Below are 144,179 nucleotides of genomic sequence, written 5' to 3'. Positions count from 1 at the left end.
GTGTGAGGGTGAGGGTGTGTGTGAGGGTGAGGGGGAGTGAGGGTGAGGGGGTGGGAGGGTGAGGGGGAGTGAGGGTGAGGGTGACAGGGGTGAGGGGGGGTGCGGTGAGGGTAAGGATGTGTGAGGGTGAGGGTGTGTGAGCGTGAGAGGGTGTGTAAGTGTGTGTGAGGGAGAGGGTATGAGGGGTGTGAGGGTGTGTGAGGGTGTCAGGGTGAGGAGGTGTGAGGGTGAGGGGGTGAGAGGGTGTGTGAGGGTGAGGGGGTGTGAGGGTGAGGGGGGTGAAGGTGAGGGGGTGTGAGGGGGTGTGGGGGTGTGAGGGTGAGGGGGTGGGAGGGTGAGGGTGAGGGGGAGTGATGGTGAGGGGGTGTGAGGGTGAAGGGTGTGTGTGAGGGTGAGGGGGAGTGAGGGTGAGGGGGTGGGAGGGTGAGGGGTGTGATGGTGAGTGAGTGTGTGTGAGGGTGAGAGTGTGTGAGGGTGAGGGGGTGTGGGTGAGGGTGAGGGGGTGTGGGGGTGTGAAGGTGAGGGGGTGTGAGGGGGTGTGAGGGTGAGGGGGTGGGAGGGTGAGGGGGTGGGGGGAGGGTGAGGGTGAGGGGGAGTGAGGGTGAGGGGGTGTGAGGGTGAGGGTGTGTGTGAGGGTGAGGGGGTGTGAGGGTGAGGGTGTGTGTGAGGGTGAGGGGGAGTGAGGGTGAGGGGGGTGGGAGGGTGAGGGGGAGTGAGGGTGAGGGTGACAGGGGTGAGGGGGGGTGTGGGTGAGGGTAAGGATGTGTGAGGGTGAGGGTGTGTGAGCGTGAGAGGGTGTGTAAGTGTGTGGAGGGTGAGGGTATGAGGGGTGTGAGGGTGTGTGAGGGTGTCAGGGTGAGGAGGTGTGAGGGGTGAGGGGGTGAGAGGGTGTGTGAGGGTGAGGGGGGTGGGAGGGTGAGGGGGAGTGAGGGTGAGGGGTGACAGGGGTGAGGGGGGGTGTGGGTGAGGGTAAGGATGTGTGAGGGTGAGGGTGTGTGAGCGGTGAGAGGGTGTAAGTGTGTGTGAGGGTGAGGGTATGAGGGGTGTGAGGGTGTGTGAGGGTGTCAGGGTGAGGAGGTGTGAGGGTGTGAGGGTGAGGGGGTGTGAGGGTGAGGATGTTAGGGAGTGTGAGGGGATGTGAGGGTGAGGGGATGTGAGGGTGAGGGGGTGTGAGGGTGAGGGGGTGTTAGGGTGAGGGGGTGTGTGAGAGGGTGTGTGATGGTGAGGGTGAGGGTGAGGGAGGGTGAGGGGGTGTGAGGGTGAGGGGGTGTGAGATTGCAGGGGGTATGAGGGTGAGGGGGTATGAGGGTGAGGAGGTATGAGGGTGAGGAGGTGTGTGAGGGTGAGGGGGTGAGGGTGAGGAGGTGTGAGTGTGAGGGGGTGTGAGGGTGAGGGGGTTGTGGGGGGTGTGAGGGGGTGAGGGTGAGTGAGGGTGAGAGGGTTAGGGTGAGGGGGTGAGGGGGTGAGGGTGAGTCAGGGTGAGTGAGGGTGGGTGAGGGTGAGTGACGGTGTGTGAGGGTGAGAGGGTGTGAGGAGGTGTATGAGGGTGAGGGTGTGAGGGTGAGGGGGTGTGAGGGAGAGGGGGTGTGGGGGTTTGAGGGGGTGTGGGGGTTTGAGGGGGGTGAGGGTGAGTGAAGGTGAGAGGGTTGTGAGGGTTAGGGGTGTGTGAGGGTGAGGGTGAGGGGGTGTGAGTGAGGGGTGTGAGGGTGAGGGAGGGTGAGGGTGAGGGTTGGGTGGGGTGTGAGTGTGAGGGTGAGGGTGTGTGAGGGTGAGGGGTGTGAGGGTCAGGGGGTGTGGGGGTGAGGGTACGTGAGGGTCTTGTGAGGGTGAGAGGGTGTTTGAGGCTGAGGGTGTGAGGCTGAGGGTGTGTGAGGGTGAGTGAGGGTGATGGGGTGTGAGGGTGAGAGGGTGTGTGAGGGTGAGATGGTGTGTGAGAAGGTGTGTAAGGGTCATAAGGTGTGTGAGGGTGAGAGGGTGAGTGAGGTATGTGAGGGTGAGGGTTTGGGGGTAAGAGGGTGAGGGGGTGTAAGGGGATGTGGGGGTGAGTGGGTGTGTGAGGGTGAGAGGGTGAGAGGGTGTGTGAGGGGTGAGTGAAGGTGAGGGTGTGTTAGGGAGAGGGTGTGTGAGGGTGAAGGTGTGTGAAGGGGTGTGAGGGTGAGGGTGAGGGTAAGAGGGTTGTGAGGGTGAGGTGGGTGAGGGTGTGAGGGGGTGAGGGTATGATGGTGAGTGAGCATGAGTGAGGGTGTGTGAGGGTGAGGGAGTGTGAGGGTGAGGGTGTGAGGGTGAGGGGTTGTGAGGGTGAAAGGGTGTGTGCGGGTGAGCGGGTGTTGAGGGTGAGAGGGTGAGTGAGGGTGAGGGTGTGGGGGTGTGAGGGTGGAGGTGAGGGGGTGAGAGGGTGTGTGAGGGTGAGAGGGTGTGTGAGGGTGTGTGAGGATGAGGGTGTGTGAGGGTGAGGGTGTGAAGGGGTGTGAGGATGAGGGTGAGGGGGTGTGACGGTGAGGGTGAGGGGGTGTGAGGGTGAGGGGGTGTGAGGGTGAGGGTGTGTGGGGGTGTGAGGGGTTGAGTGAGGGTGTGAGGGTTGTGAGGGTGAGTGGGGTGAGGGTGTGAGGGGGTGAGGGTATGATGGTGAGTGAGCATGAGTGAGGGTGTGTGAGGGTGAGGGGGTGAGGGTGAGGGGGTGTGAGGTTGAGGGGTTGTGAGGGTGAAAGGGTGTGTGAGGGTGAGCGGGTGTGTGAGGGTGAGAGGGTGAGTGAGGGTGTGTGAGAGTGAGGGTTTGGGGGGGTGAAGGTGAAGGGGTGTGAGCATGAGGGGTGAGAGGGTGTGTGAGGGTGAGAGGGTGTGTGAGGGTGAGAGGGTTTGAGGGCGAGTGAGGATGAGAGGGTTGTGAGGGTACAGGGTATGAGGGTGTGAGGGTGTGTGAGGGTGAGGGGGTGTGAGGGGGTGAGGGTGAGGGGGTGAGGGGGTGTGAGGGTGAGGGTGTGTGAGGTTGAGAGGGTGTGTGAGGTTGAGAGGGTGTGTGAGGGTGAGAGGGTGTGTGAGGGTGAGAGGGTGAGTGAGGCTATGTGAGGTTGAGGGTGTGTGGGTGTGAGGGTGAGGGTGTGTGAGGGTGAGGGTGAGAGAGTGAGTGAGGGTGAGGGAGTGTGAGGGTGAAGTTGAAGGGGTTTGAGGGTGAGGGTGTGAGGGACGGTGAGGGGATGTGAGGGTGAAGGGATGTGAGGGTGAGGGGATGTGAGGGTGAGGGGGTATAAGGGTGAAAGGGTGTGTGTGGGTGAGAGGGTGTGTGAGGGTGAGAGGGTGAGTGGGGGTGAGAGAGTGTGTAAGGGTGAGGGTCTGTGAGAGTGAGGGTGTGTGAGGGTGAGGGAGTGTGAGGGGGTGTGAGGGTGAGGGGGTTCGAGGGTGAGGGGGTGTAAGGGGGTGTGACAGTGTGAGGGTGAGGGGGTGTGAGGGTGTGTAGGTGAGGGGGTGTGAGGGGGTGTGGGGGTATGAGGGTGAGGGTGTGTGAGAGTGAGGGTGAGGATGTGTGAAAGTGAGGGTGTGTGTGAGGGGTGTGAGGGTGTGGGGGTGTGAGGGGGAGTGAGGGGGAGGGGGTGTGACGTGGAGGGTGTGGGGTTGTGAGGGGGAGGGTGTGAGGGTGAGTGGCTGTGAGGGTGTGAGGGGGTGTGAGGTGGAGGGTGACAGGGTGAGGGTGTTTGAGGGTGAATCAGTGTGAGGGTGAGGGGGTGTGAGGGGGTGCAGGTTTGTGACAGGGTGTGTGAGGGTGAGGGTGTGAGGGTATGTGAGGGTGTGTGAGGGTGTGAGGGTGAGGTTGTGTGAGGGTGAGGGTGTGTGAGGGTGAGAGGGTGTGTGAGGGCTAGAGGGTGTGTGAGGGGAGGAGGGTGAGAGGGGGGAGTGAGGGTGTGTGAGGGTGAGGGTGTGGGGGTATGATGGTGAGGGGGTGTGAGGGTGAGGGGGAGAGGGTGTGTGAGGGTGAGAGGGTGTGTGAGGGTGAGAGGGTGTGTGAGGGTGAGAAGGTATGTGAGGGTGAAAGGGTGAGTAAGGGTGAGGGTGTGAGGGTGTGTGAGGGTGAGGGTGTGTGAGGCTGTTTGAGGGTGAGGGTGTGAGGGAGGGTGAGGGGATGTGAGGGTGAGGGGATGTGAGGGTGAGGGGGTGTGAGGGTGAGAGGGTGTGTGATGGTGAGAGGGTGTGTGAGGGTGAGAGGGCATGTGAGGGTCAGAGGGTGAGTGAGGGTGTGGGTGTGTGAGGGTGAGCATGTGTGAGGGTATGTGAGGGTGAGGGTGTGTGATGGTGAGGATGAGGGGGTGAGGGGGTGTGAGAGTGAGGGGGTGTGATGGTGAGGAAGTATGTGAGGGGGTGAGGGTGAGTGGGTGTGAGGATGAGGGGGTGTGAGGGTGAGGGTGTGTTGGGGGTGTGAGTGGGTGAGAGTGAGTGAGGGTCAGAGGGTTGTGAGGGTGAGGGTGAGTGAGGGTGAGTGAGGGTGATGAGGGTGAGTGAGGGTGAGTGAGGGTGTTGAGGGTGTGACAGTGAGTGAGTGTTTGTGAGGGTGAGAGGGTGTGAGGGTGTGTGAGGGTGAGGGGGTGTGAGGGTGAGAGGGGGTGTGAGGGTGAGTGAGGCTGAGGGGTGTGAGGGTGAGGGGGTGTGAGGGTGAGAGGGTGTGTGAGGGTGAGAGGGTGCATGAGGGTGAGAGGGTGAGTGAAGGTGAGGGTGTGTGAGGTCGTGGGGGCGTGAGGGTGTGTGAAGGGGGTGTGAGGGTGAGGGAGTGTGAGGGAAGGTGAGGAGATGTCAGAGGATGTGAGGGGGTGCGGATGAGGGGGTAAGAGGGTGTGTGAGGGTGAGAGAGTGTTTGAGGGTGAGAGGGTATGTGGGCGTGAGAGGGTGTGTGAGGGTGAGGGTGTGTGAGGATGAGGGTGTGTGAGGATGAGGGGTGTGAGGATGAGGGGGGGTGAGAGTGAGGGGGTGTGTGAGGGTGAGGGGGTGTGAGGGAGAGGGTGAGGGTGAGGGGGTGTGAGGGTGAGGGTGTGTTGAGGTGTGAGGGGGTGAGGGTGAGAGGGGTGAGGGTGTGAGGGTGTGAGGGTAAGTGAGGGTCAGTGAGGGTGTGTGAGGGTGGGTGAGGGTGATTGACTGTGTGTGAGGGTGAGAGGGTGTGAGGGTGTGTGACGGTGTGGGGGTGTGAGGGGGTGAGGGTGAGGAGGTGTATGAGGGTGAGGGTGTGAGGGTGAGGGAGTGTGAGTGTGAGGGTGTCGGGGGGTGTGAGGGGTGAGGGTGAGTGAGGGTGAGAGGGTTGTGAGGGTGAGGGGGTGAGAGTGTAAGGGTGAGTAAGGGTGAGTAAGGGTGTGTGAGGGTGTGTGAGGGTGGGTGAGGGTGAGTGACGGTGTGTGAGTGTGTGTGAGAGTGAGAGGGTGTGAGGGTGTGTGAGGGTGAGGAGGTGTGAGGGTGAGGGTCCGTAGTAAATGGTGGCAGGGCAGACGTCATAAGACAGAGAGAAGAGACTGCGTGGTGACTGTGTTGGTCAGTTTCAGAATCAGGAGGGGCAGAGTCAGCACAGTCTGCGAGGGATCAACGTGTCTAGAAGCAAAGCATAGTGGATGTAGCATTGCAGCTAGCAAGTCGAGTGTTTTCAAGCTGAGTGTCCCTAGAGAGATGGCAATACAGCAACAGCATTTGAAGAGCAAGGCTACTGTAAACAAGCATGGTAGGCTTTCACTTTCGTCCAGGTAAAAAACCGAGAAAGGTGCAGAGAACGCCAAACAAAACACTGCTTCCCCGCGAAATGGATGCAAAGACAAAACAAGAAAAGCGGACATCAAAGGAAGGGTCGGAAGGAACGAGCATATGGGGTGTGAGCGATAACCAAAGTTAATTGTTGTGAGAGGGGAAGCAGGAAGTGAAGCAGAGCGCGCACTGGCGAAAGTAGTCTGCTGCTTTCAAGTCCGATGCCAGATGCCAGCTTTGCGCTTGAATGCCACACATGCCCTGGCCATAAACCACATTCCAAAGGTCTTTGGGAGCATTTTCTGGTGCCCCTTACTAAATATCTTGCCAACAAGCATTGCTAAATCAATGCCTGAGGCTCAACCTAAAAAGGTGAGATACCCATGAGGTATATTTGCATATAATCAATGTCAGTGGTGATGGTTTCAATATATCTTGGTCTGCCTTACAACCTGCAGAAATATTACTATTTAGTTGGCTGGCAATATGAGTTCTAAATGTTAAAAGCAGCAACAGAATGAGTTGGTGTTCGACCTGGCCCTCTAAGCCAGGTCACCCCAGATGTTTGCCTTCCTTCGCTGTACACAGCTATGTTGGCTTTTAGGACTCTGTGCACATTCCTCCTGCTAATCACTGGTAAACTGAGTGTGCTTTCCCTTTAAAACAGGGTAAAATTGGCCTACACCTGACTGGTACATTTAATTTACTTGTAAAACCCTAGTACATGGTACTAAATGTACCCACTGCCTGTAAATTAAATGCTACTAGTGGGCTGTAGCACTCATTGTGCCCCCCTGCCCCCCACTAAGGTAGCACTGCAAAACATATCTTACGTCTGCCACTAAATCTTTAGTACAATTTTTAACTAAACTGCCATTCCAACCAGGCACAATAAGCCTTTTGCTAGGCCTAAGCATTCCTGTTTAATACTTATAAGTCACCCCTAAGGCAAGCCCTAATGGTGCATAGGGCAGAGTGCAATTTATTTAAAAAGTAGCAATGGTTTACTTCAGTTTTACATGCCCTGACAATGTGAATATCTTAAATGCATGACTCACTGCCTCCCCTTTGTTACCCTAAACAGTTTTGAGCCAAATATAGGAAAGAGTGAAGTTTAGACAAAGGGGACATCCCTCACCTGCAGACTGGCACTGAAAATGTAAGTGGTACCTTCAAAACCTCTCATCAGAACCCTCCTTGACCTGTGGAAGATTAAGAAGAACTGCCCTGCTATTTGAAGATGGAAGATTGGACCTGCTTGACTTGAGCTCAGGCTCCATGGAAATGACTCCAAGAGTTAGTTGACTGACCTCCTGTTTGAGCTACAGGGACAAGGCAACCTTCCAGGGGCCTCCCTGCAACTGCAAAGCTGATCAGCACCAACTGGGCCTGCCTGAGCCCTACTGCCGGCCTCTGCTGGAGTGAACTCTGATCCCTAATAGGTTCCCATCCAAGTCATGGACCCTTGGCTAGCATCAGAGTGTTCCCTCCTTATCTGAAACCACAAGTCCTAAGTCCCAGGTAAAGATTCTGAAGTTTTTGCCCACTCTGCGACTTTGAATGGACTCCTCATGTCACACGACAACCATCTGCAATGCCTGCCAACTTGAATCTCCTGCGACGACTTTCTCTTCATGTCCGCTCCTAGATCCAGCACCACGCAAAGAAACGATGGATGGAATGCTGAATGAATCAAACATTGACCCCCCACTCAAGAGATCTGGGTTGATTTCATCGTTATTTTGCTCCCCATGCCATCCCAGTTTAGACACAGCGATATGCCAAACAGTCTTGACCCTGCTTTTCATGGGAACAGTCCTGTCGAATGGCCAAGCCAGGCCATCCTTGTAGCAGAAACAAGCATCCTAGTATCTGCTTAGGGAGATATCACCCCTTGTCAACCAGGCTAGCTTCAATCCAATGGCACAGTGTGCAAGGGACCCATGCCTGGGCATACCCATCCTACTTATGGAGAAAAGTGCTATGCAAACAAATGATGGCTGGAAGGCTCAATTAATTTAAATCCATTGCTCCTTTGCTCACCATGCCACCTCAGCTTAGACCCAGCCATATACAAATCAGTCTTGATCCTGCTCCTCATGGAAACAGTCCAGCCTGAACTTCCTAAATTTAGTGCAATTCCGTTCAGGAGTTCAAGCTGTAGCCTTATCTAAAGTTTCCTATGGAAATGAACATGGAGAAAATGGATTTTGGGACCCTCCTTTTTTCTCGGCCCCCACTTGACGATTCACCCCAAACCTTTCAAGACAGTACCTGAGCGGAGCACCTCATTAGTTTTGAAAAATTTGCGAAGATTAATCAAAGGGCCCCAAAGATATTGTAAAAAAACCTATTTTTTTTAGCCCCAGCATGCGTCTGCCTGGTTGGTTTGAGGGCAGGACACAATGAACATCGTTAGGCTGAGGAGGGGCGAGAGACCACCTGATGGGGAGTGGCCACGATATTTAAATCTGTGCGTTTGGCCCCCCTGGAAGAAGGAGCCCTTAAAACCTGCACTGATGAAGCCATTTGAAGGCTGAAACGCATCTGCCTAAGGATTTCATGGACCTCAGATACTTGTGCAAAACAAGAGCTATTAAAGCCTTTTTAATCCCCGGAGCTGAGTCGTCCCTTTTTCCCTACCTGGGAGAAAGTTTTGGTGTCTATGTTTCGCCAAGAAGCAGGCGCTGGTTGACGACCGCCCTCTCGGTCTGGAGCAACGCTGAGAGCCTGTGATTTCTGGTAGCTGCATGAAACTGCAACGCGTCGCCCCCCATACTTTGGGGGAGAGGAGGCAACACTGTTTGCCTGAGAAGGATACATAGGAAGGCAAAATCATTCCAAGTACATCTGGCGGCGTTGAGATCCTTAGCCAACCAGTTGGGACTTCACTTGTTGTTAGGAGATGCTCAGTCACTGAATGGGCTTCCTCTGAGGACTCCCAGCCCCAGCATGCATCTGCCTGGTTGGTTTGAGTGCAGGACACCTGAACATCGTTGGGCTGAGTATGTGGGAGAGACCAACTGATGGGGAGTGGCCATGATATTTAAATCAGTGTGTTTGGCCCCCCTGGAAGAAGGAGCCATTGAAACCGGCACTGATGAAGCCATTTGAAGGGCTGAAACGCGTCTCCCTAAGCGTTTCATGGACCTCGCTTGCGCAAAACAAGAGCTATTAAAGCCTTTTTAATCCCGGAGCTGTGTCTTCCCTTTTTCCCTACCTGAGAGAAAGTTTTGGTGTCAATGTTTCGCCAGCAAGCAGGCGCTGGCTGACAACCGCCCTCGGTCTGGTGCAACGCTGAGAGCCTGTGAACTCTGGTAGCTGCATGAAGCTGCAACATGTCGCCCCCATACTTTGGGAGAGAGGAGGCGACATTGTTTGCCTGAGAAGGGGACATAGGAAGGCAAAATCATTCCAAGTACATCTGGCGGCGTTGAGATCCTTAGCCAACTAGTTGGGACTTCACCTGTTAGGAGATGCCCCCGTCATTGAATGGGCGTCCTCTGAGGACTCCCAGCCCCAGCATGCATCCGCCTGGTTGGTTTGAGAGCAGGACATCTGAACATCGATGGGCTGGTCAGGGGCATGAGACCATGTGATGGGGAGTGGTCACGATATTTAAATCCATGAGTTTGGTCCCCCTAGAAGAAGGAGCAATTGAAACCGGCACCGATGAAGCCATTTAAAGGCTGAAACGTGTCTGCCTAGGCGTTTCATGCACCTCACTTGCTCGCGCAAAACAAATGCTCTAAAAGCCTTTATAATCCCCAGAGCTGTGTCGTCCCTTCTTCCCTCCCTGGGAGAAAGTTTTGGTGTCTATGTTTCGCCAGCAATCAGGCGCTGGCTGACAACCGCCCTCTCGGTCTGGAGCAACGCTGAGAGCTTGTGAACTCTGGTAGCTGAGTGAAACTACAACTCATCGCACAACATATTTTGGGAGAGAGGAGGCAACACTGTTTGCCTGAGAAGGGGACATAGGAAGGCAAAATCATTCCAGGTACCTGTGGCGTCGTTAGGATCCCTAGCCAACCAGTTGGGACCTTACATGTTGTTAGGAGATGCCCCGTCACTGAATGGGCTTCCTCTGAGGACTCTCAGCCCCAGCATGCATCTGCCTGGTTGGTTTGAGAACAGGACTCATGAACATCGTTGGGGTAAGGGACCACCTGATGGGGAGTGGCCACGGTATTTAAATATGTGAATTTGGCCCCCCTGGAAGAAGGAGCAATTGAAACCAGCACTAAGGAAGCCATTTGAAGGCTTAAACACGTCTGCGTAAGTGTTTCATGGACCTCACTTACTTGCGCAAAACAAGAGCTATTAAAGCCTTTTTAATCCCCGGAGCGGTGTCGTCCATTTTTCCCTACCTGGGAGAAAGTTTTGGTGTCTATGTTTCTGCAGCAAGCAGGCACTGGCTGACCACCGCCCTCTCGGTCTGGACCAATGGTGAGAGCCTGTGAACTCTTGTAGTTGCATGAAACTGCAACACGTTGCCCTCCATACTTTGGGAGCGAGGAGGCAACACTGTTTGTCTGAGAAGGGGACATAGGAAGGCAAAACCATTCCAGGTACCTGTGGCGGCGTTGGGATCCTTAGCCAACCAGTTGGGACTTTGCATGTTGTTAGGAGATGCCCCATCACTGAATGAGTTTTCTCTGAGTACTTCCAGCCCCAGCATACATTTGCCTGGTTGGTTTGAGCACAGGACACCTGAACATCATTGGGCTGAGGAGGGGCGAGGGACCACCTGATTGGGAGTGGCCACAATATTTAAATCGGTGAATTTGGCCCCCCTGGAAGAAGGAGGCATTGAAACCGGCACTGATGAAGCCATTTGAAGCCTGAAACGTGTTTGCCTAAGCGTTTCACGGACCTCACTTACTTGCGCCAAACAAGAGCTATTAAAGCCTTTTTAATCCCCGGAGCTGTGTCGTCCCTTTTTCGCTACCTGGGAGAAAGTTTTGGTGTCTATGTTTCGCCAGCAAGCAGGCGATGGCTGACGACCTCCCTCTCAGTCTGGAGCAATGCTGAGAGCCTGTGAACTCTGGTAGCTGCATGAAACTGCAACGCGTGGCCCCCCATTGCCTGAGAAGGGGGCATAGGAAGGCATAATCATTCCAGGTACCTCTGGCAGCTTTAGGATCCCTAGCCAACCAGTTGGGACTTCACATGTTGTTAGGAGATGCCCCGTCACTGAAAGGGCTTCCTCTGAGTACTCCCAGCCCCAGCATGCATCTGCCTGGTTGGTTTGAGCGCAGGATACCTGAACATCGTTGGGCTGAGGAGGGGCGAGAGACCATCTGGTGGGGAGTGGCCACGATATTTAAATCTGTGCGTTTGGCCCCCCTGGAAGAAGGAGCCATTGAAACCAGCACTGATGAAGCCATGTGAAGGCTGAAACGCCTCTTCCTATACGTTTCTTGAACCTCACTTTTCCTGCACTCCGCCTTAAGCGGAGATCACTGAGTTCCAAAAAACTCCACTTCGCGTTGTGTAGCAGAGTTTTTTACCTCGTTACCGATCGTCAACATCAAGTTGGCGAGCGCGAGCTTGGAAAATCAACATCCCGGCAAGATTTCTCAATGCAGGGGGCAACAGGTTTCTCTTGCAAGTGGTCGCGAATGCTTGTGACAGCACGCGTTGAGAAACTGCCCGTTCCCGTTAAGAAAGCTGGCACTCAAGTAAAAATCTACTTGAGCGGCTCAAAAGGAAAGCAGGGTCCACTTTCACTGTGCATGGTGCCGTTCGCAATGATTGCACAGTGCGGACAAGCATCCGGCACTGTCCAATCACTGCAAACAGCATTTTCCTATTATACTCCGCCACTCGCATAGCTCTGCATAGTGCGGCGGAGATTTGTTTGCAGTTCGCATAGTGCTGCATAGTGCAACTCCGCAAACTCCGTCCAGGTTTAGTGCAGAGGCATTAGGCAGGAAATAAAGCAAAGATATATCAAACAATGTTGCTATCATAATACTTCATAATAAAAGCAACAGAAAATAGTGGCCAAAAATTATTACACCATGCAAAAAGTGTGCAAATTGCACACTGCACGCTTGGTTATTACAACCATTTTCAAATGGTTTAAAACATTGAAAAAAATAGCAATACTCCACAAGAATTGACAACAAATATAACTGTAAATTAGGAAACCCTTCCCATGATGTACATGCTTAATAAACATTGTATGCTTTTTCATTAAAGTGTACAGAAAAGTGATGCATGGATTGTTTGAATTAATCTCATTCATTGGTAATTACTTGGGCAGCATCCCAATCCATCATTATTTTCCATACCATGCCACTTAAGTTTGGATCCAACCATATCCAAATCACTCTTGACTCTGCTCCAATGAGAACAAGCTAAGTTCTCCCTGAACTGGAACCAAGCAACCCAGGAGTGGTTTTACCCTGGTTAGGGCTCCTCAAAAAGTATAGCTTTGTTCCTGTGACACAGGGTATGTCCAGACGTGGTTTCAGTGACAATGTGCCACTGGAACAAAGCTTACCTGAATTCGAAATCTTGTGGGCTTTCCCATATTGAGGAATGATGACCTTTCTGCATTTTAAATAAGGATAATCCTGCTTCTTTTGTTTGTTGGAATTTCCCACACACCAGGATTCTCAATTCATCTTCCAACCTCTCCAGATTCTATGTGCGTGACATCATCAGACATTGCCAAGGAGCACAAATAGAAACATAACAAGCAGATGGTTGCTGATAGTGTCATAAGGGCTAAGAGTTCTAGATCTCTGGTGCAGTGGTCACTTTCCTTGGAGACTTGGAAGGAGGCAGTTGGAGCTGTATTAGCTTGTGAGAGCTGCAATTTCTTTAAACACTGACATTTATTTGTGAGCTTGAATACTACTACAACTGGTAAGGTCATTTATGTGTTAGAGTGCTTGACTGAGGGTCTTATTTAGAGGTTTGTGGATGGGATACTCCGTTAAAATGTGACAGATACTTCTTCCCTTATGTTACAAGTGCTTTAGGCTTTAGGTTATAATACACTTGGAATTTGATGGATGGGATATCTGTGATGTTTTGAATCTAAAACATTATGTTAATATTAAACTTAAATAGAATATAGACATTGTTCTACCTCCAAAGGCCTGTGTATTTAAAGAATCCATGTGCACTTACATAAACACACACACATACTGGGGACAAATGATGAAACTGTATGTTAAAGTTCAGGGACTAGTGTTTATGCATTAGGGGAATAGATGTGAGGTAATGTGGTTTTAGGTTAGAGGTTTAGGATATAATAGTTAAGATTTTGAGTTACAGATTTAAGTGTTAAGGGTTTTGGGTATAATGTTAAGGAGTGAAAAGGTTAGGAGTGAGGGTTATGATGGTTATAGGTGCTAGGGTTTAATATTGTAGGATATACGGTATTAGGATTAGCACTTTTGGGTATAGGGTTAATGGATTAAGGGAACAGAGATTAACACATTGAGTATAAGATATAGGGCCTAAGGGTATGGCTTAAGTATTTCAGGAATCATCTTAAGGTTATGGTGAAGAGGGTTAAAAGTGTAGGTTTAGGATTAAATAAACCCTGATATTACATCTCTTTAATAATATAGAGGAACATGTTTTACATATGAGTTATGCTGATGAGTATTTTTTAAAATGTTATTAATCTGTATGAAAAATATGCAGGTTTACTTTTCATACTAACATTGCACTCAATTTATTTCAATGGAACACACATGACTTTCCAGCCATCTATTTCTCAGTAAACAACATGAATTATCTAGGTACACAAACACATACACTCAAACACACACCTCTTGAGTATGTAGTTTTATTGTTATCTATAATAGTTCCTACGACAATCATAGATGTCTCTCTGATCCTCTTCTTTCTTAGCTTTAAACTAAGTACCCATAGGATTTTGTTCACTAAGCACCAGTTTAGATGATTTCTCATTTCAAAAAAAGATTATTATTTATGTTTACATGTTTAAATTGTTTATGATTGGTTGTGTTTTCTTGTATATTTTCAAAACATCTATAAATGTGGTAATTAAGCGTGAAGTGTTTTAATTGATAGGGGCTGAAGTCTGTACATATTACGACATACCTGATTTAAAAATTTCTTTCATTGTCAAACATTCCCTTAGTGGTTCGGAGTTGATGTTCTGAAGTGAAAAATACTTTTGTTGATTTATTGTCCTCAAAATTTTACAGGCATCTCTAGTTTTTGCTTAGCTATTTAGTTTTCTGGTAAGTTGTGTTTGTTGCTGCACTGTTGGGCTGGTATTGTTGTTATTAAACTCTGCTCTTCCTTCTGTCTGTTCATATGAGACTTGTGTTTGAGGGCTGTCAGGCTGTACACCCGTGTTATGAACCTGTGCATTGGTAAGGTATAGGAGAAAAACGTATAGGCTGTGGGGAAAAGAAAAAAGATTACTTGTGTTCTGTTCAAACACTATTTACCATCTAGAGATATCTAATATATGTTGAAGTTAGGGTTGGGCTTGTCGACCTATCAAATAGGAAAAGGTTAGATACCTATGAGGTATAGTTGCATCTAATCAATGTCAGTGGGGATGGTTTCAATATCTCTTGGTCAGCCTTACAACCTGCAGAAATATTACTATTTAGTGGGCTGGTAATATGAGTTCTAAATGTTAAAAGCAGCAACAGAATGAGTTGGTGTTCGAACTTTCCCTCTAAGCCAGGTCACCCCAGATTTTTGCCTTCCTTCGCTGAACACAGTTATGTTGGCTTTTAGGACTCTGTGCACATTGCTCCTGATAATCACTGGTAAACTGGTTGTGCTTTCCCTTTAAAACAGAGTAAAATTGGCCTACACCTGACTGGTATATTTAATTTACTTGTAAAACCCTAGTACATGGCACTAAATGTACCAACTGCCTGCAAATTAAATGCTACTAGTGGGCTGCAGCACTCATTGTGCCCCCCTCTCCCTAACTAAGGTAGCACTGCAAAACATATCTTACTTCTGCCACTAAATCTGTTGTACAGTTTTTAACTAAACTGCCATTTCAACCAGGCACATCATGCCTTTTGCTAGGCCTAAGCATTCTTGTTTAATACTTATAAGTCACCCCTAAGGCAAGCCCTAATAGCTCATAGGGCAGGGTGCAGTGTATTTAAAAAGTAGCAAAGGTTTACTTCAGTTTTACATGCCCTGATAATGAGAATATCTTAAAGGCATGGTTCACTGTCTCCCCTTTGTTACCCTGGACAGTTTTGAGCCAAATATAGGAAAGAGTGAAATTTAGACAAATGGGACGTTCCTCACCTGCAGACTGGCACTGAAAATAAAAGCGGTACCTTCAAAACCTCTCATCAGAACAATCCTTGACTTGTGTAAGATTAGGAAGAAGAACTGTCCTGCCATTTGAAGATGGAAAATTGGACCTGCTTGACTTGGGCTCAGGCTCCATGGAAGTGACTCCAAGAGTCAGTTGACTGACCTCCTGTTTTAGCAAAAGGGACAAGGCATGCTTCCAGGTGCCTCCCTGCAACTGCAAAGCTGACCAGCAACTGGGCCTGCCTGAGCCCTGCTGCCGGCCTCTGCTGGAGTGAACTCTGATCCCCAATAGGTGCCCATCCAAGTCATGGACCCTTGGCTAGCATTAGAGTGTTCCCTTCTTGTCTGAAACCGCAAGTCCTGAGTCCCAGGTGAAGATTCTGAAGTTTTTGGCCACTGTGCGACTGCGAATGGACTCCTCACGTCACCCGACAACCATCTGAAATGCCTGCCAGCGTGAATCTCCTGCGACGACCTGCTCTTCATGTCCGCTCCTAGATCCAGCACCACGCAAATAAATGATGGATGGACTGCTGAATGAATCAAACATTGACACCCACTCAAGAGACCTGGGTTAAATGTATCTATATTTTGCTCCATAGCCATAAGCAAAACAGTCTTGACCCTGCTTATCTTGGTAACAGTCTAGACCAAACTGAAAAGCCAGGCCATCTTTGAACCAGACACAAGCATCCTACGACCGATTTTGGAGTATCACCCCTCATCAGCCATGCTAGCTTCAATCCAGTGCAACAGTGAGCAAGGGACCCATGTCTGGGCACACCCGTCCCACTTAGGGTGAAAAGTGCTATGCAAACAAATGATGGCTGGAATGCTGAATTAATCAAACATTCATCCCCAGTCAAGAGATCTGGGTTAAATCCATTGTTCCTTTGCTCACCATGCCACCCCAGCTTAGACCCAACCATATACAAATCAGTCTTGATCCTTCTCCTCATGGAAACAGTCCAGCCCGAACTGTCCAGCAAGGCCTTCTCTGGACCAGAAGCAAGCATCCTAGGACCGGTTTCGGGGCATCACCCCTCATCAGCCAAGCTAGCTTGAATCCAGTGGCACAGTCAGCAAGGAACACACATCTGAGCTTACTCATCCCACTTTACGTGAAAAGTTCAGAGCAAACAAATGATGGACGGAATGCTGAATGAATCAAATGTTGACCCCCCAGTCAAGTGATCTGGGTTATAGCCATCGTTATTGTGCTCACTATGTCATCCCAGTTTAGACCAAGCCAAATGCAAAACAGTCTTGAACCTGTGTCTCATGGTACCAGCCTAGACCGAACTGAAAAGCCAGGCCATCCTTGGACCAGACACAAGCATCCTAGGACCGATTTCGGAGTATCACCCCTCATCAGCCATGGTAGCTTCAATCCAGTGCGACAGTGAGCAAGGGAGCCATGTCTGGGCATACCCCTCTCACTTAGGGTGAAAAGTGCTATGCAAACAAATGATGGAAGAAATGCTGAATGAACCAAACATTCATCCCCAGTTAAGAAATGTGGGTTAAACCCATTGCTCTTTTGCTCTCCATGCCATGCCAGTTTAGACCCACCCATATACAAATCAGTGTTGATCCTGCTTCTCATTTGAACGGTCCAGCCTGTACTGTCAAGCAAGGCCTTCCTTGGACCAGAAAAAAGTATCATAGGACCAATTTCGGAGCATCACCCGTCATCAGCTAGGCTAGCTTAAATCCAGTGGCACAGTCAGTAAAGGACACACATCTAGGCTTACTCATCCCACTTACGGCAAAAGTGCTCAGCAAACAAATGATGGACGGAGAGCTGAATGAATCAAACATTCACTCCCAGTCAAGATAACCAGCACCAGCACAGTAGACTGCAATGACTGCCAAAGAGAAGCTCTAGCAACATCAATAGATTTGGTATTTGTCTTGCGTTGTGTTATCACTTTATTACTTTGTTTGCGTGCTGCATAAGTACTATGCGCATTAACCCTATCTTAAGCATAAGTGATCTTGTGCCAAGGCACCAGAGGGTAAGCACAGGTTTACTTAGTGACTTTTGTGGTTAACCAGACAAGGATTATGTTTATTACTTGAGTGGTGCTTCCACCCCTCTCACCCAGTTTCTAACGCTTGGTCAGTTTAAATTAATTGTTTATGAATGAAGCCAAAGCAGAGTTATCAGTACATGCCTGGAAGGTCTCTCAGGTGCAAGGAATTCTTTTAAATGAGCCCACATGGATGACCTCAGAATGAATCTATCCTTTGTGGCAGAGGGGCAAGTGACGCAGGGTTTTCGATTATCTCTATCCAGACCTTTTCAAATGATTGTCGCTAATGGTGCTTAAATCAGAAATTTTAACATAACACTCTTAGGCTAAACAAGACCATAGGATTTTTATGTGCACCTTGCAAAAAAAGTTATTGCAACAAAGTGCCATCATCAATTGTATATTTTCCCCAAAATAATTTAGCCATAAAGGACACTTTATAGTTCTTCAAATTTAAGTTGAACCACAAAGGGCCATCACCCTTTACATGTTGTTTTGTTCCTATTAGCGAAATAATATTTATAGTGAAATTATCCGCTTAACCCACTAATACATTTTGAAGCTGATTATTGAATTAGATCTCTTGCAATTTCTCATGCATCAACTAAACATTTCGGACTAGCGATCATTTAACACAACTGCCATGTTTTGCACACAGGGGTCCTAGGTAGCATCAAATAGATGATGAGATGGAAGCTTGAGTTGTCTATGATCAGGGCTGGACTGAGAACCAAAACTAGACCCGGCAAAGTGCTCGGCGGACCGCCTGGGGGGTTAGGGGTGCGACCCAGCCGTTTGCCAGTGCCGGTTTCGGACGATTTTGTTACAGGGTCCGATATTATAGCTGTGCTGCAAAAACGGCCCTGTAACAAAAACAACACCCCACAGGCCAAAAACCATCCCTCACACTGGCGGCCCACCGGGGAAAAACCTAGTGCCGGCTATGCCCAGTCTGGCCCGGTCTATGATGCATCTCAGAACTCTGAGGGAAAAGCCATTGCCTTACTAACTGATAAGCCTGGTATTTTGCCTCCCACAACACCTCTCTTTAAATCTTTCTCCTGCCAAAATATAAAAACATTATTCCTGGCCTCTGGCTACCCTACCACATTTCTCTCTAGAGCTTTCCTTTCCTTCCTTGCTCCAAGGTGTGCTCTCTGCTCTTCATCCAATGCTGACAGGCTCTCTGAGAGCCATGGCAGGATAACCTGGAACTGATTTATCAGTTTGCAACATTATGAAACAACTTTTTTCTCCCAGTTTTTCTGTCATAGCAATAACAGGATTTGAAATTCGGTATTCATGCTAATGGCTCTCCCTTATAGTCATACATAGCAAAATATTAATGGCTGGTGAACAAGTCACATAACAGACTAGATGTTTCACAGAGTCAGGTCAGCGGTAAAATGTTTGAGTCTGGTGCGCAAGGCACAAACATTTATTTATAAAGTTTTGTATAGCGCCATCGTGACTCTTACGGGTATCAGAGTGCTTCACAATTTTGGGTAAGAGGATACAGTATTGGGAGGCAAAATAATCATTACATAATTATGCAAGACACGTGCAGTACTCCTGTAGGTGTTGGAACTCATCACATATGGGTACAGTAATGGGTGAGGAACATTCGAACATATGTATGTACAGTGCATGTTAACGATGTTGTTCACGATGTGTGGGAGTAGCTTCTGAATGTAAGTCTGAATATCTTCTCCCACTCACGCAAGACCTTGAATCCTAATGTTGCAGCAAGATGGGCTTTCCAGATCCCCTTGCTCTAAAGCTTTTTACCCTTTGATAACACTCCAGATTGTGCCGACTTCATCATTTATTGGTTAAAGAAACTTTTGGAGGAACTCGTGTGATATTTGACTTATATGATTGATTATCCAGCCAACAGTTGTTAGCCCAGCTGTTTAGTTTGTTGCCCACTGCTAAGTTTGATTTTATCCACGTTAAGCACTGGATAGGAAACAGACTCAAAAGAAGCCAAAAGGCCTAAAAGAATCAGCAATGCAACAGATGGAGGGCATCCAACAGGGACATCAAGGCTTAATCAGAGGAGTGCATTGGTCTAAAACCTGATTGTTGCGGGCTGAGCAATTATTTTCCAAATAACTTGATAACTGATTATTAGCCAGGCTTTGCATCAGTTTGGTGGCAAACGATAAAATGATATAGGTCGGTAATTGACGTAAACTTTAATTATGCTCCAAAGATAGCAGTATTTTCCCACCCATTAGGTACCTGGCCTGATACATTAATTCTGTAAGTTTAATTCAAATAATTTCACAAACTGTGTGAATGATCTTCATCTTACAGATATCCCAAAGAGATCTTGATAATATCTCTTTCAGCTGCTCAAGTAGCTCTTCCTATTTTATAGGCTTAAAACGCATAAAAGTGTTTCCTTGAGAAGTAGGGTCCAGCTAATATGTTATTGAGGGGTCTGCAGAGGGTGAGCTAATTTCTAAAATGCTTCCTGCAAAAAAAGTGATAGAGTTGGTTGTATAAAGTGTAGGAGGGCAGAGACTTACATCTTTCACAGTGAGTGGGCCAAATTCTCTAACAATCTCCAAAATCTGTCTAGTCCGAGAGGTGAACTGATTACTCTGAGCACAAAGTGAGTCGAATGTTTTGTTTTAATGGCTATTTTATAGGTTTTCAAATCTGGAAATGGCATTCTTATTAGGGTTTGAGTTAAAACCTTTCCTCCAGTGTCTTTAGACTTTCTTACATGCTTTCTAGCAACATCAATTTGCTATTGATACACACTTCAAACAACTTTCAAGAGGACAACAGAATCAAGACCAGTCGGCACTACAATGTCTTCATCTGCCTTAAACAGATGCATCAGGTGGATGATTGAACAAGGGAGGGTTTAAATTTGCAGGTTTGAGCCACAATCGGCAGGAGTTTCCAAGGCACTAAAAGCCCTGGTAGTGGGAGCGAGATTGGACAACATTTTCAAGGATGTCAAGTGGTGTGGGTATCCTACGTTTAAGTGGTTTTATTTTAAAGCTATGCAGTACAGTCGGTGGTGAGTACGCTTTAAACTATGCATAATCCTTCCCTACGGTTTTGACAAAAACTGAGATTTTCATAGACATTGCAGAAAGAAGCTAGGATAATTACCATTCTTTTCTTAAGATGATGAGACAAATAGTTCCTTAATGGATTTCCACCTTTTACTGAATGGTTTCAAAGTATGACTTGGGGGTTCAATGAAAGCAACAGGTTGCTGTGACAGTCATGGCTACATGGATGATGCTAGAGCAAATAAAATTGCATGACCTGCTGCTGTTTTAAGGCTTCTGGTAGACATCAGACTGGATCCAGATATTTAAAAGCAGCAGTACTCTTGTATACCAGTAGATGGCGATGTGCACCTCCGTGCTGACGTTGTTCCACTCCAGAAGACTTGGGTGTAAATAACCACCATCCAGGCGTGCTGATGCCAGTTCCTTTGTATACATGCTTTTTGAGGCGGAAACAGAGCTTACTCCTCCTCTCTTTGACAACTATTTTTTCTCCCAAAACGTTCTTTTTCAGAGTCCCATGGACAATATGTCACCTACCAAAACAACAGGGCTTAAACATTTCAGGGAATGTTGAAAAACAATGTCTGTGATAGATTCCTATGAACTATGTCTGTGGTGCCTAGGGTCTGAGGAGGTCCTTGACCTGACCCTACCTACAACAGAGGTGATAACTAACATCTTGACGAACAAGTTACTTACATTCCATAACGCTTTAGTTGGTAGAGACTCTATCTAGACGCTGATTCTTTATATGAGAATATTCCCTAGTGTCATACTGCATCCTGAATCATTTTTTGCAATTTCCCCTTGCATGCTGGCAGTTGGCATCATTTGGCACTGCATCGTATTGTTGGCGTAGTCAGCAGCAGATGTGACATTCGCGGTGCCAACATAGGCCCCGCCCCAGGGAGCAAACCTCCGTTCATAACAGTCTTTTTTTATTTTTAATCCTTGCAATTTATTATGATATGAGCTTTGCAAAAGGAAGAAACGAAAAGAAGATGTGTACAAAGAATGTGTTTGTATTGTGGTAAATATGGATATTATCTAAAAGATTGCCACAGTAAACATAGAATTTTCGAGAGTCAAATACAGATGCCTTCAGTTAGAAAGGTTACAACCAGTGGAAAACGGAGCGCCTCAACAATAAATGATGCTGCCTTGTTGAGTGAAGATAAGCAGTTTGTCACAAAATAGGCAGCTAATACTATGTAGTGATTGATTACTCATGTAGCAGTTCCTTACAAAATTATTTTATCCAATGAACAAGGTGAATTTGTTTCAGGACTTCAGGTCAGGTTTAGGTGTCTCAGGGAATTATATGGTTATCAAGTTTGGACAATCATTAGAGATACCTTGGATCACTAAGAATGTGCCTGCAGAAGTTAGGGGAGTAGATGGTTCAGCATTGCCTTCAATGTTAATATATGGACACAATCTTTGTGGTGGGTTTTGCAAGTCACTATGAATAAAATTGTTTTGATCTGATTGATGCCCCTCATTAGGTCGAGCCTAGCTATTGCGTAAGCAATCGCTATGCGAGATTATAGTAAGGGGAAAAGAAAAGTCTACCAAAGACCTCTGGAATGCGGTTTATGGCCAGTGCATGTGAGGCATTAAAGTGCGAAGCAGGCATCTAGCATTGACTTAAAAGCAGCAGACTGCTTTCGCCAGCGCGAGCTTGGCCTCACTTCCTGCTCCCCCTCTTACAGCAATTAACTTTCGCTCACTCACACCCCATATGTTCGTTCCCGCCCACCCTTCCTTTGATGTCCGCTTTTCTTGTTTTCTCCTCCCTACCCCTCTCTCTCAACCCTCCAACTCTACCCTCCACCCTCCAATTCCAACACCACCCTCCAACTGCAACCTCCAACTCCACCCTCCAACTCCAACTCCACCCTCCAACTCCTCCCTTCAACTCCTACTCCACCCTCCAACTCCACCCTCCAACTCCACACTCCAACTCCACCCTCCAACTCAAACTCCACCCTCCAACTCCACCCTCCAACTCCAACTCCACCCTCCAATTCCACCCTCCAACTCCACCCTCCAACTCCAACTCCACCCTCCAACTTCACCCTCCACCCTCCAACTCCTACTCCACACTCCACCCTCCAACTCCAACTCCACCCTCCAACTCCACCATCCACCCTTCAACTCCACCCTCCAACTCCACCCTCCAACTCCATCTCCACCCTCCAACTCTACCCTCCAACCTCAACTCCACCCTCTAACTCCACCCTCCAACTCCAACCCCACTCTCCAACTTCACCCTCAAATCCTCCCTCCAACGCCAGCCTCCACCATTCAACTCCACCCTCCAACTCAAACCTCCAACTCCACCCTCCAACTCTAACTCTACCCTCCAACTCTAACTCCACCCTCCAACTCCACCCTCCAACTCCAACTTCACCCTCCAACTCCAAAAACCACCCTCCAACTCCACCCTCCAACTCCACCCTCAAACTCCACCCTTCAACTCCACCCTCCAACTCCACCCACCAAATCCAACTCCACCCTCCAACTCCACTCTCAAACTCCACACTCCAACTCCAACTCCACCCTCCAACTCCACCCACCAACTCCACCTTCCACCTCCAACTCCACCCTCCAAATCCACCCTCCAAATCCACCCTCCAAATCCACCCTCCGACTCCACCCTCCGACTCCACCCTCCAACTCCACCCTCCAACTCCACCCTCCAACTCCAACTCCACCCTCCAACTCCAACTCCACCCTCCAACTCTACCCTCCAACTCCACCCTCCAACTCCAACTCCACCCTCCAACTCCAAACCTACAACTACAACTGCACCCTCCAACTCCAATTTCACCCTCCAAATCCACCCTCCAACTCCAACTCCACCCTCAAACTCCACCCTTCAACTCCACCCTCAAACTCCACCCTCCAACTCCACCCACCAAATCCAACTCCACCCTCCAACTCCACTCTCAAACTCCACACTCCAACTCCACCCTCCAACTCCACCCACCAACTCCAACTCCACCCTCCAACTCCACCTCCACCCTCCAACTCTACCCTCCACCCTTTAATTCCATCCTCCAACTCCACCCTCCAACTCCAACTCCACCTTCTAACTCCACCCTCCAACTCTACCCTCCGACTCCACCCTCCAACTCCACCCTCCAACTCCACCCTCCAACTCAACTCCACCCTCCAACTCCACCCTCCAACTCCAACTCCACCCTCCAACTCCACCCTCCAACTTCACCCTCCAACTCTACCCTCCAACTCCAACTCCACCCTCCAAATCCAACTCCACCATCCACCCTTCAACTCCACCCTCCAACTCCACCCTCCAACTCCACACTCCAAACTCAACTCCACAACCCAACTCCACCCTCCAACTCCAAAACTCCAACTCCACCCTCCATCTCCACCCTCCAACTCCACCCTCCAACTCCACCCTCCAACTCCAACTCCACCCTCCAACTCCAACTCTATCCTCCAACTCCACCCTCTAACTCCAACTCCACCCTCCAACTTCACACTCCACCCTCCAACTCTACCCTCGAACTCTACCCTCCAACTCCACCCTCCAACTCCAACTCCACCCTCCAACTCCGACCTCCAACTCCAACTCCACCCTCCAACTCCACCCTCCAATTCCAACTCCACCCTCCAACTCTAACTCCACCCCCCAACTCCACCCTCCAACTCCACACTCCAACTCCACCCTCCAACTCAAACTCCACCCTCCAACTCCACCCTCCAACTCCACCCTCCAACTCCACCCTCCAACTCTACCCTCCAACTCTACCCTCCAATTCCATCCGCCAACTCCAACTCCACCCTCCAACTGCACCCTTCAACTCCACATTCCAACTCCACCCTCCAACTCCACCCTCCAACTCCACCCTCCAACTCCAACTCTACCCTCCAACTCCAACCTCCACCCTCCAACCCACCCTCCACCCTCCAACTCCACCCTTCAACTCCACCCTCAAACTCCAACTCCACCCTCCAACTCCAACTCCACCCTCCAACTCCAATCTCCAACTCCACCCTCCAACTCCACCCTCCAACTCCACCCTCCAACTCCAACTCCACCCTCCACCGTTCAACTCCACCCTCCAACTCTACCCTCCTACTCCAAATCGACCCTCCAACTCCACCCTCCAACTCCAACTCCACCCTCAACTCCAACTCCACCCTCCAACTCCACCCTCCAACTCCACCCTCCAACTCCACCCCCAACTCCACCCTCCAACTCTACCCCCCAACTCCACCCTCCAACTCCACCCTCCTACTCCAACTCCACCCTCCAACTCCACTCTCCAACTCCGCCCTCCAACCTCAACTCCACCCTCCAGCTCCAACTCCACCTTCCAACTCCACCCTCACCCTCCAACTTCACCCTCCAACTCCACCATTCAACTCCACCCTCCAACTCCACCATTCAACTCCACCCTCCAACTCCACCCTCCAACTCCAACTCCACCCTCCAATTCCAACACCACCCTCCAACTCCAACTCCACCCTCCAACTCCAAAACTCCAACTCCACCCTCCATCTCCACCCTCCATCTCCACCCTCCATCTCCACCCTCCAACTCCACCCTCCAACTCCACCCTCCAACTCCACCCTCCAACTCCAACTCCACCCTCCAACTCCAACTCTATCCTCCAACTCCACCCTGCAACTTCACACTCCACCCTCCAACTCTACCCTCGAACTCTACCCTCCAACTCCACCCTCCAACTCCAACTCCACCCTCCAACTCCGACCTCCAACTCCAACTCCACCCTCCAACTCCACCCTCCAATTCCAACTCCACCCTCCAACTCTAACTCCACCCCCCAACTCCACCCTCCAACTCCACCCTCCAACTCCACCCTCCAACTCCACCCTCCAACTCCACCCTCCAACTCCACCCTCCAACTCCACCCTCCAACTATACCCTCCAATTCCATCCGCCAACTCCAACTCCACCCTCCAACTGCACCCTTCAACTCCACATTCCAACTCCACCCTCCAACTCCACCCTCCAACTCCACCCTCCAACTCCAACTCTACCCTCCAACTCCAACCTCCACCCTCCAACCCACCCTCCACCCTCCAACTCCACCCTTCAACTCCACCCTCCAACTCCAACTCCACCCTCCAACTCCAACTCCACCCTCCAACTCCAATCTCCAACTCCACCCTCCAACTCCAACTCCACCCTCCAACTCCACCCTCCAACTCCACCCTCCAACTCCAACTCCACCCTCCACCTCTAACTCCACCCTCCAACTCCACCCTACAACTCCACCTCCACCCTCCAACTCTACCCTCCAACCTCAACTCCACCCTCTACTCCACCCTCCAACTCCAACCCCACCCTCCAACTCCACCCTCAAATCCTCCCTCCACCTCCACCCTCCACCATTCAACTCCACCCTCCAACTCCAACCTCCAACTCCAACCTCCAACTCCACCCTCCAACTCTAACTCCACCCTCCAACTCCAACTTCACACTCCAACTCCAACTCCACCCTCCACCGTTCAACTCCACCCTCCAACTCTACCCTCCTACTCCAAATCGACCCTCCAACTCCACCCTCCAACTCCAACTCCACCCTCAACTCCAACTCCACCCTCCAACTCCACCCTCCAACTCCACCCTCCAACTCCACCCCCAACTCCACCCTCCAACTCCACCCTCCAACTCCACCCTCCAACTCCACCCTCCAACTCCACCCTCCTACTCCAACTCCACCCTCCAACTCCACCCTCCAACTCCACCATCCACCCTTCAACTCCACCCTCTAATTCCACCCTCCAACTCCAACTCTACCCTCCAACTCCAACTCCACCCTCCAACTCCACCCTCCAACTCCACCCTCCAACTCCACCCTCCATCACTCAGGAACACCACCACATCCCTCAGGGACACCACCACATCACTCAGGGGCACCACCACATCACTCAGGGGCACCACCACATCACTGAGGAACACCACCACATCACTCAGGGACACCACCACATCACTCAGGGACACCACCACATCACTCAGGGACACCACCACATCACTCGGGGACACCACCACATCACTCGGGGACACCACCACATCACTCTTTGACACCACCACATCACTCTAATACACCGCCACTTCACTCAGCCCAACCACATCATCACTCAGCACCACAACAGCACTGTCCTTGCTTGCTACCAACAAGCATTGCCATAGCCAATAGGACCCTCCAACTCCAACTGCACCCTCCAACTCCAACTCCACCCTCCAACTCCACCCTCCAACTCCACCCTCCAACTCCACCCTCCAACTCCACCCTCCAACTCCACCCTCCAACTCCAACTCCAACTCCACCCTCCAAATCCACCCTCCAACTCCACCCTCCATCTCCAACTCCACCCTCCAACTCCACCCTCCAACTCCAACTCATTGAACTCTCACAATACATCTGTCCTCACATCCAGTTCAAAGATATACACACACACATACACATAATCTATTACAGGGGCACTGGGTGGCCTGCACTCATAAAATATCACTGTCACCCACACATCCGGATGTATGACGTTACAACGCATACTTTTACAACGCATACCATTACAACGAAATTTTTACAACGCAAAAACTTTTACAACGCATACCTTTACAACGCAAGATTTTACAACGCATATACCTTTACATCGCATACCATTACAACGTAAGTATTGGTAAGTATCTATTAATTTTTTTAATTTAAATTAATTAAAAATATTGTAATATAATTTAAATATATTTAATTTTATTTAATTAATTTAATTTAAATGTAATTTTATTTTATTTATAAAAAATACGCCTGTACCCCAAAAACCCAAAACTGACCCTGAACCCTAAAAATACCCCTTTACCCAAAAACTGAAAACTGACCCTGAACCCTAAAAATACCCCTTTACCCCAAAAACCCAAAACTGACCCTGAACCCTAAAAATACCCCTTTACCCCAAAAACCCAAAACTGACCCTGAACCCTAAAAATACCCCTTTACCCAAAAACTGAAAACTGACCCTGAACCCTAAAAATACCCCTTCACCCAAAAACTGAAAACTGACCCTGAACCTTAAAAATAACCCTTTACCCAAAAACCCAAAACTGACCCTGAACCCTAAAAATATCCCTTTACCCCAAAAACCCAAAACTGACCCTGAACCCTAAAAATACCCCTTTACCCAAAAACTGAAAACTGACCCTGAACCATAAAAATACCCCTTTACCCCAAAAACCCAAAACTGACCCTGAACCCTAAAAATACCCCTTTATCCCAAAAACCCAAACTGACCCTGAACCCCAAAAATACCCCTTTACCCAAAAATCCAAAACTGACCCTGAACCCTAAAAATACCCCTGTACCCCAAAAACCCAAAACTGACCCTGAACCCTAAAAATACCCCTTTACCCAAAAACTGAAAACTGACCCTAAACCCTAAAAATACCCCTTTACCCAAAAACTGAAAACTGACCTGAACCCTAGAAATACCCCTTAAAAAAAACCAAACATATAACATTTTAAATATAATTATATACTTACCAATACTTACGTTGTAATGGTATGCGTTGTAAAGGTACTTGCGTTGTAAAAACATGCGTTGTAAATACATGCGTTGTAATGGTTTATGCGTTGTAAAAGTTTCGTTGTAATGGTAATGCGTTGTAAAAGTTGCGTTGTAAAGGTTGTTTCCCCACACATCCATTCTGCGAACAGGAGCAGTGTAATGCTCCCCTACAAGTCTGCTTATGCCAACTACAATCCCTCCAAGAGACCTGCCCATTCCCTATTTTGATTCATCTACATACTTACTCCAGTAACTTATAAATTAGCTGATTAGGTAATTTTAAAGGCTTTTTGAACAGCCTAGGTGCCATCTTGAGCTGTTCTTACCATCTATTTCTTTCATACTTATACATTTAACTTGCAACTTGAAAAGCAACCAAAAATATGTTTAAACAATGACGCTGTAGTAGACAGAGAATAGTTGTGTCACAAGCAGGTGATGTTTTAGGGCATGTCATGTCATGTCATGTCAAAGGTTCTTATATAGCGCCTTATCACCGCAAGGTCTCAAGGCGCTACCCTCCAACTCTTACTCCACCCTACAACTCCACCCTCGAACTCCAACTCCACCCTCCAACTCTTACTCCACCCTCCAACTCCGCTCTACAACTCCAACTCCACCCTCCAACTCTTACTCCACCCTCCAACTCCACCCTCCAACTCCACCCTCCAACTCCACCCTCCAACTCCACCCTCCAACTCCACCCTCCAACTCCAACTCCACCCTCCAACTCCACCCTCCAACTCCACCCTCCAACGCCAACTCCACCCTCCAACTCCAACTCCACACTCCAACTCCACCCTCCAATTCCACCCTCCAACTACACCCTCCAACTCCATCCCCACCCTCCGACACCAACTCCACCCACAAACTCCACCCTCCAACTCCAACTCCACCCTCCAACTCCACCCGCCAACTCCACCCTCCAACTCCAACTGCACCCTTCAACTCCACCCTCCAACTCCACCCTCAAACTCCACCCTCCAACTCCAACTCCACCCTCCAACTCCAACCTCCACCCTCCAAACCACTCTCCACCCTCCAACTCCACCAGCCAATTTCATCCTTCAACTCCACCCTCCAACTCCAACTCCACCCTCCAACTCCAACTCCACCCTCCAACTCCACCTCCACCCTCCAACTCCGCCCTCCAACTCCAACAACACCCGCCAACTCCAACAACACCCTCCAACTCCAACTCCACCCTCCAACTCCAACTCCACCCTCCAACTCCACCCTCCAACTCTACCCTCCAACTCCAACCTCCAACTCCACCCTCCAACTCCAACTCCACCCTCCAACTCCACCCGCCAACTCCAACTCCACCCTCCAACTCCAACTGCACCCTTCAACTCCACCCTCCAACTCCACCCTCCAACTCCAACTCCAACTTCCAATTCCACCCAACTCCACCCTCCAATTCCACCCTTCAACTCCACCCCCCAACTCCAACTCCACCCTGCAACTCCAACTCCACCCTCCAACTCCACCCTCCAAATCCACCCTCCATCACTCAGGAACACCACCACATCGCTCAGGGACACCACCACATCACTCGGGGACTCCCACATCACTCGGGGACACCGCCACATCACTCAGGGACACCACCACATCACTCGGGGACACTACCACATCACTCAGGGACACCACCACATCACTCGGGTGCACCACCACATCACTCAGGGGCACCACCACATCACTCAGGGGCACCACCACATCACTCAGGGAAACCACCACATCACTCAGGAACACCACAACATCATTCAGGGACACCACCACATCACTCGGGGACACCACCACATCACTCTGGGAATACCACCACATCACTCTGGGAATACCACCACACCACTCAGGGACACCACCACATCACTCTGGGACACCACTAATTCACTCTGGAACACTACCACATCACTCTAATAAACCGCCACTTCACTCAGCCCATCCACATCATCACTCAGCACCACAACAGCACTGTCCTTACGTGCTACCAACAAGCATTGCCATAGCCAATAGGACCCTCCAACTCCAACTGCACCCTCCAACTCCAACTCCACCCTCCAACTCCACCCTCCAATTCCACCCTTCAACTCCACCCCCCAACTCCAACTCCACCCTGCAACTCCAACTCAACCCTCCAACTCCACCCTCCAACTCCACCCTCCAACTCCACCCTCCAAATCCACCCTCCAACTCCACCCTCCATCTCCAACTCTACCCTCCAACTCCAACTCTACCCTCCAACTCCAACTCCACCCTCCAACTCCATCCTCCAACTCCAACTCATTGAACTCTCACAATACGTCTGTCCTCACATCCAGTTCAAAGATATACACACACACACACACATAATCTATTACAGGGGCACTAGGTGGCCTGCATTCATAACATATCACTGTCACCCACACATCCATTCTGCAAACAGGAGTGTAATGCTCCCCTACAAGTCTCTTATGCCAACTACAATCCCTCCAAGAGACCTGCCCATTCCTTATTTTGATTCAGCTACATACTTACTCCAGTAACTTATAAATTAGCTGATTAGTTAATTTTAAAGGCTTTTTGAACAGCCTAGGTGCCATCTTGAGCTGTTCTTACCATCAATTTCCTTCATACTTATACATTTAACTTGCAACTTGAAAAGCAACCAAAAATATGTTTAAACAATAACGCTGTAGTAGACAGAGAATAGTTGTGTCACAAGCAGGTGATGTTTTAGGGCATTATTCTCATATAGCAAAATGAAGCTGATTCCATGTAACAAAAGCACTTTGGATAGTTTACAAGGTTCCATAGGGCCAACATGTTTCATCCCAAGTCTAGACAATTTTTTAGTAGTCACTTATAGAAAGGGAGTGTTACTTGATGAAAATGTGAATCCCCACAGTTTCTGATATAGGCCAATCCTTTTATGAAAACAGTAACTTAAGGTCTGGGTTTTAGGGATGAGAAGTGAGGAATTCTTTTGTACAGCACATTGCAGTGAAGGTGTTTTCTCATTCTATTTGGCGAAATGATATTAAAATATTTTGGTATTTGGGGATTTAGTATAACAACAGCATAGGTGAGAATCAAGTTTTCTTTTCTCCTCTCGCCTCCCCTGAACTGAACCCTGGATATAGAGATAATGTTCCTTCTTTTATAATCCCTTTTAGGCATCAGAAATTATTCATGTTAAAAAATAAGGTCGTAGTTCACAGACCCGTCTTGAATCTCCAGTGTTTATAAAGCATATATTGTATACTGTTTCCTACTATGGGAGGCTATGCCACTAATCTCCGACTTTCACAGCTCATGGAATCCTTTGCTCTAAAATTATTGTGACAACTGAAGTTCTTGACTCAACTCATTACTTTTCTTTCTTGATTCCTAGTTAATTGTCTACAGTCTAGTTGAGTGAGCACCATCAACCACTGTTGAAATTTGAATTTTACTCAATTCAGGATGTCCAACAATGTGAGTTTTGATTTCATGCCTGTAAGTGTAAATGAGGTATTATGCTTAATTGTCATTATCAGGGTTTGAGTTTCTGAAATAGAGATGAGTACTGCTATTTGAGTGAAAATTCACATGTTAAGTCCCGATTCTAAAAGAAGCTGCAGGTGAACAAAGGTAAAACATAAGACATGCAATGTTTAGAGGAAACAATATAGTGTCACCTACTAAAAACACAGGGAGCAAGAAGAGTTTTTGTAGTGACCTTTGAACTATGTTTTTGTTTGATGACTGAGAAATGATCGGACCTAAATATATGGGAGCAGATTTACAGTCCCTATGTGCCGCAGTGCATCTAGTTGCATGAGGCACTTGTGGCGCAGCCTGCTGAGTGATATTTACAAGCACAGGTAAAGTCATTCTGCGTGACTTAACCTGTGCTCGTAAGTATCGCCCCAGTTCATGCAACACTTTGCGTGTTAGGGGCAGGACATGGGTGTTGATATGGGTGTTCCCACGCAACACCCATGTCCACTGATGCATTTCCAGATTTACAAGAAATCGTAAATCTGGAAATGTGTCAGAATGTCAGAAGGTGCCCCTTCCTGCACAAGAACAATCTCCCCATGACACAGGCATCTTTGCACCACTGTGCAAGGATGCCTGCGCCAGCGCATGGCAGCTGTTTGTGTGCCAGCGCAAGGGGAAGCAGAGAGATGCAACATACTGTTGAAAATAGGTTGCATCCCTGTGCTTTGAAACTAACGCAGTGCAGCACAGCAAAATGACTTGCTTCATCGCGCTGCGTTAGTTTCTTTTAGATCTTCCCCGCGGTTTCTTCCCAACTTACAATGTTAGTTTAAAAGTTTGGGAGGATAAGTAGTGAGCAAATTATAGTGCCTACTTTAAAGTTTTCACTTTCATGAAAAGAGTTGTCATTTGAGATGTTTTCAGTTTTGTTGACAATCAATTTAGTTTCTTTAAAAAAAAAAGTATGATTGTGATCTCTTTCCCATAGTTGTACAAACATCATGTTTAGAGCTCGCTCCACTACAGGCCTTCAATGTGAAGTGAAAGAGTTACACTTGGTGAAACAATTTACTTCCCCTTCAAGGCAGGAGTGAGATATAGGGCAGCTCACCGAGGAGACTCATAGAACGTGAAACAACACCGAATCAACCCCAGCCCACAAAACCACTCCTGACCCACCCACCAGCCAACAAACCAACCCGACCCACCCCCTCCAGCCGGCAAAACAAAATCTGACTCACCCCCAGCCTATGAAACTACCCCAAACCCACCAGCCTACTAAACTACAACAAAACAACCCCCAGCCCAAAACTACACCCAGCACAAATAAACTCACTGCTTCCTGCAAGGTCTTCTTGCTTCTGTCCGTAGCAGGCAGCAGTTAGTATGCATATTGCCTTTACCACACATATGCGTGCTTAGGGCATATGTGTGGTTAATGCATGTGCTGTAGATCTAGCGGAGTTGGAACACTCATGGTTTAGTCCACAGTGTTCCGACTGTTCCCCGACCATGGCATTTGAATATAGCGGATTCCCTTCAGTAGTTAGCTACTACATTTCAACGAGAAAATGGCTGAGCGGCACAGGGTGTAACATTGTATATCAATATGATGAAATGGTGAAATCTGGTTTTAGAGAGAAAGATCAAATGATTCTTTCTGTTTCTCTTGTAGTTCCGCATGCGAGGCCGCCTGAGGGCAGTAATCTGCTGCTGCAGACCAGTCCCTGAGGGAGGTAAGTGATCGAAAGCAAAACCCCTCATTACCTCATGCCACTAGACATAAATGTACTCTGAGGGGCAGATTTACAAGCCCCTTGACACACCGGTTCATCATTTTTTGTGTTGTACCGGTGGTGCATGGTAACGCTCCATATTTACAAGGACAGGAAAAGCCACCCTGTGTGACTTTGCTTGTCCTTGTAAATATGACCCCTTTACACGCAGCACTTTGCATGAAAGGGACTTTCAATGGGTGTTGCTGTGGGTGTTCACACGCAGCACCCATGGAACCAGACACATTTTCAGATTCACAAGGAATCATAAATCTGGAAATGAGTGTGAATTCTATGCCTCCCCAGCGGAGGCGGAGGGAGGCGCAACAAGGAGAAATTTATTAATTTCTCCTCGTTTTCTTTTCCTCTTTCTATGTGTGCTGCATTTTGCAGCACACATAGAAAGAGGAAATCACCCCTAATGATTGTTTATGTACAGGAAGGGTTCCCTTCCGGCACATCAACAATCATTGAAACAATGCCGTTTTTCAACTTCTATGGGTGCTAATGCAGCACACATAGAAGTTGAAAAACGCCATTTCAGATTGTTTTTGTGCAGGAAGGGAACCCTTCCTGAACAAAAACAATCTCCCCACGACGCACGGCTCACGGCAGCAGTTTGTACGCCAGCGCAGAGGGAAGCACTGAGATTCAAAATATTGTTGTAAATATGTTGCATCCCTGTGCTTTGAAAGTGACTCAATGTGGCTTGCATTAGGCACTGAGGGGCATATTATCAAGGACCGGTGTTGAAATTATTGCCATTTTATCGGCAGGAAACTGCCGATAAAACGGTGATAATGGGCTTTATAATACGCCCTTATTAATTCCCATAGAAGCCCATGTTAATACCAGAACATGGGCTTCTATGGGAATTAACAAGGACGTATTATCAAGCCCATTATCGCCGTTTTATTGGCAGTTTCCTGACGATAAAACTGCGATAATTTTATCACCGGTCCTTGATAATATGCCCCTGGGTCACTTTCTTGTAAATCTGCCCCTGAGTTTTCCCCTTTCTGTGAGTTCTTTGATTGTTTATAGTTTTAATGAAATGAAGGGATGCATTTCTGTAAAAAGTACATTTTCAGCACAGAACACACTGTCCTTGAAGCTATTATGTAATAATATAGTACGTGAAATGCAGGGGAATCAACCCCTAAATATTCAAGTACATGCAGCTATGGAGGCAGCAGTCACTCAATGTTACAATGTATGGCGCCGGCATTGATCATTTAGTATTTCATTTCTGAGCGTGCTGGGCCACAGTCATTGTGGTGGGAGGTACTGGCTGTGTTTCAAATCCTGGTACCACCTCGGCAGAATGGTCTTTCAACAACCAAACACAGCACTGACAAATTATTGGAGCCTTATGGCATGTGTGTGGTAGGCTTGAAGGCCACTGGATCACCAGGCAAGATGGTCAAAGACGTTTTAAGGCATAGGCACATTAGGCAATTGCCCAGGGCCCCCACCTTCCAAGAGGCACCATGGGAAAGTGGACTTTCTCACTATTTGATCTTTGACTATTCTGTTTCTCTGTTAAAACTCTCTACCTCATGCCGCTACTGACTCTTTTGAGTCATTTTAAGGACTTTTGGGATCCCTCTCAGGACATATTTAATGTTATTGTGTGCTCCCGTTATAGTGTGACATATGATTTAGTATTGTTTGGCATCAAGCAGGATTGAAATAGTAGGAAATGGGTAATACATTTCACATTTGTACTGTACAGATGCCCTCAAATTATGTCTTACCTAGGGCCCCCCAAATCCTTATGAGGACAATAAAGATGATCAAGTGTAGTGTGGGCTGTGAAAATGTGCAGCCAAATGCTGCTGGTGGCCGCAGAGCTACGTTAGACGGCAGGTGTCTTTGGAAGTACCTGGCTCACAGAGACCGAGGGACAGTGTATGCTGATGGCAAAAGGAGAAGCCTGGGCTCGCTCACAAATGGAATCTTTGTTCAGTACGGGCACATTTTTACAGAACTCCTAGGCTGTGGATAGGAGGTACCTAACCCCAGAAATATAAAGCAAAATGAACAGTTGTAGGCTGGGCCACCAAAAATGCTGACATTTTAGAACTTTCATAGATGTGGCAAATAGCTTCAGAAGTTATTGTCCAAAACAGTGACCTGGAGAAAATACATTCCAATGGGGAGCATAGGAGCAGGAACACAACTTGTAAGCCTCACTAACAAAATGCAGTGATTTGATACATGGGCAAATTAGAAGAGCCTGCCATAGCAGTTCCTTCTAAATCTATATATATTAATCTCTTATATTTGATACAAAAGTCACAAACAGCTGCACCATTCCTGGGTAAAAAAAAACTTATCATAAATTCACACGTATAGTCACATAACATGAACAATTGTTCAGCTGTATCTGAAGTCTAACATAGATGAGTTGAATTGGCCATGCATGGTCCTCCATCACCCATCCTGACTCAAATATTCACATTTTGCAAACAGAGAATGGCAGGCAACAACTATACAATTGGGGGCATAGGGAGACCCAAGTTGGAGGGCCTTTTTCACCAGGAGCATTACAGGACTGGCAGTGAAACGTGTAGTTACCGAGTTTCAGGACATTTTTGTATCCATCTTTAAACTGATTAGTTTTCAAGCAAACATGGCTTTTAAACTCTAGTAGATTAATAAGTTATGTTATGTTAGTTTATATTATGTTATTATATTGTATTTAAGGGTATAATTTCAATCAGCAGCAACTTGGGGCATGAAGGGAGGACCATCTGAGGAGCCACTTTCTTCAGTTTGTGCAGACATATGGGATTCTGTAATCGAAATTGACATTCAATCTAGAGATACTTGTGCCCTCAAACTAACCCTAATTTCTGACCAAAGGCTGTCTGTGATTTGCAAATGCCATTGGTGTCCTTTTGGATAGGTTAGAGAGCTCCTGGATATGCTGTCTTGTATGCCGTGGGCTTTAACACAGCATAACATTTGAGGCGTCTCATTATAAAAATGGAGAGTAACAGCTCTAGAATTTATCATGAGAGGCACTTTTATTACGTCTGCATAGTTATGGAAGCTTTGTTGGGAGTGCTAATTCTCTTTACATTTCCCTCCGTAGGCTTCCTCACATGCAAGGTGTAGTTCAAGCAGTTAGATTTACATAGAAGTAGGATACAGGAAATAACCAAACCTGAGCAAGACAGTCTGCCTTTCTCCCACAGAATGCTCCGAAATAAAATCAAGCACTCTATCACATAAATTCAACACATTCAAGATGAATTTATGATCAGTTATCACGGGGGTCTCAACTGCACTTAGGAAACGCCACACAACTCCAACAGAACACATAAGACGGAACATGTTTCACAAACTCAACACAGACAAGATATGTAATTTAGCTGGCCAGCATGTGAGTTACAGTAGCCCTACTGATTACGAAACTCAGAGTTCCACAACATATTAAATAGAACAGCACCCACATATTCAGCATGCCACACACTGCAGGCATGCAGTATGATGGCTATCACAGTAGCTCCTCCAACAGAAAACATTAGCATACATTGAACACAGATTCAGATACACTATACAACCAAAAGCACCAACATTACAAACACTGCACACTCAGCACATACACAGAAGCACATGCACACCTATACGTAGCTATTTGGAGAATGTATGCGCTGTTGGTGAACACATACAGCCTTAACCCGTAACTATCCAGTTCACCCAAAGTATGACCAGCCCACAATACCAATACCACATCTTTACTCCATAAAGCAAAGCAGAGGCTGATCTGCTTTGTTAACACTTGCATCACGTGGAAAGCCACCAGATTGCGGACAGCACCAAAGTACAAAGCCAAAGGCAAAATGTGCACTATGCAAATGCTCGAAATATAGTTTAACATGCAGATAAACTAAGCTGTCGCTGATACATTTGAATAAATATGAAATATGAGACAACCTATAGAACAATGCTGCAAAATACCAAACATTTAGCTTTGTATCTCAATTTAGGTTTTGAGTTTAGAAAAGGTAAATTTATGAAATGTATGATGGGAAGCTTTTAAGTAGATCCTTAGAGTTGACCATCAACATTTATTAGAAGTGAGCAAATTATTCCACCATTATTTTGCTATATCATTTGGTCCCCTTTCCACATATATGTTTTCACCTTTTAGGCCTCGCCCCATTTTTTTGGTACCTACTGGTGGTGGGTCAGGTTATTTTATTTATTTTATTTTTATTCAAAGTTTTATATAGCGCGAACAAGATCCTTACAGATATCAGAGCGCTTCACAAAGACAGGGTAGGGGCAGTAGGAATGAACAGAGGTAATGGGAGCAGTATAGTAGTCACTAACATGATAGGATAATAATAACATACATAAAACATATCAATATACAATCAGGTAAACAAGTAATATAAGACGGCACAAGTCATTGATCCCACTACAGAGGTGTTCAGGTACACCTTGGGTGTGTGGAAGGCTTATACCAATGTTTTAGTATAGAGAGAGCACTGAGTGGGGGCATCGGGAGAGTGAATCAGTGAACCAACGTGTATCATATATTGGTCGGTAGTAAGAAAGTAGCGTAGTAGTGTCCCCATCAAGTAGAAGTATAGTGCCAAAGGACAAGGTGAGCAGTGATACAAAGCAATGCAGGGTCTCTGATCCAGCACCTATAAGGTTCAGGAGATCTTGGCCAGAAGGATGGTTTTCACCTCTTTCTTGAAGAGTGCAGTGGAGGAGATACGCCTGGTTTCAGGAGGGAGCGCATTCCAGATCCTGGGTGCCATTCCTGAGAAGGAGCGCTTGTATGTTTTCTCTTTCCGGAATCTACGAGGTTTCAGGAGTAGATTTTTTGAACTTCTATTGGATCTCAAACCTCCTGATATAGACAACTTTTGAGCGAGGTAGTTGGGTGCATTGTGGTGCACGGCCGCATGTGTCATAACTGCAATTTTTAGCTGTATTCTGGCTTCAAAAGGCAGCCATTTTAGGGACTTTAAGTCTGGGGATATATGCGAATGTTTTCTTGAGCCAGTAATGAGTCTCGCGGCAGCGTTCAGGGAGGCTCTTAAGGGTGCTGTTGTGGATAGCGGGAGTCCGCTGAGGGCCACAATTCCGTAGTCTATTCGAGTGATGACTAACACTTGTACAGCAGTTTGGAAGTCTTCAGCAGGGAGGAAGGGTTTAATTTTCCTCAGTGTGTTGATTTGGAAATTAGCTGCTTTTGTGGCTTTGCTGACTTGCTGCTGCATGTTGAGCTTGGCGTCGAGTGTGATGCCTAGGGATTTCGCTGAGTCCACGATGGTAGGTTGGACATTGAGTGCTGTTAGGTTATTGAGCCATGTTTGGGTGGTGGAAATTTTCGCCGGGGGTGAGATGAGTAGGAACTCAGTTTTCAGAGCATTTAGTTTGAGGTGATTATCGGCCAGCCAAGATTGAGTGTTAATAAGCGTGGAATTCAGATGTTTGATATCTTCCGGGGATTGAAGCTTTAGGTAAAGTTGTGTGTCGTCGGCGTACATATGGAATTGGACATTGGAAGCTTGGAGCAAGGTGGCGAGCGGTTCCATGACGAGGTTGAACAATGTGGGGGAGAGGGAGGAACCTTGTGGAACACCTAGATCTGCAGGCACAGGTGAAGATAGCACATTGTCGATCTTGAACTTCTGAGACCGGTTATGAAGGAAGGACGAAAACCATTTGAGAACAGTTCCCGATAGACCCATTCTAGTGCTTAGCAGCTCCAGCAAGTTCTCATGTTTGACCGTGTCAAATGCTGAAGAGAGGTCAAGAAGGATGAGGAGGCAGGACTCATTGCGATCAAGAATTTGGAGGGCGTCATCAATTATGTGTGTCATAGCTGTTTCCGTGCTATGTTTCGCTCGGAAGCCTGATTGATGAGAGTTGAGGAGGTCAAATTGGTCAATGTGTTTTGTTAGTTGGAGTTGGACACATTTCTCCAGCAGTTTGGCCAGGGTGGGGATATTGGTGATGGGCCGGTAATTGTTTAGGTCAGACGGATCAGCTGTAGGTTTCTTGAGTATAGGCGTGACTTGCCCCACCTTGAGGGAGTCTGGAATGAGGCCTTGTTGCAGGGAGCAGTTGATGATTTTGGTCCAGAGAGGGAGGAGCAAGGGGATGAAGTCTTTTACAGCATTAGCAGGTAGAGGGTCTGTGAGGTGATTAGAGGGCTTCAAGGTGCAGAGCAGTTTGTGTATTGCTTCTTCCGAGTAGGTATCGAAGTACAGCCAAGATGCTTTGTTTTTAGGTTGAGTGTTAGCCATTCTGGTGTGGTTGGGGAATCGGCTTACATCCATGATGAGGTCATTTCTTATGTTGTCAGTCTTTAGCTTAAAGAAAGCAGAGAAGGCTTCACAGTGTGGGGTGTCGCTTGTTGTGCTGTTTGATTGTAAGGGTTGTGTCTTTGTTTGGGTCTTGATTAGTTCGAACAGTTTTCTTGGCCTGTTTTTTGCTTGGTCCAACTGGCGGCTGAAGAAGTCCAACTTTGTGCGCTTTATTTTCCTGAAGTAGGCATTTCTCTTGTTCTTAAGCCTTTTGAGGTGCAGTGCTGAAGGGTCCGATCTCCAGGTGCGCTCTGCCATTCGCATAGTACGCCTGTCGTCATTGAGTTTATCGTCATACCAGGGGTTAGAAATTTTGGTGGAGACTCTCTTCAGTTGCAGTGGGGCGACTTCATTGACTATTGTATTCATAGATTCAAGGTAGTGGTCAGTCAGTGATTGAACATCCGAGGCACCTGAAGGGGGAAGGAGGAGATTGCCGATGTGGGGAGGCAGGGTAGAGGGGTTAAGATTCTTCATGTCCCTTTTCCATGTTTTGGATTTGATTGGTTGAGCCGGGTTAGGTTTAACTTTTTCATTGATAAAGAAGGTGATAATGTGGTGATCTGACCAGTCGCAGGGTAGAATCGCCTCCAGTTGTGTAGAATTCTCTTTGGCAATGATGAGATCAAGTATCGAGCCTTTGTCGTGTGTTGGTCTATCGCATATTTGGGTGAGGTCAAGCGCATTAAGGAAAGTTTTGAGACTATTCACCACTGTGTCTTTCTGATCGTTCCAGTGGAGATTGAAGTCACCCAGGTAGACTTGGGTGGTCTGCCGACCGGCATTGGAAGTGATCATGTCCATGAGTTGTTGGGTGAATATGAGATTGTCACCAGGCGGGTGATAGATGAGATGTAAAGCACAAACTTGTTTGCCCTCGCTGGTGATGTCGAGGCAGAGGAGTTCACAGGAGGAAAGGGAGGGGGAGGTGACTTTAGTAATGGAGAGGTTGCTCCTAAAAATGCATGCAATTCCCCCGTCCGTCTTGCCTGGAGACCTGTCTAGCCTAATGATGTGATAGTTGGGGGGGACTAGTATGTCCATAATCGGGGTAGAGGCTTCAGTAAGCCAAGTTTCTGTTAGAATGGCTAGGTCCAGATCCATAGCTGAGACGAGATCAGCGATGTCGGAGGAGTGTCTCTGGGCCGATCTGCAGTTGAGTAGGATGCATTTGAGTTTGGGAGAGAGAAGGGTGGTCGAGCTTTCTAGAGTGAGGGGAACTTTTCTGAGGTTGTTAGGGACGGAACCTCTGTTGTTGAGTGTTGGGAGCCTCAGAGGGTTTGTAAGAATTGTGGGTATGGGGATGTGTGTGTTGGATATGTGTTTTACCGGACCTGGGCCATAAGAGCGTAGGAGAGAGCATAGGTCGCGGTCCGACAATGGGTTGAGGACACGACGGGGGCGGTGGGAGTTATTGCGAACGGGGATAGTCGGCCAACGCGGGTGTCGTTGGAGGCGAGGGTATGTAGGGCGGGTGCGTCGTTTGTAGGGTAGAGGGATGATGGGAGGTAGACTGGGCTGTGATGAGAGAAGGTCTTTGATTGCGTGGACATCTTTTTTGATTTGTAGAATATCCTCTTTGACTTGTTGGAGGGTGGATAAAGCCAGGTCAGGAGGTGCATTGGGGATGGCGTTGGTGGTGAGAGCCATTGGTGAATGGTTGTGTAGTGAGCTGGAAAGCGGGCAGGGTATCGAAGGGGGGGATATACTAGCGTTGTTGGAAGGTTCTGCGGTGCTAATGAGTGGGATGGCCTTCAAAGTGTTGGCGTGTTTGTGGGCGAGGGGTGTGGGTGAAGTAGGTGAAGTAGGCGGTGGGTGGGAGGCATAGGTAGTGACGTCAGTGGGAGACGGTGCCGGTGAATAGAAGAGTGAGTGAAGGCTGAAGACAGTGGGGGAGACAGGAGGGTAGTGATGGCTGAGAATAGGAGGTGGGAGAGAGGGGGATGCTAAAGTAAAGGAGACGGTATGTTCTGTATCTTTTGTTGGGAGGGTGAGAGTGTCGTGGGTGGGAGTGGGGAGGGAGCTGGGGAGGGAGAGGTGTCCGCCGTGGGGGGGATGGGAGGGGGGGTGGTTAAGCGGAAATATTTTGTCAAGTGACTTGGTGTTCACTTCTTAGACAGGACCTACTGTCCCCCCACCTGACCTAATCGTTGCTTTCTTCTTAATTAAATACTTGTCATTTGTCAACCTGGATATACAGGGCCCTCGGGGAGCCACACCTACCTGCACATTGTCTAAAGCTGCTTTATCTCACTGCTCTTGTTTTCAGCATCTGTTACCCCTTACACTACTTAACTTCTGTTCTGACAATTTTGACTTGACGCTGCAGTTTAATCAAGTGCTGTTTCTGAAGGCCCGGATAAAGGGCGTTTCCATAGTCCAGTCTGGCCAATGCCAAAGTTGTTACCAATGTTGGGAATATAAGGTTTCACATTCTGAATTAGTTTTAGAGTTAAATGTACCTGAGAGGCGACCTTGGTTTGATATTGGAAGGTGAGACTGTCATTGAAGATGAAGCCTAGATATTTAGCTTTACGCACTGGGGTGGGAAGTATTCCCATAGCTGGGGGCCACCATTTCTGCGACTAAATGTTGGAGTCTGAGCCCAGCAGAAGCACCTCTGTTTTACTTCCATAAAGCTTTAGGCACTTTGCCCGCATCCAGTGATCCATGCAGGTCCTACACTGATTAAAGCTGGCCGCCGTTTCTTCCAGATTGCCTGAGATGGATACTACAATCTGGGTATCATCGGCGTAGGACACTAGCGAGAAGCCAAACTGCCTGATGACGTCAGCTAGGGGGGTGACATACTGATTGAACAGCTTAGGGCTTAAAGATGAGCCCTGCGGTACCCCACACACAAGAAAGTGAAAAAATGTTTTGAACAAGAATCATCAATCTGACCTACTGTTGCATATTGTTAAGGTAGGATTTGATTAAGCTTAGTGCTAAGCTTGACACTCCCAACTTCTGAAGCCTTAGAATGAGGATTTCATGGTGTCAAAGGCCGCTGAAAGATCCAAAAGGATCAAGGCGGCCTTTGCACCGGAAACCAGCATAGAGCGAAGCTCCTCTGCTGCCATGACCAAGGCCGTCTCCGTACCATGCCCTTGCCGGAAGCCTTATTGTGAAGAGTCCAGCAGATTTTCTGAGGAAACAAAGGCCGTAAGTTGGAGATTTATTATTTTTTCCAAAACTTTAGCTGGGAACGGAATCCTTGCTATGGGTCGATAATTATTGTGATCGCTGGTGTCTAGGTTTTTGCAGCAGGGGGAGGATGGAGACCTTCTTCCAAGCCTCTGGCAAAATGCTGGACATAAGGATCTCGTTGAAAATCAGACAGAGTTGCTCGCTGATCTCATCAGCTGCCTGTTGGAATATTTTAGGGGGGCAGGGGTCGGATGGAGCCCTTGCTTTCACCATTATGACTATCTGCGAAACATATTCTACATTTGGGGGGATAAAAGCATTCAAGCCATGGCGGGATGTCACATAGGTGAAGATGGTTGATTCACTTGAGGCTCATTGCCTTTTCCACTGAAGAAATCATAGATAGAAAGCACCTTGTCCCTAAAGGAATCTGCGAGTTGATTGCAGACAGTAACATTGCTATTCAGTGCTAGTGGGGTGGGAAGTGTCAATAATTCCTTTAAAGTTGAGAAAAGTAATTTACTTGAGTTGCCCGCCTGCTCAATTTATCAGAGAAATAGCTGCTTTTTTTCTCCAGAATCATCTTTTTATATTCGGTCAGTGACTGTGTATAAACCATTTTTTTGGCTTCCGTATAGGTTTTTCTCCAGCGCTTTTCAGCTTGTCTGCATAGTTGCTTCTGGATGCGCAGTGAGTCATAGACCAAGGTTCTGATTTCTTCAACCATTTGCTAGTAAATGTTTTTTCTGGAGCTAAAATATTTACTGCGGTTGCTATCCAATTAGTAAAAATATTGGTGGATGTATTTACTTCGGGCATTAGTGTCGGTTTAGAGGCAGCTCATGTTAATTGCAGCTGCTGTGGGCTGATTTCCTTCCAATTTCTCCCTTTAAAAGTCCTAAGAGCAGAATGAGGACGAGTAAGATGATGGGACGAGGTAAGCACCAACCGAATGGCCTTATGATCAGAACATGGGATTGGCAACCTCTCCTGCACTTTCAATTGAGGATTAGATATGAATATTCCATCTAGGGTGTGTCCATCCTCGTGGGTAGGATGCTTGATCAGTTGTTCCATCAAGACACTGGCCATCAGCTCTAGAAGTGAGATTGTATATTGGTCATTTATATTTTCTAAATGGTAGTTGAAGTCACCTAAGATAGAAAATTCCTGAAAGTCAACACGAGACTCGATGATATGACCTTTTGTCTCTACAAACTTGTTCTTAGCCCCTGGTGGTCTATACAGCAGTATGCCGTTAAATATATCGTTTTCACAGATGGTGATTCCAAATGAAAGCAGTTCACAATCAGGACCGCTTCCTGAAGTAGAGCTTTTCATCGACAAGGTGTCCTTGAAAATAATCGCTATTTCCCCTCCCCGCTTATCCTGTCTGTCATTCCTGATTAATAAGTATCCTTGGAGAATGGCTAATGATAGCTCCGGATCAGATGTTCCATCTGCCCACGTCTCCGTGACAAATGCCATATCTATATTGTGAGCATCCTGCAGCTCGGCGAATTCAATGTTGTGTTTAATTAAAGAGCATGTATTCAGGAGTAGGCCCTGGAGGGACTTTTGCAAAACTGTTTGTGGGTAAAGGACTTGATGCGAGTTAAAGCTGCATTTTGTTTTGGTAAAGAGGAACTTCATGTCACACAGAGGGCACACCTTAGGCTCTTTCAAAGGATCGAGTTGCGGACAGGAATCCTTCATCTGGGGGTTAAGACTTACAAGAGTATCTCTTGTATATTTTAAACTTGGGCCAAAGATCAGTAGGGAACGGACAGGGGGGATGGCCCTGGGCCCGATCTAGGCGCGGATGGGCGCAGTCGGGCTTGCCTTTGGTGTGCCAGCGGCGCGCCCTCTGTGCATCCGCTCTGGCATGCTGCTTAAATAGCAGTGAGTCAGGAGTCTCGCGCACACATCAGTTGTTTCCAACACAGAAGTACTAGTCAGGTATGTCCGGTCCCTTAGCCCCCCGCAATAAACGGCACAAACCACGGCAGAACGGGCGGGGAGGGAAGATTTCAACAGCTGCCACCCTGATTAGCAAGCTAAAACAAAGTGCCGGTAAGCATGTGAAATGAGGTACAAAAACCAATTACGATCCCAGCAGGTGGAGTAAAAGTCTACAATGAACACAAAGTGTAAATCTCAATGCGGTTTTTAAAAATAGCAGCAGGGCAAAATGATAGGTGACAAGACCTACAGCTGGTGTTCTCGCGTCCGCGCCGGCATGCCGCTTAAATAGCAGTGAGACAGTCGTCTCGTGCACACATCAGCTGTTCCCAACCCACAAGTGCTAGTCGGGTATGTCTGGTCCTTTAGCCCTCCGCAACAAACGGCAAAAGCCACGGCGGAACGGGGCGGGGACGGAAGATCACAACAGCTGTCACCCTGATTAGCAAGCTAAAACGAAGCGCCTGTAAGTTTTGTGCAATGAGGTACAAAAACCAATTATGATCCTAACAGTTGGAGTAAAAGTCTAAAATGAACACAAAGTGTCAATCTCAATGTGGCAAGACCTACCGCTGAATTCCAGATATAATCAATCTGTAAGAAAATAACATGAAACATAATTTGCACAAGCACCAATGCATCTTGGACAAGTGTCCTTTCTTTAGTATTTCATGCAAATTTTGCTGCAAGTTAAAAATATCTTGTGACACTTTTTTCTAAACTTCTAAAAAATGTCAAGTAATCTCTGTTTGGGAATTATTTGTACATGTGTCTGTTTCTCTGGGTTGTCATTACAGTTCGACTGATGGAATCTATCTGGCGCATGGACGTAAACATCCTAATGGCTTTTTTGCATACATCTGCTTCTGCAAATTCAAATGAGAACATCTTGTTATGTTGTAAAATCCTGGAACATCGAAAAAAGGTAACTGTGATTCTCCATTGCTTTACCGGGCATTCTAGGGAATAAGAGGCAATGTGCTTCATTTAAACATGTGGTTGTCTCATGGCATGATATATTATGTATGTGAGAATTTCAGAGTATTATATGATATGGCAGTAGAAGCCTTATCATGAAATACAGTCACAACAACTGTCTTGGGTCCAGTGAAGCTTGTTTGTATCACATTTGTTCAACCCTGGGTATCTGGGGCTTCGAGCAGCAAAGCTTGACAAAGGAACTTAGTGTAAATCATGTAAGAGCACCAAACAATGGAATAAGAAAGTCACACAAGAGATACAACAATACTTTATGAAAATAAAACATATTTGTATACATTTTTAGAATCCATGTTCATCAAATTTCATTGGAGGTTCCAGAGATATGTATTTTGAAAACAATAAAAAAAACTTTCAATACAACCACAAAACAGCACTGGTCAACAAAAGTTTGTAAATTTTTTCAATGTTTAAAATAGTTAGTTTGTCAACTTCAGCCTGACTTAAGGTCACTTTGGGCAGTGACCTGGCCACCAGACCCTTTTTCAGTTTAGCTCCAGCCTTTAGAAAACAACCACCATAGAGAACAATGAAGTGGTTCCTATGCTGGGGATGCAGGCAGAAAAGATGTTCAAATATCATCCTGGAGCTGTGCAGTCGACAAGGGTGAGCTGTGGGTGATTCCTTGGTGCATGGGTCAGGTGGGGCAACTTTGGCCACTGCATGTGAGGTCCCATGGCATTCTCTTTGTGACAGTCGAAGGCAAGCAGCGGCTGGGCTACTGTGCTACCGACACAGCAATCACTGCAAATATCCTTGGTAGAGGCTAGTGTCCCTCTAAGGCAAGAAATCCTTTGATAGCAGTCCTGGGTCCAGCAGACTCGAGTGCAACTTTTGGCTACATCGGAGATGTCTCTAGGAGCACCCAACAGCAGTCAGTGGTGATTCCTCTGAAGAGGATACTGCTTTGCCGGTTTCGGCTTTCTCAACTTTGGTATCCATGGTGCTGTTCCAGGGGGCCAACCAACTAACCCTTGGAGTCACTGCTTCAATCTGGCTCTGGGATCAATGTTTTCCAAAGCCGGGAGCTGCAGGCACAGTCCAAATGTTACTAGTCCAAAGTGCAGCAGGTGCAGTCCTTCCAACAGTGAATCCTCTCTTTGTGCTATTCCAAGGGCAGGAGGACAGTCTTTGTTGGGTTATTTTTCCAAATCCAATGTGTACTGAGGTTTAGCATGCCAGGGGTACCTATTTTATCCTGGGAAAGTGCCTGGGGGGACAACATGGTCACTATCCAATGGGCTTGTAGGCCCACTCCTTTTTTGAGACAAAGTTCAAGTTATGTGTGGCATTTCGCAATCCCAGTGTGCAATACTTTTGCTACTGTCAAGCCCACAGGAAAACAGGTTTGAGGACAGTGTTTTCCTCTCCGCCCCTGCCTCCAACTTGTCTGCAGGAACAAAAGTCATCCTGCTCGGGTGTGTTGTCACCCTTTAAAGGGGGCATTTCCTTTGTGCCTGCCTTTTGGGCTAACACCTCAGTTGGCCTTTCTGGGAGAGGAGGTGACACCTCAGTCTGCGGCAACTGCCTTTGTGCTTAAGCCTTGGAGTTGTTCACATGTCTCCCCAGGTGGGCAGAAAGCTGTCTGTTGGCCCGGGCCTGCACAAAGCCACTGGACTATCTAGGGCACAGAGTGTCAACTTTTTAAAAGCTGCCTAACTTTAACAGTGACATTAATTTCGATTTGGGCATCAAGTTGAATTTGATGTAAGGTAGTCCCATTCAGAAGTTAGCCGGACTAACTTTCCTCATCAAAACAACAACTTTAAGGGTTTTCCTGCTAAGGCTATATAAACTTATATGTCTTGCTTAACAATATACAGCTCCCTACCATAGGGGTCTATATGGCTTCCTTAGGGGTGAATTACATATATCATTAAGGGAACGGGAGGCTTTGCCATTAATGGCAATGCCATAGTCAAACTAGCATTGTGAACACTACCCTTCTAGTATGCAGAGGGAGGCTGGGAGCCTTCTTGTCTTTTGTCACACTCTGCACCATATACTAGGGACTCACAAGTAAGTTAGTGCTTGCAAATTGGGGTCCTCCAATTCAAGAAATCTTTTATAATGGGTCAGTACACTGGCACTGGGGTCAGGTTAACAGGCCTAAGTGCACTGAGTCTAAAAAACAGCAACTAATACTCAAATAGGGTCAAGAACTGGGATGGGAACATGCAAAAAGCCCGTTTCCTGACAGTGTAGGGTTGTAGTGTGATGTTTTTGGGCCCTAGGGAACTGCAAAGGACTATGTGGTGTGAAGTAGAGTTGTATAAGGTTAGGTTGTCTTGGCTTGTAGTCCAAAGTTTTGCTATAGTGTACAGAATAAATAAGTTAGTGTGGTGTTGCAGTGTTATATCATATTTTTGTGCAGTGTACTATAGTCTTGTGTAGTTTGTCAGTGTCATGCTGTGCTGTAGTGCAGCTATGTGTGTTTTGTGGTGTTATGTTGTAGTATGATGCAGAGATGTATTGTAATGCATTACATCGCTGTGTTGTGTTGCAAGTGCCTGGAATGACAGATTTTCATCTAAAGCATCCATTAAGTATACATATTGATATCGTACTCCATGGATGAGTCATTAGAAAAAACAGTATTGTAACCTTTGTTTGAACATTTCAACTCTGTTCGGTCAGAGACTGTGGGAGAAAATGGTAGACACTAACCTCTCACCGAAACATGTCATGGCAAATTCTTTCTTGGAGTGAAATAAGAACAGTTACACTGCTAGTTCGCTGTAAAAATACTTCAGATCTTGGTCTACAACCTAGAACCAGAAAGACTGGATCATGCCAGGTATTCAAGATATCCCTGTAAAGCAAATGTACATAACCTCATCGAAATGAAGATCATTTAAACACTCTGGTTAATCCAGAAATGTAACCAGAATCTTGCTTTGAGGGACTTATTGTGAAATACCCTGATCCTGATTACAGCAAACCTGTGAATGGAAAGCTCTCATGTCAGCTACTTTTGTCCTTACAATATTATGTTGAGTGTCATCTAAAGGATCCGTTTGTGAGACGTAAGAATGCCTGCCTAGTTTCTACTCTGGATAGGGATAATTGAGAAAAATGTGGCACAAGGAAAAGGTCAATAATTACAGGTCAAAAAAGACTATCATCCCTATTCACAAAAGTAGAAATACCGGCAAACGTGCACATTTACTCTTAGACTTTGTAGTAACTTTACTGCTTTTGGCTATTCACCGTTTTCACATGTAAAGTTACAACACAGTGGAAATGTGCATATCCTCGATCCCTGAAACTAGAGGGTGGAGGCAAATTTATAAGTGACTAGTTGCCACTGGTAACGTTTCACACTTATTTCACCAGGGCAGAGTTCTCCCTATGGTGTAGTATTGGGGATTTTTAATCTTTAAAATAAGTTAATGAAAATATTTTAATGTATGTTATATTTTTTTTAAACCTAAAAAAATTGAAAATACATTCTACAGCAATACTATCTTGAAAGTATGTTAAAATATTTCCTGTAAATATAATAAGCTAATACAAAATTATTTATTTAAATATTTATTTAAAAAATCAACCAGAAAGTAAAATGTATATTTTATTTAATCTGAATTAAAAATTACTAATTGTTTGTTGTTAAATGTATTTAAATTATAATAACTGTAATTCGTTTATATATATATATATATATATATATATATATATATATATATATATATATATATACATACATACACGTTTCCCACCAGTTCCTGTGACCCATTTCATTCAACAACCAAAAAAGCAACTGGAACACTCCCGGGGCTTTCAACATAACTTTATTGGCCACATACGCGTTTCAGCAATCAGCCTTCATCAGTGTGGCAAAAGTAAATGTTCGACATAGGCAGAACCATGAGAATGTAAGCAAAGGGACACGCTGGAGACGGTAGGCATTGTAGCAGCGCTCTGCTTCATGTTTTAACTTGTTTTCACATTGTGTGCTGTTTTTAAAACTTTCATTTGCATTTCCAAGTAAAAGCCTACCAGTATCTTTTCCCGCTTCCACCTAGTCACCGCCCCGTTCCACCACGGCTTGTGCCGATTGTGTGGAGGGCGTACCTGACCTTTGGCACGGCCCCCGAGGGCGTAACTCTACCGCCAGAGGCAGGACCTGTGCCTTTTTAGGCTCAGACACTATCCCCGCGCAGCGGACACACGCGGCGGGCCGACGGCGGGTCGCCAAAGGCGAGCCCGTCTGCGCCTGTCCGCGCTGGTCCGTCGCCTGTTGCCACGACCCCTGGACGCCTGACTAGTGATGGCGCCCTATGCTAGAGCTGAGCTGTTTGCTCTTAGACCTCAGACTGACTGTTCGGCGCATGTGTGTCACCCTGGTTCCCCTACCATACACTGCAACCACTGCGGCTTTAATGCTTCTGAGGCCTGCTCTTCTCTATCTCCCTCAGCCTCAGCGCCCATTCTTTTCTCTAAACTACATATACTGAGCCTCAATTGCAGGTCCCTGGTAAAGCACCACGAGGACGTCCATGAGCTTCTCTTAGATGAAAGCCCTGATGTTCTGTTTCTGACAGAAACATGGCTACCTGAGGACTCTGCGGCCATTTTAGCTCTGGCTCTTCCCCCAGGCTACCTTATGTGTGTCCAAAATAGACCCATTGGTAGAGGTGGTGGATTAGTGGTGATCTACAAGTCCAAATACATTTGCACCCTCAAGGCCATGAGCATAGTCAGTAGCGAATGTGCGCTATTTAAGCTAAAGTTATCTGACACCTTCACTCTCACAGGGCTCCTCATATACCACCCCCCAGGACCAGCGAGTGCATTCCAAGAGTCGCTATTATCAACCATTTCGTTACTAGCGCTTCAATCAGCCAATTTTAGTGTTTTTGATGATTTCAACCTTCACCTTGAGCGGCAAGACTCCCCCACTATATCAAAGTTTCTTGGTGACTTGGAAGCATGCCAGCTTCATCAACTAATTGTGGGACCCTCTCATCAGGCAGGTCATCTCCTCGATCCAGTTTTTACCAACATAGAGGATGTTGCAGCTGAATCCCCCAGTCCCCTTAGCTGGACTGACCACTTTCTGGTCTCGGTTTCAGTTAAGATCCCATCTATTGGTAGGGAGTCTCTTCCTCCCTCCCTACAAAGGCGCCCATGGAACAGCCTAGATAAAGCCCAGTTTGAAGCCAGGCTTAACCACTCCCGCCCGGTTTGGTCGGGTAACATGGAAGAAGCAGACTTTGCTTATAGAGAGTGGATAAATAATTCTTTAGACCATTTTATCCCTATGAAACGCTCAAGACCTAGACGAGATCAGTCCCACCTCTGGTACTCGGAGACTCTCGCTGAAACAAAAAAACATTGCAAGCTACTAGGGCGTATCTGGAGACGATCCTATGACCCCCTGGCCAAAACTAAGTTTAGAACGGCCACTAAAGCTTACCGTAAACTTATAAAGAAAACCAAAGCCACCTACTATACAAACCTGATTACCTCGAGCACTAATCGCTCCAAAACGATCTTTTCCTTGGTGAAAGATATGACCAAAGCCCCGGTAGGCACAGGCAACCTGATAGCGTCAGACGCACAGTGTGAAGAACTATCGCGTTTCTTTATTAATAAAGTCAAAGGGATATACGACTTATTACAACTGGATAACTCACCAGGGCTCCCCGATCCTGTTAGAGACAGTCTTGATCCCCCCTACTCCCTCCTGACCCTTCCACCCATAGAACAGCAAGGGATGGAACACTTAGCCCTTAGAGTTAAGTCAGGATCCCCGGACGATCCTATCAAACCGGAACTGTTTAGATCACTTCATGACTCTGTCCTGCTGGAAGGGCGAGAGCTGATTAATCGATCTTTACAGCAAGCCGCCGTTCCTAAATCCTGGAAACATGCCAAAGTACTACCCCTCTTGAAAAAACCTACTCTGGATCCTGCAAGGCGAGACAGCTTCCGACCTATTTCGCTGCTCCCATATCTTGCGAAAGTGGCGGAAGCCCATGTCAATTCCATTCTGACTGCCTACTTGGAGTCCAATGGGATTCTTGATGAGTCCCAGAATGGCTTCCGCGCCAATCATAGTACGGAGTCTGCCCTGATAACAGTTACAGAACATCTAAGGGCCTCCCTGGACACCGGTGCAACCTCTATCCTGGTTCTGCTGGATTTGAGTGCGGCCTTTGACACGGTCTCCCACAAGATACTTCTGGAGCGACTGTGGGAGATCGGAGTCAGGGAAACGGCCCTGGATTGGTTTGCGTCATTTCTATCTGCCGCTCCTTCCAGGTGCATGCCCCGCCGTACTCATCCAGCAGGCTCCCTCTTGAATGCGGGGCGCCCCAGGGGTCTGCGCTCAGCCCTACATTGTTCAATGTGTACGTCCGCCCCCTGGCCGTGATGGCTCGGGAACGTAAGATCCAGTTAACATCATATGCGGACGACACACAACTTATTTTCAACTTTGCTAATAACAATGTAGGGGACCAAACTAAATTCAAAGAAGACATTCTGGCGATTTCAAGGTGGCTATCTAACAACTATCTGCAGTTAAATGCCTCTAAAACAGAGGTACTCCTGATTGGCAATGGCACGAAGACTTGGGATAAGCACTGGTGGCCTCCTGCGCTGGGACCAGCACCTATACCCAAGGAGTCAGTAAAAAATCTGGGGGTGTTACTTGATAATTCACTCAACTTAGAGTCTCATGCCAAAAAAGTGGCAGGCACCTGCTACGGTCGTCTCCGCTCTCTTAAACCCATATTGGTTTTTTTTTAGCCTCCTATTCGCCAGATCATAGTCCAGGCATCAGTTCTATCTCACCTGGACTATTGTAATGCCCTCATGCTAGGCTCCAACATGACTACAATAAACAGGCTGCAAAGAGCACAGAACGCTGCTGCCCGCGTTCTATTTGCCCTTCCCAAAACCTGCCACACGTCCCCCATCCTCAAACAATTACATTGGCTCCCAATACAACAGCGCATTCAATTTAAAACCCTCTGCCTTACCCACAAAATCCTGTATAAAGCTGTCCCCCAAATTCTGCAGGGACTGTGCTTTTTTTATACTCCCACGCGTGCACTTCACTCAGCGGACCTTTCTCTAGCTTGTACAGTCAGGATTCGGAGGAGTAGAGCCGGTGGCCGCTCCTTCAGGTATTTGGCCCCTAAGCACTGGAATTCTATTCCTCCTAAAGCTCGGGCCACTTCAAACCACCTGCAATTCCGAAAACTTATAAAAACTTGGCTGTTTGCATCCATCTAGCACTTCCTCTGCTACACTAGCCTCTGGCATGTCCGTAAGCGCTGGGACGCCCCGTCGCTGGGGTAGCCATGCGCTATACAAGATAACATAACATAACATTTAATGTCACAATTGACTATTTTCTATCCAATCGGGAGACAGTAGTAGAGCCAGTAGGCAGATGGTGAGCCAACATCTCCGTTTGTTATTTTAAGGACTGTGTGACTTGTATGCCCAATGGAAAATTTGAGATGTCATCAGTGATGTTACTGAGCATGTCACAAGTGATGTAATATGTGACGTCATCAGCAGTGCATTGCATGGGCACAAGTTAAAGTTAGGTCTACTTACTATTTCTATGGTTTTGTACGAGTGAAATCTCCAACTAACTATAACGTCCCTGAAACCTATGTTTTTTTCAGTGTGGGGTCCAACTAGTACATCCAGTAAGTGCCACAGTGGAGCTTGCCTCTGATTGGCTGCCAACACTTGTAACCAGGAAATGTTGACAGCCATCTTGTCACTTGGTATGAGGAGAAAGAAAAACGATTACAAAAGAAAAAAAGGTGGCAGGGTAAAAGCACCCTGACCGCATAGGCCTGATCAGAGGGCCCTACAGGGCCAAAAGAGCATTTTTTGGGGGGGGCTGGATTTTCACACCCAGCGTGACTCCGGCAGAAAATATTTTTTAAAAGAATGAAGCGCGGGAGCCTCATGTATGTGGTGCTCCAGAAGGTGGCAGACCAAAGGGTCCATTAAGGGAACCATTGACTCCCATGCGTGCCACAGGATTAGGATATAAGAGCATGACCAAGGAGATGAGCTCGGTAGGGATTCCCAGTTTGATCAGAGCTTCTTTCAAGAAGGGCCACTCCAAGGGGTCAAACGTCTTTTCGGCATCCGTTAGGGTAACTAAAGCAGGTGTTTGGCAGGAGATTCTGTTGACCACTGCAAAGAGATGTGGGTGACATGTTGTTTGAAAGCTTTATAGAAAGCTCTCGTAAGGCCATCAAGGCCAGGGCCATTGGACCTGTCTAAAAATTGTCATTGGCCATCAGTGGGCCAGACCTATGGCGATTTCCACCAAGTATGATGGGATCTCTGGTGCATTGTCAGGCATGCAGGATGTATAAAGGAGTTCATAGAATTCCTTTATATAATAGAATTGGGACTCTGCCAGAACATCTTCGCCAGCAAAAACAGAGGACTCAGAGACGTGCGCAATTCATCGACATAACTACCTAGGCGATTAGGGTGGATTATCCGCACAAGAGTGAGGTCGGGTTCGCCCCCTCACCATAGCACGGAGCCCTAGTGTGTTTCCCTAGATATGCGATTTCCCTATCAGCCAGATCGCGAAATTCAGTCAACAATACTAAACGTCAATGGAGTTGGAGGTTTAAAAGCATTGCGGTTGGGAGAGGATATCTCATAGGATACTCGGATGCTTGGATATGCACACCCCACGGATATATGCTTTAAAGGCCTTCCAGAGGGTTGCCTGTTTGGAGACCATGCCCGAGTTCATTGCGAAGTAGAGGACGATGGAATGAAGGAGTTCGCTACAGAACACAGGATCATGTAGAGCCTAGTGATGGATACTCAAGGTGCGCTCTGACCTACATCCATAGGGGACCTGTAGGGTTAAGAGAACAGGGCTATGATCTGATAGAGTTTGCGGTAGAAGTTTTACCTTTGTAGTCCAGAGTGAAACATTAGCAGACAAGAACCAATAATTCAGCCATGTCAAAATATAATGTGGGCAGAGTAAAAGGTATAACCAGGTGTGGATGGCTGTTAAGCACATCAGCTATCCTGTAGAGCATAAGCCTCTGCAATATAAGGTGGAGTACTTCCCATGATTGGGGATAACCACTCAGCTGGGTACTTGAGTCAATGCTAGAGTATGTACCATGTTGAAATCCCCACCCAGAAGAGCAAAGTTGGCATCTGCATGTCCCATATGGGCATAAAACTCCTGAAAGAATTGTGGATACTCAGTGTTCGGGGCGTATATGTTGACTAATAGAACTCGTTTGTCAGTGAGGCTGCCTTGTCTAACCCAGAGTGGTGTGGAGTGCAAAAAAACAATGGATTTAGGCCCAGATCCTTGTACTGGGGTGAATGTATGACATTGTTCTACATTCTGTCCATCAACTGTGTTTTTTGCAATTTTCACCCCGAGTGGGCTGGGTATGCTCAGACGTGAGTCCCAGGCTCTCCACACGACTGGAGTCAAGCTATCCAGGCTGATGAAGGCTGATAGCCAGAAACCGGTCCTTGGATGCTTGATTCCGGTCTGGGAAAGACATGGCTTGGTAGTTCGGACTGGACTGTTCCCATGAGGCACAGGGTCAGAGCTGATTTGCATATAGCCAGTGTCTAACCCAGGGTGGTGTGGAGTGCAAAAAAACGATGGATTTAGGCCCAGATCCTTGTACTGGGGTGAATGTATGACATTGTTCTACAGTCTGTCCATCAACTGTGTTTTTTGCAATTTTCACCCCGAGTGGGCTGGGTATGCTCAGACGTGAGTCCCAGGCTCTCCACACCACTGGAGTCAAGCTATCCAGGCTGATGAAGGCTGATAGCCAGAAACCGGTCCTTGGATGCTTGATTCCGGTCTGGGAAAGACATGGCTTGGTAGTTCGGACTGGACTGTTCCCATGAGGCACAGGGTCAGAGCTGATTTGCATATAGCCAGTGTCTAACCCAGGGTGGTGTGGAGTGCAAAAAAACGATGGATTTAGGCCCAGATCCTTGTACTGGGGTGAATGTATGACATTGTTCTACATTCTGTCCATCAACTGTGTTTTTTGCAATTTTGTAGGATTAAATAGCATCCATTTGGGTCCGAGTGACATTTATGGAGGGAATAGGGGCTACTTTTAAGCATGAGGTGGCAGAATCCACAGGAATAGGAGCCATGACAGGAGAAATAGCAGGGGGGGGCCCAAGTAGTCGCATATGATTGGGCGCCATTGGGTAGGAGACGTGTTTCCTGAAGGAAGGCGATGTCGCGACAGATATGAGAGGACTTGTTTGCCTTTACGTGGATTATTGATGCCACATATCTTTCATGTAAGGGAAGTAATGTCTATCACCTCTCCAGGCCCTTTCTGAGATGGCATTGAGTAAACAGGTGTAAAAAGAACAGCACCATGTCATAAACTGGCATATAGTGTACCTGTTGTGCAAAGGGTAACAAACAAATACAAAACTGAAGAGAAAGCAGAAAGGGCCCACACCTATCCCCCCCCCCCACCCCCACTATATAGGAAAACATCCAATAAAGCCCAGAAAAGGAGAAACAAAGAACTAAACAATCCCAATGAGGCTACTGCAGTGTTCTCCATGGGGGAGAGTTGACGTGCTTGCTTGGTGTGGCCCGTTCCTAGAGGAATAGCTGAAACTGAAAGGAAGAATCAACCACATATAAACAGCATTTGTATGGAAAAAGTAATAAGAAGGCAATGATGAGCAAAGCATACTGTCTGGGGCAGTCCACAGGTGTTATGCAGAAGTAGTCCCTATTTGAGTGAGAATCCAAATACTGCAGGCCATATCAGCTCTAAGGGGACTAAGGAGCAGGAGTCGGTGATCCAGTACTTTGTAGCGTGTTCTGTCTAGAAGAGGAGGACTTGAAAGCAAAGTGTTTGCAAAAGTCGTTTGCCTCTGCTGGGTTGTCAAAGGTGCGAGGCTTCCCATTGACCTCAACTCATAGACAGGCAGGGTAGAGCATATCATATTTAAAGCCCAACTTGCGGAGAGAGTTCTTAACATCGCTGAATTTCCACCAGTTTCAAAACCTTCAAGGTGGGGAGTCATACCATGGGTAAGGTCCCAGATTTCTCTTAACTGCTGGTGCTATTTGATGCTAATATGAGTTTTAAACCCCTAGTTGAGGGTAAGACTTGTGATTTGGTCAAGACCACAGGGATTGTAGCTAGCGTTGCACAGAGGTTGGGCTCATGGTGACTGGACCCTCTAGTTAAGTATTTTAAGTCCAAGTGCATCTTCAAGGAGCTATATGACAGTGATGTATGGGGTTACATGACGGTCGATAACATTGAACTCACAGAAAATAAATTTTAAGGTTTATTCTGCTGGCTTTTTTTGTTCGTCAGGAACTTTGTTTTAGATACATTGGTGACCTTGTTGCTCTCAGACCCTTGCTGTGCTGTATCAAGATATAGACTGGGGAGGGATGCCAAATAAATAGACTGATTTTGTCTGATTGTCTGACCCTTGACAACATGCATCAAATCCCTTGGATTGCTTATATGAAGGCAGCTTTTACTAGCATGGGTTGGGTGAACATATACTGCAATTATTAGTCCCCGTACCCCCTGGAACTCAAAAGAGGGAGAGACTTGTTTCTCAAAAGTCCCTTATTACAACATGAACACATAGAGCTTGTGAAACCCATTGTATAGGGGCATTTATTTTTAAAAACTGTTCAGGGTATGGAGCTTTCCTTTCACTCCTATCTAATGAAAGGGATAGATTTCTGTTGGTACGATTCAAGGTTAATGTTAGACCTGTCAGGCCTAGGGTGATCTTCCCTATTTTTTTTCGCCTTGGCCTCATTTTTCCCACCTACTTTTTGTTGGCCTTAGGTCTCTGGGCACCTTCCCATTGTTTCCCAATGTTAAGGTGCAGGTGCTCTCTTCCCCTAAGATGGCTGCCACTGACCCCTGCTACTGCAGCGTGGTCTTTTTAGGCACACTCTAGTAGCCAGGAGCTGGCTGGAACCCTTAAACAATGTAGCAATGCCAGCCTTCCAGCCTGCCCATAGCTAGAATGAGGGAAGCTCCTGGAACCTTCTAGAACTAGGGAGGTGACACCAACTGCCACTGCCAACTGTCGCTATATAAGGAAAGGGAGGGAAACTTTCCAGTCAGAGCAGAGTAGAGAGTTGGGGCATCACTGACCTGGGGGGCCCACGCAGGAGATTTAGCACTGGGAGTGACAGGGCTTAGGTGCTGCCTTCCAAGTAGAGTGAGGAACCCTGAACTAGCCCACTGATCTGGCCCGGCGGGAGGGGAACCCAGGGACCACCTGAAGTGACCTGCTGTCAAGCCTTCAACTCACCCCCCCCCCTCAAGAAACCAAGGAACTACAAACAAAGGGCGTCAGAACCAACACGCGCCAAGAAGAAGCTTTCCCGCGCTAATCAGGAATCTTGGGGGATCAACCAGGTACTGATCTGCCTGCCAAGCGCTCTCCCCTCTCTGCGCCAACCCCCCCCCTGACTGAACTGCGAGCCTAAACCTGAAGTGACTTGGGCCACCTGAGAAGCGCTCTCCCCCCCCTCAGCGCTAGAAGGCTGACCTGCCTGATAGCTGCAACGGCTACTTTGCCTGCATTATCTATCCAGCGCTCATCAACTGTGCCCCCACTGGGAAGCGCTTGAGGCCAGAGCCCCTGTCTGTCATGAAGCGCTGTGAAGCCAGAGCCCCTTTATGTCACCAAGCGCTGTGAGGCCAGAGCCCCTTTCTGTCACGAAGCGCTAGGGTTGAGACTGCCCCCTCAGCGCTGGAAAGACTGAGCGCGCTGCGGAACTCACCGTCGCAGCCTGGCTCTCCCTGGGCCGGTGCTGCCTTCATCAGCCCCTCGGCGGCCCCCGGAACCAGGAGAGGGCCGCCGCCACATTCCACAAAGCTGCTCCGGGCCCGAAGCTGTTGCCTCCCCTGTCACATGGTGAGGGGATGCCTGCCGCGTCACCAGCCGCGCCCCCTGCACCACTTCCTGCTGTCGAGCGTGAGGCCTACACGCCCCTGCAGGCTGCTCTGAAACCGGCAGCTTCTTGCGCGCCTCCTCCCTGTCTCCTACGATTGGTCCTGGGCCCAGTGAGACTCGATAGGCCTGGGACCCGGGGCAGATCCCGCAGCAGCGCTCGACGAGAGCGAGAGATCCCCTCCTGCTTGCTGCACCCGCGGGGCCTCGTGAAGCCCGGCTGCACCTCACGACTGCCCCCCACAGTGCCAGACCACCGGAGAGCTCCCGAAGGAGCCCGAGCCCTCCTACACCAGTTGACCCGCCACAAGGGCCCCGGAGGGCCGAAGATAGAAGGTAACCCCCAGGGAGGAGGTCAGAAGGCCGGAGAAGGCCCCGAATTCGCCCCTCCCCCAGAGAACATCGTGGTTGGGCCCTGTTGGCCTTAGATGACTCTCGGTGGGGGAGAAGTTCCTGCGAGACTGCCAGGCCTCTGAACTGGGCCAAGACATTGGTTAACCCCTGCCTGGGGTCCAAACGAATGCCAGCTGGTGTAGGCCCTGATGCTTGGGTAATTGTGGTATAAGGAAGTGCTTTTGCTGAATACAGGGGTATCTGTGCCTTAATGATTGCCCAGTTCTCTCGCCTAATGAGCTGATGCCCAATCTTCACTGTGATGTCCATTAATACAGAATGAAACGTTTTACTCCTACTTAATGGACGGTTTACTCTTGTCCAAGGCAAAGTTTCCTGGATGCTTTTAGTCACTAAATGAGATGGTTGCTTACATGAAGAAATAGTTATTGATGCTTGATGCAATGTTATTTGAATGTCTTTATAAAGATTTCCTTGCAGGTGCTGATTAGGAGCAAGGTAGTTGCCAAGCCCACGGTTATCTAATAATTAATATTTATTCATTTTGTGGAAAAGTAAATTTTGCCATGTTCTGTGTCCCTACGTGTTCCCCATCCTATGTTATATGTGCATGATCAATATGCATATGTATTCCCCTCTGATCGATTAAAGATGCAATTATAGTTGTGTCCAACTCTAGTATGTCAGTTTCCAGTCCTCGTGAAAGCTACGAGTATTAGGCCTATGTAAACCTATGTTGCCACGTTTCACAGTGTGCCCGTTAATTCATTGAAAAGTCCCCGTTTCTAGGCCTCAAAAGGGCCCGGACACCAGATTCAGCTCCTGTCTCCTGAACCCTCTCCGAGGAGCGATACAGCCCCCACCTGTATCCCTGACCCTTCACTTATTTCCTGCCTCACAGTGCCCGGCTCGGCCTGGCTCTGCCTCCCAGTCTGCCAAGAGAATGTTATGCTTCTAGTTATCAGTCCAGCCCTCCTTCTCTGCATTCCTAAGCTACTGAATCGCATCAATAGTTTCAGTCATAGTCTAGCCTTTATGTCTCCATGTAAGGGAAATACTGTATTAATATTCATAGAATATTCCTCGCCCCGCAATTCATGTAGAATAATGCATGCCCCAGTCTTAGAGTCTGTTAGCCTTTACCCTGATAACTTTTGGATTCTATCAACATGTTCTCTAAACACCAGATACCAGATAGGTTTTAGGTACATGTCGCTCTGACTCCGCAGACTTTAGTCTCCTCTTCTAGTGCAGAAGTCATAGCCCCCAGTTCTCCCTGGTAACACGTCATTGCCAGTTTGCGCGCACCACTAGGTCAGAGGTCCCAGCTCCTCAGGTAGCCCCCTCCATGTTTCCGCCCCATTTATGACATATTCTGTTACGTTTACATCACATGTCTATGTATACGCCCTGTACACGCCTCTTGTTACACCTACTTACTGCCTTATCTTTCGCGACTGTTACAAACCACACCTACTGCTACGCCTACTGTATTGAATGTAATGTATTTTGTTTAACTATATATATTGTGCACTGTTATTAAAAGTTATCCCAAGCTCTAGCCATTCCAGATCCTGCCCCCGGCAGCTGCCATTCTATTCCCGTGCAGGTTGTCCTGTTCCTGTCCCTTATGCTTTATTAAAACCTGCAAACTCCAGCTACCTCGAATCTTGACTCTTATTTATTGAGCTACCCGTTTATTGATTATTCTAAAAAATAGAACCGGTATTTAATTATTTATTTACCACATAATGGCGCCCGAATAGGGACTTGCCCTTTCCCCACGCGCCGGAGAAGCCACGCAGGCCCCCTGATCCTCTGCAGCCGTGACGGAACCATACCGTGCACGTGCAGATATTTCTGCTTCAAGTATCCCTCAGGCCCACGGAGGAGACGGAGGTTGCGGTTCAGCATCCAGACGAGGCGGTGGAGGAACGCGGCGAGTCCCGACCAGAGCCCAAGCCGAGAGTTCAAGGTCCGAGGTATCCGGAGGCCCACCTGTAACTGAAGTCCGAAGTTCGTCCGTCCGTCTTCGTAGCAGTCCAGTCCAGTCCGAGGCCTTCCGTTCTTGCTGCCCGGTGAGTACCGTTGCTGGGGTAGTATCTAGACAGGGTCAATTAATTTGTCTCTGATCCGTGGGTTTGGGTACACAGATCCAACACGAAGTGTCCATCTAGGTGGATGCGGGTCCTGACGTGTCTCTTTATGAGACCGGTAAGTTTCGTACTGTTTCAGCAGTACATCTAGTAATTCTAGTAAGTTCTGTTCTCGAGAAATTCATGTGTTTCTGTTCTCAGTATTCCAGGTAATATTTTGTCCGAACTGTTATTTTAATGTCATTCAATGTGTTTTCAATGTCGTGGTATGAATGATTTGTTTTCTCAGTCATTATTGTGTTTATTGTGTATTGTATTGTGTCTAGATTCCAGACTAAATCATGCCTCTGTTCTCTAAGTTACGTCAGTTAAAAACTAGAAAAGGTCTGCTCGAGGAAGCAGTCCCTGTCCCGCCTAGGGACAGTCCAGGTCATTTTATGTATCATAAGCATGGCTTAAGTGCCATAATATATCTAGATTTATGGTCTGATTATACCAGACATCTCGAAGAGAAATATAGATGGCCTGTATCAGGCACATGGGATGCCGAGTGCATCATGCGAGTAGAAGAAGCATTATGGAAAAAGAAAGCCAGACAGTCACAGAAAGATGCCATCGAGTTATGGCGCAAGGAATCTCATAAAAGAACCGAAAAAGAATTCAGAAAAGCAGAATTAAGTAGAGAATCCTCAGAAAGAGCCCAAGAAAGGGAATTAATCGAAATAGGTGAACGAGTTAAAGCCGAACAGTCAGACAGACAGAGAAATGCCCTTATTAAAGGTATGTATCCTCTTCTTGCCGAGGGCTTGCCAAAAGCAACCCCAGAGGCGTCCAGTAATTTTCCGCCATCACTAGTTCCGACTAAGCTACGTCATAAACCGACCGCAGCGGATATTTTTCTCTCGTCCTATTTGGACGACACAGTCCCAGAGTATGCAAATCCTGTTCCGCCTGCTCCCGTAAATAATGTAATTCCTGTACCTCCAGCCACCGGGGCACCCGTTGCAGCACCTGTTACGGTACCCCCGGTCCAGCCTACAGTACAAGTACCGGCTACATCAGTCACTCTCCCAGCCCGTACAGTACCCGCCGACGATTCCAGTTTAGGAGCCGCGGGGGGAGGTTCTCCTCGTACCCCGCCTCAACACAGACGTATGACGCTACATGAGCTAGCGTTACAGCGTACACCCAAATTTCAGTCAGTTGCAGATATCAAGCGAGCACTTACCGAATGCCGTTATGATCCAGTCCCCGGCGATGATGACATGGTCTTGTATTCATTGCGTGTAAGAAGGGTGACCGAGTATTTGGACACCCTGCCGAATATGAAAAGTTATCTAGACAGAATATATCATTTCATCCGTACAGGAAGAGATCCAGAAAGTATCGGCGACACCATGGTCCAAAGAAAAGTCGAGATTCAGCTCATGATTTTAAAGTTTTTAATTAATTGTTTAATAAGAGAACAAGATTATCCAGGAAAAGATTCAGAAGAAATGAAAGTTCTGACCAGGTGGAGTGACCATATAGCCGAGGGAAGACACAAGACACAGAACAGTATAGAGAGTATGTACAAGAAAATCCGTAAAGAAATAATAAAGTTACACGAGAAACGAGAAGCAACACAAGCAACCGAGAAAGAAAATGACTCTTCCACTGAAGAGGTAGACGACGAGAATCCTTCCAGAATAGCGTATGTAGGTAGAACTAGACTTTCCGACCAACATTCACGTCTAGACTACAAGAAAACTGTTCCTTCTCTAGTACCAGAACAGTGTTCTCTAGAACAAGTATTTCAAGCTACCGATCACATTCTGAAATCACGAATCGGTTATAGTGAACTTAGTACTATGCATGAACAAGAACTAGCCCGATCAGCAGTCCGATGGGCTACTGATTCTACCACTTTTCCAGACGAAATAGTGGCACAAATGTTTCTGAAACTGCCCCCAGCCGAGCAGCGACTGGTGGGTATGTATATGATCCAGCACCTCATCACTCTGTATGAGGGTCAGCATTCTGATCCAGGTCCGTTACATGATGTATTAAACGAGTTACTACAGTATAGATGGAGAGGTTTAGGTACCGATTTAATTAGTGTCATTGTAGAACAGCGCCACAAATACCGAACGTTCCTGAATCCGCATTTTGTTCATGTCTCACCCCCCGAAAGTAAACCATTCTACATAGACAGACAGCATCCGTTACGAGAAGTACACCCAGTTAGGACAACGGGTGGTGATTTAGAACGAGTATTTGTTTACACCCCGATTACAAAGATGGAACTCTTAGAGATGAAGAGGTTAATTCCCTGTCACGACAAAGATCCAGCAGGGTTCCACCGTGAATTAAAGGACATGCTCCGTATGGGAGAATACACGTATCCTGATATCATTAAAATGTTAAAGGTGCTGTTGCCTGCGGGCATATATGAAAAGCTCAAGGAAAAAGAATGGGAGGTGGGAGAGAAAAAGATAGATTGGACAGCTCTAGAAGCTGAAGACAAAACACGTGTACCAGGTACCGGTCTAGGAGATAAATGTAAAGAATTACCTGAGTTATTGATACAAGTTTTGCCACGGTTACTAGCCACGAAAAAGGAAGATTGGGATGCAATCTCAGCCTGTAAACAGAAACAAGATGAAGATACTAGTGATTTTTATTCTAGATTCGAGAAATGTTTTATTATCAACAGTGGTTTGAAGACGAGTAGCGAGTCATACCCTCATCTTTTTGTTACTAAACTAGTCGAGAATTCAAGTCCACAAGTTAAAAACAGAGTATTGAAAGTCGAAAGTACATGGCAAGCTAATACCCCGTCACAAATGCTTCAGATGCTCCAGTACCACCAGAACAGAATCAGGGAAGAGCAAGATCATGAAAGGAGACGTATGAAAGACACGAAAATGAAAGTATTAGTTGCACAATCTGTTCCTCAAGACAGTCAGAAGAGGGGTACGAATCAAGCCAGTCATCCTGCAGCTCCTGTTAAAGGGACCTGCAATTACTGTAAACAGCCAGGTCATTTTATAAACGAGTGTGCAGTTCTGAAACACAACATAGCTACCGGTAAGACTAAAGAAAGACCACGTCCGGCTAGACAAGAACAAGTTACACAGACTTCCCAGTCACCACAGAATGCACAACAGACAGTTACAGTACCGCAGCCTATCGCTGCAACACAGCATGTTACACAGCAGATGTACCAGTATGCCCAGTCCGAGTATCCAGAGTACCAGCAGTATTCATGAAACAGCCTAGAGAGGGAGGTAGGCTTGCCTCTCATCGAGATACCTGTAGATCAAGAGGGTCCCTATGTTCACAGTCAAGTATTAGGGAAAGACAGAAAGTTTCTGATTGATACAGGGGCAAGTAGGACTACCATCAGTCATGACGAGGTTCTAGGGGCTCCGCTCTCAGGCTCAAGAAATGTTTCCCTTGGATTTTCAGGAAAGCCAATAGTTAATGAGATTTCGAAACCAGTTTCTCTAGAAGTTGGTCCATTGTCCCGAACTACTGATTTGTTACTTACGAAAGCATGTCCAGAAAATTTGTTAGGCGTCAAGACATTAAAAGAATTAGGTGCAATTATATGCTGCTCCCCAGAAGGAATACGATTGTTTTTACGTGACTTTAAAGGTCACTATGTATTACGAGATTTTGATCCAAGATTATTGAATGTCCCGCAGCATCTATGGGCGCAAGGTCCAACTGATGTAGGTTGTATGCAAATCACACCCCATCGTGTGACTCTGAAACAAGGTATAGTTTTGCCACGAATCCGACAGTATAGATTGCCACCTGAGGCTGTAGCAGCCTTATCCAAAATTATTGACGAGCTTATTGTTCAAGGAGTGGTTGTAGAAACTGACTCCAATGTATGTAATTCTCCTATCATTCCAGTCATGAAACGTACTGATCCAAATGCACCTCCAGTTTATCGATTAGTGATTGACCTTCGAGAACTTAATAAATGTATTATACCCCAGTACCCAGTAGTTCCAGATATTTCATCCCTATTGACAGCCATTGATTCTGAAGCCACGTTCTTTACTGTCATAGACCTCAAGAACGCATTTTTCAGTGTCCCCATTCATCCAGACAGCCAGTACCTTTTCGGATTTTGTTTAAATGGAAGGAGCTATAAATTTACACGAGCTCCTCAAGGTTTCACAGAAAGTCCTAATATTTACAGTCAAGCACTCAAGAGACAACTAGACAATATTCACATGCCAACTGACACTGCCCTGCTCTAGTATGTCGATGATCTACTGATCACAGCCCGTTCTGAACGTGACTGCGAGCGAGCATCACTTACAGTCCTGTATTTCCTAGCCGAGATGGGGCACAAGGTGTCCCCTTCGAAGCTTCAATTCTGTGTCCAGCAAGTGGTCTACTTAGGACACTTACTGTCCAAGAGGGGTAGGCAGTTGACACCTGACCGTATCCAGTTAATAGCGAGTCTTCCTCAGCCCAAGACCCAGAAGGAGGTACGAGCTTTTATTGGCCTCACTTCTTATTGCAGACAATGGATTCCTCAGTATGCATTTCTAGCCAAGCCACTGATACAGTTAACGACACAGGAGGCAGCCGTATCGACTGTCCTCCCTTGGACATCCGAACATACACTTGTTTTTAATGAATTAAAGAAAGCCTTATGCCAAGCTCCTGTTCTAGCTACACCAAACTACAGTAAGCCTTTTACACTTTTTGTCACAGAACGTAATGGTACTGCATTATCTGTTCTCACACAAGATCAAGCGGGACAATACAAGCCCTGTGCTTATTTTTCTAGCACATTAGATCCAGTAGCCCAGGCTCTGCCTGCGTGCCTCAAGTCAGTTGCAGCCACAGCACTAGCTATCAGACAAAGTGATTCCATAGTGTTAGGACACTCCCTGACAGTACAAGTTCCACACTCCGTGGAAGTTCTTTTAAACCGAACACAGACTCAGCACTTGACAATTGCACGTTTAACAGGTTACGAACTGACACTGTTCCAGCCACATATAGAAATCAGACGCTGCAACGTTCTGAACCCTGCTACACTGTTACCGTCAGTTACTTCAAATCCTGCCACACATGACTGTGTGGAAGTTGTTAACACCACAACAAAGCCAAGACAAGACTTGACAGATATTCCATTACCTGATCCCGACCTGACACTTTATGTGGATGGTTCATGTATGAGAACAAGTACAGGAGAACTAGTAGCCGCGTATGCAGTGACTACTGAAACCGAAGTTATAGAGACACACCGTATTGACACCCTGTCTGCTCAAGCAGCAGAGCTAGTCGCTCTGACCCAAGCCTGCATACGTGCCAAGAACCTGAAAGTAAACATATACACAGATTCACGTTATGCATTCGGAGTCGTACACGACTTTGGAGTGCTCTGGCAAGAAAGAGGTTTCATGACTTCTCATGGAACCAAGATTCAGCATGGTCTTCTCATTCAAGCTCTGTTAGATGCAATCCATTTACCGACAGCTATCGCTATCATGAAGTGCAAAGCACATACGAAAGTCACTGACATCATTTCCCAAGGTAACGATCTAGCAGATCGAACAGCCAAGCTTACAGCTCAGACTCCAGACGTTCCAGTTAACACGACACTGACACACCCTCCAGACCAGATTACTTGTATGACAGTTAAGGACCCTACACAAGATGTCATAGACATACAGTCACATGCTACTCCCGATGAAATCAAGAAATGGTCCGAACAAGGAGGGGTCCAGACAGATCAGGGATGGTTGACGAAGGGAAAAGCCACATGGTTTCTCCCCGACTCTATGGTTCAAGTCATTATCAATACCGCACATAGTCCTGCACATTTAGGAGAAAAAGCTATGTTAGACAGTATTCAAAACATTTGGTTCAACAAGCATTTACGAGCTGCAGCCAAGCAGAAAGTCCGTACCTGCATGATATGTTGTCAGTTCAATCCAGGTAAAAGTGTCCCGGTGGAACAAGGGGGATTCCAACCTCCTGACCACCCTTTTGAAGTCCTCCAGATGGATTACATTCAGATGGAGCGATGTCGAGGTTTCAAGTATGTCCTCGTAGTTGTATGCGCTTTGTCCAGGTGGACAGAAGCATATCCAGTTCCAGATTACACAGCTGCGACCACTGCCAAGCAGTTGGTTCGTGAATTCTTTCCCCGTTATGGACTCCCTAGGGTCGTGTATTCAGATAACGGCCAGCCATTCTCATCTGAGTTAATGAAACATGTTTCCCTTCTGTTAGGGTACCAGTGGAAGTTCCATTGTGTACGCCATCCTGAAGCAGCCGGTCTCGTAGAGAGACATAACCAGACATTAAAAATCCGACTTGCCAAAGTTTGTGAAGAGAAAGGTGTAGACTGGCTAGTAGCTCTGCCAGTCGCTCTATTTTATATGCGCATGGTTGCACATTCCAGATCAGGTCTGTCCCCGTATGAGGTCGTATTCGGCCGCCCCCCAAACATGTGGGGTACACCTAGACCCCGAAGTATTACAGATGTTTCCAGTAATATGCTGACAGATTACCTAGCTTCCTTGATGTCTGCCCTACACTCTTGTCGTTCACAGGTTGCCGCCGCATTTCCAGACAATACCGAGGTGAAACCGCATGAAATCGTTCCAGGAAACCTTGTACTTGTCCGGAACTTTGATCGTTCAAGTCCACTGGAGCCTCGTTGGAAGGAGCCACGACTAGTCCTTCTGACCACCCGCACGGCCGTGAAGTTGGAGGGCCGCAAAGGCTGGGTACATATGTCCCACATCAAGAAATTCCATGGATTGCGTATAAAAACATTTGCCAAGAACATTTCTAAGGACTGCCTAAAAATTGACTCTGAACTCAAGCCTCCCCTGTTAGAGGAAACTCCGCAGCAGGAGTATAAAAAGAAACTCAGGTCTAGTAAAATAAGTCAGCCAGTTTAATTGTCTAAGTCCCTCTCGGGTGAAACGGTTAGACAGGTTTCTGACATGTATGAGATAGACCCCCACAGTGAGAGAGTTAGTCAAAACTCTATAAGATGTATCGTTATTCTAAGTTTCTTATTGTTTCTAAGTCTTATGGTTACCTGCACAAGTTATGCATTACATTTATGTTTTCCAATTTCTCATGTAAATAAGTATTCTAATGCTACAGTAGAGCACACATTTAGTGACCTGCCTCCTCACGAGCTATCCTATCGTCTTGCTATGCGAAATAACACGTTTATTAGAATGTTACACTATTCACACCAGACCAGCAATGCCACTAATTGTTGGGTGTGTGGTCGACTCCCCCCTTTCCAGACACCGAAGGGAGTTCTGCCACTTTTTCCTTATCCATTTTCACATAATGGTTCATGTGGAGCATGGTCCACGTTAACGTCATCCTCAACTGATATGTCCCTTCTGAATAGTACATGTTTTCCAGACAAGCAAGGTCTCTCCCATAGAACAGGGTTAGATCTAGAAAATGAAGTATATGATTTAGGTAATTATTCTTCGAATTTCATGGTTCTGAATGTTCAGTCCGATACTACTCCAGATTTGCCTGCTATTTCAGTACTACCAGTCAAAGGCGAATTATGTGTCAGAAAGAATGGTTCCGCACATGTAGGATATAGTGATTGTGCTACTGTTGTCAAGTATAGTGACAGTGGGAAATCTATTTTCAAAGCCTCACGTCATTCTTATTTTGTTTGTGGTCAGACCGCATATGTTCGTCTGCCCCTCGATTGGGATGGAACATGTTACATTGCCTTCCTACTGCCACCAGTTTTCCTAGCCCCATCTGATTATCATAGAAACACACATCTAGTACACGTCAGACATAAAAGGGAGATCGAGTCCCCGATTGTCGATCAAACTGAAACTGCTCTAGAACAGTATACAGACTTCAATGGAGGTTTCTTCTTCTTTATAGGACCTATCCAGAATAGTAAGTTAATACGTAGGTTAACCAGAACCCTTGAAGCAGTAGTGAATGAGACTACTTCTGCCCTAGGTAACTTAACCGAAGAGCAATCTGCTATGAGATTTGTCGTGCTCCAAAATCGTCTCGTTCTTGACGTCATACTGGCCGATAGAGGAGGAGCATGTAGAGTCATCGGATCTAGTTGTTGCAATTTCATTCCTAATAACGCGCCGTCTGTTTATTCAGCTATAACCAGACTTCATAAAATTGCCCATCAGTTACACCAGAATCCAGGCACCTGGACATGGTCCGGTTGGCTCTGGAGTATTATATCTGCCTGGGGATGGAAAGTATTGTCATTTCTAGGTATAGCAGTAATGATCATATTCAGTTGCTGCCTCTGTTTACAATGTGGCCCTGCGATTTGCGGCATTTGTGCTACATCCTGTATTCCAAGTCCTAGTCCTAAGTCCCGTTCCAAGCCAATTCGAGACGAGCAAATGATGCTATATGAAATGATAGATGGTATCATGAATATTGATGTTTCCTGATGGAAACGTAGGGCACAAGGAGGGAATGTGGAAAAGTAAATTTTGCCATGTTCTGTGTCCCTACGTGTTCCCCATCCTATGTTATATGTGCATGATCAATATGCATATGTATTCCCCTCTGATCGATTAAAGATGCAATTATAGTTGTGTCCAACTCTAGTATGTCAGTTTCCAGTCCTCGTGAAAGCTACGAGTATTAGGCCTATGTAAACCTATGTTGCCACGTTTCACAGTGTGCACGTTAATTCATTGAAAAGTCCCCGTTTCTAGGCCTCAAAAGGGCCCGGACACCAGATTCAGCTCCTGTCTCCTGAACCCTCTCCGAGGAGCGATACAGCCCCCACCTGTATCCCTGACCCTTCACTTATTTCCTGCCTCACAGTGCCCGGCTCGGCCTGGCTCTGCCTCCCAGTCTGCCAAGAGAATGTTATGCTTCTAGTTATCAGTCCAGCCCTCCTTCTCTGCATTCCTAAGCTACTGAATCGCATCAATAGTTTCAGTCATAGTCTAGCCTTTATGTCTCCATGTAAGGGAAATACTGTATTAATATTCATAGAATATTCCTCGCCCCGCAATACATGTAGAATAATGCATGCCCCAGTCTTAGAGTCTGTTAGCCTTTACCCTGATAACTTTTGGATTCTATCAACATGTTCTCTAAACACCAGATACCAGATAGGTTTTAGGTACATGTCGCTCTGACTCCGCAGACTTTAGTCTCCTCTTCTAGTGCAGAAGTCATAGCCCCCAGTTCTCCCTGGTAACACGTCATTGCCAGTTTGCGCGCACCACTAGGTCAGAGGTCCCAGCTCCTCAGGTAGCCCCCTCCATGTTTCCGCCCCATTTATGACATATTCTGTTACGTTTACATCACATGTCTATGTATACGCCCTGTACACGCCTCTTGTTACACCTACTTACTGCCTTATCTTTCGCGACTGTTACAAACCACACCTACTGCTACGCCTACTGTATTGAATGTAATGTATTTTGTTTAACTATATATATTGTGCACTGTTATTAAAAGTTATCCCAAGCTCTAGCCATTCCAGATCCTGCCCCCGGCAGCTGCCATTCTATTCCCGTGCAGGTTGTCCTGTTTCCTGTCCCTTATGCTTTATTAAAACCTGCAAACTCCAGCTACCTCGAATCTTGACTCTTATTTATTGAGCTACCCGTTTATTGATTATTCTAAAAAATAGAACCGGTATTTAATTATTTATTTACCACAATTTAAGTATTTATTGCCGAGTGATGAGACACATGTGCTTTTAAGGGAAACTAATAAGTTATTGCTACTGTGAATTTTTGATTGCCCTGATTCTAATCTTATATAAAAGCTTATTAATTTGAATCAAACGTAACTGGTGTGGTCTATGTCCTTGCGTGCACTTATTGTCTCAGTGGATGCGTGTGCTGTGTAGTCACTTAACCTGGCTCATGCCAGGTAGGCACCTGGCATGAGCAGGTGCCTACCTGCTCATGCCAGGCTACCCCCGGGGAACTGGTGACCTCAGTTCCTACATTTGGTGGCAAGCAGTGGGATCCAGGACCTGTGACTATACAGCACCCTCCAGTGGGACAGAGTGCGCTGCAATTAGACTGGACACCTATCGTGCCTACAAACTTTCTCAATTAACCCCTCCCACTGTTTAGCCTGTAGAGTGTGTAGAGACCTGTGTTGACCCAGTATTGTACCCACGTCCTAATATCTTTCCTTGATTTTATCTGGGTCTCCACCTGGCAAAATGGAGTTCCAGCTAGCCGATCTGGAGGAGTACACAGTGGTGCAGCTTAGGGTATTTTGTCAGGGGATGGGGGTGCCGGTTGGGCGGAGAGCCGCAAAGGAAGAACTCCGTACCGCCTTGAGGGCATGGGTAAGGGCGCACCCAGAGGACAGAGGGGATGGGGAACAGGAGGGGCAGGTCACGCAAGGGGAGGCGGGCACTCCAGAAGACCCAGGCCTGCTCAACATTGATATGTCCGACAATGTGTTGCCAGGAAGACGTTCTGGCGCAGGGAGTAGTGTATCTGGGGGGAGTGCGTCATCGCAGGAGTATGAGGACAGGAGGGAGGTGAGGCGATTGAAGTGGGAGCTTGCCAAACTAGAGCACGAGAGGGAAAGAGAAAGGGAAGGGAAGATAAGAAGCTTGCTTTGGAAGAAAAAAGTTAGCTATGGAAGAAAGGAAGTTGGCGCACGAGCTCCAGCTTAAAGAAATGGAGCTGCGAGCATTGCAATTGGGTGCGCCAGGAAGTCCCAATGGTGGCAGCGTACAAGGGGTTAAACAGCAGCCCAGATTTTGGTTACCCAAGGAGGTGATCGCGAGCTACACACAGGGGGATGACATTGCTAGGTGGTTGGAGGCGTATGAAGTGGCTTTGACCACCCATGGGGTGCCTGAGAAACACTGGGGAGGTGGCCTGTATCGTTATATACCTCCCAACGTCAGGGACACCCTCCTGTACTTGGATAAGGCAGACCAGTTCAGGTATTCCCCCATGAAGGAGGCGCTCATTAAAAAGTTCGGCCTCAACCCTGAAAGGTATCACCAAAAGTTCCGTGGCAGCCATAAGCTGTCCACTCAGAATTGGGTGGATTTCTTTGACTATGCCCGTAAGGCTCTGGATGGTTGGGTGCGTGGCAGCGAGGTGCATGATTATGAGGGCCTGTACAATCTTTTTTTGAGAGAGCACCTCTTGGATATATGTTTTCCGGAGCTGCGCCAACATCTGGTGGACCGCAAGCTGACTGATCCCCGTGAGCTTGCGGAGGAGGCGAATACTTGGGTCAGCACCCGGGTGTCACACAAGGCCCCTGGGGGAGATGGCCCGAAAGGCGGACAGGGCGGCCCCCAGAAGAAAGAGGGGGGAGATAAAAATAAGGAGTTCTCACGAGGCCCACAAACTAGACAGTTTGAGAGAGGAGTAGGTGCCCCACCTCTGTCCAGTTCCCCAAAGCCCACTTACCCTGACAAGAGTCAGCAGCCAAAAGTTGTCCGGTGCTATGAATGCGGGGAGGTTGGACACTACAAGGGAGATGCCCAGTGTCGCAAACGACCCCCAGCCCCCACATGTGGCAAGAGTCCTGGGGTGGCTAGTGTAGCGCTTGGGATGGAGCTGCCCCTAGATAGGGAGGGGGAGTGGACAGGCCTGACCCTGGTTTCACTTGGGGATAGAGAGATGGTCCCAGTGATGCCCTTACCATGGAATACTGCTAAGTACCAGCAGAGGGTGAAGGTCAATGGGGAGGAGGTGGACGCTCTGAGGGACGCAGGTGCCAGCCTGACCACTGTAGTGAGGCGACTGGTGTCCCCTGAGCAAGTAGTGCCTGATGTGTTCCATCCGGCCGTGTTGGCTGACGGCAGTCTGAGCTACTATCCCGTGGCTCAGGTTCCCTTTGAGTGGGGAGGAGTTCAAGGCCCGTTGAGAGTTGCGATAAGCCCTGCCTTGCCTGTGGACTGTCTGCTAGGAAACGACCTGGAACATACCACCTGGAAGGAAGTGTAGTTTAAGGCCCACACTGAGATGCTGGGGTTACCAGGGTGGACTTGCGTGGTCACGGGATCCATGGCTGCCCGGCAAGAAACTCAACTCGGGTTGGAGCCTGAGACAATGGCCCAACCCAATGCTGGTCCTGAAGGGGAGAATGGAGTGGAGAACACACCCCGTGTGATGGATGGGGAGCCTGTGGAGGTACCCCCGGAGTCCGTGGAGGTGGATGTTGCTCCCGTGGGGGACTTGCCGACCCTTGCCGAGTGGCATGTGGAAGGAGGGCCTACCCGGGAGGAATTCTGTCCGGCACAAAAGGAGTGCCCCACGCTTGAAGGCATGCGGCGACAGGCCGAAGCCCAAGCGATTCATCAGGAGACCGGCAGTTTTCACGTATACCTGGAGAATGGCCTCCTTTACACTGAGCCTAAGGTTCCGGTGCATGGATCCTCGAGGGCCTTAGTGGTCCCCCATTGCTACCGGGCCTTCTTATTGGAATTGGTGCATGAGATTCCTTTAGCTGGACACCTGGGCCAGGACAAGGCCTTTGAGAGGCTAGTCCCACATTTTTATTGGCCCAGGATGAGAGTTGCCTCTGACACCTTCTACAAGACCTGCAAGACTTGCCAGGCAAGTGGCAAGACGGGGACCAAAGTGAAGGCCCCTTTGGAACCACTCCCGGTGGTCGGGACCCCTTTTGAGCGGGTCGGTATCGACATCGTTGGGCTGTTAGACCCTCCGACCTCTGTGGGACACTGGTTCATCTTGGTGTTAGTGGACCACACCACTCGGTACCCAGAGGCTATTCCTCTGAGGACCATCACTGCACCTGTGGAATTACACATCTGTGTACCCATGATGTGGACACAGGGGACAGTCCGCCAGTAAAAACCAAGCCTTACCGGCTGTCCGAGAAAGTGAAGAACAGCATCCAGGGTGATATAGCCAAAATGCTGGAGCTGGGGGTGATCGAACCCTCCAGCGGCCCGTGGGCTAGTCCGGTCGTGTTTGTGCTGAAAGTGGCCCCACCGGGCACCACACCAGAACTTCGGTTCTGTGTGGACTATCGGGGATTGAACTCTGTCACCAAGACAGATGCTCACCCGATCCCACAGGCGGATAAGCTGATTGACCGGCTGGGAGCAGCTACGTACCTCAGCACCATCGACTTGACATCAGGGTACTGGCAGATTGCCATGGCCGATGGAGCGAAGGAGAAGACAGCGTTCTCCACCCCCGAGGGCCACTTCCAATTCAGAGTGATGCCCTTCGGGCTCAAGAATGCTCCGGCCACCTTCCAGCGGTTGGTGAACCAGGTGGTGTCTGGCCTGGAGTCCTTCTCAGCAGCGTACCTGGATGACATAGCTGTCTTCAGTAGCACCTGGGAGGACCATCTGCAGCATCTCCAGGAGGTGCTGCAGGCTCTGCAACGCGCTGGCCTCACCATCAAGGCTAGCAAGTGCCAGATTGGACAGGGATCTGTCGTGTACCTCGGAAACCTGGTGGGCGGGGGTAAGGTGCAACCCCTCCGGCCAAAATTGAGACCATCATGGCCTGGGAGCCCCCAAAACCCAAACTGAGGTCCGAGCTTTCCTCGGCCTCACGGGAAACTACCGCAGGTTCGTCAAGGGATATGGTACCATCGTAGCCCCCTTGACTGAGCTAACGTCCAAGAAGCAGCCCCGCAAGGTGACCTGGAAGGCTGCTTGCCAGGAGGCATTCGAAACACTGAAGCGCGTGATGTGCACAGCTCCGGTGCTGGCCACTCCTGACTTCCAGAAAGAATTCATTGTGCAAACGGATGTCTCAGAGCACGCGTAGGCGCTGTGCTTTCGCAACTCAACGACGATGGCCAGGACCAACCTGTGGCCTTCATCTCCAGAAGACTCCTCCCTCGGGAACAGCGATGGAGTACCATCGAGCGAGACGCCTTCGCTGTGGTCTGGGACTTCAAGAAGTTGAGGTCATACCTTTTTGGCGCTCACTTCCTCATTCAAACCGACCACAGACCCCTTCGCTGGCTCATGCAGATGAGAGGCGAAAACCCCAAGTTGCTAAGGTGGTCCATTTCCCTACAGGGGATGGACTTTCGGGTGGAACATCGGCCCGGAGTTGACCACGCCAATGCTGACGGTCTCTCCCAGTTTTCCGCCTTAGTGACGAGAACGCCCTAGAGGTTGGGTAGCTCTCCCCTCTTTCGGCAGGGGGGATGCATGTTAGACCTGTCAGCCCTAGGGTGGTCTTCCCTATTTTTTTTCACCCTGGCCTCATTTTTCCCAGCTACTTTTTGTTGGCCTTAGGTCTCTGGGCACCTTCCTATTGTTTCCCAATGTTAAGGTGCAGGTGCTCTCTTCCCCTAAGATGGCTGCCACTGACCCCTGCTACTGCAGCGTGGTCTTTTTAGGTGCACTCTAGTAGCCCGGAGCTGGCTGGAACCCTTAAACAATGTAGCAATGCCAGCCTGCCCATAGCTAAATGTGGGAAGCTCCTGGAACCTTCTAAAACAGGGGAGGTGACACCAACTGCCACTGCCAACTGCCAACTGTCGCTATATAAGGAAAGGGAGGGAAACTTTCCAGTCAGAGCAGAGTAGAGAGTTGGGGCATCACTGACCCGGGGGACCCACGCAGGAGATTTAGGCGGTAGGGCCTAGTCAGGGGCATATGCCACTGGTAGTGACAGGGCTTAGGTGCTGCCTTCCAAGTAGAGTGAGGAACCCTGAACTAGCCCACTGATCTGGCCCGGCGGGAGGGGAACCCAGGGACCACCTGAAGTGACCTGCCGTCAAGCCTTCAACTCAAACCCCCCCTCAAGAAACCAAGGAACTACAAACAAAGGGCGTCAGAACCAACAAGCGCCAAGAAGAAGCTTTCCCGCGCTAACCAGGAATCTTGGGGGATCAACCAGGTACTGATCTGCCTCTCAAGCGCTCTCCCCTCTCTGCGCCAACCCCCCCTGACTGAACTGCGAGCCTAAACCTGAAGTGACTTGGGCCACCTTAGAAGCGCTCTTCCCCTCCCCCTCAGCGCTAGAACGCTGACCTGCCTGATAGCTGCAACTGCTATTTTGCCTGCATTATCTATCCAGCGCTCGTTGACTGTGCCCTCCCTGGGAAGCGCTGTGAGGCCAGAGCCCCTTTCTGTCACGAAGCGCTGTGAGGCCAGAGCCCCTTTCTGTCACGAAGCGCTGTGAGGCCAGAGTCCCTTTCTGTCACGAAGCGCTAGAGTTGAGACTGCCCCCCCAGCGCTGGAAAGACTGAGCGCGCTGCGGAACTCACCGTCGCAGCCCGGCACTCCCTGGGCCGGTGCTGCCTTCATCACCCCCTCGGCGGCCCCCGGGACCAGGAGAGGGCCGCCGCCACATTCCACAAAGCTGCTCCGGGCCCGAAGCTGTTGCCTCCCCTGTCACATGGTGAGGGGATGCCTGCCGCGTCACCAGCCACGCCCCCTCCACCACTTCCTGCTGTCGAGCGTGAGGCCTACACGCCCCCGCAGGCTGCTCTGAAACCGGCAGCTGCTTGCGCGCCTCCTCCCTGTCTCCTATGATTGGTCCTGGGCCCAGTGAGACTCGGTAGGCCTGGGACACGGGGCAGATCCCGCAGCAGCGCTCGACGAGAGCGAGAGATTCCCTCCTGCTTGCTGCACCCGCGGGGCCTTGTGAAGCCCGGCTGCACCTCGCGACTGCCCCCCACAGTGCCAGACCACCGGAGAGCTCCCGAAGGAGCCCGAGCCCTCCTACACCAGTTGACCCGCCGCAAGGGCCCCGGAGGGCCGAAGATAGAAGGTAACCCCCAGGGAGGAGGTCAGAAGGCCGGAGAAGGCCCCGAATTCGCCCCTCCCCCAGGGAACATCGTGGTTGGGCACTGTTGGCCTTAGATGACTCTCGGTGGGGGAGAAGTTCCTGCGAGACTGCCAGGCCTCTGAACTGGGCCAAGACATTGGTTAACCCCTGCCTGGGGTCCAGACGAATGCCAGCTGGTGTAGGCCCTGATGCTTGGGTAATTGTGGTATAAGGAAGTGCTTTTGCTGAATACAGGGGTATCTGTGCCTTAATGAATGCCCAGTTCTCTCGCCTAATGAGCTGATGCCCAATCTTCACTGTGATGTCCATTAATACAGAATGAAACGTTTTACTCCTACTTAATGGACGGTTTACTCTTGTCCAAGGCAAAGTTTCCTGGATGCTTTTAGTCACTAAATGAGATGGTTGCTTACATGAAGAAATAGTTATTGATGCTTGATGCAATGTTATTTGAATGTCTTTATAAAGATTTCCTTGCAGGTGCTGATTAGGAGCAAGGTAGTTGCCAAGCCCACAGTTATCTAATAATTAATATTTATTCATTTAAGTATTTATTGCCGAGTGATGAGACACATGTGCTTTTAAGGGAAACTAATAAGTTATTGCTACTGTGAATTTTTGATTGCCCTGATTCTAATCTTATATAAAAGCTTATTAATTTGAATCAAACGTAACTGGTGTGGTCTATGTCCTTGCGTGCACTTATTGTCTCAGTGGATGCGTGTGCTGTGTAGCACTTAACCTGGCTCATGCCAGGTAGGCACCTGGCATGAGCAGGTGCCTACCTGCTCATGCCAGGCTACCCCCGGGGAACTGGTGACCTCAGTTCCTACATTTGGTGGCAAGCAGTGGGATCCAGGACCTGTGACTATACAGCACCCTCCAGTGGGACAGAGTGCGCTGCAATTAGACTGGACACCTATCGTGCCTACAACCTTTCTCAATTAACCCCTCCCACTGTTTAGCCTGTAGAGTGTGTAGAGACCTGTGTTGACCCAGTATTGTACCCACGTCCTAATATCTTTCCTTGATTTTATCTGGGTCTCCACCTGGCAAAATGGAGTTCCAGCTAGCCGATCTGGAGGAGTACACAGTGGTGCAGCTTAGGGTATTTTGTCAGGGGATGGGGGTGCCGGTTGGGCGGAGAGCCGCAAAGGAAGAACTCCGTACCGCCTTTAGGGCATGGGTAAGGGCCCACCCAGAGGAGAGAGGGGATGGGGAACAGGAGGGGCAGGTCACGCAAGCGGAGGCGGGCACTCCAGAAGACCCAGGCCTGCTCAACATTGATATGTCCGACAATGTGTTGCCAGGAAGACGTTCCGGCGCAGGGAGTAGTGTATCTGGGGGAGTGCGTCATCGCAGGAGTATGAGGACAGGAGGGAGGTGAGGCGATTGAAGTGGGAGCTTGCCAAACTAGAGCACGAGAGGGAAAGAGAAAGGGAAGATAAGAAGCTTGCTTTGGAAGAAAAAAAGTTAGCTGTGGAAGAAGGGAAGTTGGCGCACGAGCTCCAGCTTAAAGAAATGGAGCTGCGAGCATTGCAATTGGGTGCGCCAGGAAGTCCCAATGGTGGCAGCGTACAAGGGGTTAAACAGCAGCCCAGATTTTGGTTACCCAAGGAGGTGATCGCGAGCTACACACAGGGGGATGACATTGCTAGGTGGTTGGAGGCGTATGAAGTGGCTTTGACCACCCATGGGGTGCCTGAGAAACACTGGGGAGGTGGCCTGTATCGTTATATACCTCCCAACGTCAGGGACACCCTCCTGTACTTGGATAAGGCAGACCAGTTCAGGTATTCCCCCATGAAGGAGGCGCTCATTAAAAAGTTCGGCCTCAACCCTGAAGGTGTCACCAAAAGTTCCGTGGCAGCCATAAGCTGTCCACTCAGAATTGGGTGGATTTCTTTGACTATGCCCGTAAGGCTCTGGATGGTTGGGTGCGTGGCAGCGAGGTGCATGATTATGAGGGCCTGTACAATCTTTTTTTGAGAGAGCACCTCTTGGATATATGTTTTCCGGAGCTGCGCCAACATCTGGTGGACCGCAAGCTGACTGATCCCCGTGAGCTTGCGGAGGAGGCGAATACTTGGGTCAGCACCCGGGTGTCACACAAGGCCCCTGGGGGAGACGGCCCAAAAGGCGGACAGGGCGGCCCCCAGAAGAAAGAGGGGGGAGATAAAAATAAGGAGTTCTCACGAGGCCCACAAACTAGACAGTTTGAGAGAGGAGTAGGTGCCCCACCTCTGCCCAGTTCCCCAAAGCCCACTTACCCTGACAAGAGTCAGCAGCCAAAAGTTGTCCGGTGCTATGAATGCGGGGAGGTTGGACACTACAAGGGAGATGCCCAGTGTCGCAAACGACCCCCAGCCCCCACATGTGGCAAGAGTCCTGGGGTGGCTAGTGTAGCGCTTGGGATGGAGCTGCCCCTAGATAGGGAGGGGGAGTGGACAGGCCTGACCCTGGTTTCACTTGGGGATAGAGAGATGGTCCCAGTGATGCCCTTACCATGGAATACTGCTAAGTACCAGCAGAAGGTGAAGGTCAATGGGGAGGAGGTGGACGCTCTGAGGGACGCAGGTGCCAGCATGACCACTGTAGTGAGGCGACTGGTGTCCCCTGAGCAAGTAGTACCTGATGTGTTCCATCCGGCCGTGTTGGCTGACGGCAGTCTGAGCTACTATCCCGTGGCTCAGGTTCCCTTTGAGTGGGGAGGAGTTCAAGGCCCGTTGAGAGTTGTGATAAGCCCTGCCTTGCCTGTGGACTGTCTGCTAGGAAACGACCTGGAACATACCACCTGGAAGGAAGTGTAGTTTAAGGCCCACACTGAGATGCTGGGGTTACCAGGGTGGACTTGCGTGGTCACGCGGTCCATGGCTGCCCGGCAAGAAACTCAACTCGGGTTGGAGCCTGAGACAATGGCCCAACCCAATGCTGGTCCTGAAGGGGAGAATGGAGTGGAGAACACACCCCGTGTGATGGATGGGGAGCCTGTGGAGGTACCCCCGGAGTCCGTGGAGGTGGATGTTGTTCCCGTGGGGGACTTGCCGACCCTTGCCGAGTGGCATGTGGAAGGAGGGCCTACCCGGGAGGAATTCTTTCCGGCACAAAAGGAGTGCCCCACGCTTGAAGGCATGCGGCGACAGGCCGAAGCCCAAGCGATTCATCAGGAGACCGGCAGTTTTCACGTATACCTGGAGAATGGCCTCCTTTACACTGAGCCTAAGGTTCCGGTGCATGGATCCTCGAGGGCCTTAGTGGTCCCCCATTGCTACCGGGCCTTCTTATTGGAATTGGTGCATGAGATTCCTTTAGCTGGACACCTGGGCCAGGACAAGGCCTTTGCGAGGCTAGTCCCACATTTTTATTGGCCCAGGATGAGAGTTGCCTCTGACACCTTCTACAAGACCTGCAAGACTTGCCAGGCAAGTGGCAAGGTGGGGACCAAAGTGAAGGCCCCTTTGGAACCACTCCCGGTGGTCGGGACCCCTTTTGAGCGGGTCGGTATCGACATCGTTGGGCCGTTAGACCCTCCGACCTCTGTGGGACACTGGTTCATCTTGGTGTTAGTGGACCACACCACTCGGTACCCAGAGGCTATTCCTCTGAGGACCATCACTGCACCTGTGGAATTACACTTCTGTGTACCCATGATGTGGACACAGGGGACAGTCCGCCAGTAAAAACCAAGTCTTACCGGCTGTCCGAGAAAGTGAAGAACAGCATCCAGGGTGATATAGCCAAAATGCTGGAGCTGGGGGTGATCGAACCCTCCAGCGGCCCGTGGGCTAGTCCGGTCGTGTTTGTGCCGAAAGTGGCCCCACCGGGCACCACACCAGAACTTCGGTTCTGTGTGGACTATCGGGGATTGAACTCTGTCACCAAGACAGATGCTCACCCGATCCCACAGGCGGATAAGCTGATTGACCGGCTGGGAGCAGCCACGTACCTCAGCACCATCGACTTGACATCAGGGTACTGGCAGATTGCCGTGGCCGATGGAGCGAAGGAGAAGACAGCGTTATCCACCCCCGAGGGCCACTTCCAATTCAGAGTGATGCCCTTTGGGCTCAAGAATGCTCCGGCCACCTTCCAGCGGTTGGTGAACCAGGTGGTGTCTGGCCTGGAGTCCTTCTCAGCAGCGTACCTGGATGACATAGCTGTCTTCAGTAGCACCTGGGAGGACCATCTGCAGCATCTCCAGGAGGTGCTGCAGGCTCTGCAACGCGCTGGCCTCCCCATCAAGGCTAGCAAGTGCCAGATTGGACAGGGATCTGTCGTGTACCTCGGAAACCTGGTGGGCGGGGGTAAGGTGCAACCCCTCCGGCCAAAATTGAGACCATCATGGCCTGGGAGCCCCCCAAAACCCAAACTGAGGTCCGAGCTTTCCTCGGCCTCACGGGATACTACCGCAGGTTCGTCAAGGGATATGGTACCATCGTAGCCCCCTTGACTGAGCTAACGTCCAAGAAGCAGCCCCGCAAATTGACCTGGAAGGCTGCTTGCCAGGAGGCATTCGAAACACTGAAGCGCGCGATGTGCACAGCTCCGGTGCTGGCCACTCCTGACTTCCAGAAAGAATTCATCGTGCAAACGGATGTCTCAGAGCACGCGTAGAACGACGATGGCCAGGACCAACCTGTGGCCTTCATCTCCAGAAGACTCCTCCCTCGGGAACAGCGATGGAGTACCATCGAGCGAGACGCCTTCGCTGTGGTCTGGGCCTTCAAGAAGTTGAGGTCATACCTTTTTGGCGCTCACTTCCTCATTCAAACCGACCACAGACCCCTTTGCTGGCTCATGCAGATGAGAGGCGAAAACCCCAAGTTGCTAAGGTGGTCCATTTCCCTACAGGGGATGGACTTTCGGGTGGAACATCGGCCCGGAGTTGACCACGCCAATGCTGACGGTCTCTCCCGGTTTTCCGCCTTCGTGACGAGAACGCCCTAGAGGTTGGGGTAGCTCTCCCCTCTTTCGGCAGGGGGGATGCATGTTAGACCTGTCAGCCCTAGGGTGGTCTTCCCTATTTTTTTTCACCCTGGCCTCATTTTTCCCAGCTATTTTTTGTTGGCCTTAGGTCTCTGGGCACCTTCCCATTGTTTCCCAATGTTAAGGTGCAGGTGCTCTCTTCCCCTAAGATGGCTGCCACTGACCCCTGCTACTGCAGCGTGGTCTTTTTAGGTGCACTCTAGTAGCCCGGAGCTGGCTGGAACCCTTAAACAATGTAGCAATGCCAGCCTGCCAGCCTGCCCATAGCTAAATGTGGGAAGCTCCTGGAACCTTCTAAAACAGGGGAGGTGACACCAACTGCCACTGCCAACTGCCAACTGTCGCTATATAAGGAAAGGGAGGGAAACTTTCCAGTCAGAGCAGAGTAGAGAGTTGGGGCATCACTGACCCGGGGGACCCACGCAGGAGATTTAGGCGGTTGGGCCTAGTCAGGGGCATATGCCACTGGTAGTGACAGGGCTTAGGTGCTGCCTTCCAAGTAGAGTGAGGAACCCTGAACTAGCCCACTGATCTGGCTCGGCGGGAGGGGAACCCAGGGACCACCTGAAGTGACCTGCCGTCAAGCCTTCAACTCAAACCCCCCCCTCAAGAAACCAAGGAACTACAAACAAAGGGCGTCAGAACTAACAAGCGCCAAGAAGAAGCTTTCCCGCACTAACCAGGAATCTTGGGGGATCAACCAGGTACTGATCTGCCTGTCAAGCGCTCTCCCCTCTCTGCGCCAACCCCCCCTGACTGAACTGCGAGCCTAAACCTGAAGTGACTTGGGCCACCTTAGAAGCGCTCTTCCCCTCCCCCTCAGCGCTAGAACGCTGACCTGCCTGATAGCTGCAACGGCTATTTTGCCTGCATTATCTATCCAGCGCTCGTTAACTGTGCCCCCCCTGGGAAGTGCTGTGAGGCCAGAGCCCCTTTCTGTCACGAAGCGCTGTGAGGCCAGAGCCCCTTTCTGTCACGAAGCGCTGTGAGGCCAGAGCCCCTTTCTGTCACGAAGCGCTAGAGTTGAGACTGCCCCCTCAGCGCTGGAAAGACTGAGCGCGCTGCGGAACTCACCGTCGCAGCCCGGCACTCCCTGAGCCGGTGCTGCCTTCATGACCCCCTCGGCGGCCCCCGGGACCAGGAGAGGGCCGCCGCCACATTCCACAAAGCTGCTCCGGGCCCGAAGCTGTTGCCTCCCCTGTCACATGGTGAGGGGATGCCTGCCGCGTCACCAGCCGCGCCCCCTCCACCACTTCCTGCTGTCGAGCGTGAGGCCTACACGCCCCCGCAGGCTGCTCTGAAACCGGCAGCTGCTTGCGCGCCTCCTCCCTGTCTCCTATGATTGGTCCTGGGCCCAGTGAGACTCGGTAGGTCTGGGACCCGGGGCAGATCCCGCAGCAGCGCTCGACGAGAGCGAGAGATCCCCTCCTGCTTGCTGCACCCGCGGGGCCTTGTGAAGCCCGGCTGCACCTCGCGACTGCCCCCCACAGTGCCAGACCACCGGAGAGCTCCCGAAGGAGCCCTAGCCCTCCTACACCAGTTGACCCACCGCAAGGGCCCCGGAGGGCTGAAGATAGAAGGTAACCCCCAGGGGAGGAGGGTGGAAGGCCGCGACTTCGCCCTTCCCCCAGACATCGTGGTTGGGCCCTGTTGGACTTAGATGACTCTGGGTGGGGGAGAAGTTCCTGCAAGACTGCCAGGCCTCTGAACTGGGCCGAGACATTGGTTAACCCCTGCCTGGGGTCCAGACGAATGCCAGCTGGTGTAGGCCCTGATGCTAGGGTAATGGTTGTATAAGGAAGTGATTTTGCTGATTACAGGGGTATCTGTGCCTTAATGAATGCCCAGTTCTCTCGCCTAATGAGCTGATGCCCAATCTTCACTGTGACGTCCATTAATACCGAATGAAATGTTTTACTCCTACTTAATGGACGGTTTACTCTTGTCCAAGGCAAAGTTTCCTGGATGCTTTTAGTCACTAAATGAGATGGTTGCTTACATGAAGAAACGGTTATTGATGCTTGATGCAATGTTATTTGAATGTCTTTATAAAGATTTCCTTGCAGGTGCTGATTAGGAGCAAGGTTGTTGCCAAGCCCACGGTTATCTAATATTTAATATTTATTCATTTAAGTATTTATTGCCGAGTGATGAGACACATGTGCTTTTAAGGGAAACTAATAAGGTATTGCTACTGTGAATTTTTGATTGCCCTGATTCTAATCTTATATAAAAGCTTATTAATTTGAATCACACGTAACTGGTGTGGTCTATGTTCTTGCGTGCACTTATTGTCTCAGTGGATGCGTGTGCTGTGTAGTCACTTAACACCTGAGCTTTCGGGTGCCAACCTGCTCGTGCCAGGCTACCCCCGGGGAACTGGTGACCCTAGTTACTACAGTTAACGTGCTACATCATCTTTTGACCACATCTAGTGGTCAGTCTCTTTCTGGCACTTAGGGCCCTGTGGATGCAACAATATGTCTCCACAGGCTACCCTACATTTTGTTTTGCAAATATTTGAGCCTGCCTAGGAAGCAGTTCCTTTTCTCGTTACTGAAAGTTCTGAACTTCTCACAAGGAAACCTGGCACTTATGTATCTGCAGCGTCTGATGATCAAGCATTATCTTTTTGCTGTTTCATGCTTTCTACATGCTGCTTTGAGATCAATACAATCTAGACCTGATTAACCTTGATGTGATGCATGAGATTATATAATGTATTGTTACTGTTGACACATTCGTATTTCTTTAAAAAATGTTAAGCCCACTAGTTTTTACTATTTTATAAACATGTAATTTTATGTTCTTGTACGGTTGTGATATAGCCGAATAAATATTTGTATGCTGACAATATGTATATATAGATGTATGCCATGTTACCTACTGGCGGACGCCAGTAGGTAGTTATAGTTTGGACAATTGGACCATGTTTCCATAGGAAAAGGGTTTTGTAACTTGTTTATATCTTTGGCGTAGTTTGACGAATCTTCACTATAAGTGGGTGTGTGAGTGGCTTTATTGATGAGTAAGTGGTTGTGTGAGTACTTGTATGGGTCTGTGAGTGATTGTGTGGGTGTGTGAGTGGGTGCATGAGAGGTCATATAGGAGTGTGAGAGGGTGTGTGAGTAGTTCTGTGGATAATGTCATTAGTGATGTCCTCAGTGATGTCACTGACCATGTCATGAGTGATGTAATATGTGAGGTAATAAACAGTGCATTGCGGGCCCGTAAGTTATAGTTAGATCAGATTTTGTATAAGTGGAATCTGAGCCTAACTATAACGTTCCTGTACCCTTTGTTTTTATAGTGAATAATAGATCTATCTATAGACTATCCACTCTCCATATTCACTTGAGCAACAAAAAATGCCCAGAGACACTGCACAGCTTGAAATCTGAAGAGACAACCATTGCAAGAAGGACTGAGAGTATAGGGATCCTTTGTTTGTTTATTTACATATATTTTTAAATCTACTAGCAGTTGCCATTAGGTAGGAGGACCCAAAACAACTTTTCCTCATGTAATTTCCCATAGGAATTTTGAACGTAACTATAGCCCGAACTCTGAATGGAATTACACCAAATTTGACAGAAAGCATGCTCTCATAATTTGGTTTAAATCTGTTCAGTAGTTTTTAAGTAAAACAAATATATATGTATATATAGAGACGCAGTGGTTCTGCAGATCCGACAGTTCTCATAGTGAGATCTGATTGGCTGCCAACACTTCTACTAGAAAGTAGTGGTAGACATCTTGGGACTCAGGACTTGGCCTGACTCACAAAAAAACAGGAAGAAAATGCAATTTGGCGGGGTAGGAATACTCCGACCCCCTAGGACTGGTTGCGGGGGGCCCCAGGTAACCGTGTCTGGGCAAAAATGTTTAGATTTAAAATTTTCTCTGATTTTCCAGAGGATCTGTGGCCAAATCAAAAAATAAATAAACAAGTACAGTCTCCTGTGCTTGTTTTCTTTAATTCCCTGGGCGGGTAAGGTCCCATGTTTTTTTTTTTTACAGAGTTTTATATAGCGCGAACTTGACCCGAATCGGGTATCAAAGCGCTTTACAAAGCACCAGTTGTATTACTTGAGGGCACATCAATTTTTGTATATGCATATAGGTCAGGGGAGTACGTGGCCCACTTCCCAAGGATGAGCCAACCCTGATGTCCCCATTTCCCGGGGCCCAGCTTTATAAAATATTGAGAGGGCAGCACATAGGCCCCTTACCGTTTTCAGCCTCGGACTCCATCTTCTGGGGTACAGATAAAGGTAAGAAGGGTGAGGGGGCACGCAGACCCCCTCCCCGGGCTGATTCAAGCCCTAGGGACCCCATTCCCAATGGCCCGGCACTGTTACTAATGGGGAGTAACTATACCTTGTGCCCTAAGGCAACTATAACTCGCAAGGTCACCATGCACCTCACATTTTACTTCACTTGTGACATCTTCTCTGATATTATTGATAATATCAATGCAACATTTGCTGTCAAATTGTTGATGAGATAACAGTTCATGGCGGGGTTGAGTTATAATTACCTTAGGCACAAGTTATAGTTACTTGAGATAACTCTAGCTATAACTGCTGAATTTCTATGGTTTCTATGGTTTTGAGTGTGGAAAATCTGAACCTAACTGTAACCTCCCTATAACCTTTAGTTTTTAATGAATATATATACCCAATCTACCTTTACCTAAAGCTCTCCCATTTAGTAATAACTATTACCTGTTTTCCAGCCACTCACTCCCATCCCTCCCACGGGTAGTACAAAATTATAGTTGTATGTGTAGGGCAAAGATCTTGTAGTAAAGATAAGAGAGGTGGAGGCAGAGGTCTTCAGACAAAGGTTTTGAGATAAGCATGTTGCAGTTTGTTTGTGAATAAGTTCCTGATTGACTCTGTTAATCACATGTATGAAATTTACCTTTTCTTCCAGTTAACACTCCAGCAGGAACTAACCATTGTACATTGTATGTATACTACCATCACTCAAAGGGAGGTGACAATGAGCAACATGTTGGTGACTGCTGACACTCTGGATAGCATCTTGACGGACTCGGTAAGCAACAGGTTCTCACCGACAGATGGTGATCATTCATTCAGTCTTGGAAAACCTCAGAACCTTCAGGGCAAAGCAGAATTACTTCTGATCATTCAGCCAGAACTTTTGTATTCCAGATAGTTCCATCATGGTCTGCAGCCGCTATGGAAACTAGCAGTGATGCGATTGAATGGTTAACAGGGCAGATGGCTCTCTCAAAGTATCTGAAAAATTTTGCACAGGATGATTAACTTGTCGCCACAATGGATGTGAGTAGAGAGCCTGGCAGAAGTAGTGCATGGGAGACGCAATGGGGCACAAAAAAAACAAGATATTACTGACATGAAAAAGTCTAATCAGTTACCCAAAGGAAATAGAAGGGATTTTGTTGGATTGGGGATATCATGGGAGTTACAAGAAATATAGCAGCTCTTATAACGAGAACACTGTCTTAGTTTTACAGTGGGCGGGAATGTAGAAATCAACAGAACTATATATCAGAATATTACATATAGAATATCATTTGACAGAGGCAAGATGGCGGCCGCCAGCTCAGTCATGTGAGATGGTAGCCCTGTCCTCCTACACCCGTGAAGATGATGTGCTGTGGATAGTGAGAGGACATGAGGGTGAAAGTGGGTCTGAGCACTTACCGAGGTGTGCGAAGCTCAGTCCTGGTACTATTGGCATGTTCAGGTTATCTCAGCAAAATCCGACTTCGATACATTGTAGCCGCAAGGGGCCGGGCGTAGACGCCGAGCCGAGCAGCAGCAACTGTTGCAGGCAACACTACTGGAGAGTCGAGAACAGGATATTGCAGAACACCGATAATGCCGCCTAAAGGAGCTAGAGGGAAAGCCCAGGCTGATGGTGCTACCGCTGCTGCTACAGTGGCAGCCGTTGGAACTGTCTCCGGAACGGTAGGAAAAACCGCGGAGCCGCTGAGCCGTAAGAAGGCCTCTATTCTCAATGGTAAAACAAATAAAGGCCAGAGCTGTGCCCGTGGTAAGTCTACGGGCATGGTCAGTCCCGCAAAATGCACTATCCCGCAAATGTTCTCACAAGGTGAAGGTGGGAAGAGTGGGAAAACAGGGATCCAGGGTGTTCCGAATCCCCAAACAGACAAGCTCCTAGGAACATTGGGTGTTGAAGCTGTTGTTGGTTCCCCCGGTCATCATGAAGGAGAGTTCAGGTGCTCAGCAGATTTCTCTGTATGACGCTGTTGCCGTGGACAATTTAATATCTGGCAGCAATATGGATCTGGCTAACGGCGCTGGTAAAAAGGATGGGCGCAATCCTGCAGGAGTGAACAACAGTGGGGTGAACCCCTGGAACTGGGTTGCCAAGATACTGAACCAGTTGTACCACAGAAGCTTTGTAATGATAATAACATTGTGGTTAGAAGCAAAAATGGCTCGGTTGGCTTGGCTGGGGCTCTTAATGGGACAGAGTCACACAGTCTAGATTCACTAACGAAGGAGGCGGAGTTGGTGGATCTTGTGGATAAGTTCTTGTCATTATCAGAACATTCCGATATATCCAGTGAGGAGATGATGAGAAATGGGAAAACGCATATGGCTCAACATTGGGATGAACTGAGTGAGCATAGTACTACACCCCCTGAGGATACGGAAAGGGATTCATCGGAGGGGAGCCCCCAGACAATGCGGAAGAAAAGGGCTTTGACAGAGGAGTCTTGCTACTTTGCCAATTCCTCTTTACCGGTGCAAAAGTCAATGGTTAGAACCCCGGATAAATCTGACCCCTCTGTGCTTCGTAGAACACTAGAGCCATCAGAAGATGTATCCTTGAGTCTTATATATCGAACAGTGATTACTACAGGGAGGAAACGCGATTAGAAAGCCAAAGGACACAGAATGTCTGTTGTAAATTACAAAATTCAGTACGGCTTATCACCAAGACTTGCTCAGAGTTTACTGCAAGAATTACCAAGGCAGAAGCCTGTATTTCGTATTTGGAGGATAAACTAGCTTCACAAAAGACGATGCTATGGAAACTTATTGATTTGGAGAACAGAGCTCGGCGGAACAATCTGCGAGTCTTTCAAATTCCTGAGGGGGTTGAAGGACAGGACCCTCGTAAATTTATTATTGAATTGTTTACTGAGGCGTTTCCAGAATGAACTCAATGGGACTGGCAGACAGAGGATTCAGAGGGCTCACCGTTTTCCCTTTTCTGTCCGGGCCCGGCCAGGTCAGTCGGCAGAAGTGGCTAAACCAGGGGCCATACTGATTTAATTTAACAACTTTTTGGCACGAGAAGCAGTTTCCGATCTTGCCTGTCTCAATAGGAAAAGAGTTGGCAAGGGGGTTGAATTTTTTGTTAGGCCAGATTACGGCCATCAGACGGTAGGGAAACGCTGGCAATTACCTCAGCTTATTCTACCATTTCAAACTAAGGGGGCCCAAGCTTTCTTACTACAACCCGCCAAACTTAAAATCATCCATAAAGGGAATACTAGGTTTTTCACCTCTGAAATTTTGACGAAAGAGTTTCTGCAAACCCTCAAAGAAGGATAAGGAGGGATTAGGCTTATAGAATCATTATCAAATTGCAGCTTCCTTTTGTGCTCTTATTCTTAATTATTTGCATAACTCTTGTTTATGAAGTTGTATACCCCCCAGCTGTTGCAACAGGTTATGTCATGGGGGAAGAGAATGAGTATGCATACTGTCTGTGGCCTATTGATCTGTAGGTTAATGGTTTTTTTGTTAGGTTCAATTGTTGGGGGGACTTCACGGGTGTGGGAGGGACTTTTGGGTGTAGGGAGCATGTCACCACTAGGACTCACAGTCCTAAAGCCTCGAGGTAGTGGGGCTCTGGAGTGTGCTGTTGGGGTGGTGTTGGGGGTGAGGATGGTGGAGAGGGTAAGGAGGAGGGTGGGGGTAAAAGTAAAAGAAAAAGGAAGATTCATAGCAGCAAAGCAAAGTACAGAGGGTTAAAAGGTTTGCTTATAGGCCTGTAGGTATGGCAACCTTGAATTTATGGCAAATTTAGGCCTTCGAATATGCACACTGAATGTGTGCGGGTTAAATAATTATAATAAAAGGCAGAGGGTCTCCAGAGAGCTTCGGGTGATTCAGCCCGATGTGGTGTATCCACATCGGGCTGATTTTGGGCCATTGTGGAATGTAGGACAGGGGGGGTTATATTTACCCTCTGTACAATATAAGGCTCTAACCTTGATGAAGCCCCAATATTGGAATATTTGAATGGGGAGCTTGCTACATGGCCCATTCTGTTATTCTTGTGTGGGGATCTTAACCGCATGCGTGCGGGCGGAATTCCGCCCGCACGCTGAGATTTTTAAAAGCGCATGTTACGTGACAAGCTGGGCTCGTCATCAGCGTGCGAGGAGGCTACGCCATGACGAGCCCAACTCGTCATCAGCGCAGAAGGGGTTAATATAAATTTGACCTCTGAAGCTTTTCAAAATTGGAGGCGAAACTATAAAGGTAGGAAACCCCGGGTCATCAAGGCTCTATTTCAATTACTAAATCTGTGTATACCCAAGGGTGACCTTGGACCATGCACTTGTAGTAGTTGAAATCCTGGCACTTGCTCGGTGTGACCCCGAGAACGTTTACATTTGACAGGAAGCATTTGATGGATGAAACATTTATTGAACACATGAAGGTGTGGATAAAGGAATTTTTGCAAATTAATAGACACTCCGCGTCCTGAGGGACTGCATGGGATACATCCAAAGCTGGATTTAGAGGGGAAACACAGAGCCTTGGGTATTTAAAATGTAAATTAGTGAAACAGGCATTGCAGGTTTTTTATGATGAGCTTAAGATTGTCGAAGAGGAATTAGTTAACGGGTTAGCTGCAGGATATAACACCACACCACTTCAGAATAATCTAGCGAGATGTAAGGCCAAAATTAATCTAGAATCGAGCAAGGAGAGCGCCATAAAATATCAAACATATAGAAAAGAGTGTCATGAGTATGGCGAGGCCACGGGCCGATGTTTAGCCTAGAAATTGCAAATATAAGAGGACGAATAAAGAACGGATGGGGTTATTGTGTCTGATCCCTAGGAAATTCTTATAGTGTTTCATGATTTTTATACAGAATTATATACAGAGAACGATACTGGGGGCCTTTCTCCGACAGATATGGCACTTCCAGCCACTTTATGGGGCCAATTGGCTCAAACGGATGTTGAACCTATTAGGATGGGGGAATTAGAGCAGGCCATAAATTCTCTTGCAGTAGGGAAAGCTGCAGGACCAGACAGACCCTCCTTGGAAGTATTTAAGATCTTTTTTCAGGAGATAAAAAATGATATGCTTAAAGTTTATCAAACTTCACAAAAAGGGGAGATTCCACGAACCTGGTCCGAGGCCAATATTTGTGTGTTGAAGAAAAAGTGGAAACCATCTGAATTACCGGGGTCTTATCATCCAATCTCTCTTCTTAATGCCGACGGTAAAATCTATGCAAAAATCTTGGCCACACGGTTGGCAAAAATGATACCATCAATAGTATTGTTAAAACAACACAGCTTTATACCTGGGAGAGGGACCATAGACCATGTGCGTAGAGTAATTACTCTCCAAGATATCGTACAGGTAGAATATCGAGAACTTGGCCTGATTTTACTCAATGCTGAAAAGGCGCTCGACCGGGTTTTGTGACATTTCCTCTCATGGGGACTGCAACACATGGGTTTCGGGCAGGGCTATATACGTGCTTTAAACACCCTTTATCATCTCCCCTCAGTGAAAATTTGCTCAATGGGATATTACTCAGAGACCATCGCGATTTCTAGAGGCACACGACAAGGCTGTCCTTGTTCACCACTTTTATCTGCGCTGTATATTAACCCTTTTATTCTTATGCTAGAACAAAGTAGAAAGATTTTGCCTTGTAAAGTACAACAAGAACAGTATTCTGTAATGGTTTATGCCAATGATATAGCGATTGTTACTTGTAATCCCTGTGTCGCTATACCTGAAATAGAATCCCTGGCGCAGACTTTTGGGGCACTTTCTGGGTATAAACTTAATACTGCTAAAACCCAAATTTTATGTACAAGTCAAGCAATGGATGGGGATGCAAGGTGTGTTAAGGAAGCTATCTATCTGGGTATTAAGATCCGTACCTCTGTTAAAGAGATTGTTGAGGTTAATTGGGGCGATATTATTTGGGGAGTAAAATGCTCACTTGAAAGGTAGGAGAATCTCCATCTGTCATTAGTGGCAGAGCTAACGTTCTGAAAATGAATGTCTTACCGCGAGTTATGTATTTTTTTAGGGCTGTGCCCCTGGAGGTATCCTATAAGCAAATTCAATATTTACATATTTACAATCTCTCTGTAGTAAGTTTATGTGGGCCCTTTGGAAACCTCGTAGGGCTGCTCGATATATGACTCCTTCTTGAGAAAGAGGAGGATGGTCTATCCCTGACTTTGCTTTGTATTACTATTCCTGTATTTTGGTTAATGCACGTATTTTACGTACTGGAGAAGAGATTAGTAATCTGGCCAAAGCCCACTCAATTTATCAGATGATTATAGGGTCAAAGGTCAAGCACTGCCTATTCAAAAGAGTGGACAGCAGTTATTTTAAAAGAACGCACTTCAAGGTATTAAATGCTGTGTTTAAAGTCTGGAAGACTGTAGGGAAAAGCTTCGAGATTCCAGTACTTTCCATGTATACCCCCACTAATGCCACAGGAGTGCTGCCCCGGATCTTCTGCGACCAGGTGGCCTTAGGCTTGAGAAGGAAGAGGATTACCTGACTTGGCGACTTATATCATGATGATGGGAGATTACACTTATTTGCGGAGTTGGCGGATAAATTCCATCTACCCATAACTCAATTTTTTAAATACTTACAAGTAAGGGACTTTCTGGGAAAACACCCTATTTGCATTATGAAGTTTAAAATTGTGAAATCTATTAGACAGCTGGGAAACATCAAGCTAATTTATATAACACTGTTAGAGGGCAGAACGGATGATCTAGAAAAATATAATATGAGATGGAGAACATGGTTGGGGAACCCTGAAATCTCATTGGAAAAATCTATTGATTTGACAGGGAGGATCTTTCCTGCAGCCAGCCTTAAAAGTCATCATTATAAAATGTTATTCAATTTGTATCATACCCCTCTTAAAATGATGAAGTGGGGGGGTCAGCATGGTGGGAAGTGTTGCATCTAATATGAGATGGAGAACATGGTTGGGGAACCCTGAAATCTCATTGGAAAAATCTATTGATTTGACAGGGAGGATCTTTCCTGCAGCCAGCCTTAAAAGTCATCATTATAAAATGTTATTCAATTTGTATCATACCCCTCTTAAAATGATGAAGTGGGGGGGTCAGCATGGTGGGAAGTGTTGCCGCTGTGGAAAGGATAGTGCAGACATTGTGCACGTGTTTTTTGCATGTGCGGTATTGGACACTCTGATAGAATCTATAGAGAGGTTTTTGTCAGAAATAACCGGGGACTGTGTTAAAATTTCTCAGTCTATGATGTTGCTTGGTATTGGGGAAGATTTCCGCCAGGGGCAGCTACTAAATGAACACCGTTATCCTATTTTTATGGCCACGGTGGTTGCTCAGTTGGCAATTGCATCACTTTAGCTACAGCAAGAGGCTCCGCCCTTTGAGATGTGGCGGGCCAAGTTTCTCAATGAGTACCACATAGAATACAGTTTATATCCTGTTAAAGGATATAGAAAAAGGAGATTAGGGTTAATGATTTGGGGGGTGGTGAGGGAGGGAGAACATCCTTTACGACGCAGATGTTACCCCGCAGTACCGTTACAACGTGTATTTTAGAAAGCAAGTCGTAACCACGACTTGCGCTGGAGGGCGCTAAAGGACAAGGAATAGTAGATTTACTATTCCAACACCTTCCTTACTGTACATAGGCTGGTGTTGGAATAGTAAATTAAACTATTCCTAAGTCCGCACCCCTACAGCGCAAGTCGTGGTAACTACTTGCGTTGTAAAATACGCGTTGTAACGGTACGCGTGATAATACCACACATTGTAACAACGTACATCCGTGAGGGAGTATATGACGGGGTAATTTAGTCTATTATGTATCATATAGTTTGTACCTCATGTTAACTTGATGTCGAGGGCTTTGGTTAGGATTGGGGCTTAAAATGGGCAATGATGGAAGTCTTGATGTATGTGTTCAGTTATGTATTATTTATTTTGCTGCCATGGAATTCTAATAAAATTTTAAAAATAGTCGATCGTTTGACATAAATATCATGTCCTAAATGTGGCAATAATGTTTATGAACAATGTTTAGTACAGAGTATTATGTTAGTCAATATTCTGACCATGCTATTCAGGTACAACACCTTCAATAGAATTTGACAAAGGATGACAGATGTAATAAAATAAGGGCTGTTAGCAGGAAAATCAGTAGCGCTCAGACAGGCTGATGTACCGTATGAAAATCCAGTATGTATGGCCACATGTTGACCTTGCACTTGGGGCCGTTCATTGAAGGCAGAGCAGAAAAACTCTATGTGCAGTACTGCATTGACACCAGCTGCAACTGTGTCATAACATTATGTCAGATGGACCTATATGATAGATAAGGTGCTAGTTCAGCTGTGTCTGCAGCAAGAAGTTATATTTGATTTCACAGAGTTTGAAATTCAGCGATAGTATTTCTATTTCAATTAAACTGCAAACACTTAACGTAACACTGTATCCATACACATTATTTTTACAATGGCCTTATTAACTAAGTACGTTTAAGTAAGTCTGTTTTATTTGTAAAGTGCATAGTTAATTAAAACCATTGCACAGATAAAAAAGTAATTACCTATAAAATATGGCATGTTCCAAACAGTTTTGTTATGTGCACACCGGTTTCTCATGTATTTCCATAAAGAATTCTTTAGGAAGGAGTAAAATGCAATGTGCTGATCTTTTTAACTACCATCTCTGATACTATTGTGGGTGTAATATTCAATTATTCCCTTTTAAAAGTTTTAGTAAGGAGTTTCTCTGCTGTTAGCAGTCAAAATACAACAGTTAATTTTGTGTTATCTAGTGTTTGAATGTTATGTTTTTTATCATTCCAGGTCCTTTAGTTTGGTGTAGTAGTACTTTAGAGTTGATAGTGATGAATTATTATATTGATATTAGGGTGTGTCCTGAGGAAGAAAGAAATAGTGTGCCTTAAATGGTCTGCCTGTAGAAAATGAGTGTACTGAACATCATTATGCAATGCACATTAGGGTAAGCATGACACTCTCATACTTTTGTAGGGAAATCTGACACCACCAGCTAAACTATAACCTGCATCTACACTGCACTTCCATACCACACTTTCACTACCTACATCGTACATGAAACCTACATCCCAATGTTTGCTGTTCTACACTCCTGCATCACAAAAGACATCAGTTACAACAAGCTAGCATATACTTCTTTCCTAGAGTTCAATTACACTCTTTAAATCAGGAGTCTCAAACCTTCCCTGAGCTACTGTCTAATATAGGAATTTTATAAATGCACACAAAGACCAAATAACTTAAACACTGCCCCTAGAGTACCCTTAAGTTCTTCATTCCAGATACAGGGAGCATAAAGTATTAATAGAACAGGAGCTGTAACACAAAGGTTTACAATTGGGGTCCCTGAGGATCAGTGTTGTCCCTTTGCTCTTGAAACACCTAAATAGAGAGAAAGAGAGATGAGTATAAGAGAGGAAGATAAATAAAACAAAAAGAAAGAATGACAAACTAAAGAAAGAAATCAGGAAAGAAAAACAGAAAGAAAGGAAGAAAGAAAGGAAGAAAGAAAGGAAGAAAGGAAGAAAGGAAGAAAGAAAGAAAGAAAGAAAGAAAGAAAGAAAGAAAGAAAGAAAGAGAAATATAGGAAAAGAAATAACAAAATAAAGGAAAAAAACAACGAGGACAAAATACCCAGAGAAAAGAGTCAAATGCAGGAATTGAAGGAAGAAGGCAATTAAGAAGACATGAAAGACGAAGAAACAAACTAGGAAAGGAATGAATGTAAATACAGGAAGAAAGAAGGCATGGTAAAAAAGAAGTACGCAAAAGAATGAAGAGCACAACAGAGAAAGAATAAAGGAAGAAGGTGAGAGAAAGAAAAAGACAGCGAGAAAACAATGGAAAGAAAGAAAGAAAAAAAAGAAGAGAAAAAAGTAGAAGAAAAAAGAAGGGAGAAGATCAGGTCAGAGGTGGAATTAAGAAAAGATCCTTGTGGATGAAGAAAGGAGAAAAAGAAAGAAACAGAACAATAAGTAATAACACCAAAAGGAGAAATACAGAAAAAGAATAACAGGGGAGGGAAGATGAAGGCAGAGAAAACAGATAAGACTGAAAAAAAGAAGGGAGAGAAGGAAACAACCAAAGAAAGAAAAACATTGAGAAAGATGGAGATAGGACAAAAGAAAAGAAGGAGAGAAGGAGGAAAATTAAGTAAGAGTAGAAGAAAGAATAATAAACGAAGAAAAGAGAAAAACAGAAATTGGAGAAAAAAGAAAAAATTAAAGAAGAAAGGAAAGAATTACTGAGAGACACAAGATTGAAAAAGAGAAGAAAGGAATAGTAAGAAAGATACAAAAAACTGGAAAATGGAGGAAAAATTGAAAATAGAGGTTGAAATGAGAAAAAAGAAAGAAAAATATCCAGAAGAATATTAAGCCAATAAGAAAAAAAGAAAGAGAACTGAAAAAGAATGCACAACAAAGGAGGGAAGGAAAGAGATAGTGTAAACAAATAGGGGGAAGCGGGAAAGAGGGAAAAATAAAGAAAGAGGACAGCAACAAAGAGAGAATAAAATACATTGAGAAATGAAAGAGAGACATAAAAGCAAGGAAAACAGAAAGACATGTAAAATGAGGCTAGAAAGAAGTAGAAAAAGAAGAAATTATTTTCAGAAAAGGGTAGTCTGCATCCTCAAGCACGGTCAGCGTTTGAGTAAATCATAGGAACGGGAGCTGTGTTTTAAATAGCTGTGTTATCAGGTGGGCACCTGTATATTCTCAAGCTTGTTGACCGGCAATTATCATATGTGAGCTACTCAATGGCAGTCTGCGAGCTACTAGTAACATGTGATTGATTAGTTGGAGACCATTGCTTTTAATCCACCAATAGGAAACACGCCATTTCCTACTCTTTAAGTCTCGCTTACTTCTGTAACTACATTCCACCTCCTTCGGAGCCCTACATTAACACCTGCACCGGACATTCTATAAGTTTTTTATTTTTTTTTAAAACATATTTTATTAGGTTTTCATGCAATGCACAAACAATTCACCGATACATGCAACTTCATTACCTTAGTCTCGCAACACTTGACCAATAATTGTATCCCCATCCAGATTTTGCCTCGCCCTGCCAAGTCTGTGTTAGTCCATCAATTTGTTCCACGTATAGAGTGAGGCCTTTCTAATAGCAAGAGTTATATCCCAGTGAACCCGAGACACAGTTCTACAGGGCTAAATTGTGTTGCTCTTAGCCTATTCAGGCACTGTCAGCCTCTATGTTTCAGCACGGATAAAAACGAACAAAATCCCCCCCTTCAACTCAAACTCCCTGCCCTCTACCCCCCCGAACCCTACCACCTACCTCCCCTCAGACATGTCGCTTTCCCTAGCCGCGCATGTAATGCTCATAATGTGTTCTGCTTACTCCACCCTAGTCCTATGTCAGTAGCCCACATCTCCGCTGGAGGGACACTCCCACTTCCACGCTCGCTCCTCCCATTCTCTCAACTCCCTACCTGTGGTTGCAGTCTCATATAATAAAGAGGGCACCCATAGCCGGCGAGGTCAGTCATCATCCATCGTCGGATTCTTGAGCAAATCCACCAACGCCACCCAGGCTCTCGCCGACTCCCAGAATTTGTTGTTGTCAGCCCTCCGAGCTAATTGGAGGTGGAGCGTCCCCTCGCAATCCGCCCACTTAGTAAAGTCACTTAGCCAGCGCGCAACGCTAGGGGCCGTGGCCGCCTTCCAATGGCTAGTGATTTCACGCTTGGCTAGAACTAACCCCAGGTCTAGGAACTTACTGGTGGTTTTGTTGTGGGAAGTGTGGGGAAACCAGTGCAACAGGCACACCACTGGAGTATTCTGCAGGTCCCTCTCCATCACCTCCGTCAGTTTGGCCAGTACCTCTCCCCAGAATCCCCGAAGCAGCGGACAATCCCAGAACATGTGTATGCATACCGCACCCTCCAGACTGCATCGTGGGCAGGTAGCGTGGGAGCCAAAAAACTCATTAATTTTGTGAGGCGTAAGATACGCCCGATGAAACACATAAAATTGAATAAGTTGGAATCTCGCGTTTCGGGAACATTTCCAGGCCCGTTACATTAACAATTCCCAAGGTTTCTCCTCTATAGGCGTTCCCAGGTCAGTTTCCCACTTAATATGCAGTCCCTCCAGAGGTGTCCTCAAGCCCTGCGTCAACCACCGATACAAGCACGTCACCGCCTTGATCCTACCTTCAGAGATGACCACATACTGGCAGGGAAGGAAGACCCGTGGTTTCTCTAACCCTTTTTTCCAGTGCTTGCGCACAGCAGCTGTTAATCCCGCGTGCAAGAGAAAGTCCTGAGCAGGAAGTTCGTGCCTCTGCATGAGGTCTTGAAATGGTAAAAGTGCACCATCTTCATACAGATCTCCAATGGAGGAGATCCCTGATTCCTCCCAGTCATGTAGCCGCTGTCAATCTCCTCCATGGGGGAGCTCCTCGCAGAACCACACCGGGATCTCAGGGGCATATGCCGGGATCCCTTTATTGCGTCGTATAGCCCTATACCAACATTGCCTCAGGACCCTAGATCCCTGGATACCTCACGTTCCCGCATAGGGAACGGTAGCAAAATCCGACTCAAGTGACGAAGCTCTAGGGGCCAGATGTAGGTAATTTTAATTTACCACCTCTTAAATACCGATTCATACCGAATCGGTATTTAAGAGGTGGTAAAATAGAGGGGGGGAGATGTAGGTATTTCAGATTCGGTAAATACCGAATCGTTAAGATTCGGTATTTACCGATTCTGTAAATACCGATTCGGTATTGCCCATTGATTCCTATGGGCCTCGCAGCCCATAGGAATCAATGGGCAATACCGATTCTGTAATTACAGAATCGGTAAATACCGATTTTAGCAAGGGTGCAGGGGGTGTCACTTTGACACCCTCTGGCACCCCAAAAATAGGCATGTGCGCCATGTGGCACACAGACATGCCCTAAGGGCATATCTGTGTGTCACATGGCACAGGTGTGCATGCACACATGTGCATGCACACCTGGATTCGGTATTTTACCACCCAATTGGATTGGGTGGTAAAATACCGATTCTTAAAGCCCTGTGGCACTCTGACATGTGCCAGCTACATGTGCATTTACAGAATCTGTATTTTACCGAGTCTGTATTTACCGATTCGGTAATTTTACCGAATCGGTAAATACAGAATCGGTAAAATACCGATTCTGTAAATGCATGCCCTACATCTCAAAATCCAATTACCGGTCGGTAACGGCCGAATTCGGCCGTTACCGACCGGTAATTGGCCACCTACATCTGGCCCTAGGTCCCTTCTTCTCTGGTTTGTCTCCATTCCCAGCTTCTCTGCCAGCCGTTGTGTAAGCCATTGGAACTGGGCTGCATTGTAGTAAGCCTCAAATCCGGCATTGGAAAGCCTCCCTCCTGACGCGGGCGCATCATGGTCGGCAGAGACACTCTTCTTCGTCCCGTTCCCCACAGGAAGCTCGAAACCATGGAGTTGAATTGGGCAAAGCACTTTCCAGGTATCCAAATCGGCAGGGTAACAAAGTAATAGAGTAAACGGGGGAGGGTTATCATTTTTAATAATGCCACACGCCCCGCAACCGACAAAGGCAGGGAGGCCCAGAAGTCAAGGTTACTCCTGGTTGAGCGCAGAGCCCTCCCTATGTTACCCTCAAATAAATCAACTGCCTCATGGTAAATTCTAACCCCCAGACCAGACATCCTATAATTTATACCTACATGCTGACCAACAACTCCTGCACCACCACTGTCACTCTCAATACCCTCTAAATCATAAGTCTCACAAACTTTACTCTATACAGCTTATCTCAAACATAACCACAACATCCCACACCGATACCCATAACAAATGCAACAATAAAACTGTTCTGCTTTATCTCTGATTCTATTGCAAAATAATGGTATACTTGGTTGTGATTTTTGTAACTATTAAATACATTTTTTGCATATTGTGTTCAGAGGTTTTGAATTATGAATACAACTAACACACCTTATACATTAGAAAAACATTAATCTGGTCAAACGGAAAAAGTCATAACATCTCAAATGTTATCCACTCTATTTTTTCTACATTGACAGTAAAAGAAAGAGAGGTTTATTTCACAACTAGCGACAAAAGAAAGCTGTAAATACATAAATCAATTAAAAAGTAAATGAGCATTCATCAAAGTAAATATTTCTTTGTAACAATATGATGCTCAATATATATCTAGGAGAGAAACCGGTGGATTTCAATGCAGGTCTATGATTGTTTCACCTCTTTATATATTTTGCAGAGCCTTTAATAAGACTATAACAAACATTAGGCCCCTGATTTGGAGGTTGGCGTACAGGTTATACCGTTGCAAATATGACGGAGTACCCTGCCCTCCAAGCTTTTGTCCACCTGCCTTATTTACATGTGGGCAGACTACAACTTTTCAATCAGTGGATTTTTTGATGGCTCAGTCGACCAAAGCCTAGAATCATTTTCTTTTGCCAATCACTGCAAAAAAACTTGCCTGTGAGGGACAGGAAAAAACAATAATGATCTCCACACCTTGGGAGAAAACTCCCAGAGTGTGGAAGTCATGAATATTTTGTTTTTCAGAAACTGCCGCTTCATGGGTTTCTGAAAGAAAAGTTAAATAGTTGGTGAACGGCTCTCAAACCGAGGATGGCCATCCACCAAAGCTTTTGTACGTTGATGGAAACCGCTGTGACAGTGGTTCCTTTCAAAGTACAGAGATGATCGCTGGGCAAGAGGTCAGCTTGAAACATAACAACTCAAATACCATTGGGGGACGTAATGTCCTCTGACACCCTGGAGGACACTGCTTTGCCTGTCAAATACAAAATCAGGCCCCAAATTCCATATTTTCACTCCTAAAGAACTTCTGAAATATCTTAACAAAGGTAGCAATATTGTAACACCGAGAATCGGATTCTTCTTTACATTCCACAGGTAGGCAAGGGCTGAGAACACAAAATAGAGTCAATCTGTATATAACAAACTAATAGATTCAAAGGTAAAGCTCTCTCATAGATCTTGATTTGTATTTTGTAGAATGAATTGCCTATTTTAGTACCAGATTTGCACACAGAAATGTGTGTGCATGTCTGTGCTGGTTTGTGTGTGTAGTTGTTTATGTGTGTGAGAAACTGAGAGAAGAGAGAGTAAGAAAGGGGATGAGAGTTCGGGGCTGCACTCATTTAAAATCATGGACTAGATTGGCAAAAACCACAGGAGGTAGGTGGTGTTTGTTTTGCAGCAGATTCTGCCAAGGCATGTGCTGGGCCTTTTGTAACAAGCATTGTACTTGCACCCATTTCACCTCCCACACTGTGGCAAGATGTATTACACCATTTGCTAGGAGGCTAGAGCCCATACAAATGAGGGAACACTTTTGTCCAGGTGTTTCTGTCAAATTACTAAGCACTGGCAAAGGCAAACTGGATCGCAGAAGATGTCTAACTCTAAGGGAAGCGGTGCAAAGGTAGCACCCCTACCGAGGCACACTTTGGGAGGTGCTACGGAGAGTCTCAGAAACCCAGTCATCCCCTTGAAAATGAGGTTAAGTAATATACCCACCTCCAAATGTGTTCCGATATGCTGGCAGTACAAAACAGAACAGCAGCTTGGAAGTGCCACACATCTTTCACTGTTGCACCCTCTCTGGCCTCTGAGACTTCAGGACTTCACTAGCAAGGTCATGTTTTTATCAAGATATACAAGGAGATGAAACAACTGTAGACCTATTTTGTAACACACCACATTGTTATTAGTATGTAGTTCATGTATTATACCATTACAGTACTGTTGATTTATTGACATTGTGCTTTATCATGTATTTCCATGTATTTTTATCTAAGACAGTCCATCCTAATTAGAGTGTTTAAAATACATTTGTGTTAGACTTAAAATAGGTAAAATATTTGTAAATATAATCATTCAGTGTTTTTAAAGCCAGTTTACCTTTTGTTCCGCTCAAAAAGATATTGCAGTCTCTAAGGCCAGTATTGTGTTGAAAAGAAGTTAAATATTTCACAAACTCATAACCCTAGTATAGATATTTTATAAGTATAAAACACTAAGGTAATCCAGGTCTAGAGAATAGCCAAATAGAATTAATTATTTCTGATGATATATGCCCCATGCCAATACAGAAAGCAACTAGGTCGAATAGCTCGCACCTCTCAGCCTGTACCAAGCAATACATTTGGTGCACATCCTAAATGGTATCAGTCACTTTTGGATACCTCTGCAGTGCAGAAAGACATTCATTTATAAAAAAAGAAAAGCCTTTTTGATGTGAAATTAAGAAAAGACAAGAATTTCTGATATTTTGATGGACTTATTTATTCATTCATTGGGGGTACCAATATATTTATAATTTTATTATGACCCATTTTTATCCTGTAAACTTTCTTGCTGCTGGGGGTCAAGAAATCTAAGGCTACAGCCTTATTTTCAATCTGTTTTGGCAACTGCTGGTTCTACTTGGTCTATTTCAAGGAGTGATTACATTGTTGTTATTTGCTCCGCTTCTATCTTATTGATAATTGAGTCTTAGGGCCTGATTAGGAGTTTGGAGGACAGGTTTACTCCATAACAAACGTGAGGGATATCCCGACCTCCCTATTACAATTCCATTATATCCTATAGTTGGAACATGTAATATGGCGGACGGGATATCCGTCACGTTTGTGACGGCGTATCCCATCCGCCAAACTCATAATCAAGCCGTTATTGATTTGTGCAAGCATCTCCTGTTTCACAATATTCCCTCTATACCTGATCCATGGTACTTAATACTTATTTTGAATTTGTTTTTCTCCTCTTGTTCGTCACAAATGTTTCAAATTACCAATATTTCCTATTTCTGCATATCTAGGAGAATTCGCCTGAAGTTGAAAGGATGGCTTTAATATGTCAAATTTCTCTTACCAAGTGGATACCACAGTCAATATCTTCTAAGATTGTAAATCTGTTTACGGTGCCTTCTATTCCAGAGGAGATTGTTTTTTGGGCCATTCATCAAATGACAATTCAATACGGTAATTTGAAAAAATGCTATGTTGTTGTCAAACACTGTGCTCTGTGGCAGTCTACCGGATTCTACATTCATTTTAGGTCTGTATGCAAATAGTTTTATCTGTCTATGGCTCATGTCATCACAACACTCAAATACACAGAGTGGGCTCTGAAGCATGTGGCAACATGTTCTTTCAGTTCCCTTACTCCATTGCTTGTTTAAAGTATTTCTACATTTTGTACAAAACCCATAACAGTATGGTGAATTTATGCATTTTACAGTGATGATTGAGAATGGATCAATCACTAGCATTGCATATACAATGCAAATTGAAAGTGGAAAGAAGCCACAGGGTATATTTAAGTTATTTTCTACATATATTTCAAACTGATTGTGGCATTCAGAATAGAGTCCCATGCCCATGCCTTTGCCATTTCAGCCCGCATAGTTAAAACAATTATTTTTTTAAGGACGTGACAATTAATTGGAAGGAAATACAACAGCACCACTATGTGTTGCAACCCCATGTCATAATGGTAATTCAAATAAGCTCTAAAACGAATACTTTCTGTACAGTGCTAATTAAAGAAACCAGTATCTCCGTGCTTATGCCATCAGAAGGCTTCAAAATATGGAACTCCAGCAAGAGGCCTTAGAAGTGAATGGTTGCATCTTAAATACAGGTCCACTGACAGCCACTTTTGAAAGATGCAAATGTATTGCTGCTATTTTGGTTATTATGTTCAAATGATACATATTGTTTTAGATTTGTTGAAATTTAGTAATTTCACATTTTAGATTCACATTTTAGCACCACATACCAGTACCAGATGTCCCTTACAGGTTTTGTTTCATTATGTCTCTTGAGGAAAAACTGTTAAAAACTGAAACAGCTCTACACCAACCAGCTACTTAACTATTAAGCCTTTATTTGTACAAGGATTTAGAATTTCTGTAAATGCAGCAACTCTGATATAATGCCGAACTCCTTCATCACCGTCATAAAAAGGTGCGAGTGAATCCTGGGAAAATGTAAATGTAAATGTAGTTGAGCTTATATAGCGCACAGCTACCCGCAGTGGGTTTCCCGGCGCTTGCTTAGGGAACCCTTCCTGGTATTCCCCTGTGAGATAGCAGGGCATCCACAAGGTGAAAGTCAGGCATCCCGCCGCGAGGGGCCGTTGTGGAGATTAAGCAAGCTATTGCCCAGAGTCGCAGAGTGTGAACCCGTGAGTCGAGGAGGCACCGGGGCGAGAATTATCGAGTCCGTGGAATTTTTAGCCCAAGACCCGCCGAGGCGGGGAATTGAACCCTGGTCCAGGACCGATCTCAGCTTCCGGGTCTGCTGCCTCTAACCCCTGAGCCACACTTCTCCAAAAGACAATGTGAAACGTTCTTTTCCGCTTATTGCATTACGTTTTATGTTCTGCTGGGTGGAAAATATACAAAGCCAATCATCAAGATTTTTTTACAATATGTTTCATGACCAACACCACCTTTGCAGCACACTCATCATCTTAAGTTGGTATTAGTGTTTAGTTTAATTAATATTGTTTATCCTATTTTCTCTTACAGGACCGGAAATGGAACCATATCTAGATCTGATTCTCAGAACGCTCTTTCCTGTAATGAAGACTGCTTCTACAATCAACCAGAAATATTGGTTTAGCCTTGGTGTGCACCTGCGCTGGTGGAGCGGTCGGGTTTGGTTTGATGGTTGGGAGAGTGTTGGGACAGGACACCTTTATTAAGTTCACTTTTGTAACATTTCCTGAGAGCACCCTTCATGCAAAGAGATGCAATTTCTTATGTCTGATTGGTGCAGAGAATAACAGTCCCTATTCATCCCATTGTTTTCAACAACTGATTACTTATCTGCATTAAACTTTCATTTGTGGCACAAATCAGAACTCAACTGCAACAATGGTCTGCATAATGTGTAACTCCACTACTTTCTAGTACATTTGCCAATTGGACTGGCATGCTGAGCTGCTGTGTCAAGTTTGCCATGTAATGACTGGAACACATCTCTAGTCTGTATAGTGCACCTCTGGGAAAAACCCTATTCTTTTCAGTAATAAAAAACGAAGGGCTTGATTTAGAGTTCGGTGGACAAGTTGTATCCTATTGTATGTGTAATAAGAGGGATGGGCTATCCCATCACGTTTGTGATGGGATACCCATCTGCCACAGCCTGAATCAGGCCTTATGTTGTGAACTTACCTCCCTAGGAAGTGGAGCATTAAAACCTGTAGAAATTGTACATCATTTCCCAGAGGTAATTGTTCACTTCAATGGCACAGACATCTTGTTGCAACCTAGAGCTCGCACAATTGCAAACTAGTCACCGTGTTAAGTAAAGATTTAGACTGGTGCAAATCATGGAGTAAATATATTTTTACCATTTTTGCCTCTTGAAAAATAAAGAATGCAGGAAGCAAGATTTGCTCCCAACTAAACATTTTCAATATTAGGACAGAAAAAGGGGCAATGTGATTTCACACGTTTTGCTATGCTTAATATAGGAAATTGAATGAATCAGTGTTTATTTAGATGTGAGATTAAAACCAGTGTAGTGTCTTCCTGCCTGATTAGCAGAAGAGTGCAAAATCATTACACCACTTTTTACTCTGGTGATATCTGAACCGGCACTTCTTTGTTAACCACATAAAATGATTCACAAAATTACTGATAAGGAATGCTCGGATGCATCATCTTTTATATTTTTACATACTTTTTTTTATTTTGCCAAGAGGGCAAATATCGTCATACAGTAATAACTTGTGCAAAATCTGATTTCTCCACTCTTATTTCATAAACAACAAAACTGTACAAACAAAAATTGCTTTGTTGCTTATTGAATGTAAAAAGTACTCTGGTGACACATATTCTGCCTTTCCTTCATTTTAGTTCAATACAATGAGTTGCAGTAATGTGGAATTATTACCATATATTGTCTAGAATGCTTCAAAAGTGCAATAGGATGCATGATCGAAATGGATACCATTACAGTATCTATGAGAGTCACAGAATACCTATGTGAATTGAGTCTAATACCTGCTATAAATCATTTCCTATCAGCAGACGCATTGCACTGTTTTTGCTCAGTATGTCCTATGCACTACCAGACGAGGTGGTACATGTGTAGATTAATGCAACACTTAAGCCTTTGAACTTAACTGTAATCTTTTTATTTTTGTGCAGTCATTGAGATGTTATCAGGCCAGTTTGCTTCCAGTGTAGACACTCCTCTAGTCACACTTTTCTTTGAAGCCTACTCAACCTGTAAGGTATTTCTTCTTGAAACCATCCCCAGTCTCCAGGAGGTGAGTTGGTAAAGTGGGGAAAGAAGAGAGTGCAGTGGATGAAGGTTTAGAGCTGTTACGTTTTGTGAGATAACTGATGCATACACATTGACTGCCCCTTCCTCTGCCTTTGCATATATACTTCATTTGATGAAATACAAAAAATATGAAATTCATTCTCTTGACCCAGACTTGTGATCTCTATTTATGTAGATGAATAAAATGTGTAAAAACCTTTATTGTACCCGACCAAGTATCAAATTCCTATCAGGTCAGATATATAAAACACAATCAAAGCTAAACCATGCTATAATACTTAAGTATTAGGGAACAGTAAGTGTAATAAGTATTTTTGAAAAAGAAAGTGACAGAATTAGATTCTAGGGCAATTTAATAAAATCGCAGCTGCAGTAGTGTATTTTCTATGTCTACCACAACATGTTCATGAATAGGAGCCAGGGGAAATATATTTTTTTTAAAGAGCTGGGGAGAGGGAGAAAATAGAGAGAGTGGGTGGGGAACCCTCATCCAAATAAGACAAGAGCGAAACAAATTCATGGATAACATTTCTATTTTAGAGAATCAGTTTTGTCTATTGGAATATTCTGCCAGTGACAGAAACCACTACCTTTGCATGACAGAATCACTTCCTAGTGAACAGATGTCAAGTGCAGCTGTCTCTCCAGGGAACCCTCTACTTCCACATGTGGCTCATCTTTTCTTAGTAGTTAATGTCTAGTGTGTGGAACTGAAAACCTGGTGTGATTTATCTTAACAGGTCTGGGGGCAGGTCATCACCACTCTGGGACATTTGGCCTCCATTCTGCCAGAGGAGCAACTAGATAAGGAGCTTCCTTGGTTGGTCAATGAAGTTGAAAGGCTCCAGCCCCAGCTGCCTGCTGATATGGCATTTCGTTTGCTCACGGTGAGTGTGACCTTTATTTGCTGTCCATGCTTGCCACTTCAACCAATCCCAAATGATCCACTCATAATGAACACTGTATCTCATAATGAGAGATTAGCTGCAATGAAACACTACATTATTGAGAAATGAGGGTTGAATACAGAACTACATGATTCCATTGGTGAGTTAGTTACACCACAGGTGGAGTTGTGAGATGGTTCAGGCCTCCATCATGTGTACATTGGGCCAACATATTGGCATTCCGCTCCCAACAGTACCAATGTTGTGGGTATCAGAAATTTTGGGATGTAGGAAAAATGTATGATTCCAAGTTTGCCCCTTAGGTAACCCTGAGAAATAGAACCACCACACCTATTCGGACAGTAATTCCCTACTATTTGACACATTCACGCCTGGTAATTATTACAGTTTTGAGCTGGTGTATTGTTTTGGGAGATGAAGGGATTACAGGGAATATAGTTTTCCAACATTAATTCCAAATACTGAACCAGCTCAATTGTGATTAGTACACAATCCATGAAGGCAGCCAGAGAAGCAAAATGCACATTTGTATTTGTTACGTATGAAATCGGGATTAATAAAGGAGAAATGTGGACCGAAGCAATTGTGCTAGATTTTAAATAAACATCAACAGTGCTGAAATTTGCTTCACCTGTTGTTGTGATACTGGGTAAGTAAAATTGGTTATAGAAGTGAAATTGAGCATACTGATGCTCCATCTTGATGCGTTAATCATAACAAAACAGCAGATCTTCAGTCACTAGAGCCCTGACATAGGTCCCAAGCAGTAATTGGGCTTACTAAAGCCCTAGTGACCTCTTATAACAAACAGTGTGCCATTGCATTTTCTCTAGTCTGAGAGGCTGCTTACACCCTGTGAAATACAAGTACATTTACAAATGACCTTCACTAAGGAGCCCCATGACTTTGCATTGCACTCCTGGTGACCGAACATACAGGTAAAACAGTGAAGTCTTAAGAGGAGCACTGGAAATGTATCATGTTGGTAATCAATAATGTGTTGGAATTATAGAATACTACTTTTAGTTGCTATAAAAACAAATATTAGCAAAGGAAAGAGTCCGTAGTTAGAGACGTGCGAACTGTATTAGCTGAAAAAGCTAGAGTGACGTAGACCTTGGTGGACACACTATTAGAATTATTTCGTCTCCAATCTGCCAATTTTCATTTCCACAGAACTATTTTTTTTAAGGCTTGAGAATTGTAGATTAATGTTGAGGCTCTAAGTGGAACAGTTTCTGCTAGGTCTGAGCACTTACAGTTAAAAGGACAGGATGTTCAAATTTTCTTACAAGTCCTTCTTTTGACAGTCTCCACTTGTAATAAAAATTTGAATACCAGCTACAAACATAAAAACATGACAGAATTTTATTTTATGGCATATTGACCATATACATAATTTGAGGTTGTTCCCCCAATGAGTCTTACAAGCCTTCTTTGCAGGTGATCATTCTCCTCATTAGCATCTGTGTAGCTAAATGTGTTCCTAAAACTGCTTTTAGTCGTCACCCATCTTCTGTGTTGCAGCTCCTGCCTCCACGTTGCCTTTGATTCTCATAAGCGAACACTATACTTTTAGGCTCCTCTGTACTCCCATGGTTCACAGTGTGCAGGGGTGCAAGAGGGACATTGAGCAATCCTGGTCCACAACTGTTAATAGTGAAACAGATGTTGTACCTGCGCGCTCTATACTGCTGTGGCATTTTATTTGTGCTGTGTTTTAAAATTTACTCGCGCCGCTGGCATCGCGCCTTAAGAGCTGTGAAGGGCTCAGTTAATCCCGCTGTTCTTCCTACTGTCCTAGGGTCGTATTCTTAGGCCGGGGAACTAGCTTAGGCTCACCTGCATTTTAATAGGAGTTTCACCCGCTCTTGGCGGGATACAGGTAGTTTAGCGGGTCCGACCGCCATCTTGGGTTGGGGCGAAGGCTAGGAGCACTCCGGGCGCCATCTTGCTGAAGGCAAGGGACGCTGGAGGCGGACTTCCGCAATTGGTGAGCTTATTAAAGCCGCCAGGTTGCAGCTCAGGTTAGATCTTGTACCTGCGCGCTCTATACTGCTGTGGCATTTTATTTGTGCTGTGTTTTAAAATTTACTCGCGCCGCTGGCATCGCGCCTTAAGAGCTGTGAAGGGCTCAGTTAATCCCGCTGTTCTTCATACTGTCCTAGGGTCGTATTCTTAGGCCGGGGAACTAGCTTAGGCTCACCTGCATTTTAATAGGAGTTTCACCCGCTCTTGGCGGGATACAGGTAGTTTAGCGGGTCCGACCGCCATCTTGGGTTGGGGCGAAGGCTAGGAGCACTCCGGGCGCCATCTTGCTGAAGGCAAGGGACGCTGGAGGCGGACTTCCGCTCGGTCTAATACCTTATAAGGATGGAAGACCAAGCGCGCAGCGGTCACGCGCAGCGGGCGCGTCGTAGGCGCGCCGGAGGTGCGCCAGAGGTAAGCCCGTTTGCGCCCGTTCGCGCAACGGGCGCGCCTAGGGCCGCTACCTCTGGCTATCCGCACCCTCCCCGCTTGGTTTATTCTCGGTTGGACCTGTTGGACCTTAGACCGTCTCAGGCTCCCCTGACACAGAGGGCCACTGCTCCATCCACGTCCCAATCTTTGTCCTGTGGGCTGCTTAATGTTCGGTCGCTCTGTAAGCACTATACGGAGATTGCTTTCCTGATCGATTCTTCAGGGCTGGACGTGCTGTTCCTAACCGAAACTTGGACTCGGGAGGATTGTCTAGTCGAACTGGGATTGGCTTGTCCCCCAGGTTTTAAAATCATTCACACCCCTTGGCCGAAGAACCGTGGTGGTGGAATCGGTATCATCTATCGAGAAAGGCTGGGTCTTTTCCAGCTTAAAATCGGCGAGATATCGGGCTTTGAATTGATGGGGTTCTCCATTAAAGATCTGGAGAGAACGTTGATTACGGGGGTGCTGTGTTATCGGCCACCGGGCTCGGCTCCCTTTCTATCGGAGTTCCTTGACCTAGTGTACGATTTATCCAACACCCACTCTAAGCTGTTAGTCCTGGGTGACTTCAACTTATGGCAGGGGGGTCCATCAGATGGGGCGTTTACGTCACTTTGCCAAGCTCTTGCTGACATTCAATTGCAGCAACTGGTCCGCTCGGCGACTCATAGGGGAGGCCATGTTCTGGACCTGATCTTCGCTGACGCTCAATCAGTAGTGATCAACGATATCCTATGCCAATGCTGGACCGACCATGCGCTTGTGGCTTTTTCCCTCTGCTTAGGGGATTACTCCTCTGAAGGCGCCGGGGTAGGACTTTCGAAACTGGGTAGACCTTGGTCCCGACTACTCAGCTCATCTCCACTGCCCTCTCTAATACCTGATAACTTTTGCTTGAGTAATTCGGTGGAGGAAAGCTATTCCAATTTGTGCCGGTCCATTATCGACTCGCTCGACAAGGTGGTGCCCCTCCGCAAATCTCGCGGGAGAGTGAACCGGGCCTCTCCCTGGTACACGGAAGAGCTACGACAGTTGAAGTTGAACTGTAAACGTGCTGAGAGAGCCTGGAGGAAGCAGTACTCCACCTCGGCAAAAGCCTCGTTCAGGCTCGCACTGCAAGGCTATAAGGCGCAGATTAAGCTGGCCAAGGCGGCCTTCCTGGAATCCTCCTTGAATCAGGAGTCTAATAAATCCCAAGCCCTTTTCAAAATTGTCAGGGACTTGTCCCACCCTGCCTGCGTGGCTAATACGGTTCGTGCGTCGCAGGCTTTGTGCGGCTCGCTGGCGGATGCTTTCGAGGAGAAGACTGCTAAGATCTTAGAGGGTCTAACAAACCCCTTGCCTGCTGCTCTCGGCTTGGGAGTTCCGGTTGACCCGCTCAGTCGACCCCAGCCTACTGCTTCTAGCCTTGGCTTGGGAGCTCCGATCGAGTCACCCAGTCGACTCCGGCCGACTGTCCCTGCTCTCCTCTCGGGAGCTTCTGGTGTGGGAGCTCCGGTTGGCCTTCCCAGTCGACCCCAGACTGGTGCCTTTGGCCCTAGTCTGGGAGCTCCGGGCAGCTCACCCAGTCGACTCCAGCCGACTGACTTTGCTCGCATATCGGGAGCCTCTGGTGTAGGAGCTCCGGTTGGCCTGCCCAGTCGACCCCAGACGGATGCCTCTGATCCTAGTCTGGGAGCTCCGGGCAGTTCACCCAGTCGACCCCAGCCAAGCGCTCCTGTCCTCTGCTTGGGAGCTCCGGATACCCCCTCCAGTCGACCCCAACTAAGGTTTTTCCCCTTTCCTTCTTTTGAGGAATTCTGTAGTTTGGCACATACGGTGTCCTCGGGCTCCCCGCTCGACCCACTGCCTCCCAAATTTTGGAAGGTTTTTCACGCAGAACTTTATCAGCCTTTGTTCTCGATCTGTCTCCAGTCCTTGGAGTTGGCATCTGTGCCAGAGTGCTGGAAGTTAGCAGAAGTGTCACCTCTTCTCAAAAAAACAACTTTGGACTCGGCCTGTCTTTCCAATTACAGGCCAATCTCTTTGCTCCCTTTCCCCATCAAGATTCTGGAAAAATGGGTGACTCGCTCCCTCTCAGGTTTCCTGGAGAACATCGGCTGGTTCGATGAGGCCCAGTTTGGCTTCCGCCCCAGGCACGGGACGGAGTCCGCGCTGGTAACCGTATTGGACAATCTTCGTTCGCGTGTCGACAGTGGTCGAGCAGCCTTTCTAGTGCTGCTCGAAATGTCGGCCGCGTTCGATACGGTTTGCCATCGGACCCTTGTCAGGAGACTGGAGGAGTGCAGGGTCATTGAGGGCGCAAGAGACTGGCTGATATCCTATCTTGGCGGCCGGCAACAGTTGGTTTCACTCCCCCCATTTCGCTCTGAGCCAAGGAGTGTAGGACAGGGGGTTCCACAGGGCTCGGCCATCAGCCCTATACTTTTTAACCTGTACCTTCGCCCCCTAGTCCAGCTAATAACATCCTTTGGTGTCCCGGCTTTTAACTACGCCGATGACACCCAGCTGGTCTTTTCTCTGGAAGGGAACAATGCGGTTTCGCTGGAGACTTTCCATCGCTGCATGGCAGCCACAGGGGACTGGTTACGAGCTAACTCCTTACAATTTAATAGCTCCAAGACGGAGGTGCTCCATTGTTCCATAGACCGGATCCCGCGGGCTCTTCCAGAGAATTTTTGGCCTAACACCTTCCTCGAGCCAGTATTGGCTGCGGAATCAGCCCGTAACTTGGGGGTGATCTTCGGCCCAAACTTACAGCTTGACTTGCACGTAAACAAAACCACCTCTACGTGCATGATGCTGCTGCGCATGTTGCGCAAAGTCCTGCCCCTTCTCCCTGCTCAAGCCAGGCCGGAAGTAGTTTGTGGTACCATACTAAGTCGTCTCGACTATTGTAATGGGCTACTTCTGGAGGCCCCAAAAAACTTGATGGGGAAGCTACAACGGGTGCAGAACATGGCCGCCAAGTTGGCTCTCTCCCACCCTAGGTCTAGCTCTTCTACGCTAGCTTTAAGAGACCTACACTGGCTCCCGGTACACCTGCGGGTACAGTATAAAACTGCGTGTTTGGTGTTTAAAGCTGTGCATCAACAGGGTCCTATTCCTCTGCAAAATATGTTTGCATGGTACTCCGCTTCGCGGCCCCTCCGCTCTTCTTCGGCTCATCTACTTGTAGTCCCGAGGTTCCAGAGAGTCAGGATGGGTGGCCGCTCCTTTAGTGTTGCAGCGGCCAAACTCTGGAACTCCCTGCCTTTTTCTCTGAGAAGCCACAGGGACTACTTTCCGTTCAGGAAAGCGTTAAAAACGCATCTGTTTCCAAAAAATGCTTGAGCGGATAAAGTGCATCTGTTCCGAGATCAAAGCGCCAGGATGCCCTTTGGGTGACAGGACTGCGCTCTATAAATACACAAATAAATAAATAAATAAATAAATAGATGTAGCGGCGCATACATGGATCCACGTTTTAGAGGAGCACCCCAATTATGTCTGTATTTTACTATCTAACAGGAAAAAATGGGAAAATGTATTTCCAATAGTGTTCATACACCCATGCTACATCTAAGTGTGCCCTTTGGCTTGAGGGTGTATTTTGCTGACTTTGGATGAGACTACATTAGTGGAGTGTGGATCACTTGGAGAAGCAGGCAGATAACTAGAGGACCTGTAGGATGAACAGGGAGAAACAGGAGGGTGAAAGGGAGGTCAAACAGAAGAGGAGGACAAGGGAACAAGACTCTCCAAAAAGTTCAGTACAACTGAATGGAGGAGGAGGAGGAGGAGGAGGAGGACCAAGATCACTAGCAGGATTAGGAACACACGGAACTGGATTTCCAAGATAATGAAGAGAAAGCAATAGCAGGAGGACCATGGAAAAACCTGGAGGATCAGGCAGCCAAAAACCACAGTCGACCAGGATGACTGAGACCCCAAGGACATAAGGCCCAGCATGCCTAAGACAAAGAGGAGGATCAGTAAAACCAGGAGAATAAGTGGAATGAAGTAGACCAGAAGGACCAGAACCAGGAGGCCAAAGAGGAGAAGAAGTACAAGTAGCCACTTTATTAAGCGCCATAGAAGCCAGAAACTAGCTGACTCCAAACCTTTTCGGTGGTATAACAATGAATGTAGGAAGCAAGAATTGCCCTTGGCAATGCTATCAGGGTTGGGGAAATGGGTACTGTCCGTACTGCAAGATATGAATACAAAAAAGCTATCCATAAAGCCAAGTGCCTATGGGATGAGCTTAGATGGCAGGACCTATAGAAGCTAATTTGCAGAATAATACCAAATTAGTCTGGAATATCATTAAGTGAGGCAGAGGGGTCAACCTGATCAGCCGCTAATTCATGTCTCTCATGAAGGATGGGTTAATTACTTTGGGCCCCAATATGCGCGTAACCCTTTAGATTATCAAATGGAAGAAGTTAGTTATGTTTTTTATACTGATGAGGCTTTTAATGACAAAGACGTTTTAGCAGCTCTTAGTGCAGTTGCTGGAGGTAGAGCGCCAGGACCCGATGGTGTCCTGTGGATGTGTTCCTCTATGACAAAATACGATGGGGTAGATACATCTTGTTGATGGCAAATGCAATGCCCAGGGTGCCCCGATCCCGGTTTCCTGGAAAGGGGCCGTGATAATTCCAGTATATAAAAAAGGAGATAAAACTCAACCAGGGAACTACAGACCTATCAGCTTGATGGATACAATTCAGAAGGTAGTTGGGAGGTTGATCCTGAACAAAATCTTAGACTGGATTGAAGAGAATAGTATATTGCCCCCATTCCAAGAGGGTTTCCTTAAATACACTAGCACCATTGATCAAGTCATTAACTTTATTCTTTCATAGTGGAAGACTGTGACATTGGGCAAGGGCAGCCTTTATGCTGCCTTTGTCGATCTACGTTCAGCTTTTGACCTTGTCCCCCGTTCCCGGTTATGGGTGACGTTGAGGGAATTAGGCCTTTTGGACGAGATCCTAACCTTCGTAATGAGGCTGCACGAGGGCAATCATGCTAGAATCCGCTGGGGAGGGCAGGGTAGGGTCACCACCCAGTTTTCGGTTGAACGAGGGGTACGGCAAGGCAGTACCATGGCACCAACGTTATTCTCTTTGTATATTAATGGAATAGTGGACCGCTTGTTGCCAGTGAATACAGATGCCCTTTCTCTAGCAGGTGTAAAAATTGCGATTTTAATGTTTGCAGATGACACATTAATTATTTCCAAGACTCCTAGTGGCCTCCAGTGAGCTCTATCAATTTTTGAAGATTTTTGTGCTGCTCGAGGCCTGGAAGTTAATGTGTCAAAAGCGAAATTCATGGCTTTTAATCCGCATCGAAGTTTTAAGGGGAGGGTTTTTATGAATAAACAACCACTTGAACTGGTCAGGGCTTTTACCTATTTGGGTATACAGTTAGAGAAGAAACTTAAGTGGGACTGCCATATCGATTTAGCAGCCCTGAAACATCGACAAGTTGCGGGAGTTTTAAGTCTGGAGCATAAAAGGTCTCTAAAAAAACAATTAGACCAGTCCTCCAAGTTTATGAATCTAAATCTGTTAGCTCCGCTCTTTATGGTGCCGAATAATGGGTGTTTGAGAAAGAAGCACCTTTAACTCTTTCTGAAAATAAGTTCCTCTGTAGCATTACCAATCTCTCAAAAAGCACCCCTCTTAAGCCACTTAGATATGATTTGGGTAGAAAAGCTATTATTGATGTCGCCAAGTTGCGTCCGATTTTATATTGGCGCAGGTTGTGAACAACACATGAACTCTCATCATATGCCTCAGGTTTTCTGGATGTAATAATATCTGATGCCTTCCATAAAATTGGTTGGTTAGGAGGTGTTAGGAATAGCCTGATTGGCCTGGGAATGAGAATGCTATGGGAGAACCCATTAGAGGCTTCCCTCTGAAAACATCCTAAAAGAGAAGTATTGGGAGTGGGCTGCTTTTAATGCTTGGAGTAACTCTGACTCATCTTCTATGGTGGGAATCTTCTTAGAAACAAAACTCACACCCAGATTAGAATCCTATTGGGATAATATCACCAGGCCAAGAGATAGGGAGCTTTACTTCCAACTCAGGGCCGGCTCCTTACCTTTAAAGTCCCTTATGTCCAGGTGGACTCCCACAAGTGATAACATCTGTCCTGCCTGTGGGAGTCATAGCGAAACAGTTGCCCACCTGCTTATTGCCTGTCCCGCCTATGCACTCCCTAGGCGAGTTTGGCTGGCTCCAGTGTGCAAACTACTTTGCACATTTAGGTGCGCCGAAGCGGAAAGGCTTATGCGCACCAGCACTTTACCATTTATCACAATAGCGGTAGCCAAATAGCTAGGATGGGCGTGGGCTATAAGGCTGAAACCTAAATCTGGGTAATTTTTTGGTGAGCATCAATTTGAACTTCCCTACCCTGGCCACTGAATGTGATTGATTATTTTAACTGGGTGTAACTTTTATCTCGTCCATTTGCTCTGAGATCTAAGTTTTATCAAACATTTTTATCTATCCAGCCAAGGCATTTTTAACTGTATCTAAATGTTGTTTGTTTTGTGCTTTTATGAGTATACTTCGAATAAAGCTACTTTGGAATGGAATGAAATGGAGAAGAAGGATGTGCAATTGGAAAAGGAGGCTCATCAGGAGGACCAGTACCACCAGAACAAGAAGGAAGAAGATGGGCAGGTCAACATGGAGAACCTACGCCACTGTGAAGACTTTACACAGAATGAGGAGGGGGAAGATGGCCATGAGGATGAGTAGAAGGGGAGGTGAGGGTCCAGGACAGCCAAGAAGTTTAGAAACTCCAGGACCACCAGAAGGATTTGGAAAACTTGAACCAACAGGGGACCAATACCATGTCCAAGAACTAGGATAACCAAGAGGATCAAGACCAGGAAGAATAGGAAAAGGATTTCTAAGAGGACTAGGAAAATAAGGAGGAAAACCAGGAGGAGGGAGACCAGTAAGAGGAAGAAGACCACAAAGAGAAAGCGGAGGCTAGGAGGTCCAGAACAGCAGCCACCACCATGACCACCATGAAAAACCTGAGGGCCAACACCAGGATTGCTAGGAGTAACAGCACCAGAGGATCCAGAGGACCAGGAAGAGGATGACCAAGATTAGCTGGACCGTGAACATAAGGACAATGAAGATCATGAGGACCAGCAGGACTGGGACCAGAAGAATGAAAAGATTGAAGAACACCAGGGCAAGAGCACCAGAAGAACAACTAGGAGGGACACAGCAATAAGCACCATGGTAAAGATAATCCTTTTAACAGAAGTAGGATCTCAGGAGGATAAGGGCTACTTATGGCTAATGACCAATACCTAGAAGACCAGGACCAAGAATATGTAGATGAAGACCAGGAGGATGATTTTGAGGAAAATATGAGTTGACAGAAGGGAAAGAAGAATAAGAGGATGATCAGGAGGAAGAGACTTAGAAAAATGAGAACGTGAAAATCAATACGAAGATTAGGAGAACTATTAAAAGGAAGACCTGGTAAACCAGGAGCATGAAGAGGAAAACCTATAGGTGGAAGACCAGCAAGAGGAGAATGACCAAGAGGAGTAGAGGGACCAGGGCAACCAGGAAGTCCAGGAGCACTAGGATTACCAGGTCCACCAAGAGGACACAGCCATCAAGGGAATCACAACGGGACACGCATCAGGAGAACTAGGGACAGGAAAAGCAAAGGCAGAATGATGATTTGAAAAGGAAAGAGAGATCAACAAAACTGATGGGTACCATTAAGACCAAGACCAGCAGGAAGACCAGGAGCAGGAAGACCAAGGCCATGAAGGAAGGGACTAAGATGGCCAAGAGGATCTAGACAGTGCCATAAGAAGAAGGAGTAGCAGACAACCAAGAGAACTAGAACCACCAAGAGAACTAGGACAACCAAGGCAAGGGCCATCATCAACAGTGGCTAAGAATACAGGGCCTACGATGACAAGTGAGTCTAGGCTACATGTGTTAGGGCATGCCCCTGTTAACTGCTGAACATGTTCTCTTCTGGTTCCTTGATGGACTAAAATCCAACATCTGACTCCAACAGATAACCTCTACAGAAATCACTACGTGGATCTGAGAGATCTCAAGGCACTGTGAGTCAAGAAAACAGAGCAACCAGGAAAGAAAAAAATGGACATAAGCACGGTCATATGTCAAAATCTACTTGTGGTCATATGTGTTTAGAATTAGTACACAAGAGAGCTCATTCACACACCAACTCACTCTTGCATTCAGACAGAATTTACACTTTGAAGTTTGTAATTCACCACTGACCATCATCCTTTGCACAAACTGCCCTTTGGCCTCATCTCAATTTTCTTATCTCCTTGCAGACCCTTGAGTTATGCATCAAGGCAGCTGTTACTAAGAGTTGCAGAGCGCTGAATGGAACTGTGCCAACCGTGCTTGCCGTCCTGCATCACCTGGTAAGTATATACATGAGGACAAACAAAGTATTTCAGTGGGAGGCGACAGACATTTTCTGTGTAACATATTGTAACAAATAAAGTTTCTACCTTAATCCAATTTATAGTAGGAGTGTTTTTAAAGGGCAACATTTGGGAACTCTCTTGCATAAATTATTAAATTATAATCCATAAAAATCCTATGTGAACCAATTTGCTTCTAGGATGCAAAGAAATAAGACAATGGATATAAATCTGCCAGTGTTGAGAGCTCCTCTGCAAGAACCACCCATAAGTCTGCCTCCCGGCAGCTCTGGCTCTGATAATAGGTAACAGAGGAACAGAGTGACAGGGAAAGGGAAGGGACCCAGGGGTAACACCAAGGATGGAGACCTGAAAGAAAAAACCTGTACCCAATAACAATGGTTTACAACAGATACATAATACTAACAAAGCTTATCTCGGAGGTTCAATTGTCCAGTTAGACTTTACTATATAACATATACTGGACTCTTCATGACATTCCCAACAACAGTACACCCAATCTTAAATCTATATATTTAATAATAATAAGGCTATATCATATGCATTTGATTAATGCCATCAATCAAGGAAATTCAGTATTTATCCCACTAAGGTTCCTAAAGTCAATATGTGCAGAAACTACCCCACAATTTAGTTCAAATAATCCAAATACACAACATTTCTGGAATATCCTTACAATCCAAACTTGAAGCATTCAAGACCCCAGTCCACATATAAGGAGGCCCTCTGTAAACAGGTGCACAACTTGACGGCCATAAGCATAAAATTCCAAATAGCAATGCTGGCACGTGGAATCTGGAATGAATGGGAAACAAAAGACAAGCATCTCTGATGAGGGCCAAAGTGCGAGAACTGAATGCCGGTAAAAAAAAAAATGAAGTGGTACAGCAGAAACAGCAAGTGGCGGCGAGAACAGAAAAAGGCCCTAATGAAGTCACTGACAGAAACACTTGCTCCCCACTCTGCTGACTAGAGACCTGGGACGCAAAATGGGCAAAAAGTGAAGCAAAAAAGGCCTGCTCTGAAAAGCATGCAACCCACTATGCTGGCCAGACACCGTAGGACGCAAAAGGGGAACAGCTTTACCGTCCCCAGAGATAAACCAAGATGAAGGGTAACAACAGCCTTCGTCTTGATTACGTTGAATAGCCGCCACTAGTGCAAGCTTTGTTAAAAGCATTAAGTACCACTACCTTCCCTAGGTGCCGGGAAGATGATGCTAATATTATTCACATGCTTTGGACATGCCCGAAAATACGTAATTACTGGGTGACGATTAGGAATACACTGTTCACTATAACTGTTCTACAGATCCCTGAGGGTGCCTTGCCCTGCCTGATAGGCCACAGGAAGAGATCTAAGGCCTGTAAGGCACAATTGAAATTCATAGACTTGGCTCTCTTGTTGGCGCTCCGTACCCTCACCATGAGATGGAAGTCACCTAGACCCCCAGATGTAGAGATATGGAGGTCGGACATGCTGAAATGGGGAAGGGCAGAGGCTGCGGAACTACGCAGGGAGGAACAGAAGGGCCACCGTAAATACCCCATTGCACAGGACTGGGACCGTATGTTATTAGAACTGGAGGAAGATGACCCAGAACTGTGACTGATACATATTGTTTGACAGCATGCTTGGGGTGTGGAGTGTCTATGTGCGGGGATACCAAGCCTGCTTACACCGGTAACCACGCCTATCCAATGTAATGTTCATACACACGGTTTAAAACTGGTATGTCCACCTTATGGGCGTTGGGCACGGGGACTGCCAGGAGACGGGAAGAGGGAGGGGGGAGATGGGAGGGAGGGGAATTGTTGAGGCAATACAATTTTACGGATGCGGAATACGAGTTGTATTACAGTGATTTTGGGACTGTTATGAGGCCTGATAAATGATTGAATAGCAGAACTGATATGCCACAGTTTAGTTAAAGAAAATGGAAAAGACTGACACGATGTATGATGATAACCTGTGCATTGTAATACCTGCTGCAGTCATGAATAAAGTGTTTAAAAAAAAAAAAAAGTACCACTACCTTCTGCAATCTCGCCAGACTTCTGAGTCTACAAACTATCCTAAAACCATAGGAAACTAAGGCATCCATCTTAGAGTGGTATCTGAGAATTTGCACTTCCACTAATATCGGGCACCCTGAATATGCTGTATTCCACACAATTAATTTTACTGTAGCGTGGTATGGATCATGGCCCCACAAGTCCTGACAAACTCCTATGCTATCATTCCCCCACTGGCAGTTATTTGCTGTCTGGATGTATGGGATTGGCTTTCAGATAGCCTAGCTTCCATTATTATTTATTATGGCTTTGTTATTGGCAGATCTGCACACCCTCAAGTGGGGTTTCCGATGAAACAGAAGAGCCACTCAAGTTGTCCACGGCTATTATCCTGTCACTGGGTGAGTTGGTCATAAATGTATGTATGTATATATTTGTGATACTGCAAGTATATATTGGCCTTTACTAGGGATCAGGTCCTCTGTAACATTAATTTCTGTACACTGCCCTGCACGTAACTTGATCGTCTTAAAAGATACTATTGCTTCAGTATTTATCTCCTCACCCAGTACATTGGTTGGCTTGCTACTGGAATATGGTGCCCAGTTTACTATATACAGCTATAGTAGTCACATGAGTACCATGTGCTCGTAAGATCATAATTAAATGTTGCAGACCATTAATAACATACCTCCTGGACATGCGTTGAAGAATGGCCTTGATGGGCTGCTCCCCGGCGTTGAGTTCCTTCTTGCATAATTGTATGTTGTGTTATTTTTCAATTGTGTCTATTTTTTCTTTTCACTTTACTCTTGCAGCCCATTCTCACTCTAGTGAGGTCCATAAATATTTCGAAAGTAGCTTGATGCAGATAGGTGCAGAGTCCCGTGCCACAACATTACAGCTGCTCTGCAAGCTCCTTTCGGAAACTGGTAAGACTGTCAGTGGGTGGGTGGCAGTGTGTGTTTTAGGCAGGGAGAATAGTTAAAGGGATATAATGCTTGTCATAGAATCCGGAGCCCTAAGTTGTATTCCCAACTTACTCCCTTACTTGTCCAACATGGTGCAGCTATAAGCTAAATACTTAAATTTTATATTCTTCAGCTACATTAACTGCCAACTTTTCCTGGTAGAGCACTGCAATTTACGAATAAAGTCTTGCAACTTCAATTATGTGAATCATGGTGAAGAAATAAAGGAGTGCCACTGTTTTCTTTTCGGTTAATTGTTCCCATTGTGGGCCATTAATGGGACAGGGACACTGTGAAAACCGATCCTGACATAGACACTGGACAGGAACAAAAAGGGAAATAAAATATGGAGCAGGTCGACACAGACACGCTCAGTGGTACATGATGACACAGACATGCACGGCGAAACAGGAAGGCATTGATAGCCCCATGGGGCTCACAGTCACAGACTCACAAACCAAAACTGAAAGACAGGACCCTCAGGGTGGTAATCACAGTTGATAGTTGAAACTTCACTACTTATGTATTAATCTTGATCTTAATAGACAAAGTCAATATCTATGTGTTATGAACATTTGGTGTATGGCTTTATTTAATAGATTCAGAAGGTGCCTTTTATCTGGATGCTGTCCGTCACGTGCTTGAGGATGACAATCGCAAGGTACCATCAAGCTATTATACGTGTGTTAAAGCACTTTCATAATTAGCAACTCAATCTAATTAAGTTATGCAGTTTTTGCATAGTGCAGTAGTCCTACTTACATGGACTCAGAGCTGTGGTTTGCACACCACAATCTGTTGACTTTCTCCAAGGCAAGTCTTCAGTGGAGGTGTTGGGTCATGCAACCTCCAGCCATTTCTGTCAGTTCAGTGTGTCTTGTGTTCCATTGTCTCCCTGTCCAAGTGGACATATCCCAGTTTTCCTGCCCTAGTCTGTGTCAATGCATTATTTTCAGACCCAATCCCAGAGGTTGCTGATCCCTAATTGTTTAATAAATGTGTGTTAAAAGAAAGTTTGTGTATGCTGTTAACATATGTGGTCTGTATTTCACATTGAGTTGATCTGTAATACCCCTCACTGAGGAGGAGAATGTTGATGATCAAATAAGGGGTTTTGAAGTTCAGAATATTAATATCTCCTCAAATCTTTAACAACCGTGGTGTAAAGTATTTCAAATGTCTCTACCAAGAATAATATTTGGGCTATGTCTCAGCGAAATCTCACCAAACGTGAATCGATAATACAGGATAATATTCAATGTGCACGTTTGAAAAGTCTGATTGTGATATAAAAGATGTATTTTATGTAGAAATTGGAATATATGTGACTTGCTTGATGCCATGTATGTCCACAATGTGCCTAACTTCAGTGCCATGGAGAAAGCAAGTAACTCAGTATCAGAATCACCATGTTCAGCATGTTAGCAAGCACAGGACATAGGCACAAAGGAAAATCAACAAAGCTGTTTTCTTTTGATAACGAACAAAAGGCTGTATTGCCAAAACTTTGTCTCTATTGGATTCTCTTTGAGAGGTGTATTGGGTTTGTCATTTTTAACATCAGGGCACGAAATAAACCAAGTTATTCTTAGATATTTTTCAGATTAAACCAGGAACATCAGAGACAGGACTCTGCTAGGAATGTTAGAATCACAGAAATCAAGCATGGATGTATTCTTTGGCAGTTGAAGCCATTGTGGCCAGATTGTGCAAATATACAGCGTACAGAACCATGTTAGGGATGTGAATTTTAACTCAATGCTGGATACAGGAGACTGTGACTATTTACGGTCTTGAGCCAAAACGACTTCTTGAAAGTGATATGGATCAACCAAACAACAAGGTGTGGGACAATGAACTCTAAGTACTGCAACCCATTTCTTATCTGCTGTCTGTGTTGGGATGTCTGCTCAATCTTACAGGTGGAGTTAGACAGCGGCCATCATTCTTCCCACAGACAACTCAAGTTTTTTTTTAATTCCCTCAGCAGTGGAATCCACAGCCTATTGAATTCTCATTTGCATTTTTGTAATCAATATCAGTTCCTGAGAGCTTTTTTGTTGGTTGTAACCTACCTAGGCATATTTTGCATTTTTTTTATCTTTTATCAAATCTCAGGCACCTATAGAAGGTTTAGCCCACCTGGAATATTTGAATATTCCCTCAATCACACTTCAGTCATACACTCTGTAAAAACAGTTTAATTAAATTGACTCTAGTTTCATTCTCAGAGTGTCATAATAGCCCTTTTTGCAACATACTTTAAAAGGTTGTATCCAGGTACTGGCTTTCCACACATAAAAATGTATATCTGTCTACTCTGTGGACACAAGGAAGGAGAGAATACATGGTTTTCTCACACTGCCTTGCTACTTTCTCACTGGAATGTGTGATTTTCTCCTATTCATACACCAAAAGGGTTTCTCACTAACCATGCTTACCTTTTTTTCTCAATTACAGGTTATTCTTGCCACTTTAAGTTTAATGTCCAGTTTAACAGCCAAAGGTTTTTATGATGTGAACGGAAGAGCTGTGATGGATTATGTGCTTAAAAAAACCAGCCTCCTTATCAAAGAGCAGGTAAGTGGCAGATGCACATATTTGGGGAGGTGAATGTGTTAGGGAACAGCAACAGTAGTCAGCACACAAGAAATAAGTGGACCTTTTAGCCCCCTTGTGTCCCAACGTAGTTACTTTGCCATATAATATACATCAGCAGTGTCACATATTTGCCCCTGATGGTGGAATATAGACCTCATGTCCCTCTCGTTAGTTCCCATAGTCTCACCTTGACATTCTATGTTCTTCATTTGAGCTTGATGTTCCCCACTTCCACTCCAGTGCGTCTTTCTCCCTCCGTCACTTTTATGGGTGCCCCTTATCCATTTGTCTGCTTACATTTGCACCTGAAATTCAGCAGCTGCCCATCAGTGCCAACACTGTACATGCCTTTTCTTCATGTCTTGCTATTCCAGGGTGCCCATGATGTGAACCAAACCACTCAAGTGAATTTACTTATAGCTTTCACTTCAAGAGTCATTCTTCCAGTATACCCAATCTATGGTTTTTCCATTTTTGGAAAAGTTTAACCTAGTGTACCCTTACTATTGTGGGGTCTGAGTTAGTGATGTCAACTGCAAGTGGAGTCGTTGTCCCGAAGTTCAACTATTGCAGCTGGTTTGATTCGTACTGTGGACCTTCTGCCAATTTTATAACTTTTATCCTGCTCTTATGTTGTGCAAAATCGTCCACTGTTGTGAACAACAAGTTTCAGAAAGTGGTCTGATAATATCCTTTAGTTATTCTCTTTCTCCTTCATTGCCCTCCCCTTCCACAGGCCTCATGTATGATTTTGTATTGGGCACTTCTTCTGTTTCTTCTCTTTTCTTGGACCATCTCAAGTCCTTTGGGCACTTACATGTTGATCCTATCTCTAGTAGCTGGAGGAAACGCCTGTCATCTGACTAGGGGCCAGGAATGGGTATTGGATCAGTGCTCTTCACTGGTGCTTGTGGGGCTGAAGGTGATATGTGGCAGCATGGGCAATGGCAGGTGGCATGGTGTCTGAAAACTGCAGTATTCTTGGCTTTGTCAGTGTCTCTGGGAGAGTAGGCCACAGTGGTTTATGGTCTCACCAATTCCTCCATAACAGCAGAGGTGCCATGACCTTCTTGATCACTGTGAACCAGGTAGGACTTCCTCAAGCTTGGCCAATGCATCCATGTTACAGAGTAGTTGTACCAAGATGCACAACTCAAGTCCATGCTCAGTAATATGTGTGGGGATTGGGCACCACTGATGACGTCTGGTATCCATCTCCTTGGGGCCTGACCATAATCCAGAGTGTCTGCAGTCCATGCTTAGTCTTACTCTTGGGTTCCCATTAAGCTCAACTAATAGATGAGCCAGACACTGTCCATAGTTTTTTTTACCACAGGCCAGAGGCATCATGCCAGGAACAATTCAGATGCCTGTCCTTATGTTGCATCGCATTGTAACAATGGTGCTTGAATACCTAGATCCCATTTTAGTAACCAGATGCACATGTTGACTGGCATGAGTGCAAAGAAATAAGATGCTCAGACACTGTGAGAATGGGACTCGCTGCATACACGTCTCAACAGCAGTGCTCCCATGCAGTACATAGGCCTACCACACAATCCAGCCTAAGTGAGACAACTGGCCCTTAGACTTTGCCGGGGCTAACTGGGAAATTTCTTGGGTGATTGGGCAAGGCACATGGACATTCAGCGAATGCACTGATAAGCTGTGTTTTTCACTGATAATACATTAGCTAGTGGGCTCCTTCCTGTTACATACCCCGCTTTATCGTTGAAATGCCTAACAGGGCAAATTACCAAATCCTACACAAAGTAGCACAAACATACTTCAAATCAGTATTTCATATCAACACTGCCTCCCAAAAATGCAGTTCCCGGTTTTGTCTTATTGAGTGTAAGAAGTACCATAATGTAGCACATACTTCCCCATCAAGCAGCAAGGGGAGGCCTCATGGGGCATCACAATCTTTGTAGTGAGCAAGAGAGACTACCTTGTGGTGCCAGAGGTGCAATGTGTCAGATGTAGTGCCCAGTGCATCAGAACCTTACATATTATAAGTGAGTCCACCGGTATTTTCACTGTATATGAATGCTATACACTTCTCCGCCAAATTACCATACACTTTTATTCTCTGTAGAGCGGAGCATGGGTGCATAACCTCATTTATACATTTTTATTTACATGTTTGCGGCTAGTGGTTTTCATTTCACATTTGAATTTAAGCCAAGAGGTTCTCTCTGTGCTTACAACCTTGATTTGAAAATTGTGATGTTTTCACTCTCAAATCTCTTGACCCCCTCCATGAGGAGAGAAAACACAGTGAAAATGATGTGAAAATATATGTTACTTTACTTCTCTTGCTTTTCCACATTTTCACAGGGCATTAGTCACATGGATCCTGAATCTGATGTTGAAGAAGAGACCATCCACATCCAAATGTTTCAGCTCCTCAATAAAATTGCATTACGCCATAAAAATACTGACGAGGTAAGTGAGAAGGATGTGAAATAAGGTGAGTCAATAAACTAGAAGTGTACAAAATATAAATTGCAGAATGTCCAAAGACTCCTCAATTCCCAGGTTATCTTCATTATCCTCTAACTCACATAATAGCATGTTTTAGTAAAGCTCTCTCTGCTGCATGTTTGTATGTGGGAAATATGCGCATAGTGATCTGAACCATGAATGCATGTTTAAAATGCATTCCTTTTTCACCCAAGTCGTTACCATGATTTGCCTTCGGGAAAGCACTGGACTTTGGAATAGTATTTACTATTCCAACTCCAGTCTGTGCAACTGTAGGGAAAGAGTTGGACTTAAAGTACAACATTAGTCCAACAACGCTTTCCTTCAGGGAAGTGGTTGTATTGGCTTGCTTGATAAAGAAATGCATTGAAAAGACACATTAGGGCACGTACAGCAATTACGAGTCTTGCAGGGCAATGTGTTGGGATCTTAAATACCTTAAAAACATCTTGTCTTCCTGCCAGAAGCTGCCAGAAAGACAGTGGTCCAGTCTTTAATCATGTTGAGACTGTATTACTGCATTGTTCTGTATCGCGGAGTGTCACAGACATGATGAAGAAGACGACAGTGGGTGCAGAATATGGCAGCTTGGCTGCTATTTCATCTGCCTAGACACTCACCATCAGCCCCAGCTCTACCAATGCTGCTCTGGCTTCCGTTAAGGCATTGGGTGTATTTCAAAGCCATGTGCTATTGTCACAAGATTCTCAATCATAAAGGCCCTAAATATCTTCACCTCTGATCACACCTTATCTTCCTAGAAGAAATCTGAGATCAGCTGATGCCTCTCTTGCATCTATCCCCAGAACCAAAAATGCTCACATTGGAAGCCATTCCTTCAACTACTTGGCAGGCAAGATGTGGAACTCCCTACCACTTTGGCTTAGGCAAGAAAAATCTGAAATACGATATCGCAAGAATTTAAAAACATGTTTTTTCACGCTAACTTAGATTAGGGGAATTCATATTCTTACTCTGTATAATAGGACTGATACCCCAGTGCTGGGACACGCAGCTGACGCAGCTATGTGCTTTATAAATCTCATTATTATTATTATTATTATTATTATTATTAGTGGTTTGGACCAAGTTGTTAAGGCACAACGTGATTTGAGACGCGATGTAAAGTCTGTTTCCTCTGCTGCAGGGATAGAGCTCTGCTGTCCCGTGCAGTCCTCATTCCCAGCATTTCCGGCATTCATAGAAGATTGTCGAATCCTACCTCATTTTTTTTTAATGAGGCAGGTTTTCCAAAATAGTCTAAATAGCCACTTTGAAACGAGATTGAATGGCACATCAGTCACATTGCAAAACATAGCTACTCAATCTGCATCTCCTATTTGCTACTTGATACATCAAGCACCAATATTTCATATCAACAGGGTCGTTCATTCCCAGCCATAGCTTTGCACACTCCGGCACATTTATAAAGATAGTTCTGTTTTGTGATTGTTATGAGGATAACAGCAGATAATGAGATCATTTACAAAGCAGCTCACTCACAGGGTTTTTGGAGAATAAATGTTGCACTCATTCTCTGCAAATAATTGCTCTAATATAGAATCATGGATTGTAGCATTGAACAGGGTTGGTGCTACATCAGTGTAATACCAGCAATCTGTCTTGGACCCCATCAGCAAGGAATGGTATCAGGAAGGGGATAATTCAAATGTAGCCCCATCTCCAGAAGACCCACCAGAAACCCTCCCACCGGGTATGACTGTTTATCTGTGGGAATGCAGCCTTATTAAATGCTAATGATACTAATAACACATTCGCTGCTCTTTCTTGCAGGGATTTTGGAAAGAGATTTTGAGCTACATGCTGGAAGATGACTATACTTCATCTGTGCCAGCACTGTGCCAGATGCTACTTGTTGTAGATAAGAAAGCAAGCATCAACTTTCATGAATGTGGTGAGTGTTAAGCATCCTACTCATTGACACAGTGGGATCTACCATTGAAGGTGGTTAATGCTTCCCCCTCCACTCCCCAGATCCCCTCTTACTTTGTCATGATCAGGCATGAGTTGAAGAACCAGTCCATTAGCTCAGGATGTGATGGTTGAGTTACTATAGAATGTGGGTGTCAATATTTCAAATAACATTTATTGCTCTCCTTTTAGAGATAGATGTGTCTGTGCTGATGTTGCTGCTCGCTGTGAGCCTTATTCATAAGGAATTAACTAATTGCTGTGCCTCAAGCCATTTGGCTGTGCCACGCTGCGTTAATTCCGCAGCACCGGGATGCTTCATATCTACAATGATATAATGGATCCCTTTGCTCTCCCAGTGCTGGTGCATAATTAGCTGCCATGCAACTATGAAGGCACCCTTGTACCATGGTGCAAGGGTGGCAGCGTCACAGGGATGATTGTTTTTGTGCACCAAGGCATATCTTTGTTTTTATGCAGTTAGGCATACCTTTGTGCACAAAAACAATCACAATAGGTAATTTCCTCTTCCTAAATGTGCTGCAGTATGCAGTATGCGTAGAAAGAGGTAAACAACGAGGAGAAATAAAAATATGTGTTCTTGTTGCACCTCCCTATACCTCCCCCGGGGAGGTGTAGCATTCTTACAGATTTCCAGGTGTACTATTTCTTGTAAATCTGGAAATGCGGCAGAAGCCTTGGGTGTTGAGCAGGAAATCTCACAGCAAAACCCATGGCACAACTGTTCCACACCAAGTGTTGCGTGTAAAGGGGCCATATTTACAAGGGCATTAAAAGCCACACAGGGTGGCTTTACCTGTCCTTGTAAATATGGAGCAGCAGGTTGCACTGCTGGTGTGTCTCAAAAAGTGATGCACAGGTGGCACAAAGGGCTTTTAAATAATCCCTATATACTTTTTGTAGTTTGCCAGACATAAAGTGACTTTCCTGTTTGTTTCAACTCTTAGTCTGGTTAATGCTCCTACCCCCTAAATGCAATGTACTAACTGTCCCAGGTTTCCACACACCATGAGGCTACTCAGGGCTCTAATGCTCCTCTTCAAACCTTGGAGTATTCTTGCTCTCCATGATGTTACTTCTGTCTAGTATGTTGATCATACCCTGCTGGGTATGGTACCTATTTATGTGTTGTTACTTTTGCCGACCGCAACAGGGATATATTTTATTTCTCCATGGAGTTATTAGTTATGATATTTGTCTCTGCAATGTTTCTGGTTCAACATTTGGGACTTCAGCTCCATACATAGTTATTGGCCCTCACTTGTAAGCAGGGATGCATGCTCAATGATGGTAAGTGAAAATAAATATTTTGACTGACTCCAAGGTTACGAAGGAGATTCGCATCTGGTGGTGAATACCTGTAATTGCTATAATTCCAGGGTTCCAATTAGCTCTCCCCGCTCAACTTTCCAGTGGATGTGTTGATAAAGTGCAAGTGACCTGGGCAGATGGTATCATAGTCTATTTATTTGTCACTCATGTTAGGAGTCCTGAGCACAATCGAACAGGCAAAATATGTGCTTGTTCTTGCTTGCCCCAGGTCGTTAACCTTATTAGAAAATAGATATGCAAGAACATGCTCTGGAGTCCTCTTTTCTTCTGGGGTATCCGCTGTCAGAAAATGGCTCCCATTTTTCCATGGTCCTTCAGGATGTAAAGCACGTCCACGGCTCATGACGCATCCTCTCTTATCCCACTGGAGTCTTCTATCCCTCAATGAAAGCTGTAGCAGGAACCTATGCATGGCAGCTTAGGTAGCTCCTCCTCCAGCTTTCATTCCTTGACAGCAACCACTAAGGGAGGGAGGAAGAGAATTGCAGCATAGGCTGTCAAGGTACTGTACACCCCTGAGCACTCCTTAGTGGTAAGGGTGCCTTTGCCAGTATTTGCAGGAATTTCAAAGCATCCTCATGACCGCTAGAGGCTCATTGAAATGCCACCCATCACCCATCATCTTCTTTACAGGTACTACTGGGTGTCTTAAGTGTGTGTGTCAGCCATGTGTCTTCCTTTGGCAAGTATTGCTCAGTAATTTATGGATTGAGTATGACATATTTTCGTTCTTTTGTACCTAAACAGCTAAAGAAATTCCAATACACAGACTCTTCATAAGATTGCTGGTGAGTGAGTATCACATTCCACCCCCATCATATTCCACCAGATCCCTCTTCCCAAGTTGTTTGCTGCTATTTCTATGCAACCTGCTAATAGAGATCTTAAATTCAACTCAGCTTTTTTCCTTTTGAATTTGATGGTTTTATTTCCAGTAAATTGGTTATCAGTACGACATGCTACTTGCATTGAACAGAAACAGCCAAAATGTGGTTGGTATTAAGTACTGCGTATAGACCAAGGTAGCATTTCCAGAAGTTTTAGGCTAGAGAATAGGAACTCATGACAGAATCACTTTCTGAATTCTTTGTTGTGGGTTTTCAGGTAATTTCTTCATATCCTCGCTGGGATGTCGAAAGGGGAACTTCAGTCTTGGCTCTTCTCGCACGGCTGATTCCTGCAAATTACCCATTTCTAGCAAAACTCCTCAGAAAGAAGATCCCCCCGCTGATAACATATTTAGAAGGTGAGACCCCAAAGCATGAACCAGTGAGCACACAATTTAAACAAGTATTAATGGCATTTCAAACAACCATTGACCAATGACAAAGCCATTAAGTCTGGTGTTGGCTGCTAGCTTTTAGACCTTGTCCACTCATGTTTTTTTCACGTTTTTATAAACTTGTATTGTGGTGGGAGATGATGCCAGGTTCATACCAAGATAAAAAAATACGGTTTTGGTCTCAAAAGGTCACATTCTTAATAAATGAAAATAATTTGTGTGTGGATGTGCTCCTTGTGAAAAAGCAGAATGCCATTGTTCACAGTGAAGTTAGCCAACGGCAGAATTGGCCCATGATGTATGCTGTGGAGGACAGAAGAGAATGTGAATGATAGGACACGTTAGACCAGCAGATGAGGAGGTCTGGCTGAAGGCTTGTACAAGGAAGCAAAAAAAGAAATAGTCACAGTTTTTCTCCAAACCGTATGAGGCAATAACTGAAACGGAGTCAGGTATCTTATTGCAAGTTTTGGGTTACTTCCGCATATAACAGAAAGGCAGTTGACACATTGGTTTGCCGAAAAAATCAGTTTAATACAAAGCTTCTGCCATGAAGCGCTTCATCTGTCAGACGCAGCCTTGATCACATAGGGATTGCTCACCTGTTGCTTTTTTACACTTGCTGAAGGCGTTCTGGACTGCGAGCTTCAAGGACTCGCTCTTCCTGTTGCTGCTGTTTTTTAAACTTGTTTTAGCCTTCACACCTTGCGGAACCCGCTTCGCGGGTCCCACTTCGCCTGCACTCATTTGGGACAGCGCTCTGGAAACTTTGGCGCTTGAGCTCCTGAGGCGGTGGTGATAGCAGGGCTGCGAGCGAGGGGAGGCGCAGGACTTCCAGTCCCAGGAGCGCCTACCCCCGGCATCTACACCAGCTGACCCGCTCTCCCTGCTGGCTCCTCCCACACCTCAGCGCAGCTAAAGCCAGCTCGTTACCTGCCCTGGTGGATTGCTCACCTGTTGCTTTTTTACACTTGCTGAAGGCGTTCTGGACTGCGAGCATCAAGGACTCGCTCTTCCTGTTGCTGCTGTTTTTTAAACTTGTTTTAGCCTTCACACCTTGCGGAACCCGCTTCGCGGGTCCCGCTTCGCCTGCACTCATTTGGGACAGCGCTCTGGAAACTTTGGCGCTTGAGCTCCTGAGGCGGTGGTGATAGGGCTGCGAGCGAGGGGAGGCGCAGGACTTCCAGTCCCAGGAGCGCCTACCCCCGGCATCTACACCAGCTGACCCGCTCTCCCTGCTGGCTCCTCCCACACCTCAGCGCAGCTAAAGCCAGCTCGTTACTTGCCCTGGTGGATTGCTCACCTGTTGCTTTTTTACACTTGCTGAAGGCGTTCTGGACTGCGAGCATCAAGGACTCGCTCTTCCTGTTGCTGCTGTTTTTTAAACTTGTTTTAGCCTTCACACCTTGCGGAACCCGCTTCGCGGGTCCCGCTTCGCCTGCACTCATTTGGGACAGCGCTCTGGAAACTTTGGCGCTTGAGCTCCTGAGGCGGTGGTGATAGCAGGGCTGCGAGCGAGGGGAGGCGCAGGACTTCCAGTCCCAGGAGCGCCTACCCCCGGCATCTACACCAGCTGACCCGCTCTCCCTGCTGGCTCCTCCCACACCTCAGCGCAGCTAAAGCCAGCTCGTTACCTGCCCTGGTGGATTGCTCACCTGTTGCTTTTTTACACTTGCTGAAGGCGTTCTGGACTGCGAGCATCAAGGACTCGCTCTTCCTGTTGCTGCTGTTTTTTAAACTTGTTTTAGCCTTCACACCTTGCGGAACCCGCTTCGCGGGTCCCGCTTCGCCTGCACTCATTTGGGACAGCGCTCTGGAAACTTTGGCGCTTGAGCTCCTGAGGCGGTGGTGATAACAGGGCTGCGAGCGAGGAGAGGCGCAGGACTTCCAGTCCCAGGAGCGCCTACCCCCGGCATCTACACCAGCTGACCCGCTCTCCCTGCTGGCTCCTCCCACACCTCAGCGCAGCTAAATATCTCTCACTTGGTACCGCAGCGCGGGAGCGCGCGGGAGCGTGCCGGGAGAAGCCCGGGACAAGGGCGGGACCGTCTGAGGCCGTCAGAGGCTGCAGTAGGCTGGGCTGGGCCCTTTCCCTTTGATTTCTGTTTTTGTTATATCTCTGTTTGGTATTTATTCTTGCAGGCTAATATTGCATTTTGGGGAGTTTTAATCCTAGTTATACCTTTACTACATTTTTCTGATGACGGCCAAAAAATTACGTTCTGGTCGCGTCTTAGTAGGGAAATCTGGGTCTAAAACGAAATCTAACCCTTTACGCAATAAAATTACGTCCTCCATGCAACTGAAAGGCCAGTGTCAGCTTTTTAATTTATGGGACAAAGGGAAAGATAAGTCACCTGAGTTGCAACCCCCGAGTGAGGGTCTTGATTATAATGTTCCGGAAGCCGCTAATATGGTTATTAACGTATCATCTTGCCTGAGTTTGGTTCCTAGTCAATCTCTGTTAATACCTCTTAGTCCCGAAATATTAAGGGGTTCATGCTTGATTTCAAATGGCTTACAACCGGGCCCAATTTGTCCTTTTGAGTCTGCGAGTGGTAAGGATTTGAAATCTGATAGTATTATTTACCCCCAAGAGTCTTCTGTGGAAGTTCCCAATGCTATAGTAACTACTGGCCCTTTGTCAGTTTTGCCAGTTAATTTGCCGATCCCAGACAGTGATTTTACATTACCTGACATCGATTTAACAGCTCACAAGAATCGGTTGATATCCCTTCAGGGGAAAGCTAAGGCTATTCTAAATTCTAATGAAGTTATAACCATTTCAAGCACGGGTCCCTTAAGTAGTACACCCTCTAATAAATTGGATTTTTCTCCCGCTCAATTAAACTTTTCTTCTTGTTCTGGTTCTATTCTGAACAATGTAGCGGAGGGGTCTCCAAATGCTGATGGGAGGTTATTATCTAAATCTTTATTTTCTTTGGAATCTATACTTTCTTTGATTCTGAGTCTACTTGAAAAATTTGTTGGAGGTTCTGAATGTATTTTTGACACGGTAAATCAAATCTTAAAAGTGCTTTTGCAAAGTAAGAACGGTCCGGTGTCTGATTGCCCTCCTACGTTTGTTAACTCGATGGAGATCCCTAAAAAGAGTCCTCCAAGTGTTCAAGTAGAATTGGATCCAGTTCGTCCTTCTCTCCTCAAGGACGGCCAAAAAGCTATGAATTCAGTAGCATCACCAGCTGATTTTAAGATCCGCAAAGCGGCATCGGCTGGTATTAATTGTATAGCTTCTACTAGTGATAAAATAGAGGTAGTACCCACGTCCCCTACCGACCATAAAATTGATACTCCCTCTCTTTTTCCTATATTTTTCGTACAGTCAAAAAATGAGGAGATTTTTATGGCAAATACTGGAATGGTTAATGAATCGATCCCCTTAAAACATAAAAAGATTAAAATAAAGAAGAGAAAACCCATTCGAAGATTCTCTAAAAAAAGACAGAGAAAACTCTTATTTGACAAAAGTGTGGAACCAATTTTAGAAAATTCCCCTCAGGTTGTGCAGTTGCCTGCCCCTGTAGAAGTTATGATTGCCTCCCCTAAAGTGGAGTTCATCTCCACAGGTCTAGGTCCTATAAGTTCCACTAATCCTTTTCTCCCCAGGGTTACTTCACCTGTTGTTAATCCTTTCCTTTCCTGTCTTAACCCATCAGCAATACCTTATCAAGATGTTCCCAAGGTTACTTCCCCTTCTGCTAATCCTTCTTGCTCCTCTTTTAATCCTTCAGCACGACCTCTCCTAGAGGCACCCCCAATTGTAGTCAGTCCACCCAAAGAAAAAACAACTGTAGATACTTTTTTTCTTGACTTTCTGCCCTTATTTGATACTGATTTAATTTTAAATAGATCTGCCCTACTTATTTGTTTCAAAGAGATTGAAGGCTTAAAATTAATTCAAACATCTGATTTGGATGTAGTATTCCTTCTTAACTCTTTGTTAGGGAGATCCACAAGGGTGAAATTTCATTCTAAAGTTGTGTTAAATCTTATTCTACAGTGGGCTGCGGAGTTGCAAATTAAAGGAATAGATGTTATTCCATATTTTGGGGAAAAACGAAATCCACAGGCATTCTCCAATCTGTCATCTTCTCCCCATCTGGGTTTGAAGTTGTCGGATTGGTCTAGCTCTCGATCAGAGGATTTAAAAATATGTGTGTCCAGGAATGAAAGGCAAGTGTTGTATAAAAATCCTCCTTTGAAACAAATGTTGAAGGATGATCAATCTAAATGGAGTTGGTTACCGGGAGTTTTAGCAAGCAAAGCTACTTCCGGCCTCAAACCGCATTTAAATTTTTAACAAAGAGCTGAAGATTATTTCGTGGAATACAGCAGGTTTTAAAGATTATAAGGAGAAACTAGACTTTTTGTATTCACACAAGGTGGATATAATCTGTTTACAAGAAACATGGGTGGAAGGTAGAATAGCGCTAGAAAAGGATTTTTTCGTTTTGGAAAAGAGTGCAACCTCTTCTAGAAGAGGTCATGCAAAGGGAGGAATAGCATGTTTGTTAACAAATAGAACAAAATGGAATTATTCTCATTATCTCGATCCAGGGAATTTGTTCCAAGCAATAACCTTAAAAGATGTTTTTGCGGATTGCCCTAATAGATCGTTGGTAATAATAAACATCTATATCCCCCCAAATCGCTGCTTCAATGACAGTTTAAAAACGTTATTTTCCTTCTTAAATGCAGCGCTGGATGTTATCTCACCTCCTTATGTATTATTGTTTGGGGATTTGAACTGTAATATATCCAATTGTGGGCTAGCTCTATTTAGAAATAAACTCAGGGAAGAATCTCTGAATATCCCATCGGCCCAGTTCCCTGTCAAAGTTAAAACTAATAAAAGAGGTAAACTTGTCCTAGAAGGTCTACATAAAGTTTACTGTTTAATAGTAAATGGGAGGCTCCCCTCTGACACCCCGGCAGCTTTTACGCATAAATCAAATAAGGGAAATTCAATCATTGATTACGTCATGGCTGATTATGCTCTATTTTCCAAGTTGAAAAATATGAAAGTCATTGAGTCTAATCTTAGTGACCATAATGCGTTGTTGCTTACAGTCTCCGTCAGTCTCCCGAAAGTGGACTCTTGGACTATGGAAAGGGATCTGGTGAACTTCGACTCCAATTCTGGAAAATGTTTCTGGAATTTTCGTTGTTTTGAAAGTCTGCTGTCCCTTTTGAATCAAACTGTTAAGAGTTTACCTCTCTGGGAAGGGAGAGAGCTGTTAGGATTTGCTAACTTTCTAGATTTGGTAACTTCTATAGCGAAGAAGAAATCTGGTGTGAAAAAATCGCTTGCAGTCCCTCCTCCTCTGCGGGCTTTAAATATAGAAATAAATAAAGTAATAAGGGGGCAATATTTATCATTTACTCAAGAAGCCAAGCATAGATTGTCCATTTTAAAAAGAAGGAGAGTTAGGCTTAAGGCTCGTCTAAAACGTGATAAGGAAGACTCTCTTTGGATACAACTGAGGGAAGCTTCCTATAACGGTCAAGCTAAAATTTTTTGGTCTTTAATTGGCAAGGGCTGTGGGACTAGAGCCAGTGCCACTCCGATAGCCATCGAGGAACAGATTTGGGTCCAATACATTGAGAAATTGTACAGTAATAATAATTTGCAAGTACATAGGGTGGAATCCAATGATGTTACATGCATATTTGATTGTCCCTCTGAAAAAGAAATTGAATTTGCTATTATGAACATGCGTTCCTCTGGTGCGATGGGGCCAGATAAAGTTCCCATCTCAGTATTGAAACAACAGAGTGAACTCTGGAGCAAGATTCTATTTCCAGTTTTTAAATTCTGTTTTTTTAGCGGAACAGTCCCCCCCTCCTGGAAAGGAAGTATCATTGTCCCCTTATATAAAAAAGGGGCAAGAGATCTTCCCCAAAATTACCGTCAAATCGCTTTGCTTGACGGGGGCGTGGCTTAGCAAGCCACGATGGCGGCTGTGTCCTGCTGAGGCTCCGCGATCGGGCTAGCATCTTGCCCAGTTCCCGAGATCGCCGGGAGCCTCAACTCGCCCAAGAAAGCACCTGTGGTGTCCCTACACACTGGGGCGTCCATCGACAGACCCGGAACTGCTGCGGACGGACGGCACGAGCCGGACTGCCTTCTGCCGGAGCCGAGTGGCGCCAACCCCTGAAAATGGCGGACGCGGCTCTGGCCTGAGGGAGAGCGAGCCGCTGAGGAACGGCTCCCTGAACGGCGGCCCCGGCGAACGCGGTCGGCTGACTGCTGCGGAGGAGCCTGCGGAGGTGAGGAGACCAGCCCGCCGGGGGGGCGCACCGGACGGCGCCTTCCTCCGATCAGCGTCCCGACACCCAAGATGGCGGACACCACCCAAAGGCTCCGGTGCTCCGGAGCTGTCTCCCCGCCAAGGACCTGACCGGCCACCAGCCTCAGCCGGCCTGCCGCCGCGGATTGCGGGGGGCCAACGAGCGGGTCGCCTTCGCGAGCGGGGCACTCCGGAAGCCCGCAACCTACACAGAGGGCGGTGAGTGCGGATTTCTCCCCTCCCCCCCCCGAGGATCTCGACGCCGGCGCCCTGGTGGCCCCCTCCTCCCTCGGGGCCCCATAGGAGGTCGCTGCCTACCTGGGGGACCCAGAGTGCGTTCACCGCCACACGTCGCCTGATGATCCCGGGTGCCTGACCCTAAAATGGCGCCCATGGAAGCCTGACGCAGAAGCAAAACGCGAGCCTCACCCCGAGGGCGGGGGTGCCCCGCTCGTGCTGAAGGAGGTACCAGTGACCACGAAGAGTCCCGGAACAACAGCGAGACCGGCCCTCAGAGGTCTGCGCCGGACCGCGCCCTCTCCCTCACCACCCCCTTGTTGTAAATTATACCCTCTCTCGCTCCAGTGCCCGAGCGCGCAAAGTGGCAGCCGCTACACCGGGGCTCCAAGGTGCCGACCCTGATCACACACTGGGAGCCTGATCACCCTCCGATCTGCCACCAAGAGGTGTGGAAGACCTCGAGACGCTGCCGGTGGCTGTCCGCCGCCTCGGTCCTCCTCGGATTCCCACCACCTGACCTCTGGCCCCCCCGGCCGGGGTTGACACTGCGCCACCCGCAGGGCCTCCTAACGCCGTGGCCATCGGCCCCAGCAGCCACGGACCACATCTGGCGCCCTGAACTGGTGAAGGCTCCCTGAGACGGAGGAGAGCCGCCCTGAAGCCGGGGAGGACGGGGGGGACCGATTGACACTGGACTGCCTCTGGCCCTGATACGTCTGCTATCCCCGGAGGGCGCGGAGACCCGGTGGCCCACCCGACAGTACCTATGGGGAAGCCAAGGGCCCCGCAGGTGACGGCTGTCCCTGAAACGGCCGTTGAAAAGATGCCACACACCAGGACGTGGACGCAAGCCAATACGTCACAAACAGACCCTGCACTGTCGGCGAAACTGGACCAGGTGTTGGCGGCGATCGAAATGTCTCGCCTATCAATGGAGGAGAGGTTAGGTGCCCTGACGACGGACATTAGCTTGATCCGAGACGAACACCGTAAACTGGCGGACAGGGTAAAGGAGGGCGAACGGACCGTGACCGAGTTACGACCCGTGGTGAAGATGCAGGAGGAGGACATGAGAGAGGTACTTCGTCGTGTGGAGGCCCTAGAAGAGCGCACGGTGGACTTGGAAGGACACTCGAGAAGATGTAACATCCGCGTCCTGGGCCTGCCGGAGGGGATTGAAAATTCGGATCCTCTGACCTATATGGAATCCTGGACCAGATCGTTCACCCCGGAGAGTGAGAGATCACCGTACTTCTCCATCGAACGGGCCCACAGAGTCCCGGCCCGGGCACCCAAACCCGGCCTCCCTCCACGACCCATGCTAGCTAAATTCCTACATTTCCGAGACCGAGACGCGGTACTCCGAGCAGCCCGGACAGTGGGCCCCCTGCAGGTGGAGGATCAACATGTTATGGTGTTCCCGGACTACGCCCGGGAGGTCCAGCAGCGGCGATCCACCTTTCTGGAAGTCAAGAGGCGCCTTCGCGCTAACGACCTACAGTACTCCTTGTTGTTCCCAGCCCGCCTCAAAGTACTGTACAATGGGAAAGCCCTCTTCTTCACCACGGCGACGGAAGCACAGGATTGGGCTGAACTTCACTGCCCGCTGATCCCTAAGCCCGGACCCCAGAGGGCCCGTATCAACGACCCCAGACGATCTAGACGGCGGGGTGCGAACCGTGCCCAGACTGGCCGCCCCAAGAGCCAGGCGTCCTCCCCCACAAGGTCGCCCGACCTCGCGCAAATCATGCAAGAGCGGCGAGATGCCCTGCGAGCGGTGGTCGAGCTTCACACGTCACCCCCGGCATCAGACCTAGAGAGTCACCCACACCTGTTCACCCCAGAGAAAGACCGCGACAGCGATGGAACGATGTCGGGATTTGGCCCGATCTCTTCCCCACTCATGGCGGCACCTACATTGGACGCTACCCTGGCCGACCAACCTAACACCTCCTCATGAACAATGAACTGTCGATTCCTGTATCCTTCTAATGATCACCTGTTGTATTGCGCGATGTCTAGGTGCCTAGACTGTTTTGCCTGATTATAGCATGTGCATCCGAGCGATGGACTCTTCTCCTACAGGAGCCCGACCCGCGCACAGGCCCAGCAGCGACACATGCTGCCACCCCCGCAGTTAACTGTTGTATTTCTCCCCTAGTGGGATACTAGTTTGGATATGCCACCTCCGGTGCTATATCCCCAGTATTGGGACTGTTACCCACCCAAGGTTATACTAGTTGTTACTCCCCTTCGTCCCTCCCCTACAATTGTGGAAGCTTGGCGCGCAGGAACACACGTGACCCATATACACAGGCGACTTTTGGGTATTATAGGGGGACCCTCATCCCTACCACGGCACCCCAGGAATGGCAATCCCACGCTCAGACATTAACATCCTTACTTTGAATGTACGGGGCCTGCACACGCCCAGCAAACGATACTCTGTGTACGCCTACATTAGACGCATGTCAGCCAATATCGCACTCCTTCGGGAGACACACATAAATGCTACCGAACTCACTCGCCTGCAATCTAAATGGCGTGGAACCCTCTGTGCCACGCAATACTCAGCGTTTGCACGCGGCGCATTGATCTGGGTCAGACCGGGTACTCCCTTCCGGGTGCTCCGACGGGTGGTGGACAAAGAGGGGAGGTATGCGCTTCTAGAGGGAATACTGGACGGGCAGGGAATACTCCTTGGCAGCATTTACGCCCCTAATACAGACCAGGATAAATTCTGGGATCACCTCACGGGCATTCTGGCCCAGTTCACCACAGTCCCGTGGGTACTGGGGGGCGACTTTAACTGCACACTGGACACCACCCTGGACCGCTCACATCCTCCTCCCGCACATTCCCCGGCCCCCCGACAGGCAGAACTCTTTAGGACCTGGGTCACACACTGGGCGCTCACTGACGCATGGCGACACCTCCACCCACTGGCTCGCATTTACTCCTTCCACTCGATCCCACACAACCTCCGGGTCCGCCTAGACCGCTTCCTCTGTTCTGCACCAATTCTCCCTAAGATCACGTCTACGGACTACCTGGGCCGGATCCTCTCGGATCACGACGCTCACATTGTGCGACTAACCTGGCGCCCCCCCCACCCACCGGTCCCCACCTGGCGCCTTCCTCGGGATTGCCTGACCGACCCAGTATTCAGAGACATGCATGAAACTTGCATACGGGACTACTTCGCACATAACGCGAACACGGCGTCGTCGGTGCTAGTGGAGTGGGACGCGTTTAAGGTGGTGGCTAGGGGAGAATGCATCAAACAGGTGGTGGGGGTTCGCCGCACCCTGGAGCGGACGCTCCTGACCTCGGAGCAGACTTTAGCCACACTCACTAAACGACTTGACGACTCGGAAGAGCACGCTGTGCTCACGGCCGAGGCCAAGACGGAATATCAGACCGCCTGCGCCGATCTCCGGAAGTATAATTTCAGGGCTTACGCCTCTAGGATGCATAAGGACAGGGACAAAACGGGGGCGCTGTTGGCTTGGATGGCGAAGCAGGACACCGAACTTAAGCCAATCACAGATATTATCAACCCGGACGGTGTGTTGGTGCGCTCACAAGCCGAGATTCTCCTGGCGTTCCAGCGTCATTATACACGAGTGTACGGGACCCCGACCCAGTACTCCCCATCTTCTGTAGACAATTTTCTAGACCCTCTGACTCTATCCACAATATCGGACACCGACAAACGCTCCCTCGACGCCAAGATTGCCCCATCTGACATCACCCAGGCGATACGGGCCATGTCTCGTAACAAAGCGCCGGGGTTGGACGGCTTCCCACTGGAATACTACTCGATGTTTTCCCCCCTGGTGGTCCCTCGTCTGTCGCGGGTGTTTGGGGCGTCTCTTCATCTAGGCAGGCTGCCCCAGTCACTACGAGAGTCCGTGATCGTCACCTTTCCCAAGCCCCACAGAGACCCACTCCATTTGGGGTCGTATCGCCCCATCACGCTCCTGTCTGCCGACTGTAAGATCCTGGGGAAAATCCTGGCGGACCGGTATGCGAAGATCATTCGCCCATTGGTCCACCCCGACCAATGCGGCTTCGTGCCGGGAAGAAACACCTCCCAGAATCTCCGTCGAGTCTTCCATGTCCAGGATCAGGTGCGTGACCGCTTTCCTCGCGCCGCCTGTCTCATTATGGACCTGGAAAAGGCATTTGACACCCTCACTTGGCCCTATCTCTTCTCTGTCCTGCGGCGCCTTAATATCGGTCCGACACTCATGGCGTACACACGCCTCCTGTATACCGATCTCACCGCCCGAGTTCGGATCGGGAAACATATATCACCAGCATTCGGAGTTCGGCGGGGCACAAGACAGGGGTGCCCCCTGTCGCCGCTCTTATTTGCGTTAGCGGTCGAACCGCTGGCGGTTCGGCTACGCCTGGAGGGTGTGAACTGGGGCATTCCCCTAGCGGACGACATGCATTGCGTGTCCATGTACGCGGACGATCTCCTCATATACGTCCGGGACATCGAAACGGACCTGGCCCCCATAGGAGCGACACTGGTGGATTTTGCAGACGCCTCGGGCCTACAGGTGAACTGGGACAAGTCCACAGTTTACCCCCTACACCCGAGCCTACCCCCCCGGGAGGTCGAGCTCGGTCCACATACACTCTCATGGTCCGCGGAGGCTCCCCGATACCTCGGTGTCCGCTTATACCACTCTCCGGCGGCCATGCTTGAGGGTAATCACCGCGCAGTGCTTGCTAGTCTGCGCCCGACTGTCGCCTTCTGGAATAGACTCCCCCTGGCCCCGATAGGACGGATAGCCCTAGCTAAAATGGTGATGCTTCCCCGACTCCTTTACCACTTCACAAACCTACCGGTTATACCACCCAGGTCCTTCTTCCGCGCTGTCGATTCCCTCCTAGGAACCCTCATCTGGGGCGAGGGCCGTCACCGGGTTGCCCTGAAAACCCTCCAACTTCCCACGACGCAGGGTGGACTCGGAGCTCCATCCTTCGAGGCGTATTTCCTCGCGGCACAACTCCAATGGCTGTCTTACTGGACGGCGGACCGCTACCCTCAGGAGACTGTCACTTCGGCCGGCAGAATCGCAACCCCAGAACTCACCCGTCTCCTCCTCCCGGGCACCAAGCCTCGGCGCACATACCCCCTTCAAGTGGCGATGGCGCGCCGGTGCATGATGCGAATCCACCGGCTGTCCCCTAATAGACCTCCGTACTCCCCGCTATTGCCACTGATAGGCGGCCCCAGACAGGACTCTTACTTCACCGCTCCACTGCTCACCGAGTGGTCTCTCTGTGGCATCACGGATTTGGAATCACTCTTCGAGGAAGGCCAGCTAAAATCGCTGGACCGCCTGACCGCTGAATACGGACTCCCCTCAGGCCAATTCCTCAGATATAGACAGCTGCTTGACGGATACCGGCCCCATTTTAATCTCAGCACCGGCGAGCCAGACACGCATCCAGTAATACACACAATCCTACAAATGGGGGTGGGACGCCACTTAATCACCTGGTTATATAAGTCCATCCGGGAACTCTCACATACTCCCCTTACGACTTTGAGAGCCACATGGGAGGAGGACATAGGTCGCGCACTACACGATTCTGAATGGACTAAAGCACTTGAGGCCCCTAAATGCGTCTCTAGAAACGCCCGCTTCAAGAACATCCAATACTACATCCTACACAGGGCATACCTCACCCCAGCGCGCCTGCAGAAGTCCTATCCCTCCACAACATTCCTTTGCCCCAGATGCTGCTCCCCTACGGCGGACTTTCGGCACATGTTCTGGAGTTGCCCCAACCTTCACCCCTTTTGGCGGGCGGTACATGACACTCTGGCAGACCTCACGGGTCTCACTACACTAGCTACCTGGGAGTCCAGTGCACTAGGCATCTTTCATGTTCCCAAGGGAGACCCAGTGCGCAGACGTTTCGTATCATTAGCACTCCTGTTGGCAAACAGATGTATAACCATGCGCTGGCGCTCCCCGGAGGGTCCCCCTGTAGCGGCATGGAGGGGCGCGGTTGGTAAATGGGCGGCGGCGGAAGAGGATGCCCTTAGAGAGGAAGAAGCCAGGGGTGTGCGTAAAATTCCCTTGTCCATGGACTGGGCCATGCTCCTCCACAGCTTCCGACAGTCCACACATGCAGAAGACCAGCCTACTCCTCCCCCCCCCCCCACCCAAGAGAATCAATAACCTCTACATGGTACCAACCGTCCCGGGACCGTCTCCCGGCACCCTCTACATCCTGATCACACTCTCGTATGCCATGCCACCCACCTCGATGCCTGCATCCCCGGGGGTACTCACCCCCTGCTCACCCCTCTTATCCCCCTCCCTCCCCCTCTCATGGTGCGCAGACCAACTAGCTCCGAGGCCCCCCCCTGACGCCCGTCGCCAGTATCCCCTTGCCTAGACCCTGCTAGCGCCCATATGCTTCCCACCCACGGTTTTTGTCCCCCTCGTTATCAGGTGCCACCACTGTATGGACAGTGCAGACCTTGATCCAACGCTCTCAAGGTGGGATCCTATATACCTGCTATTATCCACCGCCCCATTGGCGATATAGATTCACTGTTTCCCGACCTGCGGACATGTTTGTACGATCTACATTGATCATTCAAGAAAATGTATGTTAGCACCAGTTATATAGTTACTAAAAAACGTTGCACGCCTGGCTGTTCGTGGCTGAATGTTGAGGCCATGTCAGCAGATCAATTACACTGTACCTGTATACTTTGATGCAACAATAAAATAAATTTCAGCAAAAAAAAAAAATCGCTTTGCTTGACGCCATAGGTAAGGTTTTCGCAAAATGTATTCTTACTTTAATGAATCAATGGGTAATTGAATTTAAAATTCTACCTATTGAACAAACAGGTTTCAGACAGAATCACGGAACTCTAGATAACCTGTCGGCACTACAAGTTCTCACAGAAAAATATGTTAAAGTTCGTGGTGGGCAGGTTTATGGAGCTTTCA

At 47.0% G+C, this 144,179-nt stretch overlaps 1 protein-coding gene across 1 annotated transcript; it reads left to right on the top strand.

Moving 5' to 3' along the window:
• The first annotated feature begins 44,320 nt into the window (after window positions 1-44,320).
• Window positions 44,321-132,780, top strand: LOC144798038 (maestro heat-like repeat-containing protein family member 1). The gene is made up of 17 exons (XM_078668819.1): window positions 44,321-44,432; window positions 45,119-45,246; window positions 86,392-86,514; window positions 102,665-102,827; window positions 104,381-104,479; window positions 106,010-106,131; window positions 106,889-107,035; window positions 117,876-117,968; window positions 120,330-120,408; window positions 120,826-120,939; window positions 121,578-121,639; window positions 123,439-123,558; window positions 125,920-126,027; window positions 127,861-127,981; window positions 130,099-130,139; window positions 130,456-130,597; window positions 132,776-132,780. Exons 1-17 carry the CDS (start codon window positions 44,321-44,323, stop codon window positions 132,778-132,780), a joined length of 1,779 nt encoding a protein of 592 aa, XP_078524945.1.
• Window positions 132,781-144,179: the final 11,399 nt, after the last annotated feature.

Source organism: Lissotriton helveticus, chromosome 12, assembly GCF_964261635.1.
Source record: "Lissotriton helveticus chromosome 12, aLisHel1.1, whole genome shotgun sequence".
Taxonomy (NCBI): Eukaryota; Metazoa; Chordata; class Amphibia; order Caudata; family Salamandridae; genus Lissotriton; species Lissotriton helveticus.
The sequence above is the reverse complement of the archived record's forward strand: the minus strand, read 5'-3'. Positions and strand labels throughout refer to the sequence as shown.

Excerpts from the sequence above, each read along its gene's own strand:
- LOC144798038 (XM_078668819.1), top strand. The coding sequence starts at position 44,321 with ATGTCCGGTCCCTTAGCCCCCCGCAATAAACGGCACAAACCACGGCAG. Across the intron at positions 44,433-45,118 it reads CAAGCTAAAACAAAGTGCCG|TTCGACTGATGGAATCTATC; the intron begins GTAAGCATGTGA and ends TTGTCATTACAG. Across the intron at positions 123,559-125,919 it reads GCCTCCTTATCAAAGAGCAG|GGCATTAGTCACATGGATCC; the intron begins GTAAGTGGCAGA and ends ACATTTTCACAG.